At 45.8% G+C, this 121,896-nt stretch overlaps 4 protein-coding genes across 5 annotated transcripts; all 4 read right to left on the reverse strand.

Annotated features, from left to right (window-relative positions):
• Window positions 1–16,659: 16,659 nt before the first annotated feature.
• LOC126548427 (antimicrobial peptide microplusin-like) lies at window positions 16,660–22,512 on the reverse strand. Of its 2 annotated transcripts, none has more exons than XM_055063718.2 (5): window positions 22,440–22,512; window positions 21,156–21,217; window positions 19,648–19,737; window positions 18,536–18,562; window positions 16,660–16,902 (listed from the first exon to the last, which is right to left on the reverse strand). In XM_055063718.2, exons 1-5 carry the CDS (start codon window positions 22,453–22,455, stop codon window positions 16,828–16,830), a joined length of 270 nt encoding a protein of 89 aa, XP_054919693.1. In that variant the 5' UTR covers window positions 22,456–22,512; the 3' UTR covers window positions 16,660–16,827. The 2 variants fall into 2 exon arrangements, with proteins under 2 accessions (XP_054919693.1, XP_050052529.1); XM_050196572.3 differs by lacking the exon at window positions 22,440–22,512 and adding an exon at window positions 22,097–22,235.
• Window positions 22,513–33,563: 11,051 nt separating this feature from the next.
• LOC126548544 (uncharacterized) lies at window positions 33,564–78,974 on the reverse strand. The gene is made up of 37 exons (XM_072284435.1): window positions 78,314–78,974; window positions 77,911–77,964; window positions 76,856–76,909; window positions 76,326–76,370; window positions 73,348–73,401; window positions 72,326–72,424; window positions 70,063–70,116; window positions 69,915–69,968; window positions 69,135–69,188; window positions 65,749–65,802; window positions 64,611–64,700; window positions 63,341–63,394; window positions 62,101–62,154; window positions 58,910–58,963; window positions 58,373–58,426; window positions 57,028–57,081; window positions 56,347–56,400; window positions 54,245–54,298; window positions 53,215–53,322; window positions 52,907–53,014; window positions 51,143–51,250; window positions 49,362–49,469; window positions 48,562–48,615; window positions 48,388–48,441; window positions 47,615–47,668; window positions 47,203–47,310; window positions 47,056–47,109; window positions 46,506–46,559; window positions 45,447–45,500; window positions 43,613–43,720; window positions 42,293–42,346; window positions 41,933–41,968; window positions 41,785–41,820; window positions 41,677–41,694; window positions 39,604–40,079; window positions 36,876–37,167; window positions 33,564–33,715 (listed from the first exon to the last, which is right to left on the reverse strand). The coding sequence occupies exons 2-37, from the start codon at window positions 77,956–77,958 to the stop codon at window positions 33,578–33,580; spliced, it is 3,006 nt and encodes a 1,001-aa protein (XP_072140536.1). The 5' UTR covers window positions 77,959–77,964; window positions 78,314–78,974; the 3' UTR covers window positions 33,564–33,577.
• A 138-nt stretch (window positions 78,975–79,112) lies between these two features.
• LOC140213285 (uncharacterized) lies at window positions 79,113–116,549 on the reverse strand. Its single transcript, XM_072284436.1, has 22 exons — window positions 116,390–116,549; window positions 114,114–114,299; window positions 106,364–106,435; window positions 105,327–105,389; window positions 104,823–104,897; window positions 104,046–104,117; window positions 103,898–103,954; window positions 101,566–101,619; window positions 101,292–101,345; window positions 100,887–100,940; window positions 99,797–99,850; window positions 99,636–99,689; window positions 98,837–98,881; window positions 98,052–98,105; window positions 97,915–97,959; window positions 96,278–96,331; window positions 93,935–93,979; window positions 93,266–93,319; window positions 92,010–92,054; window positions 81,231–81,284; window positions 80,091–80,135; window positions 79,113–79,296 (listed from the first exon to the last, which is right to left on the reverse strand). The coding sequence occupies exons 1-22, from the start codon at window positions 116,543–116,545 to the stop codon at window positions 79,141–79,143; spliced, it is 1,548 nt and encodes a 515-aa protein (XP_072140537.1). The 5' UTR covers window positions 116,546–116,549; the 3' UTR covers window positions 79,113–79,140.
• A 943-nt stretch (window positions 116,550–117,492) lies between these two features.
• On the reverse strand, window positions 117,493–121,649 carry LOC140218747 (collagen alpha-1(XI) chain-like). Its single transcript, XM_072288520.1, has 3 exons — window positions 121,143–121,649; window positions 119,884–120,091; window positions 117,493–117,499 (listed from the first exon to the last, which is right to left on the reverse strand). The coding sequence occupies exons 1-3, from the start codon at window positions 121,219–121,221 to the stop codon at window positions 117,493–117,495; spliced, it is 294 nt and encodes a 97-aa protein (XP_072144621.1). The 5' UTR covers window positions 121,222–121,649.
• Between the last annotated feature and the right edge of the window lie 247 nt (window positions 121,650–121,896).

A 121,896-nucleotide genomic window follows, 5' to 3' on the forward strand; every position in this document is an offset into this window, starting at 1 on the left:
AGGCCACGGAATCTATGGAGTGCATGGATTTCAATTCTGAAACTTTATGGGTATAAAGTTCTCATAAACTGTTGATGCGAAACATGCATTGACATTTCCAAAGTCGTGGTTTAGATTTTCAATTCCGGAACCTTGTGGGTTTAATGTTGTTATAAACATTTCACGCCGAAGGCGCATTAACTTTTCTAAAGCCGTACATCGGACCATACAACGAGACAAGCCATATCAGCACACTATGAGACAAGTCGACAAAGCACGTAGAGAGGTCCATGTATGAGACGAAGTATTGTGGTGATTTATTTGTGCCATCATGTCAGAGAAAACCAACATTTTTTCCACTTGTGCCATACCATCCATGTTAAGACACTAAAGCCAGCAAAGGTAACTGCGTTCTTATTTAATTTTCTACTTTAACTTTCACTCACAAGGACACATTGAGCCACTTCAATGTTCTTGTTCTCGCTACCCACAGGCTGCCAGAGCCAGCCCCGACTGCCCCGACCACCGCGCGGCGCACTTCGGTGCGCGTTCGTTTTTCTCTGGCCGAGTGGATTTTCGCCTGGCAGAGTTTTGGACGCTTTCCTGCTAGCAGACGAGAAAAAGAAACAATAGTCGCTTGCCGCCATCACTGTCGGTACTCGACGGATTGCAACGCGTTCGCTTGAGCGCAACCTCTCCGGAAAGTCTTGTCCCGCCAGTGTAGGAAACCGAGCAGTATGCCTACGGTTCTCTGTGGACCAAGCGTCCCAGGTTTTCTTCGATATTCCTTCGGTAGCCATATTAGGTACCCAAAGTAGGCATTCGTTTGTGCTCAACATGCTTTCCTTTGTGTTTTTTTATTTATTTCGGTGCCCCAGCCTAACAAAAGAAAAAAGAAACATTGTTGTGGCACAGCGAATTGTCGCATGGTGAAAGTTCGATTTTGTTACTTCTATTGCGGAAAGTAATTGGCCACGGGACGCTTCAGTTGCCGGATATTCTAATTATAATATTGCGATAGCAATTATATGGACACTCCAGGCGCATTCCTGCCGTCGCCGTCTCCCTCATGTTCCGTATAAAGTCAAGAGCGATAACATCGTGACTGCGCGCCGCATGCTGTATGTGCGAGTGAAAGCGTAGGGGAGCGGGGGGGGGGGAGGGTGTGCAGACGATGGTGCCTCAGTCTTGTGTGCGCAAGGGCGAAAAGCGAGGAGGAACTACGCCGCCTTCCGTCGCGCGCGCGATACATCGGGGGAAGTGGAGGGAGGGACGGCGCGCCTTAGGATTCTGTGATCTGTGAATCTGTGATCGAGCAACATGTTTATTTGCCTTGTTTGACGCATTATATACAGTAACCTTTTCTTATATATGTGGATTTATTGAAGACTTATACCTATATTTAAATATCTTGTTGTAAGGTTTTCTGTATACGTGCAGTGAACTTTGTTTCCAGTGACACTTTTTTGCCCTTTATCAAGCTGTACCTTCGCATTTCTAATGTACGAGGGCGGGTCAAATGAAAGTGAGCCAACCCACCCCGCGCAATAATGGTTCGTTTCGTTATCTGCGATGCATGTGCGTAGCACACAGTGTTAAGAATGGCGAGCTGCAATGCGGGATTGCCACCCAATTACGACTGGGGAACAAGACGCGCATCCCCCACTTTCCGTCGCTTCAGCTAGGATGCGTTCGATGAAGCGGGCTTTGTGCTGAAAACCGCCGCCTTCCTCTAGCCCCATCGCCGTTGTGACGGAATGAGTTCGTCGGACGAACTATTGTGCCCGAACTCCCCAGCGCGTACCTGATCTGCTACGCGTGCGTGAGCTGCCGCGGGAAAGCCGTTTTTTGTTGCTTCTCACGCGCCGGCCGGCACGCAGGACAACGAGCTACCCAGAATGTCTCCGAGGTAACCGGAACGGCTCCCCTCTGACGTCGGCTCCGGACATCGGAATGTGTGTGCCTTTGTGTGCGTAAACTGTTCTGCGGGGCGGCGGCGAATTTACAATGAGTAAACGAACGTTCGCGTCACCTTGTATCGCCGGCGGACCGAGTGTTTAAAAACGGCTGTTGTGCGGATGCTCGACACTCTTCTCTCGTGCAGTCATGTTGGACTGACACTCTTTTTCTGAAGCAGTCATGTTAGACTGATTTAAATACTGTAAATAAACCCATATTCCTCGTTCTCGATGAGAAGCAGTTCTTCCCTTCATCAACGTCCTCAGCGTGGATAAGTTGAACGACGGCATGGGCCAGCTACCTTCGAATTCATGCCGGACTCCAATCTTGACAACGGACCACGAGCGATGGGATTGAGCCCCCAATCCTGACAACTGGCTGACAGCGGTGAGATGGACTTTGCGACATGGTGCTGTATCTGCGGTGAGTGCTTGATTCTTGCTTTGACTCTCTAGGCTTCATTTTGTGGTTGTTCTGTTTAGAACTGTAAGGAAGCTAGATTGTTGAGTGTTAGCTAGGTTGTGTTTTCTTAGCTAGATTTAAAGAGCAGAATCAAGGCAGTAAAGCAGCAATCATGGAGTTAAGGACACTGCTGAGAGACGAGTTGTTGATTGTTGGTGAGGAACTGGGCCTAGATGTACGCAAGGAAATGCTAAAATCGGAATTATTGCAGCTAATTTCCGAAAAAGTAAGTGAGGAAAAAATCAAAATGGGGTTTGAACTTCTGAAAAGGAGAGAAGAACGAGAGAGAAAAGAACAAGAGAGAGAGGAACGCGAGTTAAGAAAAATGCAACTTGAACTTGAAAGCAAACGTTTGGAGTTGTCTCAAGGGAGTGAAGGCGCTTTGGGACGTTCAAGTGAGGCAGAATCGTACCGCATGGACAGGCTATTAAAGCCATTTGAGGTCGGGACCGACATAGGCTTGTTCCTATGCAATTTTGAAAGGACTTGCGAAAAGATGAACTTCGGCCCGAGTACATGACCACAGCGGTTGCTGTCTATGTTGCCGTATGAGGCGGCGGAGGTAATCGCCAGACTGAGTGCCCAGGATGCATATGATTATGCAAAAGTTAAGGCTAGTCTCCTGAAGAAATACCGCCTTTCAGCCGAAGCTTTTCGGCAAAGGTTTAGGAGCACAGGCAAGAAAGATAGCGAGGGCTATCTGGAGTTTGCATATAGCTTAAAGGCCAACCTAGTCGAGTGGCTTAAAAGCGCGGAAGCGTACGACAGCAGAGACATGATCATTGAATGCATGTGTCTAGAGCAGTTTTACAAAACCATCCCCCAAGCTGTGAAACTGTGGGTGCAAGACAGAAGTAATGTAAACACTGTGGAAAGGGCGGCTGAATTAGCCGAAGAGTACGCAACCCGTAGAAAGTTGAACGCCAAGGAAGGAAACTGGGATGGTCGAAATGGACGGCGGAAACCATTTCCGTTCAAAAGGGGTGCGCAGACTAGACGATCGGAGCCTGTAGACATGGCGGAAAAGCCCGCAGAAAAGAGCGAGGAGAAACTTAACGGAGAAACCGCACAAGAAGAACAGAAAAGAAAATTCGAATCTTTTAGACCAATTCGCTGTTACAAATGCCACAAACTGGGACATATAGCTGTAAACTGCGAGAAGTCTAGCGTAGTTTTCTCCTACGTGGAGGAAAAAGATGAGAATATGGAACTTTTAAGTCCATATCTTCACGACCTGCAAGTTAATGGAAAACCATGCCGAGTGCTAAGAGACAGTGCCGCCACGATGGACATTGTTCATCCGTCTTACGTGACGGTAGATGACTTCACCGGAGAAGTAGCATGGATAAAACAGGTTGTAGAAGAACACAGCGTGTGTCTGCCCATGGCCAAAGTCAAAATCAATGGACCATTCGGGGAGCTGCAGACTGAGGCTGCAGTTTCCAAATTTTTGTCACTGCAGTATCCTTACATCTTTTCGAATCGTTCGAATCAGTTACTGCGTGACAAAGGGCTCAAACTGGGAGAGGGCATAGTACAAGCATTGACCCGAGGCCAAGCTCGTAAGATCGCGGCGCTTTCGGCTGAAAATGCTCAAGCTCCTCCAGCGGAAGCAGAAAAGGGGATAACTTCAATACCCGAATCCGAGCTAGGCCCGAGGGACAAAAGAACAGTTGAGGAGAGCCTGCCAGCTGGCCAGCTCAATGAGAGCGTAGCACTAGAGTGTCAAAGTTCTAGCCTGCAGGAAGAGCAAGCTGGCGCACTCACAAGCGAGACAGGGTCGTTATTATCACCGGCCTCAAAGAACTTTGATCAGCTCTTACGTGTGGATAGAGAGTCACTGGCAGCTGAGCAAAAGAATGATGAGAGCTTAGCTAAATTACATGACACAGCTAAAGAAGGCATTGCTAGGCGCAACGTGACGATACATGAGAGAGGAGGATTGTTGTATCGGTACTACAGAGATCGAAAGGGTAGGATTTTAGATCAGTTAGTCGTACCTACTAAGTATAGGGAGGACCTTTTGAGTCTCTGTCATGGAAATGGGTGGTCCGGCCACCTAGGCATAAACAAATCAAAGGAAAGATTGCTTATGGAATACTACTGGCCTGGCTGTTTCAAAGACGTAGAAAACTTTGTAAGATCATTCGACGCCTGCCAGCGTTCTGGTAAACCAGGAGAGACATGGAAAGCTCCACTGAAGGTAGTGCCCTTAATAACAGAGCCTTTCAGACGACTTGTAATAGACACGGTAGGGCCTCTTCCAAAAACAAGATCGGGCTACAGGTACTTGTTTACCGTGCTGTGTCCGGCTACCAAGTTTCCAGAACCAATCCCTTTGAAAGAGCTCAGTTCCACCGAAGTAGTAGACGCGCTTTTAACAGTGTTTGCACGAGTTGGGTTTCCAGCCGAAATTCAGGCAGATCAAGGGTCAGTATTCACGAGCGCACTGACTTCCACATTCTTGCAAAAGTGCGGGGTAAAGTTAATACACAGTTCTGTCTATCACCCTCAGTCAAACAGTGTAGAGAGGTGGCATTCGGTGCTTAAGCGAGTTTTGCGTGCGCTCTGTTACGAGCATAAGGAGGACTGGGAGAACTGTCTGCCGGCAACTTTGTTTGCTTTGCGAACGGTTCCACATGAAGCGACAGGGTTCTCACCAGCAGAACTAGTGTATGGGAGGACACTCCGTTCTCCACTGAAAATGTTAAGAGAGATGTGGGAGGAAAGAGGGGAGAGTCCAACAGTGGTTGAATACGTGCTAAATTTACTGGAACGGCTAAGCTCAACCCAAGAACTAGTCGGAAAGAACATGGGAGTAGTTCAAAAGAACGCCAAATTCTATTACGACAAGAATGCGAGGCTTCGTACATTTAACGCCGGAGACCAGGTAATGATCCTCAAGCCTTCAAGAAAGAACAAGCTTGAAGTTCACTGGGACGGGCCCGTTAAAGTGTTGCACAAACTTTCAAATACTAACTATGCTCTGAAAATGCCCGGTCGCAGGAAGGAGGTGAGGATATATCACTGCAATTTGATGAAGCCGTATATAGAGCGGAGCGGAGTCGTTAACTATACCATCAAAGAGCAGGATGGCACTAGAACCAAGTTTAAAGAGTATAGGGCGACCTCCAACTCTGAAATCGGCCTAGAAGAAGTAGTAGAACACTCGGTAAGTTCGCACGCTCTAAGACCCGAGCAGCTAGATGAGCTAAAGGAGGTGTTAGGGGAATATCTCGACCGATTCAGCGATCGGCCGGGTAGAACCGAACTAATAACGCATGAAATAGAGCTGACATCAACCGAACCAGTAAGATCAAAGCCTTACAGGGTGTCTCCAAGACAGAGAGAGATTATGGAGGCAGAGATACAGCGCATGCTAGAGTTGGGAGTTATTGAGCCCGCTGAGAGTGACTACACGTCACCGCTAATACTGGTAGAAACCCCTAACAAGGACCCTCGTCCGTGTGTTGACTACAGGAAGTTAAATGCCATCACTAGGGATCAGCTGTACCCGATACCCAACATTGAGGAACGAATTGAAAGAGTTAGCGCTGCTAAATACATTTCAACTATAGATCTCGTGCGGGGGTACTGGCAAGTTCCCCTTTCAGAAAGTGCCAGCCGCTATGCCGCATTCATCTCACCTGAAGGCACATTTCGCCCTCTCGCACTCAGCTTCGGGCTGAAGAACGCGCCGTTTAGCTTCTCTAAATTAATGGATATTGTCCTAAAAGACTTGCAGGAGTTCGCCTTGCCCTATCTTGATGATGTAGCAATTTTTTCGGACAGCTGGGAACAACACGTATCGCACCTCAAACAGGTGTTCTCACGGTTGAGGGAAGCCGGCTTAACGATGAAAGCGGAAAAGTGTAGGTTTGGTTGTTCGCAGGTTACTTATCTGGGCCATGTTGTCGGTCAGGGCATGAGACGGCCGGCTGAGCTGAAAATAGCTACGATTGGAGAATTTTCTCAGCCGCGCACGAAAACGGACCTTCGTTCATTTTCGGGACTTGTGGGGTACTATCAACGGTACATTCCGAATTACTCGCAAATGGCAAGTCCATTAACGGACGCCCTCCGAAAGGGAGCACCGAGTAACGTACACTGGGATAAGGACAAAGAGAACGCTTTCCAAAGTTTGAAAACGCTATTGGTTTCTCTCCCTGTGCTTCGCGCGCCAGACTACACAAAGGAATTCATAGTTCAATGCGACGCAAGCGACAGAGGTATGGGCGTGGTACTTAGTCAGGTCGGCGACGATAACGAGGAGCATCCTATCCTCTATGCCAGCCGTAAACTAAATGTAAGAGAGGAAGCTTACAGCGCTTCAGAGAAGGAATGTGCTTGTTTGGTTTGGGCCGCACAGAAGTTGTGTTACTTGTACGGAGCGAAGTTCATCTTCGAGACCGACCACTGTCCTCTGACGTGGCTCAATAAAATGTCACACAAAAATGGCCGCTTGCTCCGATGGAGCCTCATTCTCCAAGAGTACAACTTCTCCGTTAGATATAAGAAGGGAAAGGTGCATAGCGATGCGGATGGATTAAGCAGGCTAACTTGAATTCTGCGTTTGAGGGTCCCGCCTAAATTTTAGGGTTACTAGTGTTAATTTTTTTTTTAAGCGAAGAAGAACCCCTCTCATTTAGCAGGATTCCCTCCATGATTGCTGAATTTGTCAGCAGGAATTTGCTCCAGAAATTGGTATAGCGAAATGCAGCATTTTTTTCGTTTCTGCACTTGTGTTGTTTTTTTTTTTTTTTTTTGAAGCCTAGCGGGTCTAAAGTGTGAGCCAATGCACGTCATCTCGGCGCAGAGCCGTGTTGTGGTGTTCATTTTGCAGTTGCCTGTCCTTGTTGGATGTTTTGGGGCGGTGACATCAATACACAAGTGGTCGCTGCGAGCCAAGACATCAATCCCCCCCTGACCACCAGCCGTTCTCTTCCTGCCTAGCGGTTGACAGCGCTAGACAGTCGAGATTTTTCGGGCCATGGAGGCGCTGTTAAGAATGGCGAACTGCAATGCGGGATTGCCACCCAATTACGACTGGGGAATAAGACGCTCATCCCCCACTTTCCGTCGCTTCAGCTAGGATGCGTTCGATGAAGCGGGCTTTGTGCTGAAAACCGCCGCCTTCCTCTAGCCCCATCGCCGTTGTGACGGAATGAGTTCGTCGGACGAACTATTGTGCCCGAACTCCCCAGCGCGTACCTGATCTGCTACGGGTGCGTGAGCTGCCGCGGGAAAGCCGTTTTTTGTTGCTTCTCACGCGCCGGCCGGCACGCAGGACAACGAGCTACCCAGAATGTCTCCGAGGTACCCGGAACGGCTCCCCTCTGACGTCGGCTCCGGACATCGGAATGTGTGTGCCTTTGTGTGCGTAAACTGTTCTGCGGGGCGGCGGCGAATTTACAATGAGTAAACGAACGTTCGCGTCACCTTGTATCGCCGGCGGACCGAGTGTTTAAAAACGGCTGTTGTGCGGATGCTCGACACTCTTCTCTCGTGCAGTCATGTTGGACTGACACTCTTTTTCTGAAGCAGTCATGTTAGACTGATTTAAATACTGTAAATAAACCCATATTCCTCGTTCTCGATGAGAAGCAGTTCTTCCCTTCATCAACGTCCTCAGCGTGGATAAGTTGGACGACGGCATGGGCCAGCTACCTTCGTATTCATGCCGGACTCCAATCTTGACAACGGACCACGAGCGATGGGATTGAGCCCCCAATCCTGACAACAGGCATCTCTCATTTGCAAAAGTGGCACGCAGGTGGGAGGATAAATGTTCTTTAATGCTCTCATACACTGGGTTGAACATGGTTGCGTGACATAATTGAGGCTCCAAAAGTTGAATAGCGTGGTGTCCTGAGGTTTTTGGCAGCTGAAGGTGTTTACCAAGAAGAAATTAGTCGCCGTATGGCTGCCGTGTACGTTGAACATTGCATTTCTTTGGCCACTGGGAAGCGTTGGAGCAAACGGTTCAAAGAAGGATGTGAAAGTTACAAAGACGATCCAAGATCGGGCCAAAGCCACCGTGCAATCACCCCCCCCCCCCCCTAAACAAGTGCAAAGGCTTATGAGCTGATTAAACAAGAACGGAGGATAAGCATCGATGAATTGGCAGGGCGTGTGAACAACAGTCAGTGTTCGCGTCACAGCATAATTCATGAACATCTCGGTTATCGGCTCTTGAGGGCGCAATGGATGCCTAACGTTTTTAACTACCGCAAGAAGACGAAGAAGTTCGGCGCTGCCTTGACTCATCTAAGCCGGTATCACAATGAGGGTGACGACTTCTTGTCTGCAATTCTGACCGGGAACGAATCATGGTACCACTACTACGAGCCTGAAACACGAAGGCAAGGCTTATTGTGGAAACTTTCGAGTTCACCACCCCCAAAGAAAGGAAAGGCCGTAATTTCAGCCGGAAAGGTGTTGCTGACATTTTTTCATCATCACTGACCATTACTGATTGAATTTGCTAAACCTGGAGAGACTATCAACCGTTGGTGATATTGTTCAACGCCGGATCGGCTGCGTATCGCAATCAAGAACAAACGACGTGGAAAATTGACATATGAGGTCATCTTGCTCAACGACTATGTCCGTGACCACGTCGCTGATGTGGTTAATACAAAACTGGCAAAGGTCAAGTGGGAAACGCGGCAGCATCCGCCATGCAGCGCATACCTGTCGCCTTGCGACTTCCACATTTTGGGGCAATTCAAAAAACAGCTCAAGGGAACCAGATTCGTGTTGGACGATTACGTGAAAGAGGCAGTTACAGACTTTTTGAAGCAGCAACGCAAGGAGTTTTATGAGGCAGGATTAGCGCAACTCGTTAGTCAGTGGGACAAATATCTAAATGCTCATGGAGACTACTTTTAAATAAGGTATCCCGTTTGTCATATATTCGCATTGGCTCACTTTAATTTGACTCGCCCTCGTTCATTTTCCAGAGCTCCTGCTTTTTACATGTGCTCTCTGTTACGACTATAATTTCGATGCAATTAATCACAATACACGACCACATCTGCTCCTGCGCAATACATTGGAACAAAGGACAGCGTCATTGAGATTTTTCTCTGGCCGTTGCATATATACAAAAATGTAAACAAGATTCTTGAGTGACAAAGTTTCACTAAAATAGTTGTCCTCAACTTGTTCATTTCACGGCCTTTACATTTTCCACATCAGCGGCATATACTGCTTTGCTGGTTTCGAACTGATATAGTTCTAAACTTCGTGTGATATCTTCTCTTATATTCTTTTATGAAGAAATACATATTTTACTTGTCTTGACAGTGCGTAGTGTTCAAGAATTCGTTTGCGGAATCTTTGGCAATGGCAATGCAGTTATTATTCATGTATTTGATCCCTCGACAAATTCTATAAGGAGGAGGCCGAGCTACAACATGAGCCCCTGCCCCCGAACGAAATTTCCTCAACCTCCAATCCCTGGGTCATCACTGGAGATTTCAACGCCCATCATACACTCTGGGGAAGTCCGATGATCAACGCAAGAGGCAGAGCTCTGGTATCTTTCGCCTCCAGTAATGAACTTTGGCTGCTGAATGATGGAAGTCCTACCTTCTTACGTGGCTCCACCTACAGCAGCTGTCTTGACTTGGCTTTCGTCTCACGAAGCCTTGTCAGACGTGCAGGGTGGTTTGCGTACATAGAGACGCACGGAAGCGACCATATCCCCACGTACATCAAGATCAGAGGATTGTCCCCTTCCAAAATACGGGATACGATCCAAATAGTGGACTGGCCTAAATTTCAGTCCATTATGGAAGAACACTGCGACGCCAATCCATCTTTCGACTTGGAAGAGGCAATCAAGAGCGCGGTGCAAGACACTATGCGCACTCTCACATGCTTTTCGAAACTGAACGAATTTGATGTGGAACTAGAACGACATCGAGCTATCCGACGACGTGCTGAACGAAGATACCGACGTACAAAAACAATGGACGATTTACGGACCGCCAGGCGTACGCAAAAGAAGATACAGCGCCGGTTAGACAAGCTCGAATCGCAACGTTGGACTTCCTTCTGTGAGTCGCTAGATCCGCGCAAGCCTTTATCGCAACTATGGAGAACGGTGCGCGGTCTCCGGACACTCCCCGTACAGCGATTCCCATTCAAGGCGCTTGCCCTCTCTCAAAAGAGATCGGAGATTGACGTGGCAGAGGATTTCTGCGCCAGATTATCCGGCCAACTCACAGCTACCAACATTCCATCGCCTTCGAGTAACTGTCCGCCACCACGTGATCACCGGATGGATCTACCATTCTCAATCCACGAACTTAAGGCAGCATTAGCTTTGTGTAGCCGCACATCAGCGCCAGGACCTGACGGAATTTCCTACCGAGCTCTGTGTCACCTGGCTGAGCGAGCGAGAGGAGTTCTCCTTGAGGTGTACAATGAATCTTGGAGAGATGGCACACTACCAACAACCTGGAAGACAAGTCGCCTTGTTCCACTGCTGAAGCCTGGCAAGTCGCCGTTGGAACTCTCATCATATCGCCCGATCGCGTTGGCGAGCTGTGTGGCCAAAGTAATAGAGAGGATGGTCCTAGGACGCCTGGAGTGGTACTTGGAGTACCACAACACCTACCCAGATGCCATGGCGGGCTTCCGACGTGGTCGATCATCGATCGATAACGTCGTCGACCTGGTCACCTACATTCAACATGAGAAATGCCGTAAGCGTCTCTGCGCTTCCTTATTCCTCGACGTTAAAGGGGCGTATGACAACGTTACGCATGAAGCCATCCTCTCTGCTCTCGCAGAGGTAGGAGTGGGTGGTCGGATGTTTAAATGGATACGGAGTTATTTATCCATGCGATCCTTTTTTGTAAGCACCGAAGAAGGCCATACTTGTCTACATTATAGCTACCGCGGCGTCCCCCAGGGCGGTGTACTTAGCCCTGTGTTATTTAATCTAACACTAATTGCTCTCCTTGAGCACGTGCCAACTTAAGTCAGGCTATCGATGTACGCGGATGACATATGCATATGGACGTCTGCAGTAACACGCCTACAGTTGCGAGCGAAAATTAAGAGAGCCGCCACACAAACTGTTCTCTACCTTCGCAATCGAGGCCTGGAAATTTCCTCTGAGAAATGCGCACTAGTGCCATTTACGCGCAAACCCATGGCCAACTACAATGTAATGATAAATGGCCAAATAATACGACGGATCCGATCGTACAAGTTCCTAGGTGTCATAATTGACAGGGACTTGTCATGGAGCCCACACGTATCATACGTGAAAAAACGGTTGACAGGCATCTGTCACCTCTTCAAGTTTTTCGCTGGCAAGACCTGGGGAATGTCGCCAAGTGCGATGTTGCAACTGTACAGGGTGCTTTTCCTAGGATTTCTGCGATACAGCTTGCCAGCAATAAACAACACAGGTAAAACAAATCTACGCACAATACAAAGTCTTCAGGGTCAAGTGCTCCGGATCTGTCTACGCCTGCCTCAGAGTGCTTCAACAGTGGCTACGATAGCAATTGCTGGAGATCACCTTGTCAGGACCCACATTGAAATTGAAGTACTCAGGACCTATATAAGGCATCTGACCAGGACTCCTCGTCACCACTTGGCCTCCATAACAGCGGACAGACCACACACATCTTTCAGCCGGACGATAACCGCACATGATGAATCATTGCCAGCTTGTTTCACCCCGGCTGCGAGACCTTCGATTCCTCCATGGTGCCTCGCTCAGCCAAAAATCAACCTCACAATACCTGGTATCTCGAAAAAAGCTGATCTATCATCGCCAGCCCTTAGACAGCTCACGCTACTACATTTGTACGAGAATTACCGTGATTCTACGCATATTTACACTGATCGATCTGTCCTTCCAAGTAGCTCCGCGGCGGCAATCGTCATACCAGCGAAAGCTACAACAATCAAATTTAAGATGACCCACGCGACAACATCGACGACAGCAGAGCTCGCAGCGCTCTTTACTGCCCTTCATCACATTGGTGATGAACCACCACATAAATGGACAATATTCTGCGATTCGAAGGCGGCACTGCAGTCTCTACTGTCACCTTTACGACGCGGACCACACGAACAACTAATATTCCATATTACAGAGACGTTGCAACATATAAGTGAAGCAGGCCATGAGATAACCTCTTAGTGGCTTCCAAGTCACTGCGGGATTATCGGCAATGAACGGGCGGATCACGCTGCCCGCTCAGCCCATACTGAGGAGCGCCACGTCCCAATTCCTCATTCTAGAACTGACGCAGCACGGAAGCTCCGCCTACTTGCTCGGCAGTGCACCGCGTCGCAATGGAATGAGCCACATTTAAGAAACACGCGACTGTACTCACTTGATCCAACACTAAGTCTTCGAGCGCCATCACAGCTTCGCCGTAGAGACGCCACGCTTTTATATCGACTTTGGTTGGGCGTTGCCTTTACTAAAGCCTATGCATTCCGCATAGGGATGACCGACAGCCCAACCTGTGACCACTGCGGCCATGAAGAATCAATTGGCCATATTTTGTGTGCCTGCCCGCAGTACAGTACACAGAGGGCATGCCTTCGCCACGAACTTGACCAACTGGACGACCAAGCGCTATCCGAAAAAAGAATTCTAGAACATCGAAAGGACCTACCGTCACAGAAGAAGGCCGTGCAAGCGCTATTGCGCTTTTTGCGATCTACCGGCCTGTGTGAACGACTTTAAATGGAACGCCTTTTGTGTGTGTGTGCCTCCATGTGTGCGTGTTTTTTTTTCTTTTTTTTTGCGTTTTCCTCTCTGTCATCTTTCTAACCCCTATCCCCCATCCCCAGTGTAGGGTAGCAGACTCATATCTGGTTAACCTCCCTGCCTTTCCTCTTCATTCTCTCTCTCTGGCTGCGCCACTGACCCCACGGTGCGTATTCACAGAACTCTCATACGCCAAAGTTGTTCGTAAGTACAAATTCTGCCAATCCCGATCATGGTCATATCATTAGCGAAGGCGGTCAGGCAATGGCAAATAGAACTTACGAACGCAATGCTTCGTGAATATGGTCCCAGACTCTTAATCTTAAGGCAGAACGAGTGGTTTCTCTTTTTTTTTTTTACTTTTTCACAGTGGGCAAATGGGGTGTAAAATTGTCGCGAATCGGACATGAGCGATCACTATACTGCAACGCAGAATGAACTCGTTGAAGCGCCGGTGGCGTCCGGCCTCTTTCCGAAGGTTCGTTCGTGCCACAAAAGCAGATACGGACGTTTACGTGCATAAATGATGCACGCTACGTCGTCGCTTCAGCCAAGTCATTCCTGTAAGCGTTGGCTTCAGCCTAGGAAAACACGCGACAAGCGCGAAGGTAAACGCCTGCCCACTGCCCACGGGCCTCAATATAAACATTGACAGCAGTACTGCGCTATGAAAGCTCACTTTCCACCGTCTTGCATTACGTAGTGCAACAACAAGTAGATTCCTATATATGTGTATATAGAAATCCAACCGATCTCGGTGATTGTGTGTTCAAATGGCGCAGCGAATTTGGGAGAACATAGTATGCAGGTGCACTGAAATCCGTAATTTGAAAAGAGAATTCTGGTGTAGTCGGATAAAAATCACAGCTTTTGAGGCAGCACAGGGGCCGCAGGTAACAAAATGCAGCCAATGACTTCATGCCGATTTATTTTCTAATGTCATAAAAAGAGTGGTGTTATCGCGATATCATTATGTCAGCGAGATAAACGCCAAACACTTTGAGGAATGTTGCTCACGTTAAGCAAAGCGAACCGTGAAATAAGTCCTTGTTTATTTGAAGGCCCAAATGCATTTTTCTTCCCTCTTCAACTCCTCGCCCTATCATCAATATAGTTAAATATTGCAAGCAAAAAAAGATGCTAGTACTTGCACACGCACACTCAAGCTTCTCAAGCAGTTGTTACGTACAACAGAGTTGTACATAATAAATTAAATGTAGTTAATCACTTGTAATTAATTAATTTTAATAACTCTGTAATTACCCGATTACCTTTTTATGTGTCAATGCCCATTAAAACTCAGTTACCTTTTTCGGTAATCAATAACATGTAACGAGTTACTTTACTGGTGATACAAGCTGCTACAGGCGACGCAGCTTTGATCACTTGAATTTGGCAGGAACTACAATAGAACGCTCGCAGTCGTGCGACGCTGCTGCATCCTCGCGGATACGCATGTTCAGAAAGGCAAATCCGGCGCTCAGTATTTGTTTCCTTATCTTAAAGGCAAGTCGCGCTGCCTGTATTGTCGGCGTAGGGAGCCTTTATACACTTAAGGGTGGTGTCAGCCTTTGAAATGGTACTTTTACGCCCGCTACATGCTGGGCTTCAATCCCCGCTAAACTCGGCGATTTTCGAGACTCAAAATGTGGGTCCGCCAAGATGCCACCCACATCATGATCTAGATAAGCCACGGTAACTGTGCCCGTTGGTCTCCTACAAGTAATCATATTTCTTTAATAATCCTTGCGCCCAACCATCAAAAAATATAGCGCACGTAGACTATACAACACAAAACACGTACGTTTACTGAGTAGTCAATCAGACCTACATAAAGTTCCTTATTACCGAACATTTCGAAAAGCACATCTTACGTGCAACTGCGAGAGTGAAAACAGGGCTTCGTGCACTTCACACTTCTTCATGTGAGACGATGCCACGAAAGACACGCCACCACACTGAAGACTGTTGCTGTGAGTGTTTCGCGTGACATACTAACGTAGAGAAATAAACTATTCATACACTCGTAAAATAAAAAGGTAACACGCCTTTGCAAAATTGCCAGAGGTGTACCTATCAGGCCGCTATAATATATCTAACTACAATATCTATCGAATATCTACAACCAGAAACGTCACCCGCCCCTTGCCGCCACGAAGTCGCTGGTTTGATTGCCTACAGCCGCAACGGGCGCATTCTGGCGGTGGTGGAACGCAAAATAAAAAAAAAAACGTTCGTTTTGAGTGCCCGTTAAAAAATCCCACGGGGTCAAAATTATTCCGTAACCTCCCATTATGGCGTCCTTTTATAGTCCCTGTGCGGATCTCTAACGACTTTAAACACCACAGTTTATTTTAAAATCAAATAGCTGAAATGTCTCAGTAGACAAATATGTCGGCGAGTGCGAGCATGCGTCAGTCTATGCCTTGCATTTCTATGATGTTGCCATTAAAAAAAAGCTGGCTCACGACCTCTCCCAGCTAAACGCGAATAAATTGGGGGGCTATGGGCGCTAGCAATGTTGTGCAGTAAGTACTTGCTGCAGTGTTTGGTGCGGATGTTTGAAGGTTTGTTTTTATAACAAGCACGGAACTGTCACTTCAGTGATCTTGTCAACCTAAAACAACTAAAATATTCTAAGACGTATACCTTGAATCAGGTCACTTCCCCGGGACACGCGACAATTGCCTTGAGGAAGTTACGCACGCCACTTCGAAGAGGAAATTAGGGGATACAATTCTGCCATGTGTTTGTCAACATAGTGTTGTGTACAGTGTCTCCGGTAATACGCCAAATCCGGTTATCCAGTGTACCAGCAATGTAGATGTACGCTGTTGTCGAACTGCACCAACTCTTACGCAACGTTCGCAAGCATACCCGATTTACGAATTTACTCTCAACAAAAACGCTATTCTTTCTTTCTCTTTTCTGTTTTGCTATACTTCGGAAAGCTTGAAAGTGACTTTGTCTGGCTGCAGCAGTGGGCCATTTCTCTGACGTTCCCCAGTTCATCTATCGTACTCTAAGAAACATAATATATAGACGGCGAATATATTTTTTGTGCTTGCACCTGTTACATGAAAAAAGAAAGAACCAATGAAAGTGTAACAAGAATAAAATACTTGACAGGAACTCTGTATAGGCAACGAAATCTCGCCACGTAGGCGTTTTCGCCCTATCTAGAAGCAACCGCGATTGCCTATATAGCCAACTATGAAATTTCGCGACGTCAAGTGTAACGCCCTAGACGCTGCTTAGCAGTGGTAATTACGTGAATACTTTTTGCTTCTTCGTGTATCAGGAATTTATCGGCTCCGATGCGAAGGCAGTTCTGCTGGATGCCGGCGCCTGCCTTACGACCACCGCCAATGACTAGACTGGCTAGATAATACCGAACGCAACGTTTCGCTTGGCGTGGTTGTCATAGTATGACCATAGCGTGCCGCGCCAAGAATTGCTAGTGCTACTGGAGAGTGCGCTGATACATAGGTTTACGAGATTAAGCCAGGTTTAGGCTAATGAATCAGCAAACAGTTTATTATTCTTTGTGCTTCACAAGCAGAAGAGTGTCATTCCAAGTCGTATTCAAGGAATTTAAAAAAAAAAAAACTTGTTCCAGGCTTTTCAGAATGGGAGGGCAAAGTGCTCAGGTGGGCGCTGTGCCCAGCCGCAGACACTTAATGGCCATGGCCGTGGGGAACCTCAGGGTCGCACGCAGTGGCCGCGTCGTGGATGTCCTGGATCTGCTCCTTCTGCAGAGACCGCGAAGTTGAGAATATTATGGTGATAGCAATCATATGGACACTCCAAGCGAATTTTCGCCGACCTAGTCGCCGTCGCCGTCAGCGTCGCCGTGAGGTTGCGTATACATTTAGGTATAAGTATGCTATATGCCATGCCATGCTGTATGACGTGCGGTGTATGCGGGTTATATCGCCACACCATTCTATCACTAAAGCTGCTCACCCCAGGTCTTACATTCTTCACAAAATTATTCCTCGGAATTTTGGGAATGACAGCCCACAAACGCATGTCATGAATCCAAACACTGACAGCGCATGTCTCTTATTTGAAATGTTCTCAGACTTAACTATTAAAAGTGCGAAACAATAACAGAGCTCAAACCTGAAAATTATGTAATTTCATTGGCGCGGCTGTGCACTACCTCCTTGATCGGCCCAGGAAAGAGGTTTGAAACATACCCGATAGGGAAAGATGGTGGTAAAGTCGCTAAGAAAGACGTTGGCTTTAATTAACAAACATAAATGAAATCGTCCGATGGCAGGTTTCAAACAGAGAACCGCTAGCACAACAACTCGTTTTTACTTAGTCAGTTCACGTTTACTTTAATTCATCCTGCCACTACAGCTACGAGTCTTGCACTTCGTGTAATATTCTAATATGTTGCTACCGCATTCATTGCTTCGCCCTTATGGCGACATTATGATTTTATCCTTTCTAGTAAAAACAAATCAGATCCCGTCGCACACGTTCTGGCATTAACACTGAAATTATTGTGTCACTGTTATTGTCAAGTAGTGCCTATTTAACATATACATGCTATACCCGCCGCAGCGATTCGGTGGCTGTGACGTGTTCAGTACTTGAACACAAGGTCGAAGGTTTGAACCCGCCACCGAGGTTTGAACCCGACCTACTCTAGCTGCAGGGCTTTCTTTTCCTGTTTACTCAAGGAATAATTATCTCATTTGTCGTTAGGATTCAGTAACTAATCGAGTTGTCTCCAAGTGCGTCGCTTGTTTTCGTTTTATACATCCAGTGACGCGGCGAAATGAAATGTACCTTCCTCTCCCATTTCCCTCCCTTTGTGCAGTTTCACCTTTCTTTCTCTCGTTCTCTAATGGGGGCAGTGGGCACCCTTCCCTTGACCCGCCGTGGTCGCTCAGTGGCTATGGTGTTGAGCTGCTGAGCACGAGGTCGCGGGATCGAATCCCGGCCACGACGGCCGCATTTCGATGGGGGCGAAAACACCCAGGTACTTAGATTTAGGTGCACGTTAAAGAAGCCCAGGTGGTCAAAATTTTCCGGAGTCCTCCACTACGGCGTGCCTCATAATCAGAAAGTGGTTTTGGCACGTAAAACCCCATAATTTAATTTTTTTCCCTTCCCTTGACATTGCCCCAAGTCAGGGCTTCGTAATGCCAGCACCCTAAAATCAAAGCCGAAAGATTGAACCTCCAACGCAAACTGACACAAGCATGCGTATATTACTTGCTTGGGATTAATTAGTTATAGTTAACACTGTTGTCACGGAAAAATTAGGGCTCGTCAAGTGTAAAAAGAAAAGAGGAAAATAGGGAAATAAGCAGACGTAAAGTTCGCTCTAGGCGACACACGCACAAAATTGAGAAGACAAGCACTTACGGTGAAGTACTTTGCCATAGCTCCCTCCTGTATTGTAAAAAGAGAAAGAGAGAATATATATATGGGGTAAATTATGGCACTTTTCATTCACGTTTCCTTAAAATTCTGACACATTTAACAAATTTTATTTCATAATTATGCCGTCTGCAAAACATCAGAGCCCGTATTCTCAAAATGCTCTTTCGGTGGAAATATAATCAGTGAAGGCATCCGGCCGGTGGGAAAAATTACTTACGAACGAGAAGCTTTGTGAATGTGACTCCTCGGTGACTATACACGAAAATTCTCGTTCCTAAGTGACTTCTCCAATCGGCCATCACCGCGCTGATGGCGTCTCGTTACGAAGCCGATCGCTACATAGACTGAAGGGTATTCGAAAGACTGCCAACGAGGAAAAATGCCTTGCAAAAGAAGGTTTAGAATGCGGGCATTAATTCAGTGCATGAAAACTCGGTAGCGTGTGAAGTTCTTGAATATCTCATTACATAATACGAACAGATGAGAACGTAAAAGATAATGGAAGACGAAGTCATTTAGTCACGATTCGCTCATTGATATACCACAGCTGGAGAGTGCAGAATAAGAATATGTAACCTTATTCAACTTGTGTGTAAGTGCTTTTTTTTTGCTTTAATCACACTAATCGTAAAAGCTCGCCAAGATGTCAACCTTGCCAAGGTCCAGAATGATGTTAACCTTGCCTGTTTAATGTAGCTCCAGGGCCTTAGTACTACTGTACCATTTGAACGTGATCCACGTTTTGAAACACCCTCTCGGTACATACATTCACGTATCAGTACACTGCGATGCATGTTTTTGTCATATTACAACCGAGTACTTTTCATTCTGATATGTGTATTTCTTGGCAATGGCTCCTGAATTGAGAATGAATTAACTTAATTTTTCATATTTCATCATTAGCGATGCTTCTACGAACTCATCTCTCTCTCTTTAGACTTCTATTTGTGGCACTGTACTCTTTCTTTATCATTAGGATAACTTGGAAAGTCACTGAGCCGTCAGGCGTATGTAGATGCCCTTAGTAAGGATTTGAGGATCCTCACTGAAAGCACCGCTTCACTGAAAGAAGCATCACTGAAAGAAACACGCACCAGGTCGTTTCCTTCGCACATCTTTCGCATGGCACAAGCACGGTCAGCGCAGCCCAGTTGCTGCACCGCATTGTCAAAGACGGCGTTGGTCTGAAAAATAGCACAGGTACAGCTGAACAAACGAAGTCTTGAAGGCCATCTAGCATGACTCTCAAAGTGACCGAGTACCACCAGTACGATGTCAGGCCACGCAATTAGTTATACCGGCCGTCGTAAGTTATTGGACCGCATTCAGCGCCAGTGAAAAATTAATCTTCTGAAACTCCTCGTCAGGCTGAGAGTGCACTGACGTTCTCGTACTGAAGGCACAGGCCTAACATACCACATCTAAATTGTACGCACAGATGCATGCAATTAAATTTTGTTATCTCGCTAGCGCAGCGAAAAACATTTCTCCGCAATTAGCCACCAGTGCCAAGACACTACGCTTTCACGAGGCTTTCGAGGAAATGTTAAACAATTTTGTGAGCACGGCGATCTGCACTTAGATAGAAGCAACGTCAGAAAAGGAGTGCCAGGCACCACTGAAGTCGTGCCGTGGGGTCTATAGATAACCTGCTTCATTCCTGGATGACCCTCACAATGCGAAAGCAGCGCTTCCGAGACATTGTTCGAAATTTTATCAGCAACGTGAGGTTTAGTTTTTCACCGAATTATTAATTAGCAAGGAAACGGGAAAAAAAAACGCGGCATACTGGCGACTCCTTACCCATGCTCGTTGTCGCGCTGCTGACATCTGGTGTCTGCTGCCCGCGCTTTCGCCGGGCCGAATGTACAAAGCGCTGCTTGTATTGGACCACGTCGTGATTACGAAATAACATAGGTGTTTCCATGGGGAGTCACTAATTTTTTCCGTTATTGATGTTGGATTGAAAACCACAGCCATTTGACCTCTTTCTGTCGCTGTCCATTCCTGAATTGTGGTAATTCTCTCATCGCAGCAGGAGCGCAAAACTTCCCGCCCTTGACGGGAAAAGGAGCGTTAACAGCGACAAGTTCTAATGAATTACGCATGTGATGCCAAGTTTCCGATTGACGTACTTGGAACGTAACTGGGAGCCTTCGCTGTATTCCTGTCGAGGCACGCACCTACCAGTGCGTTTTGCTGAACTCCGTCTGTGCTGGTGGTACTGGGAACACGAGGCCGAATGCTACTACTCTCAAATTATTTATGCACTGGCTAAACATGTCACATTGATAGTTACGTGCTGATGTTTATGTATCCACGTAAATTAGTAATACGCATTTGCGTTCTTACAGAACAAAATGTCTGTGGCGCAGTCTAGCTTACTGTATAAGCTGCTGTTTACATCAAACATCTTTATTTTTATGCCGTACAGGGCGCGTTCATCAGTAATTACAGATTGTCACAGATAGTATCGAGACGTTATAAGCTTCGGTAATTTGCACTGGCAGTCATTTATGGTGTCCGTCTTCCCGTATCAGGCTTGGGCCGCCAAACTGTATATCCAAGTCTACAGGAACGAAAACCACTTGAGCAATCTTACCACCGGGAGAATCTTCTGCTTGATGCATTCGAGCTCCGTCACCAACACAGCGTCGCTCTTCTCTGCAACAAGAAGAAAAGAAAAAAAAATATGCAGGTACAACGCACATGTTGGAGTCCATGTGAAGCCAGCTTAGCTGAGCACAAGGATAAGGTCGAAAGATATAAAGCAAAGAGACGTATCATGACAGTGTACACGCTGTGGCTGTGTTTCATTGTATGAGAAGGGCAGCATTAGAGGTAGGGTGAAGGAACAACTCAAGAGAGATAATTGAAGCAGAATCTGCTAGACTGGGTAGCAGAGCACTGTGTCAGCGCCATCTCCATTTCCTTAGTTGGCAAAAAAAAAAACATTGCTTTTCTGCGCAAGCGTTAAGAATGCTGTATTATTTGCTGTTCTCTTTTTTCATCTTGCATGTCATGTGCCTACAGCTGTGTATGTGCTATGCAAATAAATAAGTTGGAAGTTAGCGCCCTTTAGCGCTCATTAGAGTTGAGAGGTGCAATGGTAGGTTGCACTCACAAGTGCTGAACGCACCACAAGGTTGCTGGTTGCGCGATAAGACTGCGCGAACATTGACCGTTTTAACGGGCTTTGTGTTTCATGCGGACACATCTGTTGACAGCTATCCTCAATAAAGAATAAAGTAAGTTCAGAAAGTGCGGTAAGTTGTTAACCGTCGCACTGACGCTTCCGGATGCTCAAACGAAAAAAGCCGGGAGGATTATGAATCAGCCGCTTTATCGTTCGACTGTAGTATGCAAATTTTTACATATTTATATGTGAGCGCATGGGCTATTTACACTTATACTAAGGATAGACGCAAATAAACAAATTTTAGCACTAGTAGGGAGACATTTTGCAGAGTTTAGGAAGAGCACGAGCGAGTCGACCGTCGCCTGTACCGACTCGTAGAAGACGAGAGCCTCTGCCGAACTTACTGCAAAGCTCCAGGTGATGAGCCGAAGTTGAAGCCACGAGGGCGACCACGAGCAGGCAGGATACGAAGACAGCCTTCATGTTGAGTGATCAACTAGGGAGTAGCTTACCGCTCTTTCAAGACAGATAGGAGAGATACTGAGAGCGCATGGCACCGCGAATCTCTTATATACCCACTGGCCGTACGTGTGTCACACATCGACGCAATAGCATAAACACAGCGGAAGAGTAGCGGGTGGGAAGGGGGGGGGGGGGGGGTGAAGAAGGAAAAAGCAGACGAAGATAAGGTCGCAGCAGTGTACTCAAAGACCGGGCCCTGATTGGTCGAACCGTGGCGAGACTCACCGTTCCGACTCTCCATTGGCCCTCCTCGTAACCATCACCTCGACTACCACAACGCGCATGCGATTTCTGCACGCGCTGCTGTCACGAGCCCCGCTTAGTCAGCGTCCGCGCGCGCGCACCCCGCTCGTGGTGGAGTCGAGGGAGGCAAGCCCCCGGTGGGGCGAAATTCAAGGCCGGCTTCGCGCGCTCCCGCTACGCGGTGCGGAAAAGGACACGGAGGAGCCAAAAAGAAAACACGCCGTTGCGCGAGGCGCTGCAACCAAGTGCCGAAGAGACGTGCCCTGTCGCGGGCTTCCATTCTTTCTTTTTTCGGCGTTACTCGTGCGCTTGATGTCAGCTACGCGGTTGCGGAGCTTTATGCATAGCGAACAGAATAGACGCGCTGAACGAGGAAATGCAAGCGATGGAAGACTTGGCCGTCGGGGGTTACAAGACGCGAGAAATTGCATTTTATTGTTCCCTCGACGGGGGGCCGTGAAAAATGCGGCTTTTTCCTAGCTCCCTCTGTGGTCGTTTTGGTTTCGTGGATGCGCGAATGCGTCCGTCTGTGCGTGCGCGCGCAGCGTCTGCCGAGGCAGGTGCTCGTTAAGAGGCGTCGTAAACGGGCCCCGCGTTGACTGCTTAAATAATGAAACGACGCGTCCCGACGAAAGCGGCGATCGATAGACGAATGCCCGGAAATGGTCTCACCAGCGCTCGTGACCTCCGAGCGCCTTGGCTCCACTGCCCACCTTTCGAATGAAATGCGTTCTGACATCGTGCCAAGTGTAAAGTTGGAGTGGGAAAAGGCTCTTGCGTCTAGACGGACGATTTTCGGTCGTTGCGTAGTGGGCGTTGCTGCGATTTTTCTTCCACGAACGTCAACAAGTGCGAGTCTTGGCGTCGCGCGCCTCACTTCGCAAATGGCTATCACCCGAAATTTAATTTGACATCAATTTTGGAATGAGATTCGACCTTTTGCTTGTCAGACGAAGCATTACCGTGGTGGGCGAGGTATATGTTATGTATTTCGGTGGCAAGATTCGTACATCGCCCCAGAGGCAGAATGTAATCCTTTTTTTTCAATAACTTCTGGCTCGTTACAAGGCGCCGAGCTTCATCGAGTCCCGTTGGCAAGCAATGCTAGAGCGCTTCCTGTACACTTGCACACCTTTAGTCGTTCCGACTATAACGTTCGTACTAGTCGTCCTCATGTAGGTATACTATACAAATATCGTTAGTTAGACGGCCAACAAAGAAGCACGTTATCTTGAGGAGCACGACGATCCAACAACAATGTATCTTGCTGGCATTCGGGCCACTAAGAATGTTCCTTATGTTTCCTCGGAAAGACGGCACTGGATCTCGCAGAACGATTGCTTTTGAATCAGCGAGCTTTCGCCACGAATGGACAACTAACACGCCCTGTTTCCGCGCAACTTGTCGCCAATGTATAGCGGATGTGACTGTGCTGCATAAATGAATGTCACAGTCAAACATCCCTACATTGATCTAAAATTGCATATCGACGCAGTACGAAACAGTTCATGCTGACTGAGCACTTGTGCGCAGGGTGTGGCGCAAGTCGAGCTAGTTTTTGTGTTCGCGAACGTATCTCCAGCAGTATCCGCCTCTGTAGGCAATCGTGCGTTGAATAACAATCGTCGCGTAACGTAACCTATTGATTACAAATGAAAAACGTCGAACTGACGCACCCGGACGAATCCATCAATCACGAAAACACAAATCTTGCCTTTCTACGAATGTTACAATAGCTCAAGAGGTAGGTCGTACTCCTCTGTAATGCTGTAATTTATTTCGATGCTGGACTGTAGCGATGTACTGTACCGATCATTTGCTGATTCGGACTCGCTTGCAGGGAGTTGAATTGTGTAACATAAACTCTGCGGAAACCTGCACGTATGTAGGAGGTGGTAGACCTATTACGTGTAGACTTGGCACACACCTGAAAGTAGCACGAGGCTGCTGACGAAAATGTTGATGCAACCATTGCCTCGGAAAGGTGGTTTGCCGCAGTTGGATACCCTATAAGCATGATATATTTTTCTTCAACTGCGCAGCTACGTTTGATTGCATTAGTTTCGCGCTGTTTTCGAATGAATGACACAAGCGATGCTCTAAATGCCTGTTGCCCTGTTAACGACGCTAAGTAATTCAAGGTACTTTAGCTAGTAATTTAAGGGTTGTTTTTGACAAAATATCACTTTCATCTACGCGCTCTCCATAAGGAGGTGCTCGGCCAAAGATGACTTCCCCCTAGAAGCGCTTAAAACTCTCGTCCACAGCATCCATGAATATTCAGTTTTGTTTAGCTTATACTTAGGAGTAATGGTCAGTAATCGTTAAGCGAACCTCTGAGCGAACTTCTTCTACAGATAAAATGCTCTACCCAGGCACGATAGTGCTGACATCATATTTACTGCGTTTGATTAGGGTCGATGTGCGAATATTCAAATCTTTCGAATAACTAATCGTATATTGTTCTATTCGATGCGGTTTTCAATCAAATATGACAATATTTGATTCGGTCCTCGAATCGAATAGTCACTATTCGCAAATGCGAATATGTTGTAAACGATTTCGAATAGTTCACATTCCACCTGTGCACAATAGGACATGAAACTGAAGCAAAAATTAAGCAAGAATCATTCAAATTTCCCCCTGCCACAGTGGGCATGAGGAGCGTGAAGCTACGCAGAGCGTGTTGGCGTTGGCTCAAGGAGCCACACTTCTCCACCTGAACCCCAACCATTCGCACTCAAACGTCGCTCAGTCGTGACATTCAGGAATGCCTATTGTTTGGTAGTTTTATGAATGCTGCAGCCGTGTGTTCTCTTTGGGACTAAATCTCAATAAGCTCGATTGCAGCATTATTTGGGATTACAGTGGCGTCATCTGCAGTGACCATGCCAACTGGAGAGAAAAAAAAATGCTTTCTTCGCTCTGCCATCGTTGCGGTCAACGCGCATTTCGGTTTTATTCTCGAAAGTAAAGACAGATGCTAACGAACTACAAGTCTGCCTTGTAAACCTTCATTCGGCTAATTCGTGATCCCGCATTCTGCGAAGAATCCTGCTTATTCCTTTAAAATGATCCAATTGAGCTTTTGATTAAGCGCACTTTATAATCGGTAGAAACTTGCTAACGTACGGAAGAATGTCAACATTATTTTATAAAGCCGGTGATTATTCGAAAACACTTCGAAGAATATTTGATATGCGATTCAATTCGATTTGCTGTCGGCACTGTTTAAACCGTATTCGATTTGGTCTCAAAAAATTTCTATTCGCACACCCCTACCGTTGATAAAGTCTCGTTGGGCAGTACGTGCTCTGCTCTCAAAATGCATACGCGTAAAAGACGAACGCGGAATTTTCTTTCGCGTCGTCTCTACGTATCTCAATACCATTCCGGCGAGCAAGTTGTATACTTGCAATACTTAATTTGCGTTCCGCTGTATCTTCACTTTTTATGTCATGAAGAGAAGGGGCTTCCGTTCCTCGTGCCAGTCTCTCGTCTTTTTTTTCTTTCCGCTCATGTTTATGAAAAGCAAGGAATATTTTCTTTTGCATACTTGGCTACTGTTTTTCGCAACCTCAACTTTCCTCGGCGTTGTTTTGTTTAAAAGTTTACTAAGAAGGTGATCGATATTCGCTTCTGCTCCCGCCACACTCTCGTATTTCACGTGCGAAGGTAACTCTACGCTTCTCGTCTTACGCGTCGCCGACTGTTTTTGCGTTTCGTGTATTTTTTTTTTCAATTCCACTGCTTCTCGCTGCAAAAAAAAAAAAGAAAGAAAGAAAATTTGTATTTCTCACCAGCAACTAATTATGTTCCTCCTCTGGTGAATATTTGAGGCTCACACAAACATCTCATTTGTCTAACGCCGCTATGCTAAATCTAAACTCTCGGGGTTACAATTCTAGCAGAAACGATGACTTCTAAACATTCATAGCTGATAGCAAACAATCGTTCTAAATTAACGTTCTGCAGGATTACGGCAACACATGCTTTGTTCTCCCATCTTTTTTCTTTTTTTTTTTCCTTGCGTCTGTCGGTCTGTCGGTGGGTCGATCGGTGCAGTGTCAGTTCCTCTCGAGATTTATGTTGTCACACAGTCGGTCGGTCGGTCGCTTGCTCGGCCACAGAAAAAAAATAATAATTGAATCACAGTGACCGTTACCGATTAAACAAAATAATCGCTAAATTATAAAATTACCAAGAATTGATCGCTTACAAGTAATTAATTGCATATAATTCGTTACGTACAATTCTGGTTGTGTCATGCACCCGTAAATACGTTTGCTGTACTTGTTGTGAACTGTACTGGGGAGGCTGTCTGGATATTCGAAAAAAAAAATGTTTTCTCTCTTTGGATTGTCTGAGGAAATGAGTGAATTTGTACGTATGGCAAATTCAGCCACTCCGCGTGTGGTCTGCGTTCTACATGCGCACTATAGTTGCGCTAGTGCCTTGTGTTACCTTGTTTGCGGACAACACTTAGGACTGTGTTGCCCAATAGAAATGGAGTTGCCGGTGTTTACTAGATGATACTTTATTTTTGGGTACGTTTGATAGAAATGATAATGGCAATTCTGCGTTAGCTATGTTTTGTTCTATATTATGCTTCTAACAAAACACAAAACACGTCCCCATTGCGGTAAAACATATTTTTGCGGTCGTAGTGAAGTACAAATGTGGGGCTATGCGGGCTTATCATATATCCGGGGAGGCAATTGTTCTCTGCCTTTCACTGGACAAATGACCCGCCTTACTTAAAGTGCCAAGCGGCGCAGCCCATTGCACCAGTTCCGGCAGTGGTCTGACGACAGCCGCCTGTGTTGCTATCTGATAACGCGAATGCATATCCTGCGGTCCGGATTTTCCCAGCCATACAAAGCGAGCAAATTTCCTTTCTGTTGGCGGGCCCTTTCACGCCGCTAAAGATAAAGGCGCAAGAGACATTCCATATTCAAGCAGTACATCTCCGCTCCAACTAGTGCGTGCGAAAGTGGTTGTACGTAAACAACACAGAAATGCCGGTGATGCTGGTGTGACCGGAACACTGTTTTGTGCATGGCCCCATATAGTGACTCACTGCACAATCACCATCAATGCGTCAAAGCGCTGGTCTTTTTTCCGCCCTGTTAGTGGTGGATGGTGTTGCAGTCTAGTTATAATAAGGCAGCACGGATAAGCTGGCGTCCACAGCACTCAGCCTGTAAAACAAACAAACAAACACAATGCAGTCGGGATTCTTGAAAAAGAAAGCTTTGAAACTAAAAGCCTCTGAATCTCTCTAGCTTGGTGTTGCTTTGAGGTGAAAGCAAAATGAAGGAAAAAGTAGTGATTTTATTCCATTTTCTTTCTCGATGTCGCGCTCCGCCAATGGTTCGAGCAGCGTTGTTACACTACGTTCGGACGGTCGTGCATGAGTGGTAGGTGATAAGAAGTGATAGAATTAAGCGAAAAGAACAGCCAATTTAGACGAGCCCAACTTTTCGTTCCGTGCAAATCTCTCTACTTTTCAAATTTTTGCAGAACTCATACAGTTGCAGAGAATGATATTGTTTATTGCCTACAATGCGACAGAATGCTGTCGGCCGGAAGCACTATACTGCACAGAAACGGGACCAAAATCGCTTAGCAGTTGGTAAGATATATATATATATATATATATATATATATATTATAATAACGTGAGGCTCACGTTCGCTGACATTGAACTATACTACCCATACGCTGAACTAATGTTAGATTTCGCAAATACATTAACTTTTAATATTAAAATCCCCGTTGCATTTATCGAATCAGCGGCAGCCGATATTCAAGAAATTCTTATTTACTAGGAATGGCGCCAATGGCACCCCTTTCGGCATATCCGTCTTTCAAAACGTAGTGGCTAAACACGTCGGTCATAATTATGCCTGTCATTGTTCTTTTCTAAAAGTTATTCTGACGTACTCAGGGTCAAAGCTACGTGGCAAGTGAGTGCACATTACCGCAGCGCATTTTATCAACCTTTCTCTCCGTCCTCCTGTCACGAATAATGCTTTGCGGATGAAACATATTTAACGTGTGCATTCAGCAAGTTCCCAAATCTTTATGACCAGTTGTTTCTTGGGTAGCACATGTTCGCGCGCTCGAGTGACACAAGGGGTTGGTGCTACGAGCGAGGTCAGCAACTTGTCAATTGCCAAATGAGAAACGAAGTAACCCGTTTTTCCGAGGACTTGCGGTGACTCTGAATGGCCATACGAAAGGACTTGAGAGTTTCTTCCCCATTTCTTTTTATTTCTTTATACAAAGATTTCCCTTGAATATTGTGATTTTTTTTCTTCCTAACTTTCGGAGATGCTGCGCTTTTATGAACATCGCGTTTAAGGATGTTCACAAAAAACAAGGTATTGTATTCTTACACCGTGATATTTTTCTGACATGGGACATAGCGACATAAAAAATTGCTATGACGATAAGATCAGAGTGAAGTGATGGCTGTTTTTGTTCCCTGCTTCCTTTCTATTTTTCTTACTTACGCAATTTGTACCTCGAAAGGGTCATATTATTAAACATGAACCTTCACTTCCTGCCACGCGCACTACGCAGTTCTGACATGCGATTCATTCTCCACGCATATAGCGCTGCGGTGTAGACGGGATCTTAATCAATGTTGTCTAATCGTCTCTTCCTGAATGTCCAAATATGTTTTATTGCGGTATCCATCTTCTATGGAGGACAGCCTTCGAGAAATTTATTTTCGGGGTTGCTATATTGACTTGTGCCTGTCATTAAACACCACTGCAGCGTGATTACAGGCCCCGTCATAGAATGGCTACGCTCGCTGCAGGTTGGGTAGTAATCGGCGAAATTCGGCGACGTACTGGCTTCGCGTTATCCTATGCAAGGCAGGCGGCACCGCCGTCGAAGTTTTGCGTCTTTCTTTACGCCTGCGACCGTCATCCTTGGAATGCTGTGTGTAGGAAGAGCACTTCCCCCTCCCTTGCGCGCACGCGCGCTGTGACGAAGTCTGCAGAACTGCTCTTCGAGCAAAACCACTAGCTATTACATTTTTTTTTTTTTTTTGTGCCGCACAAATGCAGCGCAACCGCAACGACATGTGCGCCCGCGAAGCGTGCACATCTGAAAGTGTTTTTCGACGCGCGGACCGGTTCCTTGCCTCCTCCATGTCAGACGTATTTCTCGGCTGCTGTATACTGGGGCTGCTCGTGAGGCTCTTTGCCTTATGTAGGTAACGTAAAGAATGAATTTTTCGCTATGTAGATTATAAAAAGACGCAACATATATTGCAGGCCTGCTACTTCTTACAAGCTCAATGCCGTGCAGTATATGCCAAAACATTTAAGCTATATACCCCAAAATTCCTTGTGCTTTCCAGAAAAGCATGGAGAGGATGTACCTTATACTGTATGAGGCGAGAAATGCAGGTGTCGAGCGCAAATGTAACGAGTGAAGGGGCATGCATGAAAATAAATTCTTGCTCTGTATCGCAGGAAACACGCTACTTCTGCATTCATTGCTTCAAGGGCGAGCTCTGAGACCTTTCTGTCCCTTGACACTGACACCTGACACTGTCACCTCACCTCTGACACCTATCTGGGAGCAATTTCAAGTGAACACGTGAGTTGAAAATCTCTCTTAGGAATGCTGGAACCTGCTTGAGAACACAAAACTATGGCACATTTTTGCCCAGTTCAGCAAGTAAGGCGGTAAGGCTACCACTTGTTATCACAGGGGGTGAATATCGGTTGGCGTCACGAGCATGAGCCTGTGAGCCAGCATCATCGTCCAGAAAACAAAGCTTACCTTACATAAGGGTGTTTTCGTGTTGGCTTGTGTTCGAAGAGCAATTACACGTGATACCAATTGGCGTCCCAATGAAGCATTCGCCGTGCCAATGACCAACTGAGCATGACAGTTACGTACAGGAGCAGTTACGTGAATACTGGTTCTGTTCCGAAGAACGAAATCAAGCAAATCAACTTTCCAAAGAACTGAACCCGACGGCAAACCATTTGTTCGAGAATATGGTGTGTTAACGGGCTCCTCGTGGTATATACCACCCTCCTTGTCTGCAGAGGAACGGGCATAGGAACATGTGATTGCTATGTACTATAGAACGTGGAGGAAGAAAATGAGCATGTACCATCAGCGCTTACTATCTCTCTGTGCCAGAACATACAAGCGCCAACACCTGCGATTGCTACCGCAGCGAATATTCGCACCACGGTCTAAATCTCGCGCACACTGGTCGCGTTTCCAATTGCGCGGAGTAAATGTACACGATTGTGGAAAAGGGGCTAGTACTCATGTCCGGTTTTCGTGGCATTGCTCAAGTCGTAATAGCCGCGAGCTAACTGCATACTCAATTATTTAAATGTAATGTGCGCTCGTTTGCGCGTTACAGGTTTTGTGCACTCAGATATTAACGCACTTTTCATCTTGCAGTTCTTTGTCGTGCGTGACGCACACGCCCTTAGGGCAGCGCCGTTTGATTGCTGAATATAGAGACTACCAATTAGGGGTGCGGAAGCTCAAGTGCAATGCATCTAAGGTTTAGTGGCAGTTGCACTTTTCAAAATTGCTAATTTCCTCGCAAAGTTCTCGAGTACGATTGTACTCGACAAAACACCAATGACTTATTGGACTGCGATGCCGTGAAATATAAATTCGGAAGTAAAGGCTCCTTGACAACACCACTGTGCATCGTTACCACTGAACTGTTTCGTGCTTTTAAGTAAACACTGTCCTCGGTCAAAAATCTATATAAGTAACGTAGCGTAACGTAGCCCTGACGACAATGTTCGCGATGATTAACTACCTTTCAACCCCTCAGAACTGACGACAAAATGCGGTGTGAACATATCCACACTGCTCGGCGTCTCAGCGCAACACAACGAAAGCAGTTTACGCAGGCTCTTTAGGAACCGTCCCCTAATCTCAGCTTCTGCCTTATTACAAGTGCCAAAAGGTCACACTCGATGCGAGTCGCTAGATTTGCCTGCAATTACCAACAGTGAATTTCCAAACTGGAGTGAAATGAGTTAGAAGACTGTCACAAGCGTCATTTACAAAAAAGAAAAAAAAGAAGAAAAAAAGAAGCGTGTACAGCTTCTGACATGAATGTAGACCATTCAGTTACACACACTTCGCAATAGTTGCGAAACGTGATTGAAACCCTTGGGCGTAAGCCACTGAGTATATACTGTTGAGTTCGAGGAGCCCATTCCGCTTCCTCACCCCGGATCTTTTGTGTAGATTTGACACCAAGTGTTAGGAGGAGCGGGGAAGAGGAGCGGAGTCGAAGGTGAGGGGGAGCGAGACCGGCACTGAGCCCGACTGACTGATTGTCCGCCGTGTCAGACATCCCCAAGTCTGAGCCCCCTAACCGTTCTTCCACCCCCACCCCACCCCCCACCCCTACCTCACTGCCCGCCCTTCCGATGCCACTGTCCGCTGGTAAAACTTTCCGCCTCTTCTCTGACGTCAGCGGCTTGCCTCCTCGTGTGTTTCCTCCTATTCTCCCAAACATAGAAAAGGAACGCTAGCCCCCTGCCCGTTTGCGGGCCCCGTCGTGAACGGGCAGCGCGCTGCATGCTGCTGACTTCGGCCCCAATTTGCAGCCCGCCCCTGGTGCGATTGCGCCTGAGGTCGTCACGCACGTGAAAACGACGAAAGGTTCGGTCCTGGAACTGCCGCTGCTGAAGCCGTGCCGTCTTACTGCCCTCGGCGAAATATAAGTGTTCCGTAGAGGCTTTCGTCTCCGAAAAGTCATCGTATTCTATAATAGTGTCTTTTAGCGGTGCTACGGAAAGTACGGTATACGTTACGGTAAGTGCGTAATACCGTACCGGTCGAGGACTGCGCATGCGCGAACTTTACCGTACGGAATTACTTTCCGTACGGCATACTAGACGATAAGGAGTCGCTAAGGCTCGACTGGCACCATGTGTCGCGAGCCGAGCTGCACCCAGCCAAAACGGTTAGAAGCTGATGTCGGCCACAGAGTCCATGCCGTGCATGTTCAAGTCTCGTGTGCGTTTTTCACGATGATATGACCAAGGCGCGAGTTAACATTATTATCTTGACCGCCTGCGCTTGGCAGTAAATAGCAACGGTATCTAGTCGGAAGTCGCAGTCTTGCGCCCACAACAATGCCAACATAAAGAAAGCTTTTAAAATAACAGCGAATTTCTTTCCTGCTCGTGTGTATATAGTATGTTATGTCCGTAACTCACGTTGACTTAATTCTTGCTTATTTTCTGCAATTCCTCGCTGAAATGATTTCATTAAAGAAACGAAATTCTCGATACTCAATAAAATTTAATTGCCGCTAACTCTCCTAATCAATCCATATTATAGCAACGAAGCATCGTACCCTTAGCAGATAGCATCCCAGCACTGCATGTGATACAGCAGTAGCATGGATAGAGTAGTCTTTGACCGCTGTTCCTCGTGTTTGTATTAATTTCGCTTAAGAGCTAAAGTCAATAGCAAAATACGTCCACTGTTCTGTGTTAGGGCTTCAATATCTTTTGTTCGATATTAGCGAAATGAAAAGAAATTGCTTAGGCAGTACAGATGACTGCACGTATTTCTCAGTCCTATGGGATGCGCTGCAGTTGTGTTGTCCTTCATTAGTGTACCGCTCTCTTTCTCCCTCTCTCACTCTTATATGCACATGTCCTACGTGCATAAAGAGAGCCTTTGTAGCATATAGCTGCGCTTAATGGAATCACGCTTACGTCTCAATTCGCGCTTTCTATCCGCATTATACTGTCTTAGTTAGGTGATGGTTTGAGAAGTTGCAACAGATTCAAATTTCTCGAAATATCGTGTTTGTTCCGTCTCTTCAGACTACTTTATTGTGAATACAGGCAACTCGTACAGCACGTGTACCTTTTTTCTTGTTTTCTTGTTGTTTTTTTTTTTTTCAAAATGAGAATTACAGGTTGTCTCCCGATGGACATATTTCACCGCTTCCAATTATCCCAAAGAATAAAACATAACTAAAGAGCCACTATATATTATGGGTGTCGTGGTATTTTTCTCACGGTAATATGTCGCCAACGTCGTTCTGTATGCTATTTCTGGGACACCTAGGCAAAAAAAATTTCACTTTATTGAAAGCAAACTGGCCCGATCTCGAATCCAAAGGACTGGTGTTCGCCGCCGAAGTCGGATGGCTGGAAGTCTACAATGGGCAGTGTGGCTGGCTCCTTGGTCTTGAACACGAACACCGTCTTGCCATCCCGGTACTGAAATTGAGGAGTACAATGCGAAATGGGAAAGCTTAAATTCCAAGCGGCTTAAATTACCGCCGCTGTCTGCAACACAACACCGCGACCCCCCAGTTATAAGTTGCTGCTGTCTAAAAACAGAGGCCTTGGAGCTACGACGTGAGTCTTCCCTTCCGACTGTGTCACCGTCCGCACGGACACTTGCTGCACAAGTGGAGTGGCAGGTGCTTAAACAGCAAACGAATAAGTATTACAAAGAGCAGTGGTGATCATGTTTTTAAGGTATGCACGTTTGCGTGGACGACTGCTGACTGGGAAATCAGCCAGGCTCACGTTTTTTTTTTTTTTTTTCTCAGAAGTAATGATAAATTCATTTTGGCACGAATAAGCTGCCTCTTCTCTCCGCGTAAGCTCTAAACAAACTAAGTGGCTCCATTGGCCTCGCTTTAAACAACTGGCTCTGCCTGTCACGCAAGATGACCCCGTCGACTTCACTGAGAAGTCGACGTAACAATATCGCAAAACTCTACGAAAGAAAATATAACTCTATTCCACCTATTTATTTATTTATTTATTTATTTATTTATTTATTTATTTATTTATTTATTTATTTATTTATGTCCTTTCACAAATTTCAACTCCGTCCTAAAAGACTTTTTACCCGCCGCACTAGCTCAGCGGCTGGTGCGTTACGCTGCTGAGCTCGAGATTGTGGGTTCGACCCAGACATTTTGATGGGGGAGAAATGTGAAAAATGTTCGCGCACCATGCAATTGGGTGTACGTTAACGAAGCCTCGATGATCAGAATTAATCCATAGTCCACCATTACGACGACGTACCTCATAAGATCGTGCTTTTGGCAGGTAAACACCCCCCCCCCCCAAAAAAAAAAAAAATTTGTTTAAAAGCTGGCGTACTGCACGCCGATGGAATGAATTTCTCGACTAGACGTACGCTCGCGTTTACATATCGTGTCTCGCTATGTTTCTAGCCAATGGTCTCACATGCACTAAGCCAGTCGCAGTGATGACGAGAATGGGCGCTGTAGGCGTATAGTGCTATGTGTGATCGCCGCAGGCTCCACACCATCCTCTTGTCTTTTCGGTAGATGCGTGCGGAATAGCAGCCTTGTTCATGGTAGTTCGCGCCTGCGCCGTTCTGACAAATAAAAAAACGCTATCGCGCGAATTCTTCGTCACGATAGTGCACAACCACATATTTTTCTTTTGCGCTCACGGTGTCGAGTGAGCAGCTTTAATATTTGCCAGATGAAGAAAGCAAAACTCGATCTTAGCAATGCAAAAAAAAAAAACTGTGATATTATTTCATGCCAATTCAATGGCGCGCGTCTTGTTTCTCACCAGTTACAGTTCGCGCATTACCGTTTTTCTGGTTTGGTCTCGCTTGGCGAGCGTTCCAGAGCGCGAGGGACTTCGCACAAGCCCTATTTGCATTCACGAAAAAGGTTTATTACAACACACGGGGTAAGTTCCGGTCAAGACAGCTCTGCAGCACGTCCGATGACTATCTCATACATAGCCGCTGAGGAGTGCCGTTCGCGTTTGTCTAAATAAACAACGATTCACTGCCGGAAATGCATCTTGTGTGCAGCCACGCAGCATCACAGCAGCCAAAGGCAAGACCGCTTATAGTATATTTCGTTGATGTCCTTATTATTTTTCTAACGCTTCTTTTTTTGCATGTGTCGTTCAGCCTTTAGAAATGCGCCCCTACACCCTTGTTTCATGTCCAAATAATATATATTCACTAGAGCAGAGGCATTGCGACATTCCACATTCCTGCAGTATAAAAGCTTTATACATATACTTAAGATCCTTCGCTTTCGGGTTTTATTATTTTTTTTTTTCGGGGGAAGGGAGGGGGAAGGGGTAGAACCTGGGTGTTATTTTAAAGAGGGAAGCCACGGAGAAATCGGGGATCTTATTGTCTGGCAGCTCAAATCCGAGATCGTTCTGGTAGCATTCACGAACGATTAACACAGGCAATGGCATTCTTTTGGAAACAGATATTTCAAATATGGACAAGTGAAATCGCCCAAAGGAATACATATTGACAAAGATAAGTCAGTAACATAAGCTGCTCGCAACTTATGTTACAGACTTATTTTTTGCAAATCCTCGTTGGCAGGTATTATTCATACTTTCTAAGGAAACAGCACAGACAAATACAATAAACAGAGGCGGGCTTGGCGATCCCCTATTTCCTTTGCTGTCTGAACTTCTTGTAACAACGGAAAAAACGACATGCCCAAATTGTAGTGCACACGGGCATGCTTCGCAAAATATGCGACGCTTTTCTTTATCTTACAAGGATCTTGTTCATGTACATTATAATTGGCACTTTGAGCATTTCTGCGTTCATCCTAGACATATGTCGCACCTTTGAACGTGCCTTAGTCGAGAAAACTCCCTCACAACGTCCCAGCTACCGCTCGCAAATAGCAACGCAGAGCAATGTCAGTGCTGCGTTCGGTTCTTGGCGCATTACAGCCATCTTGGTGTACGCGACGTGAGGCAAATGCGAGAAGTGTTCATTCGTTTTGTAACACCTACATTGAATCTTACCTTTTACGAAAAAGCGGAACTTCGAGGAGAAATCGAGTTTGGCCTGATTTTCATAAAACTTGTTCGGGGTGCAAAAATCTGCAATTATCGGCTTTTACCCGAAAGCGATAGAAACTACATACATATACAGCTGGGGTTGAAATCTATTCAAGAACGTTTAGGTAAAATAAAACAAGAACGGTTGTGTTTTTAGCGATATTAGTTTCTCCCTTCAGCCTGACTCGGGACCATAGCGTAACCTCATGACCATGACTCATGACCACAAGCGGATTTTGGCTTCTATTTCGTTGCCTTACATTAGTTGTGCTTTATCTTCTCTACTTTATGTACCTTACCGTCTAACTAACTAGCCTGCCGACATGTGTTGAGTTCAGTTTTTTTTTTTTTTTTTTTTTTTTTTTTTTTTTTTTTTTTTTTTTTTTTTATAGAGAACAACATCGCGAAGCGAGAACACAAGTAAACCTTAGGAACTCGCGTGCACCAGTGAGACGTATCGGGTAGCCTCAACTAAAGCACAGCAAATACTTCTTTCAATATGCCGATACCACTAAATTTCAATGTTCGTATTACTAAACTGTACGTTCATACGTACCTGGCAGTCATCTACGGGTACAGTTGGGCTGTTTTTCTCGACACTGATGACAGCAGCGTTGCGGCCCCGGAAGCGCAGCGCGTGAGCGTGGTCCTTGGTCCGTTGGCTGTACCAGGCGTTCACGTTGTTACAAACGAAGGTAAAGTTCTGGTAGGCTCCGGTGCTCAGAAGACCGAGGAAGCGCAGCTGTACGTCGCCAACGGTGCGATAGCCCACCCTGAAGCCACCCTTGAGTTCGCTGAACCATGACGATGAGCCGTTGTCAGCGGCGTAAGATGAAGGCTTCTCCCACCTGCACATCCGAGGTGAAGGAGTGGCCCATAGAAATTGTATCATTTACAATTCGTCACCCGATACAATATCCTGCAAGCAAGCTCTCCTGCACAGTGAAATTGCGCCAATCAAGATGGCAAGCTCGATGCTGAAGGTTGCGCGTTTAAAGCGCTCAACGGACGGCGGCACCAGACAACGCGTTCTCCGCTCAGTTCCACTTAAGTGCGTCGTCCTGTACTTTAGTGACGAAAGTGCGCATGAGGTCTTTCTGCTGCTTTAAGGGACAGTTTGCATGCATTGAGGCTTTAACGAAACAGAAAGTTAGACGTTATCTTGAGAGGTTAGCCTTGCGACGGGCTTTGCATTCTACTGCTGAAGAGGTGGTGAGGGATGAAAGGTAGTAAGAGAAAAAAAGACGCACTTACTAACAGATACATGTGCGCGAAATTCATTAGCACACAAGTTATTTACGAAGTGTCAATCAGGCCTGTATCCCGCAGGAATGCTATAAATAAGCGCAATATTGGAGTGAACTTCAGATTGGTATTATGAAACATCGTTTCAGCGCACAATTCAACACGGAACGATGTTTCATAATGCCAATAACAACCAACTAGCCCAGATGTCCATACTTAGTGAAATTCAGAGCCGGGAGCCTGCTACATTTCAACAACGTCCCGCAGTGGAAGTTACGCGTCGTGTCGTATCTTTAGGGCCTTCTTCAAGACAGCCCTCGAAATTGCAAAGTATCTGCAAATACAATTAATGTGTTCTAAATGCATAATGATTCAAAATGTGAGTCTGGAGCACGTGAAATAAACAAACCTATAGGCCTGTATTCCCAATACTTCTCTTGCGTAAGTGTCATTGGCGATTGGTCATGACTAGCGATTGTCGCGATATCACAGGGATCACTATTATTAGTGTACTCCGTAACGCAAGCCAATGAGGAAAGGCTCTGACGTAAGAAGCCTCGTGAACACAGGTCCTGATGTTTCAAACAGGAACTTAAACAAAAATAATGCTCAGGAAAACTTGGTATACATGTCGTCATAAAGCTTACGTCTCTTGAATTTAAACCGTCACTAATTATAGACGGTACCCAAACTCTACTCGGGTCCACCTTTCTCCTTTTTTTAATGACATTGAGCAACCAGAGAGCCAAGTGGGCTATAATGCTACCGCTTCACGCTAGTATACCGGAGTAGCGCACGCACCCTACGGACCCTGTACGTACAGCTCTCAATGACGGCACGTTGCCTCTACCAGTTTCATTTACTTCCTGTTCATTAAGGTTCTTACTAGAAATTAAATCTTCACGTATAATCATTCGATAGAGTAAACGAAAGAGTTGCTTTCCTTCCCTCTTTTATCAGAAAGTCCTTGCCCCTATTTTTATTAGCCAATATAAGGTAGGTAGAGGTAATTACAAATATACGTACTATTCTAAATACGTTATACTATTTTTCCACATAGTCCCCATAACGGCGCAGGCATTTGCTCCATCGCAGCACGAAACTTGAGATGCCCCTGTGGTAGAATTCGTCCGGCTGACTGTGGAACCACCGTCGGACTTCACGGCCTTTTGCGAACTCACGACACCACCACCTCACACTTCTCAAAGCGAGCCAGCTTTCCCCATACGTGGGCTGCATTTTCCTGTGGACTTCGATGGGCGTTCGTCCCTTGCTCCATAGAAAACAAATCAATCCTCGTTGCTCGTACGCCGGGAACGTCGCCAACTTCAACAAATGACCGCAGCGCCGGACCGGCCTAAGAAAGGTCCACCAATAGGAATGCACATGTTGACTGCGCATTTACAGCCTTGATTTGGTTAAAAAAACAGGGACAAAGACTTTCTCATTCGCCCTTATATAATAGTTGCTTGTCTAAGTGTGGGACCCTCGGTCGGTTCGTGAAGCATGAGTCCGTTGTCTTTATCGGCACCCATAGCGCGTACTTCCTCCCTATGTGCTCAGAGACCATTGCGTTTCCTGCACCATGTTTCATGGCGACGTTAAAGAGGTTTTTCTTAATGAGTGGTCAGTGGCACAGTGCAGACAGCATAGTCTAGTAAAATGATAAGGGATCAGTTCTTGTAATCAGTGGCGACGTCGAAAGAAAGGGGTGTCCTAGATTCTTTTAAGTAGAAACACTAGCTTGCAACTGTTGAAAGACCTCAATGAACGGAGTTGCTGAAATATATAACACTTGACCACTCTACAAAAACGGGGCCACGTCATACCAGAAGTGTCCGTTAATAGAAATACACATTAGCAAAACGTAAATTAAACTGAATGGCCAGATTTCGAAAATGCACTCTCCGCCACAACAGCGGTAATGCTAACTAAATCTCGTAGGAGCATTTATAGCCCTCTGAGGACGTTTCCACCCGTGTGGCATTTTGCATGACCTGCTTGGCTTCAGTCGTGCCTAGTACACGAGTCCTCCGCACCTGGAAATGCGCACCGAGTCCTCGCCTCCGTCGGCGAACACGCAGGTCTCGCCGCCGGCGCGCATGCCGCAGTAGGCGCGCACTGCGTCGTCCGGCACGCCAAGGTTGGGGTCCACCCAGTACCATCCGTCGGGGGTGTCCGGGTGCGCAAGCTTCAGGTCACGGCACGACCGGGACGGGTTGGGCTGCGAGCCCACGGGCCTCCGGATGTGTTCAATCTCCCGCCGCATGATATACACGTTGGCGAAGATGTGCGTCAGCGTCCGGTTGATCCTCTCGAACGATGCTTCACTCAGCGGTTCTGCTGTCATCGTCGAGTTGTGCTCATCGTCGTCGTCACTGTCACCAGAGGGGACAGCGTGATCGTCTTCGACGCTGCTGTTGTCGAGTTTTTCAAGGCTGCGCTTGAACCTGTTGTGGCGGTCCCTCTGGAACAGCATCTCTGGAGGAATCTGGGGTCCCTCGCCCGGCGGGCCCTGTGCAATGGACGGGGAATGGAAATCAGGAGCATGTTTGGCATGTTATGCGGTATGGACACGGAGCTCAAGGCGAAGAGCACGAGAAAATCAACGTGCATTTCTCATGTTCACCGAAGTCATTGGTTGACAGCACCCATCTCTCGTGACGTTTAAGAAGGACGTGAAGGCCGACACCGCCGAAGTGACGGCATCATGACTCTAACAGTCTAAGCAATACGCCGTGTCTAAGCAGTACGAGCGATCTTTCCTACACAAGCACGATTGCTTGTGTTGACACGGTTGCAGTCGTGGCCACTCAGTCATATCAAACTCCATATTTTGTTGCATGTTTATGAAGGCACGTGGACAAGAGTTTCAAAACAATCAGCACTGCATGTTTTTTTTTCTTTAATAACAGCGTGTGTTGGGCAAAGTGACCACAATCTTTGTGATTTGATTTGAGATGCATGCATTAATTCTAAGTTTTTTTTTTAATAGTTAACTTGCTTTTTCTTAATTTAAAACGCAGGCCTGCAATGTGGCAGTGCACCACTTAAACATACGAGAAAAACGATGTTAACTTGAGTAAAATTCACCAAGAGAGATTAGAACACTGCGGCAAAACGTTTCGAGCACTAGGCTATATAAGTGGTGCTTGCACATGACTTGGATGCTTTCGCTAGCAATCTCCTTCGCAGTCTTGCATTTTACTTCGCTAGTCCACTGCATTTGAGAGTCTACAGGGCTCTATAGTTATGACATTCAAGGTAGCCGCTCTGATGAAGTTTGATTACTTGTTCAGTCTACCACTGTGGTTTAGCGCTCGTCCGCATTTATCAGAGCTGATCGAATGTACATTGTTGCAGCTTCAAACACCTACTTGCAACTAGTACCTGCAGTGTTTGCCGTCTGTTGTGATTGGTAGAGAAGTGGATCTCAATCAACAAATGATTTGCTGCTGTTCGGGCAAAGGGCTTCTGATCAAGACTCAACTAGGCTTGAGTGACCCAGAAGAAAGAGTTAAAGACTAACCAGTCGCAAAGACTGAAATGTTAAGCTTTTCATATCACGCCGCTGACGTCGACGAAATATACGAGTCAATTGAGAGGCAGTCCAAATCGCCCAAGATGTCGATCCGCCCCATTGAACGCGTTTTCTGTTTTTATTTCTGAACTGAGCTATCGCAGTAAACATCAGACGTAATTCCGCAAACGCTTTCTGGAACAACACTCTTCAGGCGTGAGTTCACTAAAGGTTGCGACTATACGATTGCGGCTGATATGCCTTATAAAATTTCTGATTGAAGTTCTATATAGCTTTCCTGCACAATGTTTATTGAAAGCTGTAGGAGCTCAACAGGAACGCTTTAGAATGTCAACAGCGATTTTGCAAGGTTAAACTTCAAACTTGGATTACTTATTTCGTCTATAGCATTTATATTTTTGTCATTCAAGAGGTGCAGAAGAGTTATAATTAAGGTCATCAGACATCAATCACCCCAACTATATTAAAAGAAAGCGGAAGAAGTTTAAACACGCTTTCTCATCGCAAGTCAGAACTAATGGCGCATGTTGATAGCATGCGGCTATGTAGATTTCCGCAACATACTACTTACAGGAGGTCCAATAGGTCCCTGAAAGAGAGCAGAAACTCAAATTAGAAACGAACGCTATAGGCTAGTAATACAAGATACGTCTCAAATAAAAATGTGCTCGTTGCGTACTGGTGGTCCTGTTTCACCCTTCATTCCTGCTGGTCCCTGTAAAAACAAAAATAAGTATTATTACGTTGGACTGTAGGGCAAAAGAACAAAAACAACAAAGAAAAAAAAAACACCCATGCACGTATGACCACGTAATTTTCTTATTCACCTGAACACCTTTAGGCCCCGGAATTCCTTCGGGTCCCTGCAAATGGCGTTTCAGAAAATATCAAGAGATTACCCATCCTACCCAATAGGGCCATTACCCAACGGGTCCATATATCGCACAAAATTCAAAGACCCAACATTGCATAAGCTATCCAGTATTTTTTTTTTTTTACTACTTGTTCTGTCACGAAGCACTTACAAGCTTAGGCATATCTAGTAACAAATTTCTGATTCCACAGCCATAGTACTATGAAATTTTCAGTGCATAAGATACTGCGGATTCGTCGTTTATAGGTGACCTTATTTATTCATGTAAGCATTGTCATCGCCACAACAAAAGTGCTTATTTCTCGGCACGTACCGGCTCCCCCTGAGGCCCGTCCGAGCCTTTAGCTCCTTCCATTCCCATGGGTCCCTGAAGAAACAAGAAATGAATAGTGTTAGCCCACATGTCAGTTAAAAAGCCCCGGTAACCATTCGTATATAACGAAAACTACCGCAGCATTTCATGGAGCGCTGATAACCTTCCTTATTTAGCGATTAATGTTTTTTTAAGGAACATCGACAACAGGGAGTTACCAAAACCTATTATTGAGGTTATCGAAGCGACTGCTTATCATCGTAAATCAGACTTGTACGTAACGAATTACGTGCAATGAATTACTCGTAATCCATTACATTTACGGCAGTTGTGTAATTTAACAATTACCTTGTTTACTCGGTAACGCTCATTGTAATTCAGTTAGTTTTTTTTTTTTTTTCAGTAACCAATTACATGTAACCAGTTACTTTTACTGACGAGGCAAGCTCTAACAAGCGGCAAAGCTTTGAGAACCTGAATTCGGCGGGAACTGCAGTAGAGTGGCCGTGATCGTGCCACGTAGCAGCCTCGCGGATCTTCAGGAGCTCAGTATTTATTTTCTCATCTCGGAGCTCCACCAAATGCTGGCCGACGAATTGAACCGGTGCTGGTATGCATCGATTAGCGACGGCCACTCCTACGACGAAAATGCCAGTAAGTAAAATACGGATGGCTTTCTTTTTTTCAATTTTCATTGGCCCAAGCGGGAGCGTCTTCTCCAAGTATCAGCAACCATGAAGCGCTGCGCTTCATATAGAGGACCCAGATGCTAACTGTATACGTTAACAAGGTCCGTATACGTTACAACGCCGCCCTACCCCCCAGCGCACACATCGGGCGAGTTTTCAGTGTCGCTGCTGATGTCTTCACAGCACAAACGAGGGAAGACGACTGGCGATGTTTTTTAAAAGCAATCATTATTGAAGATAAGCAATGTGTGGATGACTGCAAAGGATGCACTGAAAGTGTCAGCCCAGCTGGTTCTGTTTATTGTATCTGTTCAATGTCAATAAAAGCACAAAAGAATGTAACGTAAAAGTAATCGATCACTTTTAGTAATTCCACAGTTACTTTCGTGGGACAGTAATTAATAAATGTTATCAATTACAATTTTGAATGAAGTAACTGTAATTCTAATCGTTCTTTCCTTCTGTAACGTGTGAAAACGTCTCGTAATCCGACCAGTACTCCTTACGATGATAAAGCTCATATACACACTGAAAAAAAAAAAAGAAACGTTGCGTTCACCTGGTATGACAGAAAGAAGACACGAAGTAAAAGTGAATCACGTAACAAAAGTACAGAGTGCTTGGTAATGACCTGGGGTCCTTGAGGTCCTGGAGGTCCGGTGTCACCGCGTTGACCTTTCTCTCCCTTTTCACCAGTGTCGCCCTTGACACCTGTCCTTCCTAGCAGGCCACTGTGACCCTGCATTTTAGCAATATAGATCTCAAGAGTTGGGCCTCAAAGAAACAGCGGGCAGAAATCTGTACAAGTCAGACGCTCCCGACAAATTAGGTCGCTAAATTCTGAGATAGCAGTTATATTGCGCTAGTAGGCAGCATATATCTCAAGACGCACACATTGAATTGACACTAGTTACACATAAGTATCACTGTCCACGTGAAGAACTGGCGGTTACATTTTTTCGAGTTTGCGCACGGCTAATGCCCACCTCTGAAGCTCTCGCGTGGAAGTAGAATATTCATTCGTGTAAAAAGCCCGAATTCTTTTTAAATTTTTTTTACTTGGTGTGGGCTTTACACGAAACAGGCCTATAGCTGTTCACAGAAGCCTCTAACTGCACGCAGACTGTTATGCAAAATAAAACAACGTCTTGACCGGCAATTAACACATTTACAGTCGCCATTCGACTTTTTGAGACACAGACAATGCCGCGAAAATGTCTGCAGAGGCGCTCAGTCTGAAAGAACAAATTGTCGCGGTGTTGTTTTTTGAAGTACCTGCTCGGCGGAATGTTCATACATTCGTAAAATTTGCTCGAATATTGTGACGGTTGAGGGCGCGTTCCGCGCTCACCCATCGCGCAGCCCGACGTGCGTCGCGGGTCATCGTGAACTGCAGATACCGTGCACGCGACCTTGACTCCGCGACACTCTCATTTGAGGCTGTGCTGCGCAAAATTAGTTTGGAACTTTATTGGCTTCATGCATATCCACACGCGAGCTTACGCTCTTACGTCCAATAAACGCCCGCACTAACTTGGCAGGCGTTCACAACAGTTGCCGGCTGATCGCCCCGGGACTCAAACTCCGCTTCAAGCATGTGGCCGTCAGTCTAGCCCGCGCACGTGGTCTAGACACTGGCGATAAACACTGATGCGTAAGTTTTAAGCGCGAACTTCCCGTGACTGCTTGCCACGCGCTGCACATACCGGCTATGCTTAATCAGCGCCGCCACGCCGATTCGTCAAATTCGGTGACCAAAGTTGCGGTGTTGTGGGTTTTTGTAGGTTTAGTGCTCTGGCTGTGCCCCGCCTTAGAGGCCTCTTCACTTCAAACCAAGGACTCCTGGGAATCCGCTCTCAAGTGTTCAGAACATCTACAACTCCAGGCCGTCCAGAAGGCCCATGATATTGCGGTGGGTCTCGACCTGCCCGTCCTGTCATGTGTGAAGTCATTGACACATCCCGGGTCCCCCCGGACGTGAGCTCTTCAGGACCCCAATAAAGTTATTGTCGTGTCATGTCATTTAGCGTTGAGTGCGGGATACGGCGATGGCGATGCCATCGTTGGCAGGACAACTATATATAGGGTCGCCGGGGCTTGCCGAAGTTAACCAGCAAATGCGTGTGGGTGTGATGCCATAGAGGTAACTTTTTTTTTTGGCAAATTTTCCCCCTTTATTGTTGGAGTGCAGGCCTTGCACGAGTAAATACGGTACTTTCTGCTGCCACGCACACTCATCGTCATATATGAATTCGTCACGCTACTAGTTTGCAGTATTTTCGAACGAATGGAGAAAAAATTGTTGGCTGATAAAGCGGGCGCGCGCGCACGTTCCAGACTCGTATACGCCATTCTCCAAAGGGAGTAAAACCAAAAGTGAACGGACCGAGGAAAAAAACAACTAGAAAACAGATATTTTTTCTTGTTCGTCTGACATGGCAGAACTCTGCTCGCGTGAATCATACCTTGAGGCCCCGCTTTCCTCTGTCACCCTTCATGCCCTTGTCGCCCGGTGCGCCCTGAAATAAACATTCCAATCGGACAATTAGAGGTCAGCACAAGTCAATGTGCGTATTGTGCAGAAAATATCTATAAGTGGGTCTGTGTAGCACAAAATTATCTCCCGCGATCATATTACTCAAGGTCCCGGGTTATTTATTTATTTATTTATTTATTTATTTATTTATTTATTTATTTATTTATTTATTTATTTATGCGCTTTTATTTCTGGTGCTCGAATGCTGGTTACGCTGAATGCTGTCGGATTTGCTTGGTACACCTGAGCGCTGGTTATGTAAGACGTTTTCCGTGGGGTATTGCAAAATTGCGCGAAAAAAAACTCTTTCTTTTGTGTGTTTCTTCTTTTGAAGTGACTATCTGTGAAGTGTCTGTATAGGAAGTCTGTGAACAGTCAAAAACATTTTCTACCGTATATACGTCAGAACGTGAGAAATGTGATATAGATTACTTTTTGCCCATCTCCCCCCTTTTTTTTTCGTTTCACTTGCAAGTGCTGGCCTCGCGTTTGACTGTGAACTGCAAAATTATTGAATCATTTCACTTCGCTAATCATCGTCGTCCATTCATTTACCAATTCAGTAGGTATTTTATGTATTTTTATTATTTGTCAATAAAGTTGAATAGAACTTAATGTTGTCGAGAAGCCGGCGACATATTGTCTTGGGTGAATCTTTGCCATGCATAGTAAATAAATAAGTAAACAAACAAATAAATAAATAATACAGAGATTCAAAGGCGCGGAGATTAAACAGCGCTGCGTCCAGCTTCCTACAGATAACTATAGATGATAACGGGGAAATATAGACTGTGGATGGCGCTCTGAAGCGTATAAAAAGGTTCCCCAAAACAGTCAAACGTGGTCGCAGACCCCTGTTGCTTTCAAGAAACACAAGAGGGCGCTAGCACCTTTGTGAACACGATATGTTTTCTTCCGAGAACGGTCTCTTATGTACTCGGTTCAGAATAGCGTGGGGAGACACTAATTGGCTGCTTTTTATACGCACCACACTCCCGGGCTGGCCAGGTGGCCCCACTAAGCCAGGCGCTCCAACGTCACCCTATAAAAGAAAATGCGCGCCCTGTGAGAACACGCAACCACTTGCTCGTTAATTCAAGGGGTACAAATGCACTTATACGTGTCAACAGTCAATGGGGCGATGAGCAAAACGAGAACAAGGTGAAAGCAGGAGCCAGCGTTTCGACAAGTGGACTTGTCTTCCTCAAGGCGACGTATGCTCTTCTCGCCACAGTAGATATATCTCCATCTTTCCATCTCCCGCCTTCCCCTTGTTTTCCCTGAACAGTCAACGGGAGCGACTCATGGCATATATTAAGCTTTCTTGTCATTAGCCCTCGCAATCGCTCAAAAGCCGAAATACCTCTCTCCTGAGCACTAAAGCCCAGCCCACATACTGTTCCACATTACTATGTATAGCAATTCCTTAAGGCTCTCGTGCACACCTGGCAACCCCCAAATCGGCGCATTCGAACCGCGTTCTCTTGGAATCAAAACAGCTTCCACCAAATAATGACGCACAACGTCGGCACACTCACTGCGGGGCCCGGTGACCCTCGCAGGCCGGGTGCTCCCGCTGGTCCGGGTGGACCCTGCGATAAGAACCGGGGAACGTTAATTTTCTCACGTAATAATCGATTCCCAAATAGCACGGCTGGAACAACCAAGAAATGGGAAGCTCTAACCGGTGGTCCCGTCGGGCCCTGGAGTCCCTGTGGCCCCATCTGACCCTTGTCACCTTTGTCTCCCGGAAGACCGACGTCCCCTTGGAGGCCCGCTGGACCCATCGGGCCCTGGGTCGCAGGTGGTAGCGACAGTAAATGTTTAGTGACGCAGCAGATAACACCACATCGTTTGACAGAGGTAGTATACAGTGAGAGGAACCATTTATCTTCCGCCCGAGGAAGAACATATTGCAGCAGCAAAACTAAGTGCAATTCGCTTAGCATACGCGACTCAGATTTTTGCATTAAGAAAGAAGCAGCTAAGGAAAGGCACGTTTACCTAGCGTGCTCGGCAGAACAGAGTGCAAATAAAAGAAATGGGTGCATGGTCACCGGCACAGGAAATATTTCTCTAGAGCAAGTGCAGCCTTACCTGCTTTCCAGGGGCTCCAGGTGTTCCCATCTTGCCCATTTCGCCTTTTGATCCCTGAAAAATGCGAGAAGATTAAGATTATCCATTACTCCCGCGACCATTCGGCAACGCAATAAAATAACTGAACAGCGCAAAAGGCTTGTACGCCCTTCAGTAGATACCAGCGTTATCAAAGAGTTGAGGCGTAACGATGATCTATATTAGGTACGTTAAAGCGCACCGAAGAATACCAAATAGTACCCGTAACGAAGAACCTATTTCGCAACGCTGCCTATATGTAACGTGCACACTGAGATGGACTCTTTCTTGTGCTGAATGGATGTTTTCCTTGTGTCTAAAGCGTTTTACTCACTAGTTGTTTGAAGTCTCATTGTTTTCCGTAATAAAGTAAAGTAACACTGAAAGAACAGTTCTTTCCCTTTTTCCGTAAAGTGCCCCCAAAGTTATTTTTTAAATAGGAAACCGGTGATAAGAGTAGGAAAAGTAACGCTACGGTCCCAGGCGGGCCTAGCTTTGAGAAAAACTATCGATAATTGCACAGTCTGAGGCGTCTCTTTTAGCTGGATCGCCAGCTAAAATGGCATTTCAGTCTAGCTTCTCAAAAGCAAAAAGGAGCTCTGTCAGCCCATAACCACAAGTCCACAATTCCAGAGATATCATGCGGTCAGGAATTGATATTCTCAAAAAAAGTAAAAAAAAAAGATATCGCGGCATAAACCTTTCACGACGTGTTCGCAGGACGCAAAAAAAAAAAAAATGGGTCAGAAAATTACCATTGGGCCAGGCTCGCCTGGCTGGCCGTCGACTCCGTCAATGCCTCTCTCGCCCTTTAAATGATAAGGAAACAAAACGAAATATGAGCAGATATGCACCCTGTTGTAAAAAGAATATCATGATAAAATGAGACAGACTACGACGTGATCAACCAGCGCATTTTGTCGTCTCACCTTTACCCCCGGCAGCCCAGCTTCACCCGGGGGCCCCGGAAAGCCCGGAGGACCCTGCAATGAGTTTCAGACACAAATAAGTGCAAATGACTCTAGGACGGACAATCGCTACAGCGCGGTAGATTGATAAACATACCGAACGTAAATGGGTGTCACCAGTTAAAAAAAAAAAAAGAACATGCCAGCAGGCGTCCTTACCCCTTCGCGATGTTTTCTCTCTCTGTTTGTTTGTCTGTGTGTGTGCACGCGTGCTTAAGATGGCGAGAAAGAGAGAGAGAGTAAACTATTTATCATTGAACAAGAGACGTGTTCTTCGCCTTTGGTGAGCAGAAAGAGAAATAAACATTTGTTATGATTGAAAGGCTGGGATGTCGGCCTTAATCAAAGTTCTGACCTGCTACGCAGAATTGGGGATGGGATATATGAATAAAAAGAGAAATGTAAAACATTGAAGACGAGGATGAGAATGGTCGTAAGTGAACATGATCAGCGAAGACTTTTCAAAATCTCAACTTCTGGCCACTCTCGTGCGAGGATCTGACGATAGACTTTAGTCTATCGCGGCCACAGAGAGGGCCCGGCCCGAAATCCCAAGAGAAGCTTTTCAGACAAAGGTTGACCGATGAACTTCGACAGAAGCTCTGCCAGTGATTGTATTTCCCCAGAATTGCCGCGAAAAGACGCACAAAGTGCGCAACACGCACCGTGCAGTCTGAAATACGCCGCGCTCCTCGCACTCTGGACGAAAATGAAATCGATACACAGACACAGAGTGGTCAAGGAAAACAGCATCGACTCACGGGTGAGCCTTTCGGCCCTTCGAGCCCTGGAGGTCCCTTGACACCAGGCACGCCCTGAAGGCCAGGCTTCCCTTCTTCACCTTTAGGGCCCGGAGGACCTCTTGGTCCCTGAAACGTAAAAATCGCCAGTTACGTGCAGGACAACGCAAATTGTCCGGTATGCAAGATACGCACACTGCGCTGTACGTGTACCCCACAGCATCAGCGTTCATCGTTGACGTAACACTAGACGCCTTTAAGTGAAATGGCAAATTTCAGTTATATTCGATGAGGCTTGTGGCAACATTGTTTTTCACTCGAGATGTATCTCTCACTCGCCTTTGCAAATGCTTTATTTGCGCTCGTTCTTTGCTGTTTCTAAACCGAGTCGAAGCGTTACGCTCTTACAAGGAATTATCGGACACATTGCTTATCTATGCATTAACCAATGTGGCTCTATCTACAATATCAAGCGCGTGGAGAACCACCTTATTAGCATTTGACTATTCTCGCCTTACAACACCCGTGATGCGAAAATTGACGTAGTAGAAGAAATGCAGTCCGTCACGATCTAGGCTGGACTAAAGTAGCCATTCGAGAGTCGTCTCTTACAAGTGGCGCCCCGCCTGCGAAGTCCTAACACCAGCAGGAAGGATTTCAAGCTGAAGTAGTAGTCCTACAGTATACGAGCATTATACTGTCGCTTTGCTTTCGACTGGCGTGATGCTTTCGAAAATAGTTCTGTGCTAAGTGAGTACTGCTAAACAACGAATGATGTAGAATACACCAGTCAGAAGCCAGGGAAGAACAATTTATTCTTTTTCTTTAGCCGAGAAAGGTAAAGTATTCAGCTTACATTTGCGTGTGCACGTCCAAGTAACCCGCATGCCTTCCATTAATCTTGCAATTATATTGATAGGCAGCTTCAGGCTCTTGTGAAACTTTGGCTTTCCGGAAAAGCTTTGTATTTCCAAAGAAGAAAATCGCACATTCGCAATTTCCAGCACGGTATGAGACCGGGCTACTTGGCATTCTATCTGGTTAAACAGTTGCGAAACCAGACAAAGGACGCAAAAAAAGAGGACGTTGACAGCACTTGCCTACGTCCCTTTATTTTTGCGTCCGTTGTCTGGTTTCACATTGTTTAACACAACCCAGTTTCCAGAAAGAAAGTACAACCTGCGAGCTCTTACTGGAACAAGAGCACGTCAGCAACGGGTTACACTGCAGAAGCAAAGAAAATAGTAGTCTTTATGCAAGAGAAAGGGGAATGAAGTAAAACATTTATTACTTTTATGCATTAAGTGTTTCCATGAATCACTACTTTTTTTCTTGTCCACAGGATTTGCTCGAGCAGAGAGTGTAACGCATACTCAAGACCAAGGCGTCATAAGCACGGGTGAATTCCAGAGCGTCCTACTCCAGAAACGGCTGTTTAGCAACCATACGCGATGAACATGATGGAGTTGCACGCAGAGAGACCCTTTTATCAATATATACAAAAAAGTCAGCCGACTTTAGGAAACCGCACTGTTGGAAACAAAAGTCTGGATAGCAAGGTAAACAGGAAGAAACTAAATAATATGTTAATTTGGATTTCTCAGGCGATAAGCCGGAAATGTTAGATGTTCAAGGTATCGGGCGCACGCACAAGTGCAGAACTGCACAATTCTGCTTCTATCTGTCTGCTGAACTCCACGGCACCTTTGTGGCAGTGATTGCATTTGAGAACAGCAGTGCTGAAGAAGCAAGAAACAACAAAATGACAATGGTCGCATTGAGCAGGCACTTCCAATACGCACCGGTTCGCCGTCTTTGCCCGGAGACCCCGGAAGACCGGGCGGTCCGTCGTCACCCTTCTGGCCCTGAGGACCTTCGGGTCCCGGGGAACCAGGGATGCCTTCGCCGCCCTGTTGAATTGGAAATTTGTGTGGTGCCGCGCTTTTACAAAACTGCCCTGTATAAGTAAATCCTGTACCAAGACACATTTTATTGAGCTAGAATATGTGAGTTCATTGTTTGTTGGCGGAAATCCGTTGAACACCGCTACGCGAAACAATTACATATCGGCTTAACACACAAGGCCTCCTAAACATGCACCAGTCTCACCGCAAACAATCACTTTCTGAAGTCAGACAGCGGTGTCTTAAGCTTGCCTTACTGTCTGCGAATGCAAAAGGCCATTCATTGCCATAATAATATTCTTATGCTAGATTTAAGAGACATTTCGACTTATGTGACTTAAGTGTAACCATAAAACAGTAACATCGTTGACAATCTTTCTAAAGCGAGGTTTTCTTTGCCATTTTGCAGCCGTTTGTAAAATAAGGTTCCTTCCCCACTCATTTTCTTCAGAATGCTTTGGTATGTGCCACCTGTAACAGAAACGATATAAAATCATTAAATGTAGCTAGATATATTTTGCACCTCCCGGCGTATACACCTGGCTTCACCACAAGCATCATACATCGTCATAGTAAAATATTTTTGCGCGCACAATTGACAAGGACACAGTGACGGGGGACACACGAGCGCTTACTCACAACTATTTTATTTTCGGAAAGATACAGAGCATACGTACCCCAGCTATCAGCGCTGAGCATGTGCAACAAGAGTGGTCAGTAAAACAGAAACAGATTAAAAACAGATTAAGAAGGTTCAACCAGTATTTAAAAAAGCGAATTCATTTTCAGTGATTACAACCGATGGTTGGCTTATGCATCTTTCAGCGCACTTTTTTATATGAAATGCTTCTGTGATTTCACGTGTTAGTTTATCTTTATCTGAAAACAAAATGTCAGTGTTAAAAAATACCGGATCACAATGACATAGATAGCAGTGGTTCGACAAGTGCGAATGATTTTCTTTACCAAGAGAACGTTCATTTTCTTTTAGACGGGTGTTTATGCACCGACCGGTTTGTCCTGTGTACATGTTGCCACAGGTCAATGGAAGCCGGTACACAACACCTATTCTGCATTTTGTGGATTTTTGATCGTCTTTTAGACGATCAAAAGACGATATTTTACTATGAATTCGTACCAACTCGCCCAACTATCATTTCTACAAAAATATTTTACTATGAATTCGTACCAACTCGCCCAACTATCAGTTCTGCTGCATCATAAATCGTCTTCGGCTTCGTAACATCACTGAGTGAACATTTCACAGTATAGACACTAACTTCATTTAGTGTGGGAATGATGTAACGGATAGACACCAACATTGCATGAGAATAAAGTTGTGATCTGTCCGGTGCATAAACATAAACATTGCATGAGATTACACGTTGCTCGAGATGAAAGTAAACACAAATTTGCAGGCATCGCATTTTGTTGTACAGCATTTAATTAAGCATCTGATTAAAGCTGCGCATCACGTTGATTCCAACATTTTCGCCGGACCTGCATAATACATCGTCGTCGTCGTTGTTGTTGTTGTTTTACTTTGACTTTAGCAACCTAACTTGCCCGTACTCCTGACACACAAACTCTACTACGAAAGCCCAGGTGCCCAACAAGCGAGAATTCAGCAGAAGCTTAGGACAAAGGCTCCGATGTTCTCACCTTGGCTCCTGCAGGGCCTTGCTCGCCCGGCATTCCCGCCAGTCCAGGAGGCCCCTTTTTGCCTACGTCTCCCTTGTCACCTTTCCCACCGCGGGGACCAGGAAGGCCCTGTAGAGCCACGGACACATTCGACACCAGGATTCGACAGAGAAAGCTCCTCCGTTGTTTATGAGCAACTGGCGATTAATAAACGCTGGCACACAATGCTCTCCCTAAAGCTTTACTGACTCAAAGAAAAAGAGCATTAGCCTGGAAGGGAGGCCCATATCACACGCTACTCCTGGAGCATGCAGCACGAAAAGCCTTACCTGTGATCCGGGGGCCCCGGCAGTGCCAATGGCTCCGATGGGACCATCCTCTCCTTTGCTTCCTCGAGGTCCGGCGGGACCCGGAGGACCTGGCTCGCCTTCTGCGCCCTGCAGAGTGATGGTGGGCGAAGGGGAAGGCTCGTTGACAGGCCCAGCTCATGCTGCTCGTTCAAACAACGGATTGTCTTCAAAAAAATAAACATTAATGCGGCCAGTGGTTCTGCAAATATTAAGTCAAGCAAAATAGGTCCCACTTATGAAGCAGCACGTAGCTCACCTTTATCGAAACAAAAACCAAGGGTTTATTCATCCTGGCAATTTTTTTTTTTTTTGTATTCCGCACACGCCCTATTTGTAGTCTCGGTCGTTAACGGCGTGATAAAGGAAATCCACGGCTTGTACGAGTGAATTAAAGGCTAATACCGCCTACCAAAGAGACGGTGGATGTAAGTAGGGAAATTACGTGGATTTCCAGGCTTCTACTTACATCTGAGGAATATGTACATTGTAGCACTGACTCCTAAACAACATACAATACGGCATATCGACGCCTATAGGTGGTATGAATGGTGGCAGCGCAGGTCATTGCATTCTTCAATTTATGACGCTTCAGTATAGCCACTGATTTACTGAATGCGCTCATGCCGCACAATGCATCCACTAGTGATATAAATCATTAGTTAGAAATATCTTGCTCCTGGAAAAAATTAAACTATATACTGTCAAAAAAGTACTACCTGCAGTTGCGGCATTGTTAAATTTAAATTCTGGGGTATTACGTGCCGAAATCACGACCTGATTACGAGGCACGCCGGTCCGGGGCACTCCGCATTGATTTTGAACACCTGGGGTTCTTCGAAGTGCGCCCCCAATGCAGGGTACATGAGCGTTTTTGCATTCCGCTCACAAAAGAATGCGGCCACCGCGGCCGGGAGTCCCTGTTCTCACTAGCAAAAAGCAAAGCTGTTATTTTTTTTTTGGAAGCTCAGCGCACAGATGGAAAAATACTAAGCCGTCGTCGCGAACTTACTGGTACGCCAGGCTCTCCCCTCAATCCTTGAGGCCCAGCCACACCGGGAGGTCCCTGAAAGAATCGGCGAAACATATCGGAGTATGTTATTTACGCCCCACAGCTGGGCTGAGCGAAGATTGTACGCACCCTCCTCGGTCCTTCTTAAAGTACCTCGAGGTGATTCGAATATAAAGGAGAACGATAACCGTGTTTCAAATGTGCCACAGCCGTGTTACGAACAGCCTTTGACAACTGTGGTACGGCGCAAAGCAGTAATTAATAGGCGAGCTAACCAAGTTATAGAAGGCGAAGCGTCAGACTGTATAGTAGCGTTCTAAGGGCACGCTTGAAATTGTTTTTATGGGATACACGGAGCCGAATATATGGAGATGGGATTGGCAGTATTCATGGTTGTGGGAATGAATATAATAGTCACAACTAGTAAAATGCGCTAATTCGAGGCCAAGTGAGGCGCAGTCGTTCACGGCGCGGCTTTCGGTGCGCAGCAGCCAAACTCAGCATTCCTGTCACAAAGATAGCAGCTCTTTGCTGTCTTATGCCAGCCACCAAACTATCGTCATCATGCCGTCGTTGTCACGATTTATTCGTCGTCCTTGCAAACGAGCACCTCACATTTTTTTTTTTTTTTCGGAGGGTGGGGAGGGGGGGGGGGGGTCATACTACGCCGGCTTTCTTTTAGGAAGCAGAAAACAAGGACTACGTGTCCAAGTATGAAGTTTGAACATGCTGAATTAAATATTTGCTAAACAGCTCTACAACTTTGTCATTGCAAGTTCTGCCCTAAAGTTAATACTCGTGAAATTTGTTAATTAATCTTCACTAATAATGCAATTAAGCAGAACACAAGAAACAGTTCGACTTCATACATACGATAGCCACCAACGCGCATTTTTCCGCATCCTCTTAGAGCACCTCGGCATAGTATAAATTTATTTGGGAAACTTGTCAAATATACTACAAGTCAAACGTTAGTGTACGCCGCATAAATATTCATCGCATTTTTACTGTACTCCTATATCGCCCTTATAAAGCTAGACAAGGCCTGTAGTATAAGTAAGTTAAATGATATCTTGCGGAATATCCGTGATAAAGACAACGGTGAATTGCGGTATGCTAAAATTGTTCAATATAGAATTTCGTGGCAAACGTCATCAAAGAGTTTTTCAAGCAAAACATGTCCAACACAGACGCACTCCAAGGAGTAGAAGAGAGCATCATAAAGCCTCCGTTTGAGCATCTTAAACGATACCAGGTTCAAAGCAGTTGGTCGGCGCAAAGTGACACAAACATGCAGTCTAATAGAAACCCTGTCAGTCTGTGCGGTTTCCAAGAGAAAAGGCAAAAGTGCAACGTTTTTCCGCGCCCATAAGTGGTCGCGGAAACGGTAATATGTGTCGCTTACGATGCCATCTGCTGCCTCGGCGGTACACACGAGTAATGTGTCGCCGATTGAGCTATTACATTTAAGATTACTATCACATGTAGTGCACATGTGCGGAACGAATGTGTCGAACAAAAACTCCTAAGTCTTACAAACAGAACTTTCCTAAAAAGAACTCTGAAAATTTACCACGAGGACTGGTTGAGAACGCTAGTTACCTCATTGTACCACCTCAGACTAAATTCTGTTTCCTTATTTCTCGTTTTCTCTCTATCTCTTTCTTTCTATCTCTCCCTTTGTGAAGAAATACCGTGTTTATCGCTTTCCGAGGCCGTTTCATTGCAATTCTTTCTTTTTTTCAAAAAAAATGTAAGTTTATCCAATGATATCGCGAGGAACATCTGTTCCTTTATTGTACTTCCCTAAAGCAAACACAGCTATGATATACGATGGCGATTTTTTTTTTCTTTTACAATTTCAAGCCCGTAACATCAGTTCCTTGACGAGGAAGCTTTTTCTAGATGGTACTGAAATTCGCGCGCTAGCGAACTGCTTGATTAAGTTCAGATCACATATCGAAAATGGCTGGCATTTTCGTCCTCGGATTGAGTTGCACAGTAGTGCGGAGAGAACGCAATCCAAAAGCACTGAAGCTCGGTTACTATCAGCAGTACTCTCGCGAGCAATAAAATGTGGACGTACAGATGAAGCAACTTACCGTATCACCCTTCGCACCTTTCAGCCCCTTCTGACCAGGGAGGCCGGAGTCTCCCTGCATAAGGATGAAAAAAGACAGCAAGTGTTTTAACGGGCGAGCTTCGATTCAACTTTTTGACTCACAAGCATTTCATTGATTTTCATTTATTCATATTTCAAGGGCCCCAGAGAGATATTACGTGAGAGGTGGGCGACAAAAAAAGAAAGGCAGACATTCTCAGTTAACATGTGAAGTAATGACTCTCTACGGCTGTCTTAAAGTAGGTGCCATCTTTTTACACGGCGGTGTGGGTCAGAAAGTTGTTCCAGTCTTGTGCCGTATGCAGAAAAAAAAAACTTCTGGATGGTGTTTGTATGGGTGCGCTCGGGAAATACAGCGCTAGGATAGCAATGGCGAGATGTGAATGGTAATGGCGAGAGATCTGAATTACATGACGATATACATCAAACATGTACATTCGAGGTTTAAGCTTCATGAATCTTTCCGAAAGAAACAGGTTCGTAAAGCTAGAAACAACATTCGTATACAGGAACTTACGTCGAAATGCGCACAGCGGGGAAATACATATTGCCCAGTATAAACACTCCTTGTGTGCGCAACGCCTAAAAGTGCAGGGGGCTAAAGGGGACTCGATGAGCTCGAAGATTTTACGAATAACAAGGCGCTCTCGTTCATACCCACCTTGTCTCCGTCCTCTCCTGGTGGTCCAACGGGTCCTGGCGGTCCTGGGAGTCCCTACCGTCGGCCAAAGAAGTAGCGGCATTAATTAGGAAGGCGGTCAGCGTAAAACAGTGCATCTACGTGCAGGTTCATGAACAATGAACGCCAACTGTATTTCGGGTTGTGAACTTTACTCTGGCCAAAGCGAGTATATTCCTATGTTCATTTTCGTAGCCTACATAATTATTGTTACAAGCGATAATCACATGACTGCCGCGATACTGCATATTGCGACCTTCATCAGTGATAAGCACACCGCGCGTGCAGAGCCGAGTGTCCCAAGAGACTTTAGATGGTCTTAGCGCATACGAATACCCGGTGTCGAGACGGCGCAATCGCTAGCGCGTCGTTAGGTACCTTGGCTGGTGTGATTTTGTTTGTTCGGGTCTTCGTAACGGCCTTCACCACAGCCCTGTTCGCAGCTCTCCCATTCACGTACTACACAGACATATGCTTCAAAAACCCAGGCTGCCAACTGTGAAGTCAAGAGCTCATTGAAGCGCGCTTCTCCCCATAAATATTCTCACTGTGGAGAAGCCAACTTAGAAAAACACTTTTCATGGAGCTACGCACCGATGCACGCACACACGGGGAAGATTTGAGACCAGCATCAAGTATGTCATGGCAGCTGTCACCTGGATAATCACAGAATTAGCGGGCCCAAGATAGAGACTTGGCAGAGTTGGTGTCGACGGCTTGTAGGCGTTCATGCGTATGTATATTATAACCCACCTAAACTAGGATATCAGCTAGCTTGTGACGCCCTTTCAATCGAAAACATTACATTACCGGACCTTATAGACGTGATGCAGCCATACGCTCCATCCTGAAGTGCTCATTATGATGGTATCCCCTTATTTTAAGAGGAAAGTAATGAATTGAAGAACATGAGAAATTATGACTCTATAACGTGTTTTATGTCTTGAATGTGTCGTTTCAGTAAAAGAAAGGCCACATGCAACTTCCAACTTGTTTCACTAAATATTGTTATGAAGGTTTCTTTTACAAAAGTTACAAAAGAGACTCGAAGATGGGCGTAGAACTATAGTTCTTAGAGTTAACTACTTGAGAACAATATTCAATACACCCTGAGCAAGAGCAAATGCATCAAATGTGTGTACTGAACCACACTGACGTTCGCCACTCAGAATAAAATGCGCGGCGCAAGACGTGTACAAATGATCCCACACACAATAGCAAATTTAAATACCTCAATGACGTCGTAACGCAACCAGGAATTAAACGTACGTTATCGGTCATTCCAAAAGTTGCACCAGTTATACAATATAAACTCTTGATATCTCACCCTGGCTCCCGGAAGTCCGTCTCTGCCGAGGGGACCAGGACCTCCCAGGTCACCCTGAAGTAATAAAAATGATGTGAAAAACGTACCAGTGTTCTCACGAGGTGAGCCGTCGCTAGATTCTCGCTGTGCCCTAAATTATAATATTGTCGCATGCGCGTCAAATGCAATAAGTTGCGAAAACACGCTGCTTCATCAATAGCTGCTTTTATCACGCGTAATCTGAACCGTGTCTAAGGACCTCTTAAATACCATTTCGTCCAAGAAAAAAAAGAAAGTCATTGGAGCACACATACTAGCGAACCTGCTGTGCTTTTTCTTATTTTTCTCCAAGAAATGTCTTTCTGTATAACACTTTCTTTTAAGCAAGTCCATGATCCTTCATTTGCAAGATGGCCGCATCCCGTGGAGAAGCATTATGAATTTAAGAAAGAAAGGATACCCTGGGTGTTTGGTGGAATGGCATCACCGCAAGCAGTTGATGAGTAGAAATTGTCTGCACCACGAAACGGGTGAAGTTAGCCGGACACGCCTCCTTACCTTGTCTCCCTTTGGGCCCGCTGGCCCTAGTGGACCGACAGGACCGCTGCGTCCCTGTAGAGGAAACGAAGGCCAGTGCGTGGTTAGATCTTCGACACTTCTGTGGGGGAAGTAAGGTGGACGCCGTAAGAATAATGTATACACGTTGTGTTGCCACATGACCACATGAGACTCTTTAAAGATATTAGCTACCCTGTTTCGCAAAGTATTGCAACTGTCTGCAATACTCTGAATCATGAACAGAAATCCGGCAGTAAACGATGAGAGCCGCATTATATGGCCTCAGCAGCCAATCCACATATAAAAAAAGTAAACAATAAATTTATATATATATATATATATATATATATATATATATATATATATATATATATATATATATATATATATAATACGCACGCGCAGCGCAGGAATACAAAATGGACCGGTGAGCACACGCGTTTTCCCCTTTCCGTCCTGTGTTCCTATACTGTACGTCTTTATTGCTGTTCATAGTCATCATCACTGTATTCGATGTCATATGCCAGACGAGGTCTCTGCAATCTGTCCCCAGTTACGCCTGTCTTAAGTTAGTCGATTTCATCCTATGTCTACAGATTTCCTAAGTCATCCCACTACCTAATCATTTGCCGTGCTCGACTACGTTTGCCTTCCCTTGACGCCCACTCTGTTGTTCTGATAGACCACCAGTTATCAGCTCTACGCATTACACGACCTGTTCAGATTCATTCCTTTATATTAATCTCAATAAGAATATCAGCTACGCCAGCTTGCTCTAAACCATACCGCCGTCTCCTCCTCTCTTATGCCGCGTTCACACAGGGAAATGTCCTATTGACGAAAACATCGGCGACCGGAAAATCTACGTCAAGCGATATCGCGTGACAGAAAAAAACAAACCTCGTCGCGACTATAGATTCGAAACAAATTTTCGTCGCCGGGAAGAAAAAAAGGCGTCGCTTGTCGCAAGTCAATCAGAGCGCCGGATTGCGAGATAATGGAGGCTACAGAGCCGGAGGCTGCTCTCAGTTGTAAACAACCGCTGAGCTATTTCGCCAATAGCGCAGGCGTGACCGGTCACTTGGTTGTTTGCAAGTATATTTGCTGGTGTTTTCTGCATTTGTGCCATGCTTCGTGCGAAGAGAAGTCTTGAGCCCGTGTACCGTGCAGTGCGTGGACGTTATGTGCATTAACATAACTGTGGATTAAGCGTGCGTGTGTGTTTCCCATGTTGGTACGAGCCGAATCGGGCTTTCACCGTGAGTACGTAGCATACTTTTTTCTCTCCGTTCTCTTGCATTGCAGAAAATTAACGTGATCCTTCCAGCCCGTTGCAAGATGCATAGGTCTGCGAAAAAGAACGCGGTTTGTCGCGCGATATGTGTATGTATGTATGGTGCAATGCAACTGGTAAGCACTACGCCGTCTTGCCCTACGTGGAGAATAGTCGAGACCGGCAGTACAGTCATGCACGCGCTGTAGCTGTGAGCGCGATCAACAGGATGTTGTTGGCTAGTGTATACCGTCGTTGTAGCTACAGTGCGAGTGTATGCGATGCTAAAACGGCACGGCGCCCAACGAGACGTGAGTGCGATTCGTAATTTTTTTTAAAGCTGGTTGCTGTATTTTTCCACGTAATATAACGTCTGCGTTTCCTGTGTGTGCAGGGTTGGTTGTGTCTTTATTTTTATTTTTTATATATGCTATAGACGCATACGAAATACTCTTGAACTAAGCATAGATTCTAAACAAACCTACGAGAAGGGACCTCGGGAATTTTAGCGCATCTCGTGGAAGCTGGCCGGCGGCAACGAACATTTCGTCGCACGCGGCCAGAGATCCGGTCTAAAGTGCGCCCGTGTTGTCGCCGATTATCACGCGGCGCCTCGCGCGATACGAAGGTTCTCGATGTGAATGCGCCATTAAAGTTGGGCCTGTGATTTTCTTTTCCGTCGCCCCTTGAGCGGTGCTTAACGGCTTCTCAAGCTTCTAATGATGCCTCATAACAAGCCCAACTTTCTACTCTCTCAACGTGGATGTAAACGTTCAAGCTATTAACAAACAATCAATATTCTAAATAACAAATATGGAAACAAATACGAGTATACGTACCACTCTTAAGTGTACAGAAATGTGAGCTTTTAGCTTAAGAACTTTTAGTATAGAAGTATGGAACCAGCATGATAAGAAACGAAGGGTACGTTCATTAATAAAGAACCTCGGTGACGATCAGAGAGAAAAGCTCTTTAATAAATTGTGGATGGACGAAATCATGCATCTCTGTGTAGTCTCTCATTCCACGTATACCTATGGCCAGCTAATACGCTGGCCGAACTGGAACATGAACATCCCAAGGCCAGATACTCGATACCATGGCCTGTTTACAACAGTCGTATGAGAATATACATACTTCTGTGTTATCAGTGTAAATCAGTGTTAAAAAAAACTACGTTTACGTAAGAGCGTATCCTTATTGGCCGTTATAGCGTTCGGGACTCGCCACCATTGATAGGGATCAGCAAAACAATGCATGGCAACACTAAACAGCTCTTCGCACGAACTATAGCGGTTGGTAACACCAGAGTACTGCGTCTTCTGGCTCTCTTCTCAGCTGAAAAGGTATTTCGGAGAATAGTAATAGATTCGAAAAAAAAATGTAGAAATATTTTTTTTGTTTTTTGCAGCACCTGTAGACGAATAGTTCAGATTTATCTTTTCATTCAAAAGCTCTATCAGTTGGCAAAATGATGCATAATAACCAACTACCCTCTAAAGGGACAGTGCTTTTACCTAAACGGTTAGTTGTTCAGGTAAGATGCCGGCGATGTTACCGAGTACATAGAGGAGGACAAAGGTCGATGCGAAGGCTCGCTCCTTCTTTTAAACATGACAGCTTAAGAAGACCATCCCGTTTGTGCGTAATAGTCAATCTAAAATGGGCCTGACGTTTTATAAGTAACTTGTCTACCTGGCTGCGCGTGCACCGATAAGCTGAATTCAATGAAGCACTTTATTCACATATATATATATATATATATATATATATATATATATATATATATATATATATATATATATATATATATATATATATATATATATATAAGAACTGATATCGTTTCTGCCATATTTTCGTAGCGTTGCAACATTTTTATTATCTGGCTATCGGTGATAGCATTCAAGATACCAACCTTTTCACCTGCAGGTCCGGGGTCACCAGGTAGGCCGATGTCTCCTTTCTCGCCCTGAAAGCAGACAGGCATAAATGTTTATTCGATTTTACCGAATCATCAATGAGGGAAGGCATCATCAGGAACTAGCGTTCTAACAAATCAATGAAACCTTTAGCAGGCATATACCAAAAGACAACGTCCACTGCAATAAGCAAGCTCCATTTTAGAGCTCGCGTGACGTTTCACACCACGCCGCCTAATCCCCACACTCCTTAGGACACTATGAAAGCATATCTGACCGCATCCCCCGGAGCGCCGGCTATGGCTGCAAACAGTTACTCCTCTCCTGCGGTGGGCCACGAGCGCATCAGGTGTGCATCAGGTCTGCATCAGGTATGCGCATCAGGTTGAACTGCGTCAGGTCTCTGCGCACCGTGGAGTTTCATGGAAGCCAGTTGTCCTACATTTAGAGTGCTTCAAGCACGCTCTTCCCGCACAGCCATAGTCGCCCACGGCTCTACATGTTTCACTTGCGATGGCATGCGGTGAACGATTGCACACAGTCAAGGAAACTTTATAGAGGACTATGTCTAGCATGCAACAATTATTCTAAATACTCGCCTTGAAATAATCCGGTATCTACAGTAACGTGTGCCCTCAAGCTGTTGTTTTCTTTCATTCATTTTTAGATACACACAGCGCGGTATATCACGATAAATTCATGCTTTCCCGAACAAATCCGTTCTGGCGAAAGAATCTATACACAACGGGGAGCACCTACACTGTGCATGTGCATTGTAAAATGGGCAACGCACATCATTTGTATGCAAGTCTTGCTCGTAATTCACTGAAGTTACTTTGGACAATGTGTGAATACAACTTACATTCATGAGAAAAGAATTTTTTGAAACACTCGAGTTCTATCACATATTCCACGCAAGGCCGACCATGGATCTAGAACGTGATCTGTCCCAATTCTTCTACGCTTACAAGTTCACTTTCAGATAAATGTTGTTCTTCAAATCCACAATTGCGTTTCAACTCCCTTATCTTACACTCAGGTAAAGTTGGGCCGTTTAGTGGGTACCACGCCCAGTTTTAGGCCATTAGCACGGGGCTTACATGCTTCTGTGATGATTTCTATCTAATTTTCATCAAATAAGTTCTTTTGTTGTGGTATCCTTTAAAATACCGCGCACACTCCCATGCATTATTGATATGACGAGTTATACGATGGCACACATGGATGTATACTCACAGGTGGCCCGAGCCCTCCTGGAAGCCCAATTTCCCCTTTAGGACCAGGGAAACCCTGTGAATAAAGAAGAAAACAATAAGTCAAGAGTGTGGGCCCCTTTTTCGCCGATTCGACCCAATATCGTTGTATCTAATACCACGTGAGCTTATGGGAAGCGGGATAACTGATTACACAAACCCGTACAGAAATAAAAATCACGTTACTATAGCATTATAATTATAGAGGACGAACGTCCGTGGCTTCCTATGACTGATTGCAGACTTAAACGCAGAGGTATCATTTGCCAAGCATAATTCATAAATCGATAAATATGTTTTCGCTTACCGTGAAGAGTTCATTCAACTACTTCAGCTTTTATCACGCCACAGTATAATCCGCAACAAAATTTTGCGCTTTCCCCCATGATATTGTCTACCACAAATTAGGATCTTGCTCTACTGTCTCCACTACTATTCGCGACTTCTCTGCAAAGCCCAAGGTAATGATTTACTTGCGATACGCCGCAGGCTGAACTCACATCTCTTGACACGTACAAAGCGCTGAATGCTTAATAAAATGTATGAACCTTTCAAAGAATTTGTAATATGTACTAAATGTCACCAAGTGTTCGCTTGTTCGTTGCATTTCCTGTGCCCTGTTTCACATATGGAGATAAACGCTTCAGCTGAATCCACAGCGCAATAACCGCCTGCATAAGCGCACGTAATATTGCACGCTCCTTTTTCACAAACTGAACTATACCAGCACGAGTTGATGGGCTAGTTGGTTCGACAGTTGGCCACAGAGCGGGAACGTGAAAGAAAACAAGAAGCGGTACTGCCCACTAGAGACGCTTCGCCCTCCTTCAGAAAATGAGCGTAATAAACTCTAAAGGCTCAATTGTCTCAGGAAGTAATGAAAGTGCGGCAGGTTTGCTTGTGCTTTCGTAACGAGCCGCGATTCGTAGGTCGCATACGGTCCAGACCAGACGTCGGGTTACGTTACGTTACTGGATGCACAAATCAAGACAATCGTCACGTGAATTTAGCTTTACTGAGTATTAGCCGTGTTGTTCGTCCGCAGTGCTGTTCCGGCCGCACGAAAGAAAGTGTTCATTTTTGTCTTCTACACAGCGTCACCGACAGGAATACGCAGAGTGGTGGCTGCGAAGTTACCGAATATTACTGAATTGACTGCTAGTAGGTTTAAAATAGGTTTTATAGGCGGACGAACGAAGAGTTCGCTGCTAAGTCGGGCGCTCGTCGCACTTCCAAGGAGGCGCGGCACTCACCGGTGGGCCCATGTTTCCCCTCTCTCCTGGAAAACCAGGAGGACCTGGAGGCCCAGGGGGGCCTTTGTTTCCCGGAAGGCCAACAGGACCCTGGGAGGAAAGAACAAAAGTAAAAACACACAATGATTATGAAATTATAAATATAGTTCGTCTTGTACAAGAAAATTCAGCAACGTACCGTAACACAAAGCATTAGCTCGACTTAAACCTGTCGCAGCGCAACTTATCGCGATGATGTCGTTCTACATGCCAGTTCTCTTCTTGCAATAGATTTTCTTTTTTTCCAGTGGGACATATGGCATAAGTCAGGGTTTGCAAGATATAGTACTAAGAGGTGCATGCATGGGCGCTATGGCAGAGTCTCTCTCTCTCTCTTTTTTTTTTTTTTCTTGTTTGTCTTTCCCTGGTCAATTAGCTCCATCAGTCAATAGTTCGGCCGGTATCGAAAAAGGAGTAATAACTCCTTTAAAATGTAGCGAGGAGATCCCGTATTAATTTTGCTTGCAGTTTTGTACAGGACGAACCTCCACGTATGAGTAACAAACACATGCAATGCAGACGCTAGATGCAGCAGTTAGAATCCACTTGCAAACCATATTTATACAGTTATGAAAGTGGTTGCTCACATGATCTGGTACGTGAAACTCAGAAATTTCCAAGCAAATAAGTTTAACGTGCACGTCATAAACCGCCCGATATCCCATGACAATGCAACAATTCCTTACAAACATCACTTTGGTTTTACTGACTGAAATGGTGTTCTGACTCTCACGACTTTGTAGTGCATACACTATAGTAGCCTCCTCTCAGTCAACACAGTTTTCCTCATCTCTTTCGAACATCATTGCGCCTATTTCGTGCTGTAAAGCTGCCGCAAATGCAAACTGCAACGCGCGCACGTACAACCCAACTGACAAAGTACTGAGTGCACAGCTATTACAAATGGTCATGAAGCTAGGAGATGTAATGAGCCCTCCTCTCTACAGCGCGCACACAGCACTCCTCTCCACAGCACAACCTATTTCGCCGTATTCAACGTTGAACTCCACAATTTCGGCGAAGGTCAACTTCGAAGATTGCAGGCAGCAATGAATTTGCATTGACAAAAATGCGATTAGCGTAGCTGTGAGCAACGTACCGTTGGACCTTCTTTTCCCGCAGGTCCGGGCAAGCCTGTCTCACCAGGAACGCCCTGGGCAACAGACAGTTCAAGAAAGGGTAGCAATAAAATGACATACATTCCAAAATAAAGTCGCAGGGCCTTATTACTCGACTAAACGGACTCTAGACCCAAGAAAATTGGTTGGCGTCTTTATTGCACACATGGCGCAGTATACACCATCCGCATTTGGGTAAAGTCTTAGCGTAGCGGGGCAGAAAGGGTGATACACGTATTGGGAATCGAATCTGCGACCTCGGGTTTAGCAGCAGAACGCCATAGCCACTGAGGCAAGGATTACCAACTAGCCCGAGCCATTACTCTATTGAGAAATGTTCGCAGTTACGGCTTGAGGAACATTAATATCTGAACGCTAGGGCTTCAATACCCTAAAGAAGCTTTACAAAGTGTCTCGAATTATCTATCTATAACCGCGGTTAACGCATTGCAGTCTAGAAATAATTTCCTCTCAAAAGCTTTCCTGCATTAATTTTTCTTTACGGCACTAACATCGAACGGATTAAAACCGATTGAAATGCACTGTATTGTGCCTGCAACAGTGCTAAGTCAGTCAAGTTGCCTTGACATTATGCGATCTATACACGCCGACTAAAGGGAAACTGATTTTCTGAGCTCGGTACGGTGTATAGAATACGAATATTTGGCGGAGCTCACTAAACATGCACCACTGAAGGGCCCATTCAATGTCTAATGTTTGAAACGAGCTTGAAGGGGATCCCCCCAAAAAGAAATTGACGGGAAACAAAAACAGTCGCAGTTTCGCCTGACAGGCGAAATATTTATTTATTTATTTATTTATTTATTTATTTATTTATTTATTTATTTATTTATTTATTTATTTATTTCACATACTTTCAGGGCCTGAAGGCGCTAAATCCTGTAAAAACACAACCAAAAATATTAACAAACGGCATTCTGAACAGCGGTCTTAAAGCTGGTAAAGTCGGCGATGAATGCGACTGATGCAGAAAGGCGATTCCAATCCGTACTTGTCCTAGGGATGAATCAGTCATTGTAACGGTTTGTGCGGCACAATGGCACCCAACTTTAAGGCTGTGGTCAGTGCGGGACGAAATGTAAGACGGAGGAGCAAAAAGGGGAGTTCAAATGAAGAACTTTGTGAAAAAGGCAGAGACGGGAGCATTTACGGCGTGACGAAAGATCAGGTAAGTTAACAGTTCGTTTCATTGATGAGATGCTTGCATCGCGAGAATAATTAGACAAGATAAAGCGTGCATCTCGGTTGGAATGCTTTCTAGAGTAGAAACTAATGAAGACTGAGTCGGATCCCAAATGACTGAAGCATACTCTAATTTGGAGCAAACTAAAGGTTTTTAAAGAGTCAACTTCAGGGAGGAAGAGGCCAAGCAAAAATTACGGCGTAAGTACACAAGGATGCAGTTAGCGTTATTAGTAACATAGGTAACATTGAAATTCCAAGAAAGGTTATCTGATATGTGAAGGCCGAGATACCTTTAAGAGGTAACTGACGTCACAGGAGCACCAAAGTACGTGTGTATGGCAGCGTTACGAGATATTTGCGTGGCCTTACATTTATTTGAATTAAGTTGCATGTACTAATTAGTAAACCATTCAGTTACGCAGTTAAGTTCGTCCTGCAGTTCTTAAGAATCAGATGGATTAGTAATTTTACGGTAGAGGACACAGTCATCCGCGAATAGCTTTAGGAAAGAAGAAAGAACGCAGTTCGGAAGATCGTTATTGTAGATTAAAAAGAGAAGTGGACCCAGGACTGAGCCTTGAGGAGCACCTGCTGGTACATTAGAAAATTGAGAATTACAGTTATTGGTGTTTACCAAGTGCGTCCTGTTAGAAAGAAAAGTTGTTTATCCACTCGAGCACCTCTGCACACAGGTTAAGTTCAGCCAACTTAAGAAGTAAATCATGGGTCACAGAGTCGAAGGCTTTGGCAAAATCAAGAAATACGCAGTCTATGTCGGTACCTAGATTATAAATTGCAAAAAGATCGTTAGTAAATGATAAGAGCCATGTTTAACACGAAAAGAACTTAGGGAAACCATGTTGGCAGGGGTCAAGAAAGGAGTTGGATTCTAAGAACTGAGCCAAACGCGAATATTTTCTATGCTCAAGAACTTTACATGAAGTGCTTGTTAGTGAGATAGGCCTGTAGTTGCTGCGTAAGTGTGTCACCGGATTTGCGAACTGCAATCACCTTTCCCACGCACCAGTCATATGGAAGAACAGTTAGCAAATTAGTAGACAGATCTACGAAGTAAAAACAGCACCTTGATAGGCCGTATAAACTCATAAACATTCACCTACTAACTAAGTAACAAGCATGGTGTCACGCGCGCAGGCAAATATATATACATCTCAATAAATGAGCGCGGACACTCGCTGTCAAAATGCTGGCGTGAGGAAGAGCGGCAGCAGCGGCGAGTGAATTGACCTTCATGCTGCCATTCGCATCAACGCAAACTAAGCGGCGAGAACACAGCACACACGAAGCTATGAGCACGCGGCGCACTCTGTCCGCATTGCAGCTCGCCTTCAAGATAGGGACCGCGCGGCCATGCGCGTCCGCGCCATACGCGGCAGCCGCCGGAGTAGAACGTCCCACCTCCCTCCCCCGATGCCTTGCGCGCGACGGAAGACGGCGCGCTTCCTCCCCGCTTTCCTCCCTTGTGCGCACGTGATTGAGCCGCCATCGTCGGCTCACCCTGGCCGGCTTTCACTCGCACATGCAGCATATGGCGCGCAGTGAGGATGTTATCGCCCTTGGACTTTATACAGAATATCACGGCGACGGCAGAAACGCGCCTGGAGTGTCCATGTAGTTGCTATTGCGACAAAAAGAGTCTAGGTATGTCAGTTATACACCTGACACACGGCCAAACCTAAGTCCTTTAACGTAAACGTCTTTCTTTTATGCTAGAGGGCCCCTTATCAAAAGGATTGCACTTTCATAGCCGCCCTTCGCCCTGGCACCCGCAGTTCAAGTGACCTCCAAACACGGTGCACGTTAATTGTGTGCGTGAGAACGCGCGGGCAGAGTGGACACGATCACGTGACCTCTATCACTGGGTGCGTGGGAAGACGGCGCGCATCAAACCACCAGGCTTCTCGTCACACCCTCGCATACTCTCCCTCGCAACCGCTACCATCGCGTGGGCACCAACACGAGGTGCGCGAGCCAAGGGGACTCGGTGGGCTAGGCCGCAACTGCTGTGCATGCGCCGCGCACTCGGAACCACACGGCAGTGGTGCCGGCGGCGCCAGCGACGACGACGAAAACGCGTCACGAGGCTCTGCGTGATTGCTATCGCAATACAAGACAGCATTACATCCCAGCATATTCTCACCGGACGACCAGGAGGTCCGATGTCGCCGGATGCTCCGGTTTCACCAGGAGGGCCCTAGAAAAAGTAAGAAAAGCTATTCTATTACAAATAAAATAGCGCGCACAATTGCGCCGGTCATGTGCCCACAAAGTATAGGTATCTAAACTGAATAAACGGGATTATTTGTCATGCCTGTATTGCCTGCGAAGACTTACAACGCTGAGAGAAATCCTGAACCATTTCATGTTTATCACCGCGACTACAATGCCTTGTGTCAGCCAACTTGTACTCACTGTCTGGAATCACTTTCAAAATACGCGTATATAAAGTGAGAAAGAAATTCTAAAGGAAGCGTTAGTGAATAAATAATGATGAAGGTATGCTTTGCTTCTTCTGCATAGGAAAAGGAAGAATATCTCCTAATAGCCTAAGTTTTTAGTATACATGCTTCAGTTAATATATCTACTGTCAAAATTTTAAAAAAGTTTGTAGTTGGGACATGGACACTACGAAGCCGACTACAGGCTAAGAGCTATACCTATATATCTACCATCCTACCTCTCCTATCTACCTACCTATATACCTATATATCAGAAGTTTGGAGCGTGTGCCCCTGCCGGAAATTGTGTTATCAAATGTCAATAGTATCGACGCCATTTACAAGTATGCTCCTCTCTGTAGATGGCCTATGTTATAGATGTTACAGAGGTAGAAAAACGACTGCCTTTTTAAGGTACGGTGGCAAGTTTATCGAGAAAATTACTAATGGCGGACGCGGGAACGCAATGGCACTGGGCGTACCGCCGGTCCGATGACGCCAGGTGGCCCTGGAGGTCCCGCGGTGCCGGTTTCACCCTGAAAACGGTACAAGGAATGTTATTGGTGCCTGCCAAAATTGAGTAACTCACAAAAGTAAATTTGCAGCGCGACTGCGACACCGGAAACTTACGGGTGGCCCTCGCTCCCCTGGAGGTCCCGGAGGCCCATCCTTTCCTGACGCACCCTGCGTCGTTGTTGCGAGAAAGAGAAGAGCTGCGTGCAGGCATCGCCCGAGTCTGTCGATTCTGCCTTCTTAAGAAGACTACAGAGAGCCGCAAACACCTCTCAAATCGTTAGGAACTAGCGCTTCTAGGGATGGCATTATAATGTCCTCAACAAATAAAATCAATGCAGGATTTTGAGATCAAAGCCAATGGACGCAGGTAGAAAGGAGACTGACAAACACCGGCGTTACTCCCAACTAACGAGTATTTGATGAAGAAAGCGTACATACATATCACACAAAAAAACGCGATTCCCAAAGATTATTCATCTTTGAATTCCTAAGACGAATGACCTGTCCGGATGTCAGTTTATGTTACAATACAAGCTGTCTGAAGCAAAGAAAAAAATGCACACAGGTCGCGTTGAGGGTATTTAATTCTGAATGTTTCAACTTCTAACGTCAGACTTACGGTGACGCCACATGATGGTCCGTGGTTTTTCTTGTGGAATGAGGCAGACCTGCCTCTTATATACCTATGATACGAGCAAGAAGTTGTGACCACCAAGCGGTATGTTGGCAGGGTTTCACGTCATCCACGCGAGCCTTTTCCCTTGTACTTACCGAAGGACAACTGAACTCTTTGCATCTGAATCTCGCGAGATGTGCTGGACGTTACCTGAAGCTTATCCATTGCCTAAACTTATCCCATTGCACTCAAGGATAGCTGCACCATACAGGATGCTTTTTGTAGCTGCAGCAATTTTTCAAAATTTGCCTGTGGCAGATAGCTCAATTCTAACCCTTGATCTAAATTACTCGATGAGGCGGTCATTACCTCTACGAGAAATCAAACTGCTTAATTTCATAATTAACATAATTATGCAAATTAACGTTTTGGTTTATTATTATTTTACGGCACATATTTTAAGCTGTGAATTGTAGCTAGTGAGTTCGCAAGGTGTATTCATTCAGAACGAATTCTGTGGACTGCACCAGCTTTGAGATATTAATGTTCAATGTGTCCGACGAAATTCAGCGGTGTTCGGGTTACTTTTGTGCTTCAGTGCGTGAAACAGCGTTTTCTTCAAAAAAGGTAACTGGAACGCGAATGCATTTCGTTGGACACTTTGGAAATTAATACCTCGAAACTGCTACAGAACTGAGAATCAGTTCCAAGTGGATACGCCTTGCGAAGTCACCGGCTATAATTCGTAGACTGAAACAGGCGCCACAAAATAATTACTTAAAAAGGTAATTAGCGTAATTATGTTAATTATTCAGTTGAATATTTTGATTTCTCCTAGAAGTAATGGCCGCCTCATTGAGTAACTAAGATCAAGAGTTAAAATAGTGAGATCTGCCACAGACATTTTTTTTTTATTTGGCGCAGCTAAAAAAAAAAACACCCTATATGATGAGAAACGAGGGAAATCACTTGATATAAAATCGGCTTGCAAAATAACAGATCATAAAATCGACGTACGTAACCACAACAGTACATTAGAGTAGTTACGGTTGTGGCTGCAGAATATATTCTTTTAATGCCTTGCGGGTTCTGTCCTCTTGTTCTTTTCACATTACGTCACTTTTTATATCCGTGTATTTTTTAAGCGGAACACCGGTTCCGGAAAAGGCAGGCTTTGGGAGGTGGTACTTCGATGCAGGCTATAAGCCTACTAAAGTTATAGACCTGTAAACATCGGCGTCCTTCCGCGTATGTCTTTCTCAGTTATTCGAGTCATTACAGGACAGACATAAGGCGGCAACTGACTACGATAGGAGGAGAGCCGCCTGCTCTCTAAACAAAAAGACTCTGGAATTCTGGAACAAAAAGATTCCAGCGCGAGAACGACCGAGCCAAGTGCGAAACAGGTACACCCCAGCCTGCTCTCTGGGACAATGGTCTCGACTCTAGGTCCTGGCTACATTTCCTAGACCCTGAAACTGTCAGTGACAAGCTAAAGTGCATAGATGGCACAAGCAGAAGCATGGTGAGCATGTGTACGCAGCCGGTCATCATGTGTATATGTAGCTACTTGGCATCTCTACCACCACACTTTCATATTTTCTCTCCGTCCACCTTCTCTTTATGGGGCATAGCAGCATAGAGACTTAGCATCTCTGAACAACCTCTCTACCTTTCTTTTATTTATTTTTGACCAAATATTTTTTATTTTCATCTCCTCTCCCCCACGCGATGGAACGAGGACGCGTTGGTGTAACTCACGGGCGATCCTGGCACTCCCACGAATCCTCTGGCGCCTTCAGGGCCCTGGGGCCCTCTCTCGCCGGGAATGCCGGGAGGTCCCGGCTCTCCGGTGCTGCCCTGAAATGGCATAGAGCATATCAGGTCGGCCTGGAGAAGCATATAGCACCAAACCATCGAACCATACGTAAATGTTGCGATGGGCAGCAGCTAGTCGTGTGACAGAATCAGTAAGCAAGCAAGACGGCGAAACACGGCAATAATGTTCAGCAATGCAGCGCGGAAAAATGAAAAAAAAATAAACTTAACTAGAACCAGTGCCAGCTTGTCTTGCCGTGGGACGAAAGTCCGGGTTCACTATGTATGAAGTTGTGGTAATGAGAATTTAATGAAGGGGAAGTTTTGCTGTAGGTACGCCCAAGGCCGGCTTCTTACGTTCCTATATCTGTAAACGCCACTTTAACATTTACCGCATGTGGGCTTGCGCATGATGCTTTTAAAACGTTTCCAACATTCACTAAAAGCGAAAACAGGATAACCTCCTTGATCACCGTAGATATTTTTCCTTCGATAGTGACACCGCGGCGCTGCACGCAGTTTTTCTGTTATTTTTTTTTTTTTTTACCTACGCGCACGTCAGATGCACACATGACTGTTCACCCTAAGTTTATGGCATCACTAGGTAGTAGACACTAAGAAACTTTTCAAATCTTTTTTTTTTTTTCATGTATATTTTCAGCAGTAAATGCTGAACTGACTAGGTATCATGCTTCCTAGAGTGCTACGCCAACTTGCCGCGCATATTGCACTTCAACACACCGCACAGTAACAATTTTTTTCATTCAGCATTTAACTCGTAATTCCTGTGTATTACCTACGGCGTTACATAATGCATCATCGGTAATTACCGTCGATTGAACAGAAAACGTAAGAGCTTGTTCTTTACGTTTTTCGGTAGAAACAAAAACTACAGAAGTTGCTGACGTAACATTTTCTTTAAATAAAGCGTTCGACTTGAAATATATAAGATCTGCGGTGGTCACCTTTTCTCCGGGCGCCCCTCTTTTTCCGACTCTTCCTCTCTGGCCCCTGTTCCCCTTGAGGGAGTAAAGAGACAGCACGTTTAGTAAAGAGCAAGTATTCGCCACAATTTATTGAATCGTGACTTGAATCATGACTGGAATAACGTTGTGCAAGTGGTTACCCCAAAGTCATAATTTTTAACAAGGTTACATGAACTCCGGAACACTCTCAAAAGCGGTAGGTTTACAAAAACAGTGCTAAATACCACCGAAAGTCACGTCCTATGTGATTACACATGAAGAATGATGGCCTTCACGCACGCATTCTTTTTTTTTCGGCAAAATATAACCAATAACAATCAGCCGACGATAAAGCAGGTACTACATAGAGAGAGAAGATAAATAAGAAAGACAAGGAGGGTAAACCAGACACGCATCCACTACCCTACACAAGGAGGAGGAGCATGGACATGGAACATGGACACCACAGTTGCTCACTTAGGTCTGTAGACGTCGGTTTCTGATCTTGAGAGTTTGTTTCTCGTCATGGAGCTGGAACTGCATGCAGAACATACGTGAGCTCCTTGCAGATATACGGGAACACACTCCTGCGGTCGCGGCACGTGGAAGAGCTGATGAATGGCGGTGGTGATGACGTTACAGCTGGTTTTAGCCTGGCAGACGAGGCCCGCGATTGCTCCGCCTGTAACACCCATTTCTGGGTGAACATTTCGTCACCACACGCCTGAAAGTCCACTGTCTCGAAGAAAGGTCAGAAGGCGCCGTACTTCTCTTCAGATGGTCTGGTGACCTTCTGGAAACACGAAGCGTTCTGCGCAATCGTGCGAAATCCTCTCCTTTTTCATGGTGTCAAGTAGAAAGTTTCGTTGCTCATTGTACCGCCGGCAGGACGATATATAAAGATGCTCCGCATCGCCGATCTCGCCGCAGGCTGCGCGTAATGGGGCATCCGTGTTCCCAGTCTCAAATTACCAAGCTGACGTGTACGCCGAACCCGTTCTGATTCGTAAAAGTAGTGTGGCCTCCGAGCGCTTTAGCTTCTTGATCATGCAGGGCTCATTGGGCGGCCTACAAAGTTATTTAATATTCAGCGAATGGCCTCCTTTGTTAGTTGAACAATTTTTTAGGTCCTTTCAATTTTTTTAGGACTTGAGAGAGCTCCACGTGCGATAGAATGAGCTACGTAGTCAGGTAGTGTAATGGAACGATATAGATCATGTTGGAAGGCGATTTCTAAGATTGCACCGGCGTAAGGATCAAATACGGAACATGGTGTCTCTAGTTTTCCACTAGCATATCGATAAACTTTTGACTCCGAGCTGACGGTGGGCTGGCTGGTGCAGCTTAGTAACAAGCATAGGAAGATCATCAACCAATGACTGCAGTATGACGAGAACCTGCCGGTCTTGCTCTGGCAATATCACTAGAACAAACAGGGCATTCTACGCGTTCGTCGTGCCCAGGAATTTCCATGCTATCGTTGTGCCTTGCAAGTCGGAGATTGGAATATATACCATGGATCAGGCAATCATGCTCTCCGCAGCTCCCTTCTCCTTGGCTTCCTTGTCCATGGCGCCAGGTCTGCTTGGCCTAGGAGACACTGGGGCAGCGACGACGGATGTCGCTTACGCATCTTATAAGTTGTGGTAGACCTTGATGAACGTCTGTGACAGGAGCGCCGTCGGCGTCATTTTCGAAATACGTCGGCAGCTTCTCCGTGAGACGAGTGGTCCTTCACCCTATGTTTTAAAATGTCCATTTCTTTTTGAAAAATAGCTAGGGCACTTCCAAGCGGTGACATTGCAGCTGTTAGTGCTGCGAAGCTCGGAGCATTGGGAGCATGCTGTCGCGTTTGTAGAGACACTGCTCACGTGTTCAAGTTTCGTGTATTTCTTGCATTGGAATGGTCACCGTGTAAAAGGACGGGCTAGATGCCGGAAATGGTCTACCTCGACGTGTACCGGCAGGGATTAACCGTTGAATATAACTTTCACAAAACGTGATCTGCCGATGCGAGAAAAAGTGTGATAACAGGTTCATCTGTAGCTGGCCTTATGAGTTTCGTCAAATCGGCACTTGAAAAGGTCTCGTCGATGTCGTAGATAACACCAGTGGTGACCTCCTTGCAGGGCTGAATAGGTGAGTGGCAGTGGTGTAGCCAGGAAGTGACACACCGGATATGTACCTCCCCACCCCCATTGCCCCCAACTTGAAATTTGTATGTTAGTGTGACGCCAGCCAAGCCCCCCTCTCACCCTCCCCGCCCCCTGTCAAGTGCCTGCTTCCCTCCCGAAAAACATTACTGGCTACACCACTGGTAAGCAGATTTGCATACCGTCGAGGCTGGTGACCTGCTGCAAGGTCTCTAACGCGACCACATGTTCAACATTTATTGCCAGTATGTTCCAGGGTATGTTGATTCTGACGTCATTTACATCGTTTAGCACCAGTGCATCGATTCATGGATGATACGGAAGTGGAATAACGGCGAAAGCAGCGTTAACACCGACGACACCATGACCTGCTCCATTGACAATGACGAAGCTTCTGCCAACAGTTGCTGAACATTAGGGCGAAGAGAAAAATGACCAGCACACCATCCCGTTCGAGGATGTCCACTGTAAGGCCGAAGGGATCCCCTGAGGCATTCACCACCCTTTTCGTGGCTGCACTCGCCACAGGCTACACCGAACACCTCAGCGAATACGTACTACAGGTCCGCTAAAAGTTATAAGCTGACTAGCATCATACGATACATACACATGGTTATTTTAATCCACCTAAATAGAACCTTTCCCCCTGCCCCGCCCCCTATTCTACAGATGCATCACCCCGCTACAAAGCAGGTCATGATTCCCTGGTCACTCTATATATCTAATTTCTTTTTCGTGGTTCACCGCCTGTAAAGTGAATTCAAGAGCTAGTGCTAGCACACGACAGAAATTTCGCTAGTAACGTTATTGTTTTTTTTTTTTTACCCGCGGTCCAATTTGGCCTCGCTCTCCGTGTGGGCCGGTTGGTCCCTAGAAAAGAGAAGAAAGACGACACATTTATTCCCCTATTTTGCCACCACTTTTCAAATTTCTTGCACAACAAAGGAAAAAAAATGAATTACAGTGTCAAGTCTTTGGCTCTTAACAATTTCTGCTCTGAAGATTTCCTCAAAGCACCTGATTTAATGTTTTTGTGTTCGAGCTGTGGTGCTTCTACTGTCATTTACGCGCCTACTGGGAGAGTTTCTTCGAGATTCATAAGAACAAGTATGAAGCTAAACAGTGCTGTCCTTTATGCGCATTACGTGCTCTTTAGATTACCGCTTATTCATTTGGTAACCGATTTGTTCGCTAGAAGTGGAAGATGGTATAAAGAAATTATCTTTTTTGTGACACTGATGTAGAAATTAAGTCGGATGACTAGGCGTAATGAGTTTACGTAAGTACGAAAGTTCCGTAATTTGCGTATAGTGTAATATAAGCCTCAAGAACGTGAGTTTTAGGCACACACGTACCCGGTCGCCTTTGTCACCTTTCTCTCCGGTCTTTCCATGAAATCCCTTTTCGCCCTGCAATGGAACATTCTCAAGTTCACGTAGGGCTCTAACAGCCTTAGCACACTGATAGTATCACTGACATTCCTTTGAGGGAAACCGTTGAAGAGAGTTTCGAACTTCAAGAGGCGAGAATAACAACAACAAAAATCATGGATAGACACAGAAGACACGTCGAGCGCTTACGGACACGTATTTAGCTAACGAAGCAAACGCCGCTCTATAAAGCGCATAGTCCTGCCTTTTTTTTTTTTCTTTGAAATTCTAAACATGTGCTAACAAAGATCAATTTCAATCCTCATTGCTCAATGGTCAAGGGCACGTATTGTACCTGAACTTTGCTCACAAAGTAAGTGGCTTCTTCCAACAAAAATTACCTTATTGAATTTCTAGGACAACAGATTTAATCCTAAGGGGAGACAGGAGCCTATAGGTATGCGCGGTACATGATGAACACTTCCTTTGCGTGGATTACGAAAAAAAAGTTGACACACTAGACAGATATATGAGGACACGTATAGAGTTTGACAATATCTCCTAGAATAAGATAGGGCTGTGTACAATATTGACGTTTATTTGCGAGACCTATGCAACGGGACTACAATATGAGTGGTCATAAAAGCTCTTAACAAGCTCAATCAGCAAGTAGGTATACATAAGCTTGGTCTTCTCCTCAAGGCCAAACTTAAATACAAACCAATTAACAATCATTTGACGGTCACTCTAACGCTAACGTTTCCGATAAGCTAAGCTAGTGACGCAAGTAATGTGCAACCACCTGGTACACTAAAATGCACTTGAAATGAAGTCAGTGCAGTGTATTATGGTATCAATCACACGTGTTTTTTTTTGTTTTTCGTTTCTTCAGAGATAATAGTCTAGCGGGAAGTCCTGCATTTCTCTATCTCAGCACGCCGTTTCTCAAGAAACATTGCACACGTTCAGAATATTACTGTGGTTAAAAACAGCTAATGTGATCTTATTAGTAAAGACCCTGCTATATGTAGCTACTTCACCTTCGGTCCTGTCGTTCCCGGATATCCGGGGAATCCTGGAATGCCCATTTTACCCTGGATGGAGAAACGAGGATATATTAATCCACAGTAAGCGCCAAAATGACAGAAAGATTTAGGCATTTTACTTAACGATCATGCTCATGCCGAACGATATCCTACGAGCGAATGTCGTAATCGAAGCGGTCTTTAACAGGCACTGAACATTAAAACAGCAGCTTAGGCATATCTGGTGTAAAAACACAGGCTGCAGTAGTCGCCGATTTTCCTTTAAAAACCAATGGACCTTCAGTAGCTCGCTTCAGAAATGTTATAACACTCTCCTTCATCTTATCAGAACATTAGTCGCACTGTGTATAGATATTACTGCGCGGCCGGATCGTTACATCATAAGTACACAACAAACCTTTTCACCTGGTGCTCCTGGCGGTCCTTTCTCTCCTCGAGGTCCTTCAAATCCCTGTGCGAGTTTTCAAGGAGTCAAAGAGCGCACAGCTTTTAGACACGCATGTGAGAAGAAAACAACGCAAACATACACTACTATTAGAGCTTCAGCAAGCTTCACTTCCATGCCTTTTCCTTCGTACTTTTTTTTTCTTTTTTTTTAAGCAAGGCTTGCTTTTTCAACCCTCAGCTTATTTTGCTGACCATGGGCTGCTGCTTATGAGTGCTGCTGCTGCCTTTCCGACTTTTTCACACGAAGAACAGCACTCATATAGCGAATCCGCCTTATGTGCAGCCCGATATGTACTAGCCCTAGAGATGCGCCAGTAGCCGACTCCGTTTTTTATGGAATTACGCAGTTAAAAAAAAAACTAACGGTACCTAAATATTCTCGGTGCAACAGATATACGTCTTCACGTGTGTAGTTCCTTAATTGAATCGAAACTGTTCTACGCCTTCTTTCCAGGTGATTTAGCGCGTCTGCTCGGTAGGGTTTCTTTTGCCCAGTAAGGTGGGTCCGTCTTTGAGATAGTGCGATAGTAAACTGGGCTGATCCCAGAGATTGCATGATGAAAAGTGGGCCGATCCCGGAGGCAATTTAATCTGCACTCGCGAGGATCACGTGCGTCGCGTAGCCGAGATTTCCCCGTCTGGCTGATTTGCCGGGAAGGCACGCAATCTCTATGCTGCAAAACGCGTTGCTGAGGATGAGTAGTTTTATATCACTCAGTTAATCGCTTCACATATATTACAAAATGTGCGTTCAATGTGTGTATTCTTTTTCTTATTTTACCTATACGCGTGGGTGCATATACCGTAGGTGCGACGCATACTTGCCTTGGGGCCTTCCGGACCTTCTATTCCTTGGACGCCTTCGGTACCCGGAGGACCCCCGTCACCAGGAAGTCCGTGGTCACCTTTTTGACCGTCCACACCCGGTGCGCCCTGCGATTACAACTGTCACGCGCACTTGCACACAGCGCGCGCTCACTCCTCGAAGACGCGCCTCCCTAGTCAGAACCAAGAAATTATTGCTCAGAAACAAAAAAAAAAGATGGGCAGGCCATGTAATGCGTAGGGCAGATAAGTGGTGGACCATTGGAGTTATGAATGGGTGCCGAGGGAAGGCCAGCGCAGTCCAGGACGATAGAAAGCTAGATGGAGTGAGGAAATTAGGAAATTTTCAGGCGCAAGTTAAAATCAGCTATATAGCGCAAGACATGGGTAGTTGGAGATCGTTGGCAGTGGCCTTCGTTCTGGGCAGTGGACATAAAAATAGACTGATGACGATGATAAATTATTGCGCGTCTGCAAGCTGTCAGCGGGAAATTCGTCGCGGTTTCTTTACACCAACCTACAACGTCACGTTGGTCTTTTTTTGTTGTTGTTGTTGTTTATGTACTCTTCCTTTTCTACTGTTTGTGTGATTTGGCGAAAACATGCTCAGCTACAACAACCGTCGCAGTGACAGCGACATGGCCTCCGCGTCATCTGGTCTACAGCACGGTCACTGTGTTGACCGCGCAGTAGCTTTGCATGGAGTCCAGTTGCCGGTCTTCTTGAGAGCCTTGTATAGTGTGGGCGCCCAGTTGTATGATCGAGTTAGGTCTGGCAAATCGACTGTTTCTGCTAAAGCCCAAATAGTAATATTTGGCACTTCCTTGGTACCACAGTGATGGAAAGACAGAAACTGTGCACGAACAAGCGTACTCGTCGTGACAGTGTGATGAAACACGAACCTTATCGCCTTTGTCACCTAGCGGCCCTCGTGGACCATCGTCACCCTGCATTTCACAAAAGAAAGAAAAGAATACAAGAATATAGGAGGCGTAAACATACAATACAAGGGCCATATTTAGTAAGTATTTGTTAGATTCTTTTTTTTTTTTCAACCTGTGTCATTGGCTCGCATCTCTCCACTATTGATAATATCTGGGTCGGCCGCAAGGAAAAGGATCAATGCAAAACACGCTATCATATATTTTTTTCCTCGTGCGAAACGTTTAAAGCAATGGGCAATAGGTTTCTTGCTTTAGGAAAATATAATCGGATCTTCATTCTATCGTTTAATACGTAAAATATATAGTTAAAGAATGGGAGTATTGCGGAATGATATTATTAAGACTGCGAATATTCGAGAATGTTGAGTGCAAAGCGTACAGCTTACATTTGGTTCAAAGTTTTCGATTTCAGTATTTGATATTGTTTGCTTCGAATATTCGATTCTCGCCAAAGATACGGTGTTCTTATGAATACTGTAGCGTGCCTACCTGGTAAAGGGGCTGTGCATGTAGAAGCTGCCTATCGGGACGATGCGTGTCCGTCATTAACCACACTTCACTGTTGTAGAAAATCTACTTTGTGTAAAAGATTATTACCTACTGCACAAATAAAGTGGTCACTGAGCAATGGCATGGAGCAACTAATTCTTTTCGTGATAACTAGATTTCTTTTCGGGCGCTCTACGGATTTAATGCACTGATTTGTACAACGTTCTCGCTTCTTGGTGTAGCTCAACATGTGAGGGCTAATATAACGTGATATATAATGCTTATAGTTAAAAGTATATTTACAGTGTATTTCATTTTTTCAACGCTTCAAGCCGTCACTTAATATTAAATTACTGCACAATCTACGTCCCACATGAATGTACTCATGTTTCTCTTTTTCTTTTTAATTATTGCGTTTGTCAAGATCCCACTAAACAAGCTACCCTCTCGGTCGGCCTTGAATTGCAAAACAGCACTGCATTTACGTGACATAAGCGACGAACCTTTTGCTTCTTTCGCACATTTTCTTTTTATAAGTAACCAAGGCATTCGGCGCTGGAATCAAAACGAGCGTGCTCACCAGTGACGTCAGAATGCTCATGCTCATACCTTGACGCCCCGAGGACCTGGGAATCCCGTGGGCCCCTGCTGTCCAGCATGCCCCTGCGCAGAGATTTGGAGATGTTATCAGACGTGTAACGGCAAGCACAATATTACCGCCTCTATTGAATGGGTGGAAGAAGTGACAAGGGAAACATGTCGGAATGTTAACAAGGCTAAACCCTGTTGGCTACGCTACAGAGCGAAATGGGAACAAAAAATGAGGTAAGTACTTATAGTGGTAGTAAATAGAGCTAATGCACGCGCTGGCCACGCTTGAAAGGCCCCTAAACCATTTCTGACATTTTGAACATATTTTAAATAAACACGCGCAAGTTGTACAAAATACCGCAACGGTCATCTTTGGGCGAACGAGGCAGCGCCATACACGCGCTGCATGAAAGCTGCAAATTCGAGAAAGCGATCACGGGCTCCTCCCCAACATTGTCCGGTCCCTTCGTTGCACATCGTGACGCGAGCAGGACCTTGCGCGCGACGTCACCACGGTAAAACCTGTCGATCGGTCGGTCGACGAGGCACGATACCGCCAACGTGACGATAGCCGGCTGTGTGTTCCGAAATAGAAGGCGGCCTTGCCCCAATGAGGTTTTAAAAACAATTCTGGAGTGGCAGCTCTTGCAACTTCTTACCAGCATAGGTGAAGCCAGCTCTTGCCTTGACTCAACCTCTGAAAGAGTGCCATGCCAGCTGGAGTCCTTTAGTGCTTTTGTTTTGATAATGTACAGGCTAGGGTAATTGGAAAATAAAATCTCTTTGCTTCTAGCTAAAATGTTGCATTTGGCTGAGTACAGTGGTGTCATAATCTCCCACAACATGTACCACGTCGTTCAGACTTCCTCCTAAAACCAGTGACATGAAGCTGACGAGCGAAACGTGAACACGGTATAAGCGGGAGCCAACGTTTCGACAAGTGGACTTGTCTTCTTCAAGGTCAAGGACAAATCTACTTGTCGAAACGTTGGCTTCCGCTTTTACCTTGTTCTCGTTCTGCTGATCGTCTTAAATTGCCATCTTCCGCCTTCCCCGTGTTTTCCCTGACATGAAGACAGCAATTCAGTGGGATCTGTACGGCGAAATTAGCCGTCTAAAACACAAGAAAGTCGGAAAATGCGCTTCCTAGTTTGCACTATTTCCTTATGTATATTCGTGCCTTGAGTACGATGGCGGCGACCTGACTTGATTTTCAAGATGTGATCTCCACTCCAGAGCCATTTTCTTTTTTTACCTGCTTGGCTTGCGCATTGTTCATCACTTGTCCTTCCGTGAAGCTTCGATTTAGTCAGCGTCGTGTGGAGGACGACTAGGGGCAGGCAATGGAAGAGCATTTTTGCTATCAGAGAATAAAGTTGGGCTAGTTGGTGTGTATTCTAGAATTGAGATATACAGGTATGTAACAAAAGAGCGCTAAAAAAAAAAAAAGCCACACACCTGCGCGGCACACGCAGCGCAGTCACAGCGTAAGCTGGAGGAGCGGCTTCATAGGAGCTCCATTTTCGACACCACGCACTGCAGGATCTTCGCGGCGAAGTCTCTTCGCGTCATTTTCACGAGAACGATCTCAACTGTCCGCCCGGCGTCGACGGCGAGCTGCGGCTTGTGCTGCTCTCTGCACAGCGGTCTATCGAGCCCGATGTTGCTTGGTTGCAGCGGCGCGCGTAGCTCTGCGATTCGCTTCTTCAGCAGCGGTTCGTACCTTGCGAGGAGGCGCCATAACGCGTACCAAACAGGCATCCAGACTACGTAGCGCAGATGTCACATTCCTCGACCCGTGGCACTGTATGTTGCTGTTGATGATGATGATGGCGGTGGTTTATTGGCATTCCCTTCGAAACAGGGTGGTAACAAACAGTCTCCTAGCCTGCTGGAGTTAACCAGGTCCATTTGCATGCAGCATACAACTGCTATATGCAACAGCTACATTCAGGCACACTTGGTGAAATATAAGGTAAATGCAACGCAAAGTTTGTACGTATTGACGCTACGCGGCCCGCATGTCACATCGCGTGTCAAATGGCACGATACGATGCTAATGATGATGATGATGATTTAATGGCATTCCCTTTGAAACGGGACGGTGACAAACAGTAACCTAGCCTGCTTGAATTATTAAGGTAAGTTCACACATGTTTTTCAGTACATGAATATTTATACATCTCCATAATCTTTGTTTTTCCTCAAGATTTCTCTATCTACCTTTTACCGCTACCCCCGCGAGGTGGGGAGGGCTACGTTCGTCCCCGGCATCAGCGCCTGATGTGGAGTGTACTAGAACGAGGTCGAGTACACGCGCGGTCAAGGCGGTCGAGGCGCTGCCCCATTTTTCCACACGCGGTCGAGGCGCCGCGTGTGGAAATATTGCGCGAGGGTGCTGCGAGCGTCTCATTCCAAAGGGGACGCTCGTAGCATCTATCCATCCATTGAGGTGGAGAAGCGCTCTGCGGCATATTCAACGTACTTTCGCTAGGGCGCCGAGGCCGATCGCGCGCTGTATGCTCTTAAAATAGGGCTTTGTTTAAACTGCAAATTTATGTTTAGAACATTTTGCCATATATATATATATATATATATATATATATATATATATATATATATATATATATGAGGCATGGATTATTTTGCTGTCATTATGAAGTGCGTCGTCTGCTAGCGACAGCGCGTTCGTTGCGTAGACGCCCTGTTTTCGTTGTAGAGAGCGTGTAAAATACATTTTATTTATTTATTTATTTGCTTGATTAGATGCGCCCATGGCCCTTGTCGGCTGTTACGAATTGCAATTTCAGCCCGGTGAACTGCTGCCTCCAACACAGATTTCTAAAAGTAACGGGTAATTTTGTCATAGCAGCCACCGATCTGCAACATGAGATTACGTAAGAAAATTTCATCGTGCTCTTTCACGACTGCTTCTTGTAAGTGGAATATTAAACAGCACGGACAATAATCGAGGAACGCAATATTATAGCGAGGTCGGCCTGAGGTATATTCCTCTAGCCTAACTACTCGGCGTTGGGGGAAGGGGAAGCGGGAAGGAAAGAAGGAGATTAGATTAACTGGTGAGGCTTATTCAGTACTAACGGCCATGTCCTCTCCGATAGAGGTATCCCAGATAAGAAGCAATAAGGAGTAGGCTTCCCAATCCACAAGCACATAGCGGGCAACATTGACGAATTCTACAGCATTAATGAGAGAGTAGCAGTAGTCGTAAACAAAATAAAAGGTATAGATTAAAGGTAGTACAAGCCTACGCTCCAAGATCTAGTCATGATGATGATGAAGAAGATCAGTTTTATGAAGATGTTGAATTAGCGGTGAGAGGAGGAGAAGGAAATAAAGAGAGAAAAGACAGGGATGTTAACCAGAAATGCGTCTGGTTGGCTACCCTACTCTGGGGGACGGGAATGAGAAAAGTTCAAACTCAGTATATTGTAGTAATGGGCGGCTTCAAGGCAAAGGGGGGGGGGGGGGGGGAAGCAGGGCGGTGAACAAGCACTTGGCAACCACGGCGTCGATTCTAGAAACGCTAGAGGAGAGATGCTGGTAGAATTCGCAGAAAAAAAATTAAGCTACGAATAACGAACAACTTCTTCAGGAAGCGTAGCAACAGAAAGTGTACCTAGAAAAGCCCTAATGGTGAAACAAAAAAATGAAATTGATTTTATACTTTCTGCCGATCCCAGCATAGTGCAGGATGTAGAAGCGATAGGGTAAAGTGCAGTGATCATAGGTTAGTGAGGACTAGGATTCACCTCAATCTGAAAATATAAAGAGTAAGATTGGTCAAGAAGAAACAGGTCAGCCTAGAGGCAGTAAAGGTAAAAGCAGACAAATTCAGGCTGGTGCTTGCAAACAAATATGCAGCCTTAGAACAGAGAGATGAAGATTACATACAGGCAATAAATGAAACCGTAACTAGGCTGGCTTTAGAGGCAGCACTTGAAGTGGGCGGCAAGTCACCAAGGCAACCAGTAGGCAAGCTCTCCCAATTAGCAAAGGACCTAATAAAGAAACGACAAAGAATGAAAGTGTCCAACTGAGAGATAACATAGAATTCGCCGAACTGTCAAAACTGATAAACAAGGAGAAAATAAGGGATATTCAAAATTATAACGTGAGAAAGACTGAGGAAACCGTAAAAAAGGGACGCAGCATGAAACCAGTGAGAAGAAATCTTGGCATACGACAAAACAAGATGTATGCACTTAAAGATAAGCAGGGTAATATCATTAGGAATCTCGAAGATATAGTAAAATCAGCGGAAGAATTCTATACTGACCTGTACAGTACCCGTATGAGTCAGGATAGCTGAATTAGAAACAGTAATAAACAGGATACAGAAACTTCTATAACTAGCGATGAGGTCAGAAGGGCCTTGCAAGACATGAAACGGGAAAAAGTGGCAGGAGAAGATGGAATAACAGTCGATTTAATCAAAGATGGAGGATACATAATGCTTGAAAAACAGGTGGCTTTCTATACGAAGTGTCTGTCGACTTCAAGGGTCTCAGAGAACTAGAAGAATGCAAACATTATACTAATCCACAAAAAGGGAGACGTTAAAGAATTGAAAAATTGTAGGCCCATTAGCTTACTCCCAGTATTATATAAAATATTCACAAAGATAATATCCAATAGAATAAGGGCAACAATGGACCAAGGGAACAGTCTGGCTTCAGGAAGGGATACTCTACAATGGATCAGATCCATGTCACTAATCAGGTAATCGAGAAATCCGCAGAGTACAATCAGCCTATCTATATAGCTTTCATAGATTAAGAAAATACATTTGATTCAGTGGAGATACCAGCAGTCATAGAGGTATAACGTAATCAAGGAGTACAGGCCGCTTATGTAAATATTTTGGAAAATATCTACAGAATCCACAGCTACCTTAATCCGACACAAAAAAAGTAGGAAGATACCTGTAAAGAAAGGGGTCAGTCAAGGAGACACAATCTCTCCAATGCTATTCACAACGTGCTTGGAAGAAGTATTCAAGCTATTAAACTGTCAAGGCTTAGGAGTAAGGATCGACGGCGAATATATCAGCAACCTTCGGTTTGCCGATGACATAGTCCTGTTCAGCAACACCGGATACGAGTTACAACAAATGATTGAGGACCTTAACAGAGAGAGTGTGAGAGCGGGGTTGCAGAAGACAAAGACAATGATGAATAACCGTGCAAGGGAACAAGAGTTAGGATCGCCAGTCAGCCTCTATAGAGTCTGTGAAGGAGTACGTTTACCTAGGTCAAATAATCCAGGGAACTCTGTTCATGTGAAGGAAATTCATAGAAGAATAAAAATGGGTTGGATCACATACGGCAGACATTGTCAGCTCCTGACTGGAAGCTTACCATTATCATTGAAAAGAAAGGTGTAAAATCAGTGCATTTTACAGATGCTTACATATGGGGCAGAAGCTTGGAGAGTGACAAAGAAGCTTAAGAACAAGTTAAGGACCGTGCAAAGAGCGATGGCACGAAGAATGCTAGGCATCGCGTTAAGAGACAGAAAGAGCGGTTTGGGATCAGAGAGCAGACGGGTATAGCAAATCTTCTAACTGACATTAAGAGAAAAAAAGTGGAGTGGGGCAGGTCATGTAATGCGTAGGTTAGATAACCGGCGGGCCATGGGGGTTACAGAATGGGTGCCAAGAGAAAGGAAGCGCAGTCGAGGACGGCAGAAAACTAGGTGGGGCGATGAAATTAGAAAATTTGCGGGCGCTAATTGGAATCAGTTGGCTCAGGACAGGGGTAATTGTAGATCGCAGAGAGAGGCCTTCGTCCTGCAGTGGGCATAATATCGGCTGATGATGGTGATCATCATCATCATCATATAATAGAAAAATTATCAGATACTTTAAATGCACTCCTTGAAAAGGTGATAACTCTCGACCGGAATAAGCCTGTTTGCAGTGACAAACGCGGCACCACCATAGCTTTCTTCATGGTGGTGCCGTTGGAGCGCGCACGGTAGCTTTGACCGACGGCCTGTGGCTGGATCCTTATGACGGATGGAACTAGAGTGTGCAATTCTAGTGCACTCTAGATGGAACTGACCCCAAATGCGCAAACGGGCTTTTTGACAGAAGGAATCATGGCAATGATTGGGCGCTAATATGAACAGCCGTGTTAGAGAAAGGATATTACATATGTATACTCAGACTGAATCGGGGCCGCTGGGACGTAAAGAGCAATTTAATATCCATGGTTGGGGCTGGCAATCTTCTTCAATGTGCCAGCAAGTGAAATGAAGTAGAAACATAAAAGTCTCGTCGAATGCTATTTGCTATTGAGATCGTATGCGATTCCTTAATTCATTGTATTGCAGAATGGCTTGGGTTTGACGGGGACGTCTGTTACATGAACGCAGAAGCACCTCCTCCAAATATCATGTTGTAGTGACACTCAATAAGACCGTAGCAAAACTGTGAGTGATGGAACTAACTCATTATTGGGTCAAGCGGGTCAGCTTTAGCTTCAGGTTATAGCGGGTCAAGCGCGTCGGCTTTAATGCATCACTCGGCGAAGGTTCTAGTGTAATCGCTGGTGCCTGCGTGGTTTACATATAGTACTGTACAATTCGTGTCGTGCATGCAATGTGATAATACAAGGTTCGGCGAAGACATTCGCAACGGGCAGAATGAACGATAACATTCGCGTAAGTTCCAAATCATGCAGACGCGTCTTGCGCTGAGCGATAATGTTTAACATTTGTTAGCCGATCAGCAGCGGTCACCAGGGAAAGATAAACAAGCACACGTGTCAACATGATCGAATAGCCGTTTGCTTTCGAATGTAATGCATAACAGTACTTTCAATTCTCGAGGGTGCGTCCGATGCAAGTGAGGACTGTTCCGAATGATTCTGTTGCTGGCGAGTCCCGACTGCTGCGCAGAGGTCCACCAGTTCGTGAGTGAATTAATGCACAGCGTTTGATGACTTCTGCTTAACACGTCCCTAGCTGCCAAACAATATAAGCACCCCGTTTCGGGGCAGCCTGTAAATCTGCTAATTCGATTCAGGCAAGGATTCTTTCTTCTTTTTCTTTGACATTTACATCATGTTTTCATATCCCACTAAAACTAAGTGGCGCATGTTATAGCCCACTTATCTCCTTCATTAAACAAAACAAATCTACATGCATCTCGACGTGTATCCGAGGCATGTCATTCCTTTAACTGCGTCATTATTGTCGTTATGCTAGTGCACAGAATACCTGAAAGTAGCCGTTTTTAGGTACAAGCTGCTAAGTTGAGCTGACGCGTACAGTTCGGAACAGCATTACATGTAGGTTTGAAATATAAGCACAACCTGTTTCTTATTTTTTTTTTTCCCCTGGGAAATTCGACTCGAAAATATTTCAACCCGCCGTGGTTGCTCAGCAGTGGCGATGGTGTTAGGCTGCTGAGCACGAGGTCGTGGGATCGAATCCCGGCCACGGCGGCCGCATTCTGATGGGGGCGGAATGCGAAAACACCCGTGTGTGATTTAGGTGCACGTTAAAGAACCCCAGGCGGTCGAAATTTTCGGAGTCCTCCACTACGGCGTGCCTCATAATCAGGAAGTGGTTTTGGCATGTAAAACCCCATAATTTAATTTCTTTAATATTTCATTTTGTTTAAACCCCTAGAAAGGAGCCTAAGGACACAGATACCGTCTTCTTTTTTTAATAAACGAATTCTGGGGTTTCACGTGGAAAAATAACTATATGTGATTATGAGACACACACGGTGTTTGAGTTTTCACCACCTAGGGCTCTTTAACATGCACATTAATGTACATGAGTGCTTTTACATTTCGTCCCCATCGAATTCAGCGGCCTCGATTGAACCCGTGAGCTGCAATTTAAAAGTTCAGTGCTGTAGCCACTATTGCCGCTAATTAAACTACTGCGCCAGCTTTTCTTTTTCTTTTTTTACTCTTCTTTTAAGGCATGGACAGGCAAGAAAATTGAACGCGGATTACGGGGTAAAGATTAGAATATATAATAGTTAAATAAAGCCGTTTTTGGCGCCCGAGGTCCGACCCAATAAGAGACCCTGTACCAATCACTCCGCATTCGGTTACGCGAGCAAGACGCAAACATTAACGGAATGTTGCGCTGCATTTAATTTTCTCTCAGTATACTTAACGTAAATCTAAGAACAGCGCAACAGGGCGCTGGATGAGGCAGATATGTTTCATTTGTTAAAGCGGCAAGCAGCAAGCGTAGTGTTCTTTTTCGACTGCATTTCACAAAAACCCTATGCGCAGGAATACACACAAGAGACCTGCTGCTTGAACTACATGCGAAATAACTGTTCTCCAAGGCAACTACAATAACACAGCAGACTGAAATACAACGCTGCGGCCGCAATGCACGCGCAATCACCACGCGGCAATCACCAAATACACGTTTTATGTAATTAGGAACACAATTTGAGCGGTCTGATCGCAAACAGCAGCGTGCGAAGCAGTACGAACGACCCCACGGAGCACAATCGCCAGCGATTTCTAACGGCACGACCTTGATGCGGCCCAATACACTTTGATCGCAGCGCCGCCACAGTATTTCTCGTCGTCGGGCGCCTCGACTCGATATATACGAAGCATGCGCTGCTCCGGCCGCTCATCCGACTCAACCGTACTCCAATACACTCTATGCTGTGATCAGTCCGCGTGACGTTGAGCCGTTCTTCCTCAAGGGCTGCAGCAGAAAATAGCGCCAACCTTTCTCACAACGTACCACTTCTCTCAGTCCGCGGTACCAGCGTGTGTGACGGGGATCACTGCTCCTGCAAGGGGCGATGGCGAGCGGCTACGAGTAAGGCTCGATGTGACGACACCTTGGGTGTCGTCGCCGCTGACACTGGTGGCACGATTTAGCCGCGACAAAGGGCCGCTCTCGTCGTTTGTGGAACGAAAGCGTGAGAAGAAAAGCGTAGTGCCGCGCAAGACGGGCTGTGCGGCGACGATGGTTACGATGTGGCGCCAGAGTAGCGCGCGTCGTCTGTATGGAAACAAAGCGCGCTACTCACAGCGTTCTCTTCCTAACATAAACCGTGTACCTATATAATCATAGTACAAAATAGTGACACGCGAAATGAAAGCATGTATAAAGCTGCGCTCAAATTTCGCATTAGGGAGTATCGTAATCGTCGGCGAATTTTTCTCCGCTGCATGCTAGCAAGCGCTGGCGTGACTCAGCGGTAGAGTAGCTTACTCATGCGCCGCGGGCCCGGGTTCGATCCCGGCCGGTTCTTGTTATTGTCGTTTTTTTTTTTTTTTTTCATTACCAGCGATAGCTGCTACGGACGCCGGCGGTGGAGGCGGTGGACACTATCGCCAACCGAAACGGCTAGAGCCCATATAACAGCTTACACTGTAAAAGATGTGGGCCGAGGAACGCAGGACACGACGCTAGCGTCCTGCGTACGTCTCGTTGTCGTCCCACGTCTTTTTAGCGCTAGTTAAGTATGTCTCAATTCGGAAATAGACACCTACTACAGCCCAACTTTCTTCTGTAACAGTGCTACTTTTTAGCACATTGGGCCCTGTTCGTCCACCTTTTCGGCTCGTTCATTCCAGCGTCGTGTTCTCTGTGTTTCTCGTCCTTGTCTCACGTCTCTTTAGCGCCAAGTTAAAGGCTGTCTTTTTTTTTCTTTTTTCTAAAGCGTTGGTGCGATCTGTAGCTTTCGCTGCACTGCGTGGAGTTGGTGACAGTGAGTGAGAGTACGCGGTGAGGAAAGGGAGCCCGAGGGAAGGGTAACGATGGCGAGAGAGAAACTGCAGAGGCCGCGTAGTCGTTAAGCAAACGCCTGCAACTTTGCTATTGCCGCATTTCAAAAAAAAAAAAAAAAAAAAAGGTATTGCGGCTATACGTTCGTCATAAAAAGCTCCTATTATACATAAAAAAAAATGTTCGAGCTCGGTGTGGCTTAAGGTTCCTTTATGAGTTCGTCGTCATTCAGTCAGAAGCGGTCGTCCGCATACTGGTAATTTAAAATATATGTAATATATATTTCAGTGAAGACGTAGAACACCTGTGCAGAGGCAGCAATATTGAAAAGGCATTGCATGCAGCATACGCTCGAGCTTAGAGGCGGTGCTTGGTGAATCGCTGTACCCGTCATCGGCTCTTCGTTAATACACCTCCTTTATATTTTCCAGATGACGGGCAGTGTGCGAATCAATGTTATACGAGACATTTTGCGGGTAGCTGGCTATGGCAGCCTCGTTTGAGGCTGCGCAAAGCGTTACCAGATCATCATGTTTGCGCAAGGCGAGGTATTGTGTGTGACGCTCGCGCGTGTGCTATGCATGGGTTAGCCTCTCAGACTTTACGGGCGATTTCGCTACTTGAGCGTCTTTTTTCATGAAATGAATATATGCGAACTTGAGTCGATCGATTCAGTCGCTCGCAGAAATGCGAGTAGAATGCACAACACTTCCCCTTGCACTATCAGCGGTGCTGCATTATCTGCCACGCAAGTGTTCTGCGGGCATTTTAGAGCCCTTCTTGGCGGCGATAGTGTAGCGATGCCTTTTCCGATGCTATTCCTTCGTCGGTGGTCAGAGAGACGCTTCACCCGCGTCATCAATACGATCAACTGGCCGAGAACGGTGGATGATAAGAGTGGCCTAGAATCGAGCTGAAAGCATCGTTACAAAACAGCGGTCCTGTTCCTGCAAGCGCTTCTGTCCTGAAATAACGAGGCTTCTGTGCAGCATGAAAAATACGACTGTTTCCTCACGCGCGTGCAGGTTGTAACTACATTCCACTCCTCACCATGTCTCCTTTTCCGCCGTGCGAACCAGCATTTCCTGGTGGTCCCTGCAACATTTCAAAAAGACATAATCAGCATTATTCAGGCAAAGTAGCATGCTACATTGGCGCTTTCGACTGTGCCCAAATTCATTTTCTTTCATGCGCCTTTCCCTTTTTGTCTTTCAAGTTACAGACTCATTTTTGGTAGTAGGGTTCAGAGCATCCTAGAAATTCAAACTTGTGAGAAGCCAATCAGCATGAACACTTACTCATTTGAAAGCTGTGGAGCTGGTTTTTCTGCTTTCAGTTTACGTGTAACCACGGCAACCACGAGAAGTCTCAAAACTTGGCTTGCGGTCGTTGTTAGCGTGAACTTGATTCTTCTGGTAAACACTGTCTTTGGATACTGTCAGAAGTCGTATTGTTCATAATAGGCGCGAATCACGGTCGACACCATGTCGGTATTCTTCCTTGTGTTCTTTCAAATAAAAACTCGTCTTGTGACTAGCCTCAGCGTTACACAGCATGTGCCTGAGCTTTCCAAGAACAAATATTAAATAAACAGTGCGCGAAGACGAAGGACCTCTACTTCAAGCCTTTGAACAGTAGGCTGAGGCAGTGGGGCTCGATATCAAATGTAGTGGTTAAACCTATTCACCATGTCTCACGACAGAGTCTAACTGCCTTCCACATAGCACTCCAGTACAAGAGTTGTCAGCATGATAGCAACTTCGGCGTAGCATTTAAGCGTTGTGTTTAGTTTTGCGAAGATTCACGTTGCTGCTCTATACGTAGGTTCGAGTGGTTATGTGCCAAAGCTGACGTATATGTGGCCCGCCGTCAAGCAAAGACAATTTGTACATCAGTGTTGCTACTTCTTCGGGAAAAGACCACATTCGTGCCCTCGTCAGCTATCGGTGGATTCACATTTCGAAATACAATTCAGCAGTCAGCGTCCTTTACTTGACTTCTAGAAGCCATAGATTTTGAGGTGACAGCACGGCGACTCGAAGCGGGCAGGGTGAGACACTATTCGAATATAATAGTGGCCACCTATTACTACGGTCGTTTACTAAAGATTGTGTCATACCCCAAAAAATATTACCAATGAGAGGCGGCAAATAATATTAAACCTCAGCCTAAAAGCTAAACCTGTATTTTTTATTTTATTTTTGTCTTTGCTTACAAGCGGAGTAACATATCCGGCAACATGCTAACGCTCAATTAAGAAACAAATTTGCATGCTGTTCACCGGGCTTCTCCCTTCAACTACTCACGGGCATTCCATCCGCTCCTGGGAGACCTGGAAGGCCTGGCTTTCCTCTAGGCCCCTGAAAAGCAATAGTAAGTTAAAATTTCGATTAAACCCAAGTATCCCTCTTTTACCTGACTTATGCTCCCCAAAAAGATTGTCGCGATTCGACTCTATGAGAGTTCTCCCTATGCCAACACAATTGTCAGATTATCAAGGAATACAAACGCAACATTTTTTTTTCCGTTATGATGTTATAATTCCGATACCTGCCATGGTCACGTCCTAAACTTTCACTTCCTGCTCCACATGAGCACTGCATGCTTCATTATCACCTACCTACCACTGAGATTAGCCAGCGATTTAAACGTTCGAGAGCTATTTCCACACCGCCGAATCACAAAATAATACGTGCTCTTCTGGCTCCTAAAGGGCGCAGAGACAGTGATTTTGTGGTCGTCTGCATCCATAAGCCGATATAATTAACTCTCGTTCGGTTATCTGGCAGTCGTGTATAATAGCGCTTAACCACGAACGTTCTTTTATCAATGGTTGCCTGCCTGCTTGATAAAAACGCACCTTCTTCATGCCGTACGTCGTTAACCCACAGTATCGGGATAAGGTAATATAACCAACAAATATCAAGTTCTCACATCTTTCCACTGTTTATTTCGTTTTGAACCAATCCACATACCGGTGGTCCCAGTGGTCCTGGAGATCCCTGAGGGCCTGGCGATCCCTGCAATAGAACATTGGAAGCTTTCGGAATCCAGCATAGAACTTTATAGCAGGAATTCCCCGATCATCAACAGTGCAGATGAGTAGAGTAGACAATTATGTGGCAGTGCAACAGACCCAGTCTGGAGGACTGACCAAAAATCAGGAATCACGAATGCGAGCTGTCAGAGTATATCGAAAGGAAAAATAAATTCAAACAGAAGTTGGGCAGTCGCAGGCCAATATGAAAAGAAGAAAAAATCGGAGCATATAAGTGACTGAAGCTACTGAAATATATTAAAATAAAAATTCTGCTTTCCGTAGCCAAGGGGAAAGGCGAAGTTGTGCAAAACACAATCTTGACTTCGTCATTTTCATTCGCACTGGAGTACAGCTTTGAACAAGCGAGAGAGAGAAGCTCTTTATGAGAAACGAGATTTTTGCCGGCGTGTATATAACAACTGGCATGCTACTCTGCATGGGAGGGGGAAGTGGATTAAAAGATTCTACAGGAGAGTAGGGGAAAAAAAGAGAATAAAAATAACTATGTAATCTGCGAGTGAACATGATAATTATATCTACAGTTAAGGCAATTGGTGAATTCCGGATTTTCTGTGTCAAAAAGTGAATCTTTAAAGCTTTCCGAGAAGATGAATTTCTTATAGGTATTGGATCAATATATAAAAGAAATGTGCATACACAGTGACATATTGTAGCAAGCATAGTGCATACTACTGTAATTGTATTGTACTAAAATTGGGCACAAACTGTGGCCCCCTTTCCTCAGGTCTGTACTGATTAAATACTGTGAACTTGGGTCAAGTAAACTTTTCTTACGACTAAACATTCAGCTTGTATTGTACTTCGCTATTATTTTGACGAAACCGTACCTATTGTAAGCCTCTAAGCTCTGTGCTCCCTAGAGAAACATGTCACGTGCAGTGAAGTACCTTCATATGTATAACGCAAAACTATTTCAATATGATTTTATTCCAATCTCCTGACGTCAAATTTGCGTAACCGCCGACGCAACCATCGGGCGGTCACCCGCAGGGTTGTCAACAAACCAATCAAATGCTCCCCTCGTTCATCGGAGCTAGGTCACTTTCGTTTGCTTGAAAAACGCATAACATTACCGGCACTGAGCAGCTTGTCTTATCTAATTGGCTCACAAGAGGCGAGGAGTATGTTCAAGTAGAGAGGGATTCGCTGGGGCCGAGCCACTGCACTGAATATCGATAACCGGATGAATAGGGTGGTGCCGGCGTCTGCGATTGGTCCGCTTTCTCTTAGCTTGCGGTGGCTCGTCGACAATTGCGGCGGCATGCAACGGAAGCTTAAGAATGACGCTAAAACGGATCCTCAGCATAGAAGAGTTGGCAGAACGAGGTCGTAAACGTGCCGAAAGTGCTCGAAAACGTTACACGGCCATGCAAAGGTATTGTTATACGCAAATAAACCCATGCTCGCCGGCAGGTGCGAGTAGCCAGTGCCTGAGCGATCGGCGGCAGCCATATTTTATTCCTTTTGGAACGGGGCAGCCTGCGGCTATTCAGAAGAAAGTTCAGTTTTGTTCGGCATATTAATGCATCTTTAACGCGTACACGTCACTTTGATGCGGTGAGTTTTTGCGGTTTTGTGACCTCGAGTGACAGACCGATGAAGTGGGTGCAGCCCGAGAACTTTTGAGCAATAGCTGGGGGCTAATAGCGAAAAGGCGTCGAATCACAAATAACTATTTTTCTTTCGGTCGGTCAAATCATGCATAATCAGTGTGTGCAAGTGATATCAGATGGGGAGCTACCGGGATTTTCGTGACGTCACCTGACAGATAGGTGAAGTGGGAGTGGTCCAAAAAGTTTTTGGCCAATCGCGGAGGGCTGATTGCAGAATTGGAATAGAAAAGTTTGGAATAGTTTTACGTTATAGCACCCCTGTGTTATGGTTACGAAAATTCATGTCGGATTCACATGGAACAGTTAGCCATTCCATAAACATGATGGCACATAAAGTTTACAATGCAGTTTCTGCATGGCTTTCTGCATCGGCATGAAAGGCTAAATCGTGAATTTCAAGCACAGAAAATTGCAAATAACGTGTCGCATTCAGCCAAAAGGAGGCTTAAAACTTCCACCGACACGTTACACTGCAAAATAGGTCAAAGAAGGGGACCGGCATAGGCTGCGCAATAACAGCAGCTGCGCCTCCAGTTCACCACAACTTCGAAGGCTACAGCAGATGCCTGGAACATTTGCGCATATGCCAAAGCCACTGCCGAACGAGCAGGCAAGACCGACGGCGCGAGATGCCGAATGCTTACCACAGCGCCCTGCATTCCTTGCTGGCCTGGCTGGCCAGGTCCACCCGGAGGACCCTGAAATTGGAGTATCTTTGGTTAGCCAATGCTTATTTACTCACCAGAGTTATTGCGGTCGTAAATAACATCATTAAAGTCAGTATTTCGTATACAAGGCACCGTTTGTTCATGTTGCATCGCCAAATGTTGGTACTGGAGACACAAGCCGTGTAAGTGCAGTAGACTCCGGTTAAAAAGAACTTTTATCCGAAGTTTCACTTAAGCGACAGACACAAAAATCATAAAGAATCGATTTCGAACAGCATTTGAGTGTCTTGATATTACTGTGGGGAAAAAGAAAGATACTTTACATGCGTTCGGCTTCTAATAGTGTAGCTTCTTTTACGCAAAGTTAATTGTGTTTATGGGCAAACGTATCCCCAATATTTCAACGCAGTCCCCGCGTTCAAAATAAGAATGCAGACTTTCAACTGCACCCCTTGTCGTCTGATTCGAAACAATAACGCACACTGGAACAGGAACATCTATGCCTTCGCCACGAATGTCACCGACTGTATTTTCAACTGTCTCCTCAGAGCGGGTAACAAAGGCATCATTTGAGGTCTCTTATTCCTGGCGGTGTGAACGAAGCAGTAGTGGCAGCCTGACTGCAAGATACTACCTACTCCGTATAGTGCTCCCTTACTCATCAAGAATAATTAGTGAAGTCTTCAAGATGGAGACGCCACTGAATCTTCAACATCTTCAATTCGCGTTAACGTTATCGCAGCTGCTTGATGGATTGGATTTTCTTCATTATATATATAGCATCACCGTTTCACATGTTTGACTGACTTTTCCTGTTCCATACGCCGATGGGGTGGGCGGTAGTTTCGGTTGAAATTGTGTTTAACCGACATTCACAAAAAAGATGGGTTTCGCTCAACCCAAGTTTTCTAACATTGTGCCTGCGGGCGGCCAACCAAAGTTGATACCATTGTTCCGTTTTTCCGGCGATATCGTTTAAGCCAGTTTCCTAACTCAGGCTACATTGACGCATTCATCGTTCTAAATTCTCCCACTGCTTTTTCTGCGTAGAAAAGAAAGCCTGTCAATGGAGCTAACACTAACTGAAGGCACAACTTCCTTTTCCCATTTTCTGTCGTGTCAACTTCGCGGCGTCGATAATATCATCGTGTTACTACTCAGATTTCGCGACCTTTCTAGATATGCCTTTAATCAGCGAGAAAACATCAAAGAAATTGTGAGTTTGAAGTTCATTACATTTTAAAGCCGAAAGTTATTTAATTTATAAGTCGTCGCCGCAATCATTTACGTCATGAGAAAATACTTCGGTGATCAAAAGATAACGCCGTACCCGCCTGCAACATTTTTTTTTTTTTTGGGGGGGGGGGTATACACCAAACATATTCTCTCGGTAAGTAATATATTTGTGATTTCAGAAATGTGTTCTAAAAATCAAACTTGACGTAGTAATTTTTATTAATAGCACCCGTTCAAGCCTCAGGTTATGTCCTCTTACTTCAGCTGGCATCTTTGTAAAAGCACCAACTTTCTTTTTCATTCCTTCACGTGAAATTCAAGCAAGCGCTAGAGTAGAATTGAAAAAAAAAACTAAATCAAATTGTCATTCATCGTACCGTGCTACCCTTCGGTCCGACAGGCCCTTCGGATCCCGGTATGCCCTGTAACATAAAAAAGATTTAACTTTCAGCTTTGACATTTTGTTTGTTATTCGATACCGCTAAGATAATAACAAAGGTGTGTCAGTAATCACAGGTGGTCCTTGAAGCCCTACGAATCCCCGGGGGCCTGGAAATCCTCGTGGACCCTGTAAGCAAGACATAAGCAATTGATATGAACACGCGATGTTTCACAAATACATAGCAACAACCAGGATGTGGCGGTCGCACAGTCGCAGTGTGGCAGGCAATATCTTTTTTTATAGACGTGCTGCCAGGAACTGCAACATGCCAGAATTGCTAGTACGTGAAGGCAGTATTCAACCCATGCATTCACTACAAACGGTAAAACACGGTGAAAGCTACGAAAACTCTGCACCATAAGAGCCTTCAGTTACGCGGCAAGGCATTCAATAGACTGAACAAGCGGGCAGGGACGAGAGAAAGTGGAGATGTGGGAGGGAGGGAGTTAAGTTCCTTCAGAGCCTTCTTCTCTCTTTCTTTTTTTTAGCAGCTCAAATTCGAAAAACAGACCCTCGCACGTTGAGAAAAAATGTGAAGGAGATGCTCAATGACTGCTGCCACGATTCTTGCTGATGCAAACTGTCGTAATTATGACTAACTCGTGAAGATGCTGCTCTTGCTTCCTGCTTTTCGGTTTGAATCTTCACTTTCCGCTTTTTTTTCTTCTTCTTTTATTTTTTTGCTTAGAAGCGTACGTGCACGAAATCCATATGTTGACTATTTGAGTAATGGGTCCTTTGCGCCCAAGTTTTTGACATAACAAAGAACAACAAGCACTGGTCGTAAATTATTGAAATTTCACGCGCTCCGTGAAAGCAGACAGCTTAAATAAAATGAATAAAATCTGAATTTTTACCATCTCTCCTGGAAGTCCGGGTAGCCCTGTAGCTCCATCGTCACCCTGTGTTTTGTAGCCAATGAGAAAGGCAAGTGTTAACCACTGTTTCAAACATATACATATATGGCGTTCCTTCATCGGTAATGGGCGCGTTATACCCTCATAGTTAGCGAAGCAGATTGCTATTTCGTTGCCAGGGGATAGAGAAGTAAAACAGTTAATTGCTTTCCTGTGGAGTCATGCCACGTCATCATTTTGAACAAACGATAATTAAGTGGTATGGCTAATACAAAGTATCTCGTGCAAAAATCCTATTGCGGGGTCCATTATGAACATAGCCGTGCAACCTGTATCTTAAGGCACTTACGTCCGTCGTAAGGAACACATCTTCTTGAGGCGCGAATCCTGGAGATGTTGAAAAAGTCAGTGGAGTGACGTACTCCGCAACAAACCACTAGTAACGATTAGTATTCCTAATCTTCTTGCTGATTCCACCCGGTGTTCGACACAATATTGCAGTGTTAGAAAAACTGTGCCTAAATTCACAAAGCTCTTCCTTCGTAACAACGCCTTGGTATTGGCCTGTCATAATATTTAAGTTGACATGGTTAGGTGGGCGCCTGTTCTTACAACTGCTTTAGGGTATCAACAGCTTTGTGAATATGGACCCCGCTTCCCTCAAATACGTAGAGTATGCGTAGAACAGTGTTCAACGTTCTTCAATCGATTCCATCTTTCGAGCAAAGAATTAATGGGCTGCTTCAATAGACTAGTCTGCCTTGAACGAGTACTACTCAATAAATCGAAGACTACGCACCGGAGGCCCTTCGTGTCCGACCAGCCCCTGGTCACCTGGAGCTCCGACGTAACCCTGCAAGGTAGGCGTAGTTTGGTCAGGAACCGTGCACATTTCGTCATCTCAAGACGCCCTATAAGAACGCTAAACATCTCGTCGAATAGATCTGATGCAATGCTGACCCTTTCACCTTTCTCTCCCGGCAGGCCTGGAAGACCCGGCAGGCCGATATCGCCCTGTGCAACAAAATAAAAAAGAAGCAAAAAATTAAACTTCAGGACACCTACGTCGGGCTCCGAAATATGTTATCTATAGCTTAGTTGCAAAGTTCCACGCAGAGCCAACATTTTGCCCCAAGTTAGAGCTTGCGCGAAGCAATATTTTTTTTTTCGTCCTTGCTTTTGTGTACGCTTTCCTTTCCCGCGGTTCTTCATAATTTCCATTCACTCTCCACAGAAAGATGTATCGCCGATGTGAAGCGGCTGAGCCTTTCACACCTTTATGCCCAGTTTCTTAACATTCAGCCACATTCGTTGGCCCTTCATCACTAAACGGAATGTTGAGTCGGCTCACAGTCACATGACCGTTGACACACGACAACGACTAAGCCAATAGAAACTGGTGCACGCTCAACTATAGGGCAGCGTTACGGTAGGCTTATTAAGACATAACGTTTCTTAAAAGATGCAGTGGGGAACTCTCCCCTTGGAAACACAATGCTACAAAGTGGACATCCCTAAGGGACGTACCGAAGAAGTCGCAAAAAAGCGAACAAAACAAATTCGCATCACCCAACAATGACATGAACAAAACAGAAGTGATTTTTGTGCATCACGTATCCCATTCGTTGTTTTTTTTTTTATCCTTTCCTCTTGAAAACGCAATAACAAAGGCTTCTTTGAAGGCACAAGGCAGGAAAATGCAGGCGTGGCATTTCAAACGCCTAGGCTATTAGGCAGTCAGGTAACAGCACTCAATAGCCCTGGTTATATTACGATGGTTAATCACCTGTTCTACCTGCTCTATAGTTTTAGCTGTTCACGTAGATTACATTATTTGTTCACTCTTTCGTTCTGATATATTCACTGCTCACATAGTAAGCTATTGCTGTTCACACTGGATCTTACTTTTCGAATAAAATTAGGCGTATTATTTCAATCCAACTCGCCTTAATGTACATGAGGGAAAGCTGAATAACAATCGTATTCTACATGTCTGTTGTTTTGCAAATTCCCTACATGGCAGAATGGAATGCTTCTTTTGGGCACTGACCTTTGACCCTGGAGGCCCTGGCTTGCCACGTTCCCCGTCCTTGCCGCTTCGTCCCTGCGGCCGAATAACAGTCACAAATCAGGCCGCCAAGGAGAGTGATCACTCGAAAGTTGACAAGTTCTCATTAGCGCATTTAGAAAGGCGCGACTTTTTCATTGTTATTTTACATACGCATAGCGCCTTTATTTATTTACTGCGGAAAAGATCAGTCAATACTCACTGTTAAATTATCATCAGCCTCGCAGCCAATTTTCCATCTATTGTTAGGCTATTCGTCGTTGGCTAAATCTTACGCTCAGCTGTGAGCGCGAAGTTCCACTTTTATAATGGTGCATTTGAAGAAACGCAGTAGGAAAGTCGCGTCAAGTGCTACAGAACGCAGGACTTCCCTGCAAAAGCGCTTACCCGTCTTCCCGGCTTCCCAGATGTTCCTTGCTGGCCCCGCATTCCTCGTGGTCCCTGCGAGCGGCCGCACCAAGTGTGCGACGCACACTGCATTAAAACATCTCAGAGAGTATTAAAACATACTCTCGAAAAGCCCCAATCGATATGTAGCACTACGTGCAACAAGAGGGCCGGATGCGACATGATTCAGAGAATTACTTGCGATATTATAGTAGCATGCACTGTGTTTAAGGCGTAAGCATTAAATATTCACATCGCGTAATTAATTACTCACCACAGCCCCTTGCTCCCCACGCTCTCCTTTCTCGCCCTGTGGTCCCATGGGACCCTGAAACAAGCGAACACATGCTACTGGCACACATCATGGCATGATTACCATCATAGAATTTGGCGGAAAGCAGGCCCTGAGGCAACCTCTTTAGTGACTACATTTATACCACCACAATCTACACTGGCATTCGTATGCCAGCGCCAACTCTTCGCCAACCTCAACATTTGTTCTTACGATTGTACGTCGTACAGTCTGAATCAACTAACTTCATTGGGCAGCACTTACCATCCTAAATGATGCTAGAAATTGACGTTTTCATTGTTTGCGTGCATGCTTCGGCGTTGGCCTGCGTCTGTGGCACAGTGCACACAAGTGCGTGCATCGCTGGGATGCTGTAGCAACGACGCAGGGATGTTGGAATGCGAGTTCATTGTTTAGCGCACGTTCTACTTGTCCACTATGTTTCTCTCGCTTTTCATTTTATGGCTTAGTTATTTCTCAGTTCAGCATCACCGCATGTCGCTTCAGTTATGAGAGCTGTTACGGTTCACTGTGTGCGGCGATTAATGGAACGAATGCGAGCGCCTGAGACACGACGTACTTAATCGCCAAGTTCGTCAACATGAAAATACTTGTCCGTCGGGTGTGTGCGACAGGATTATGCACCAGTGCAAATACTACTCTCCTCTGTCCTCCGTTCAACCACTCTACGCCAGGTAGTGGTTGCTCTCCGTATTTCTCTGTGTGCTCTGACCAGGATGCTGACAAGGCCCTCTACCAAGGAGCAAGAGAGAGTGGGGTTGCCCGGATGGCGTAGGGTATAAGAAGGCCAGCGAGACGCCACGAACAGAGATCTTCTCTGGCCTTGCGTGCAGAAGCACGCACGCCCAACGTTTCTGTACTTTTTGTCTTGTAGCACACCGCTCACCCGTAACGATGTATTAAACTTCTGTTATTTGTTTTTACATCATCTCGTCTTCCCTGCCGGACCCTTTCCAATGGCCAATCTGGTTCGAGCTCCAAGCAGACGCTGTTGATGGTAGCTGAAGACCCCGTCCCAGTAACAACAGGTGGCAGCCATAACAGTGCTAATATAATGTGCATGTCCCCACTAAACAGAACGGAAAGGACCGCGTGACGCAATCCAAAGTACGAGTGCACGTGGTGACGGCGTTCTTAGGCAATAAATAAAGACGTATAAATAAATGCGCGGCTTCAAACACGTGCAACTTGTGACTTTCTTTTATGCAAGACAACCTAAATTAAATAGTGAGAAAGGCTCACATTGAGTAGAAATGCGCGCAATATAAGGTACCTTAGGCAATTTCGTATAGGCTGCTCGCATCATCCAGCACCCCAAGATCTATCCGCGACGACTACATCAAACGTACAGTGCGTATGAGGAGGTAGGAGAGGCATGGGAAAGTCCAGCAAAAGCTAACTATGTGCCCTAGTTTCCGTTCTTTGGTACGACTGAAAGCTGAGCAAGTATGTATAGGGGGGTTCGTGTTACTGAAAGACAGGCGCGCAAACACGAGTAGAACGAAGCTTTGCTGTCCTTTTCGTTCTATTTGTGTTCGTACTTGCACTTGCGTCTTTCCGTATTCAGAAGTAGGTGCAACTTGCCTACACGCTATTAAAAGTACCAAAGAAGAGACGGAATAAAGACACGAGCAGAGCCAGCACTCGCGTTCATTCTTTGAGGAGTCACGAATCGCGAAGACGCGCCATTGAGCGCTCGTAAACGGGCCGCACGTTGGAAACTGACTAAACAGCCTCCCATTCCGCCCTTAGGCTTGATTGCTCCGTGCGATTGATGTCCGCAAGATTATGTCATTTAGGTCGAAAAGTTGTTCACCTGGCACATTTTCGTTTTTTTTTTTTTACTTTTCACAAGTACATAGCAAGCTATTTGGGTGTTCAGCACCTCGGTAATGGACTATATATGTGTGAACGAGAACAAGGGAAACATAGGGGCTCGTTCTTTGTTAATCGCGGCCCTATAAAGCCAGCAGGCGATGAAGGCAAGGAAAGCATCGGGGTTTAATTAGCCGCGGTTGAAATTGAAATGTATAAAATAATGAATAAAAGGGTAAATGAATGTGGACGAAAAGGTAACTTATCGCCGGTGGGGACCAAACCCACAACCTTCGCATTAATCGTGCGATGCACTGCCAATTGTGCTACAGCGACGGCCATTAATCCATCCACTAAACTGGGTATTTATGTATACCAGATGTATACATAAATAAGTATATATATATATATATATATATAAGAAGAGAGAATGGGGAAAGGCAAGAAGCAAGAAGTGCTGTCACTGAGGTATACGCACCACTGGCCCATGCAGACCAGTCAAGCCCATTGGTCCAGGGGCGCCCCGCATCGCGAGCTGAAAAGAATGAGCAATACATTGGCAATGGGAATCGTGCAGGAAGCAGCAGCAAAACACCGATTCAATCATACGAAGCCACCGAACTGACCATGTGCTGGCTGAGCATCTGTCGCAGCGATTCCGTGTTGTCGGGACCTTTGGTGTCTCCCGCTGTTTGGTACTGAAAAGAGACGCAGATGAGAACTCATAGCGGCTCCAACTAGTTTCTTTTTTTTCTCATCACTTTGTATTTTTTTACTACCAAATGGCATACGAATACAGTGTGAACTCCGCATCGTATTCAATTACCATGGTCGAAGATACCATATCGATAGATATGCTCGGAAGGACAATATAAGAGCAAAATTGGATCACTTCATACTTTCAGCACGTTTCTTTTTTTTTTTTCAGAAGTACATTTACATTCATTCGGCGAGAAATTTTGGTTAATTACTACAGGAAAACAGTGAGGTCCTAACTTCCATTTGGCGAATTTCGCGCAGGAACATCAGCGACAGCTTCCCCCCCCCTCCCCGCCGTAAGTCTGATGTCGCGCACTTCAAGGCATATTCTCGTATTTATCTTATTTTGGGGAAGCGAAAGTTCTCGAAACTTGGAAGTTTGAGTGATTGGTTCCTTTAAATTCCAATGCAGCTTTTGCTTACCCGTTAACAATTCAGTAGAGCCAACTGGGCTCTGTCAATGTCCATTGCGCCACAGCAAGATTCACCTGTGGCTTTCAGATTACAGACCACAGATTAAACCTGTGGCTCTTGGGCAATTTAGCCATCCTTGGTGGCGTGACTTTTTTTCGGTAATAATGGCAAAACCAGCGACATTAACGGTCGAATCGCAACTTTGTCGGCATGCGCTCTCATCTACGTACGGGTATCATGAAGATGTGTCCAGGGGCTCCAGGCTGCCCAGCCGTGCCGGCAAGTCCGTCCCTTCCCGGGTCTCCCTGAAAAATCGCGTAAAATGCGGCAAACACACACAGACTTGGGTATCGATGCCATGTTGGCATGCATAATTCCCAACTCTCGCAAAGCAGGAGCATCGTTCAACAAGCAAGCATGCAGTTAGTGTGAACGCGCACTCTTTATAACGGTGATAGGGTGAACAGTACTAGTAATCTAAATTGTGCTCACCCAGTAGTTGTTTCGGGCTCGCCGTCTAGTAAAATAAACTCGGTGTTTTGCGTCACATAGCGTAAGACATCATTCTGCAACGAAGCTCTACAAAAAAAATTGCTCAGCATTGATAGCCCTTTCCCCCTCCTCTACAGAAATGAAGTTTAAAAAAAAAAACTTTTTCCCATTGACAGTTAACGAAGACGACCATTATTGGCGCGGGGGGCCACAGACCAGGCACTTGCCTACGCTTCCCTTACCTTGTCGCCTTTAAGTCCAGGAAATCCAGCAGGACCAGGAAAACCCTGAGGGCCCGGTGGTCCCTGAGTATGGTGGCGTAAAGGGATGGGTATTTCAAGACACACACAATTAATACCGTCAATTCTTTCAGCATGATCACTCTGCCGAAGTCATGACGATAAAGACAAGATATGTGGTATTGCAGACTACTCAAGTGTTGTTTTGTTCAAGTGTTGGTTCAAGTGTTGGTTTATTCAGGATGCCAGAGCCAGTTAGCTGCTCCTTTGCGGCCTGTAGGCGCTGTTTTTATTATTATTTCCTTTTCTTTTGGAAAAAAATTGTGAGAACGCGACATTCCAGGTCCACAAACGAGTGTCGACGTCCCTTTCTCATACTTCTCGGACTTTCTTCAAGCCCAGGAAAAGGAAGTGCGTAAAAAGTGACGTCACGAAGCAACCCCATCGGTCGTTTCCGAACACGTTCTACATATTCAAATATATTCAAATTATATCCGAAGATTATTAGTCAGTATTTTATAATTAAGATTCGAACTAATTGAACTGATCTAATTAGTTGTAATCTAAGGGCACCAGAAAAGAACATTCCTAGTAGCCACATTATGACGGCGAACAACTTGCCGGTGGTCGCATACTCCTATACGATGTGCCATTTCTTTCTTAGACTCGGTTCTAGCTGAGCGAAATGCCATACATCGTATGGCGAATTCTTTAAAATGTGCATTGTCGTTGGTTCCTTTTGCGTTGGCCTGTGCAAGCTTTCTTCCAATCTTGCGCTGTATGTGTTGATAATGCAAATAACTCAAAGGTTTCCCTGTTGTTTGTAATTGATGTTTCGCGAAGTAACTTGAGCTCCACCACTACTGTCTTACCAAAGAAATTTGGCCGTATGAGCCGTACGTTTTGTGTATTGTACGACATGCATTCTGGAGGATCATCGTTCTGGATATTTCGTATATCGACCAAAAGAGCAATGATGAGTGTTTAAATTGTCCAGGAGAAATACACGTACGTTGACAGAAGTTAAAAGCGCAACGTACCTCAATGGGATAGCTGATCGTTGGGTAGTAGGGTGGGATCGGTGTTACCCCTCCCTCCGGATAATACGGAGTCTGCAAAGTGGTTCAATCACAAAAAAACATACCTCTACAAACCAAACCAGTCAGATAAAATAAGTATCAAGCAAGTCCTTAAATGAAGTTTTATCCTGTGTTTCAGTCTTGTCTATTGTTGCAGGTTAAACAATCGGTCTTTAAAATTCATCACAGATCGTGCAAATTTGGCTAAAACACACGCCGGAGTGGGATTTTTCACGGCATGATTTGTTTCTTTTTCCTGCTAAGGCTTTGTTCTTGTTGCTCAGGAATCTGAACGTTTGAGATATCGGCGAATAGGAGCAATGAACTGCGGCGACGAGTATCAGCATTATGTTCAGTGTCAAAATCCTGGCACTCGGCTGAAGAACGCTCAGCTGATCGTTTCAAGCAAGTCGCAAGCGCTAACTGACGTTCGACGCTATAAACGGGAATCGAAGATGGCGACGCAAGGAGGAGAAAATTGCTCCCCGCCAACGCACGATTAATAGCTGTAGACCAATATCACCGGCCCTCACGCGCATGCGCGAACGTTTGAACGAATTACGTGTGGCCATCTTGCTAGCAGGCTTCTGATCGCATCGGCGCCGACTTGCACGCTTTCGTTAGCCACGGTCGTCGTTAGATTCTCTTATCAAAATCTCCTGAAACGTGGCAGTGGGCTGTCAGATAACAAAGTGTTGTAGTATGAACATCTACGTGCCAATACAACAACAACAACATCATCATCGCCATCATCAGCCTGGCCACGCCCACTGCAGGGCAAAGGCCTCTCCCATACTTTTCCAACTAACACGGCCATCTTATTATGAAATCTGTATCGTTCGTAAGAAGTCGTGATAAGATACACTGTGACACACGTTTCCATTCTGACAAATTTAAAAGCAATACTTAGCGCGGACCACCTGCCCTGTTCTTACTCAAACTTCGCAGCAAGATTGCTTTTTTTTTTTATGTAGATCGTTCAGTGAAACAGCCAACATTTTTTGTCACTCCCGCACGCACAGAAAAGAAATATTAGGAAATTGTTGTAAGCGCACCTCTCGATCGCAAAAGTGAGCTTCTGCGGAGACGTGGAGTTTCGCTGCCTGTGAAGCGCGAACCAGGCAAACAACGGCTCCAATTGTTTTTCGACGTTTTGTCAAATAGATTTGTCGAAGACGTCGGACGACTCGCCAAGGTACCTTCCTTACCGGAGGCTGGGGGGGGGGGGGGGGGGGGGGCTTCGCCTCTCGTCGCTTCGATAGGAGCCTGCAGAAGAGCCCGATCTGGTAGCGGCGAGAGCTCCGTCATGACTACGCCTGACCTGACACCGGGCCAGAGGCCACCGACTGACCCTTAGAGCAACCGTGACTGTAAGCGATACAAGGCTACAGAAACAGACGACGAGTCTACGCTTATTGACGATTGTGACATAGCTGACATCACAGATCTGGACGATGAAGGCTTCAGGCTTGTGCGTCACCGCAAGAAGAGGACCGTCGGAATGCCAGTGATTGTTACGCCTGCCACAGAAGGAGCCGACCTGAAAAAAGTAAATCCCATTGTTTTGTCTACGGAAATTGAAAAAATGCTTGGCGCATCGCCAGTTAGGAGCCGATTTACTGCTCAAGGAGCCCTGCTTCTAGATGTACAGACAGAAGAGCATGTGAATTCCCTTCTCAGCTGCAAGTCAATCTCAGGGACTGCAATCTCAGCACGAGTGCCCAATTCGTAACTGCAAAATACGTGCATTATTAGAGGAGTACCGAAGTGGTACACTGACGAGGAACTGTTGCTATACCTAAAACCACAAGGAGTTTACCATGCAAGGAGAGTCACGCGACGCGTCCAAATTTCCGAAACCGATTGGGAGTCCAGGCGAACCAGCTCCGTGGTTCTTACGTTCGCTCCAAATACAGACCGTCCAGAGAAGATCAACTTGGGCTTCACAAGACACGACACCATTGACTACGTTGAGACACCACCTCGGTGCTTCAAGTGTTAGCGCTATAGACATGTGGTCAAGTACTGCCGTGGTGAGCAGCGGTGTAAGAGATGTGGAGGACTGCACGATTTCAAGACATGCGCGTGCAGAGAGAACTTTCTATGTGCAAACTGTAGTGGTGGTCATCCAGCTAGTTATAGCAAGTGTCCTACGCGAGCAGCGGCAATAGAGCGTAAGAAAACGTTTATCTTGGGGCCAACAGGAAACGATGAAAAATATACGACGAAGAAAAAGACAGAAAGTCACAGAGAGTCAGACGAAATCAAATGGAGCTCAAAGAGTGAAACTGATTTTCCAAGCCTGAAGCCTTCTCCAGGAATCCAGGACACATTGGTGCCATCGCGCAGCGGACCGGCTAAAGCAGTCAAATCAATGAACAGAGGCCCCGTAGACGAGAAGACTGCTGAACAACCGGAACAGCGAAGTTATGTGTCTGTACTGGAGCGACCCCAATTGCGTTGCGATGAAAACACACCACAGGAGGACTGTCAGCAGGTGCTACGTGCTCTCTTCAAGGCCTTGTGATCACACATAGAGAAGATGCCGGCGAGCTCGATGAAGGAAATGCTCGAAGTAGTCCTGGCTCTCGAGTCAGTGATTCTAAGCTCTGCCTCTTTTTAATGCACCTAGCAATATGGATGCGGTCAGGACAAAATGTTCACCATCTCGTCCACAGGTGCCACTTATTATGCAATGGAACTGTGCGGGTCTTGCGTGCCATTTACCTGAACTCTCACTTTTCTTACCCAACATGCCTGTGCCAATATTGGCCCTGTCCGAGGCTGGTCTTCCAAGTTCCAGATCAATTGCTGGTTATGTCGCACATGGAAATCAAAGTATTCCGACATTTCCGAACGGAAGCGCCATGCTATTTGTGAGACGTGAAATACCACATTACGTTCTACCAGTTCAAGACCTTTGCAGCAGTGCTTTGGAAGTCACTGCTGTACAAGTGCGGCTGGGAAACAGAAGCCTCAGCGTGGCCTCCGTGTATGTGAGCTCTCGCCTGAAGGTCTCGATGGGAAAAATTATAAGAGACCTCTGCAGCCGCTGCCCAGCTCCTAGGATTATATGTGGGGACTTCAACGCGCACCATACTCTCTGGAGCGACAAGGCGACTGATGCACTTGGAAAGCAAATTGTTAGTGCTTTAAACACCGAGGGACTCTGCGTGGCAAATTACAAACAGCCAACGTTTTTTCGACCACCGGCCTCTTACAGTGTCATTGACTTGACGTTACACTCAACGGACATCCTCGCATCGTCAACGACTAGTAAATATAGAATGGGCAGTGATCATTTTCCTGTCTTCGTTAACATTGCTGGATATAGAACCAACGGCCGAAGATCCTGTCCTGTGACGCATTGGGATACGTACAGGGACGGCCTAAGCGAATCATCTGGAGACCTGTTCGCGGACATGCTACGTAGCAAGAGATTGGCTACCGCTGAGCTGAAGATATCCGACCACTTCCCCGCTCCAGATCTAAACTCAAAAATCTATGCGCTGCCCGTAGAAGAGCGGAACGGAGGCTGATGAGGACGAAGGGCGACCCACCACTGAAGACTATATATAACAGGATAAACGCAGTAATTCGACGTTATACAAGGAAACTAAGAAGAGATCAATGGGAATCATTTTGTGCAAGCCTATCGGTCTTCACGCCAGTTCCACGGATATGGTGGGTCGTTAATAACCTTGCTGGAAACTTTCGACCAAACAAGCCATTTGAAGCCCTAGCATTGAAGTTAGGCAAGACACTCGCTTGTCTTGCGAATGCCTTCGCTGAAATATACTCTTCCGGCAGGTCAGCCGGCACAACCAACCCGCCCCCGCCGCTATCGTCGTCTCTAATGGATGCTCCTTTCACACTCAGAGAGCTGGAACTAGCTATGAGCAGCCTCCGACGTCGCTGTGCGGTGGGACCTGACCTTATCAGTAATCAGATGCTGACTAACCTACCGGTTGAGAGACGGCGTGATTTGCTGGCATTTTTTAACCAAGTCTGGGCCAGTGGGGCTATCCCACATTTATGGAAGGTAGCATGGGTGGTACCGGTTCTGAAGCCTGGAAAGAATCCTGCAGCTCTGGACTCATACAGACCGGTATCACTGACCTCGCGTGCAGCGAAGCTAATGGAGAAGATGGCGTGCACAAGACTCATTTGGTATGTCGAGCAGGGTCGAAAACTACCATCGTGCATGACTGGGTTTCGGCAGCGTCTAAGCGCTCAAGACAATGTGCTGGACCTGCTAAGCCACATAGAACATTACAGTGCGGATGGCCTGTCGACACTTGCTGTTTTCATGGATGTTTCTAAGGCTTACGACTACGTGTCTCAAAGAGCGATCATCAGCCAGTTACAAGTTATAGGCGTCACGGGTCATCTCTTGCACTTCATACATGCGTTCCTCAATGATCGTCGCATCAGAGTTCGTGTTGGCGACACTTTGAGCGATTAAATACGTATATCTCGCGGTGTGCCACAGGGGAGTGTTTTATCTCCCTTATTATTTAACATTGCCATGAGTAGCCTCCCAAGTGTACTAAACCATCGAACACCAGTGAAGATATCTATATATGCCGATGATATCTGCATATGGGTCTCCGGCTACCAGCATCGCCGCCTCGCACGAATAGCCCAAGGAGCAGTAAAAGCCATTCAGGGCCACTTGGCAACGATTGGATTATCACTGTCAGCAGAGAAATCATCATTCGTACTACTTCCTGGAGTGAAAAGAAACTATACACGCTTGACGCTGAATTTGGACGGATACCAGATTCGACAAGTCACCAACGTCCGATTTCTGGGCGTTACTTTAGACCACAGGCTACTCTGGCGCCGCGGTGTTGACCACGTTGTGGCGTCATCGTCACCCAGGCTGTAGCCTGGTTGACGATGACGCCACAACATGTGCTCAAGCGAGTCGCTAGCATACGCTGGGGCAACCACCCGACGTCGATGCTACGGCTACATACAGCGTTGGTTACCAGTCGAATCCTGTATCAGCTACCTCTGATGTCACCCTCAGACAGCCAATACGAGCGCTTAGAAGCCATCCACAGAAAAGGTATCCGACTTTGCCTTGGAGTCTCTCAGCCAGCGTCAAACAAGAAAGTGCTCTACGAAGCTGAGTCACGCCCTCTACGACTTCAGGCTTCCCAGGCTCTGATGATCCAGCTCCTACGATTGAGTGAGTCTACGCCCGGTAGAGCCCTCTTACGACGTATAGGTAACAGGCCGCGCTCACATTTTTATGCAGCATTGATCACGCTTCGCGCATTAGGATTGCGCTGCTCGAGACAGAGGGAAAGGATAGAACCACCCTGGACATTCGAGGACATCACATGCAACTTAAGTGTACCACGATTGCAATCAAAGAGCTGCATTCCATCTGCAGAAGCCAAGTCATTAGTCCTGCAACACCTGAACACGATTTACCCGAATCACCTACAAGTATACACAGATGGCTCTGTCAAGGCAGACGAAGACCGCAGTGCAGCTGCATTCTATATTCCCTCTCTAAGATATCCGTGGTCTGGCCGTCTGGACTGTATAGCCTCGTCGACAGTTGTGGAAGGCGTAGCAATAGCTTCTGCTCTGCGCAAATTAAAGACTTTGCCTCCGCAGAATGTGGTTGTCCTTACGGACTCAAAGGTCGCATTACAACAAGTATACCGTGGTTTGCCATCCCTCAAGTTCGCACGCAAATCACTAGCCATCGTGAACGAACTCAACAACAAAGGCTTCACAGTAAAGTTTCAGTGGATTCCCTCCCACATTGGTATCTCAGGAAACGAAAAAGCTGATGCGCTTGCATACGCAGCGCTCTATCAGCCTCCAAAAATCAAGGCTCCAAAGAGTAATCAAGTGCAAAAATCTGACATTCGAAATCACTTTGCGTCGCTTTGGGTTCCACCGCATATGCCCTGCGTAACCAAGAGATTGCACCGAGAGGAAGCCTCACTTCTATATCGAATAAGGACAGGATCTGCTAATACACCGGCCTGGTTATTTAAAACGGGGCGAATCAATTCTCCGAACTGTACGGCATGCAACGAGACAGAAGACATTGAGCAGTTTTTGTGGTCCTGCCAGCAATTCCAAGATGAAAGAGACACTCTCGTGAAGAATCTGCAAAACAAGGACATTCCGCATGCGCGCCTGCAACACCTTATATTTCCTGAGGGATCAGTTATAGCCCGCAAAGAAACTTCACGTCTCCTCATCGAATTCTTAAGAGCGACTGGTTTGATGGACATATGTTGAAACCCTTCAGCGGTATTGTGCGAGACGCTCGGGCGGAGCAATTGCCGGCCTTGTTCGCCAGGGTAAACCCGCCTGTTGCTACAATTCACCACCACCACCACCACCATGTTTTATTGAACGATGCGGACCAAAAAATGCAGCCTTGATGCAAACTTTTAGCGAAGACAAAGCAGCGGTAAGCACTAAATTTCTTTAAATTGTTAGACCAGTAAACGCAGGTCATTGCATGGTCTGCATACGTGCACCGCACGCAACACGCGAACAGGCATCAGGTGCTCGCGCGCTTTCTGTACACGATGTTAACAAGCTATTTCACCTTTCACTCGCTTTCTCTAAACTGACAACCGCTCTATACAGTTTGCACTAAATGATAAGTTCGTTTTTGTGCACTTAGAATCACTGAGCAAGAAAAAACGCAAAACGAAGCACCTCATTTTCTTGCCGGCCCTGCTGGTATTCCGGATCTATATTCTTCCTGCGGTTCTTTTCCGGTTGGAGAGTTGTAAAATCCGATGCCTTTACGCCGTTTGCTATTGTTTAATCATGCTAGCACGCAGCACGTAAGCCTAACCGTCGTAGGTCATAATGGAGGTCGATGCACTATATAAAAAAAAAACGCCCGATGTTCAGCTGAAACGCCTATATGAAGACTGCCAAAGCAGAGACCAGCGGCGACAAGGACTACTGGGGCCACAAGGCACTGCAAGAGGCTGCCTTGCCGCAGCCGTGGCGTTGTAAGACTGCTCGGGATATATCTAAGCATGAAGGCAGGAAAAAGTCAATGCCAATCGAACGTTGGAAGTTGTTACGCTATAGATAACTCTCCTACTCTTCTTGGTCAGCCTTCAGGTGGACAAAGTGTCTGCGATGTACAACACTGTTATTCATCCGCAAAGCCTTGCCTGCTTACTGCGGGATAAAACTAAGTGAAACGCCAATCCACTTCCCAGCACATTTAGGGCACAGATGTCTCTAAGCTGGCGCAAGTCTCAGAAATCCTTCAAAATGAGCACAATTGCATAACTACCTGGCTTCACTGCCGCTGTTGCAACACGTGTCCGAAAATAATTACAAAACAATTCGTGGTGCCTTACTAACAAACTAATTACAGATTGTGGTTTGTCGTACAGGCAAAGTGTGTCGCTACTTCCAGTTATTCGCCAGAAGTGGCGGAATCGCTCTATCTGCCACTAGTGCTTTTTTTTTATCTGTTCTGTGTAAAGATACAGACGATAAGAGCTCAAAACTTATCAGGCAAGTCCTCGTAGCGCCTTTCACAAATTAGGAACTTTACAAATTGAAACTGAAAGTTAGCTTATGATGATGACGGTGTCGTTTTAGACTTGAAAACCAAAATTAGGCTACAGGGCTACATAGTGAGATTAAGTGAGTGGGTGAGATAAGTGAGTAGGTTAGTGAGCAAGATAAAGCAGCTGACTGTTTCGTTGTAGTAGGCTCGACCCGGCTGCGGCTCCTTCTCAGCAGGATCGGTCCTGTTGTAAAGCGGGTCTCCGTAGTCGGCGTCTAGCGGCGGCAGCGGGATGGCGCATCCTGGAACGTAGCTACTGCACAACTCGTAGGCCGAGTCCGGCGCAGGCACCACCAGCAGTTGTTGCAGGTCTCCCTGGAGGCACGCGCGAGCGCCACACGCCGCGATCACGCTCCGATCGATGCAAAAGTGTTTTTTTTTTTTTTTATGTCGTATGTTAAAGGTACCTCCCAGCGTGAGTCCCTGTTTCAATGCAATAGAGCGCCATATAAGTGTTTATTGTTGGGCTAGTGTATAGTACACAGAAGGACAAACAAAATGAGCGGTCGTCTTGTCTGTCCGTCTCTCTCTGTGTGTGTCAATTTTCGTCCGCATACACAGCATCACGACATCCACCCAGCCTGGCTCAGAGGCACGTCTTTCCTCTGAATACAAGGTGACTGGTTGGATACGGCGGTCGCGTCGGCTGTATTTTGATGAAAGCGTGAAATAGAGGAATTCCCGGAGTGTGCTGAAACGTCTGCGCATATTACGAGCCGCAGGTAAGGTAATCCGTTCCCTTCACTGCCGCACCTCATAATTCAGATTCGCTTTAGGACGCGGAACTCCATTAATCAGCAACCGCTCCCACTGCGACCAGCTTTAGTTTCTTTTATTGTGTGTGTGGATCTGTATTCTTTACTTCCTGAAGGAAAAGGGGGAAGAGGGAGGGTTGTATGTCTCTTTGGTCTGTTCTCAAAATAGGGTAAAATCTGATGTGGCTTCTTCTTTTTTTCGGATCAGATGGCGAAACTGCGCACGTCTGGATAGCGCTGTTACCGGCTCCCCTCAGCACATTCACTTTCACAAAAAATCAAGCCATCACTGTTCCTTAGCAAATGACTGATCTGCCTGGGAACTGTATGTCGCGTCAGTCTGTACAGCCCTGTCAGTCTTGTCTTAGTAGTGCACAGTATGTGTTCATCCGGCATTGTGTGGCAAGATCTGCCGGTGTCTCATCGACTCTAGACAACCTTTTAAACCGGGGAAGTGAAACACTGTTGATGCACGCATTTCTCGCACGGTAGCCTGTCGAAGACCAGAGCAACCCATCATTTCGGCGCCTAGGGGGTATTGCTCACACTATGCGCTCTGAGTGCTGTATAAGGAGGCTCACTTTTCGCAACCAGTCATATATCTGCATATATTATCTGTAGCTCTCATAGAAGTTTATGCAGTAATGGTGTCGAGTTGCAAAGATAAACGTGACCTGGCGTTTCTCGCGTGCACATGTCTATGACCGCACTCATTTTACTTTTATTCGCCATGCAAACGCAAGCAAAAGCCATTTTGTGATCGCCGTAAATTCATTCCCGCAACGCAGATTACGGTTAAGTACTTGACGAGCGTGGACTACTGCGTAACGTCCAACGAGCCATAACATGCCATAATCTGGAAAATGTCTGCGATGTGGATGAATAAAACCAGGAGAACGGTAACATGTCTACAATATAGAGAAATGAGGTTACGAGGCTTTGCCTCACCACTTCCACAACCCCCACTTTTCACTTCATTCACCCCCTCCAGATCCACAGCAGAGGGCCTTACTCAGGCCATCACCTGTCTGGACCAAAATTACATGACCGAATTTATCAAGGCGGCACTAAGGAACAGAGCCATCGAGGTCCTTTACTGAGGGATTTTACTTTATTTTCTATTTGATAAATGAAGTGTTTTCACTCGCGCTCGCACATATTTGGCAGCCACCTTCCACTCGCGCCCAACTGCAGTAGCATTCGTGCATAGATAACATGTTGCACGCTGAGAAACGCCTATCGCAGTCTCTGTGGAAGAACATGTGCCCCATTCGACATGTGACCAGGGCGGACACCAAACCGTCCGTTGGGCCTCCTATTCCATTTCTAGAGCCCAGAATAACTGATAGCTAATTAAGACTCTCGTTCTCTCTCCGGTGCTTTCAATGCTGTATTGACGGAGGTAAGGGGTATGCGAAGCCAGACGGCGCGAATCAGCCCTCCATGGTTACACGTCGAGTGGAGCATATGTTCCCGACGACGGCTGCACTTGACCCCTGAAGGCCCCCGACGACGTGGCAGACGTTCATTGAATCGCTAACCGTTGAATGTTTGTGTCACTAATACTATGTGTGCTATCGAGATAGCTGCAGCGTCCAAAAAAAAAAAAGGCGTCGGTACACCCATCCGGTGACAAGAACATGACCGCACCTGGAAGGGGTCGATATTGATGTCCAACGCCTGTCCGACCAGAGTGACACCAGAGGTGTCGACGAGCACGTCGTCGGAGCGGGCCATCTCCTCAGTCTCGCGCACCACGCAGTCTTTGACCAGCGTGACCGCATCCCCTTTCACGCTCAGCGCCATACGGTGCCACCTGCACTTCGGATCACAGGAGGGCGTCACTCTTTGTGAGCTGGCCCCATACTAAAGTTCATTGCACGCGAGCTCGAAATTCTGGTGCACATGAGCTAATTCTTTTGCGTCAGCTTTTACAAAACAGGAGCGACCACCTGTGCCACCTTTATCGCTAAACACGACAGAGAATTAAGTGCCAGTACGCAGACATAGACTTAAGAAATTGAATCGGTAGCTCACAATTCTGCTTAGCTCACAATTCTGCTTCAAGTATTCGCGCTCTATGAAAACAATAGCCTCAGCGTTAGTCCCCTGTGCTTTTAAACACCAAGCTTCAGTTTAGAAGAAGCACAGTTGAGGATTAATAATAGCATTCAAGCGCGAAGCTCCGCTAGCTCGATAGCTGGGTCAAGCCGCTTCGTTCTAGTTCTACTCAATTCTGGGCGCTCTGCAAGGGAGGTTAACTATAATGAAGAGAATGTCGTGGTGAACCGAAATTTTCGGGATTAATAGCTGTACTCTATCAGATAAGTGTCGCGGGCGATAGCCGTCCGTGTTTTCGCGCCTGTCCTGTCTTCTGTCAACACGTCCCATTCGTCAAGTGACTCTGCCATGTTGAAGGCCATCGACCTTCAGTGCACGGGGCGCGTACCGCTAGCCGAGCCGTGCGGCTTCAGATGCGTGTGAAAGTCCCTCGCGTCCTGGTGCAGTCGGCGTGAGCGCCGATCTCAGAATAAAGATTACCGTACTTCAATATCGGCAGACGTACATTTATCTGATTTATGTTACCTCACTTTACCTCATATTAGCTTCATTTATGTTGTTTTACTTTGCTTTGTAATATGTTACTTTACCTACACTTTCTCTGTCTCATTTAACTTACAATGACGCTTATACCGTCGCGACGGCAACGCTCTCGGTTACGCATATCTACATACTTACGGGTAATATGTAAGCTACCACCTGCAAAATGAAAAGAATCGCAAAGAAGGGCTTCTCCCCACAATCCCTCTAAATGTGGAGAAGCCACCACAAACGAAAGTCTTCAAGATAGTCGCCCATCGACGGAAAACCTATATTTTGAGCAGAGGATGCCGCGAACCGTGAGATTCTTTTCTTTCCAAGCATAGAGTTTCTCACTACAACGCCTAGAGGGAAGTCTGACGCCACTGTCTATGGAAATTTCCTAAGAGGCGTTGTGTCGTCATGGGAATGACGGTATATGGGTCTGCGAGGCTTGTGTTGGCTGGTGTTGTAAGAGGCTTCGTCTAAAACGTGGACATGGCTACACAAATAACGCGTTCTTAAAGTAAAATCTTCATAAAAGGTTTTCATTCAACCATACTGCATATTTCGATGAAGTTTATTCACCTACAATGCATAACCAAGCGAAGAAAAGCAAGAACAAGGAACAAATTGTTCCAAAGTGAGAGCGAATTTCGTCGTCTGTCCTCCACCTTTAGCGGCTTGCTGATACTTTATACGTTTCATATAATTGTACATGTATTAACAAGTTTTCATAATTAAATAAAACATGTTTTTCTGTAATAATAAAGCTAAAACAGCTTTTTACGTGCTGTTTTAGTAAAGCATGAGTCATTATGACAGACTGAACGGTGCCTACCAAGCAGGTGTCCTGGCCCTCGAAGAACGATGCCAATCCGAAGTCACAATATACCAGCAATCCCACGCATACCACAGCGCAGCAGCGCCAGATTTCCCTCTAGGTAATATAGTGAGAAACTCTATGGTTCCAAGGATAGCGTTTCACATTCAAGCACGGCACTATAATGCGAGGGCGTTCAGTTTAGTAGCACCTGAGCAAAAGAAGAGCACGACACTCACACAGAGTTATATATATATATATATATATATATATATATATATATATATATATATATATATATATATATATATATATATATATATATATATATATAGGTTTAAAAATAGGCCACTGCCACGTAGCTGGGCAGAACCAAGGTAATGTTGTTTGCCGTCGCTTGGAGATACTCAATTCAGTTTTTCATTGCGCCTAACTAGATAATTAGTCTTAATTAATTAATCAACTTTTCAAATATCACAAGTAAATGAACAGTGTCAATGAGAAGATTGTAGAGCGACATTAAAAACTCCCGATACAGCTTTTTGTTGCTCAATACACGCCCCATAAGAGTGTTTCTCAGAGCGTGAAAGAAGTCCGCAAATGCACGCAAAATTACCGCGGGACTTGCCACTCGAAGCACTTTGCGTGTATTTGCGGGCTTCTTTGGGGGCGAAGTGCCGTGTACTTAGATTTAGGTGCACGTTAAAGAACCCAGGTGGTCCAAATTTCCGAAGTCCTCCCCTACGGCGTGCCTCATAATTAAATCGTGGTTTTGGTACGTAAAACCCCAAAATTCATTGATTCATTCACACGCGTAATGCGAAGACGGGGGTTCGTATCCCACCTGCGGCCAGTTTTAGCGCGCAGGTCTTAGGTACCCGTTCCTGCGTTGAACGTTGGCGTGCCTAGGCGTCCCTCGTGACCGAGCACAGTGAAAGATGAAGAGTGAACGCGGAGTGCAGCAGGCGAAGAAAGACGGTGATAGCGAAGAGAAGCGAGGAGGAGGAAAGCGCGGGAGAAGGGTGCAGCGTAACCATAAGGCAGAAACCGGAGGAGGAGGGTATGGCAAAAGCGTGAGGAGAAAAGCGTAGTGCAACGCAAGGCGGGTTCTGCGGCGACGATGATTGCGAAATAGCGCCAGAGTAGCGCGTGTCTGACATATGGAAACAAAGTGCTGCATGAGCGGAGGTCTGTCTGCGGTGGCTTGTGAATCGCGCCCACGCGTCACCCACACGCAGCCTCTAGCGATCTGCCGATTAGCGAGGCAGTCGATCACGCCACACTTCACTCCGTTTGCAAAGTGCCGCACAAGACAGAGTGTTCGCGCCAGCCAATATATCTCAAAATGAAAACACGTATAGAGCTGCGCTCAAATTTCGCATTACAGTATCGTAATCGTAAGGGTGAATTTTTTTCATCCACCTTCATTTCTATTTATTTATCATCTGTTTAGTTCAACTAAAAATTACAAGTAATTTCCCCTGTGCTGTCCTTGGTGCCATTATTTGTCGGCTTCTTATGACTAATAAAAATCGGGCCCCTCGATTACCTTTCTTCTCGTTCATATATATATATATATGCGTGTGTGTCCATTTACGCACTAGTTGTGCTGCATTAAACGCCTTCGCGATTACATACCAACAAGCCTAAATCGCAACCCTCATCTCTGCAGGGGATAAACTCGCAAGAAAAAAGAACGATGAAATTCCCTCCGCGAACTACATTACAAAGAGGTACTCGCTTTCCGTCGTTGAAAAGCTCGGTGAAGTCCGCCGCGTAGATGGTGCTGCCGTTGCCGTTGGCGGAACGCAGCGCGAACGTCAGGTTCTCGCCCACGTGCAGCGACAGCTGCTCCTCGTCATTCCAGTCGTACACGGAGAGCAGGTAGCCTCGCGTGTTCTGTTCCATGCGGAACGTGGCCAGCACCGAGAAGTCTCGCGGAAAGCCGACTGCAGGATGCACAGAAAGAACATTCATATCAAGCAGTCCCTTCCTGGCACAAGGACACGCGTTGGTTGACTTTCGTTTTGATTGCATCGCAAAAGTTACGTGGTCACGCGAGAAAGAGATGAGAGAAATTTATTTGCTGAAAGGCAGAGATGTCGGCCTACAACAATTATCCCATTCAAAATAATTTAGCAAAATTAAATGACCAATAATTTCGCACTTCCTCCACTAAGCCTGCTCAACATTTCATGATAAAGGTGTAAACAGTGACGTCAACAGACGATGGCGCATGCGTAATGACTCAGCGCCAAATTAAGAAGCCCGCATTATAGTTGCATTGAACTAAACATGCATTACCTTTTTCGCACGTTTTCATAGTGCAATAGAGTGTGCTACTGCTGGTGACGCTCTTCGTCAGAGCGTCTTGCTATCGCGCCACGAGCTTTCGCGCCATCTTTATGCCTAGCGCCTTCTGAATGCTTGCGATCAAGCAACTCACCTAGGCTTGATTTAGCACATGAGTAAGCCCACGTTTAGCTCTTCTTAAGGAGGAATCGCTGGTCGCCCGTGCCTTTCTGTAGAAAAGTCGAAATTCAATTTTTCTCATCACTAGTGTCTGTGTAGTATGCTCAACGAATGAAACGCAGTGAATGCCGAAACATTTCTGCATTTTACGTGTAGTACGTGTACTAGGGAAATCAGAGCTGGCCCCGAGCTAGAGCTTCTGTCCTCCTAAGTATGTTGGTAGTTCCACCTGTTCGAACAGGAGAACAAGTCATCTTTGCCAAGGACTAAAGCCATGTCCACCTATCAAATGATAGGCCTTGACAAAGATATAACTACATATAGAAACAGTATCCCGACTTTCCTAAACCTGTTTGGTTCTATTCGACTTCCGTGACCGAAGTAGGGAGCATAGAGCTGTTTTTTTTTTTCCGAATTCTCTTTTTCTCGTTCTCTCTTTTTCTTTTTTTCAGGTCATGCGTCTTCAGCGCACTGCCTAGCCTGAAATAAAAATAAGGAGCGAAATCCTTGCCAGCCAGCGGCACGCACATGGAAATGCTTCGAGCGTGGACACCGAGAGGTTGGCGCCGCGCGAGATGCCGTAAGCGGTGTCCGGCCCGAGGAACATGGGTGTGCCGTCCGCGTCCAGCCAAGCCGGCCGCTGCTCGCAAATGCCCGGCCGCACCTCGACACCGGGAGGGAGCAGACCCAGGTCAACGCGGCCAACCAGGTCGACAGTATCTGGGCACACAATTCCAACCACCACACTCTGCTGATGACCGGTTAAGATTTTTTTTTTTACTTGCACGAAGAATGTCTTAAAGATAGTAAGGCACAACTAACGTTATACGTGTAAACAGGCGCGTATACGCATACTGTAACAACTTCAATTGGGTTCTGTAATGACAGTTCACTTGAACCCGCATGCTTCACACGTGCGCACGTCTATACTGATTATAGTGCAATTAAATATTTGAAGCGAGTCAGTAAATGTTCATCGCATTTCCGTAAATACGTAAGCTTCATAATGATTTACCTGCACCGAGTACATGAATGCCGCTCTGACCCGTTCAATGTCGTAGCTGCCATGACAAAAATGTCATAGCCTGCTGGCTGAGAAGGCGCGTTGTAGATTCTTGGATAATTTTCAGTTCTATTGAGCCCCTGGTTAGAGCCCACCGCGAGCACTGAAACAACAATACACATGCCGCGCCGCTGTTCGATGGTAAACTGGACGGAATTCCTCCCATCCAATTTTGCAAAGCACAGTCGAGGCATTTGCAGGCTTCGCTAAGAGTATATG

This window comes from Dermacentor andersoni, chromosome 1 (genome assembly GCF_023375885.2).
Source record: "Dermacentor andersoni chromosome 1, qqDerAnde1_hic_scaffold, whole genome shotgun sequence".
Classification (NCBI taxonomy): Eukaryota; Metazoa; Arthropoda; class Arachnida; order Ixodida; family Ixodidae; genus Dermacentor; species Dermacentor andersoni.

Excerpts from the sequence above, each read along its gene's own strand:
- LOC126548427 (XM_050196572.3), bottom strand. The coding sequence starts at position 22,175 with ATGAAGGCTGTCTTCGTATCCTGCCTGCTCGTGGTCGCCCTCGTGGCT. Across the intron at positions 19,738-21,155 it reads AGCAGAAGATTCTCCCGGTG|ACCAACGCCGTCTTTGACAA; the intron begins GTAAGATTGCTC and ends GCTATTTTTCAG. Across the intron at positions 18,563-19,647 it reads TGTGCGAAGGAAACGACCTG|GAGGGAGCTATGGCAAAGTA; the intron begins GTGCGTGTTTCT and ends TTTACAATACAG.
- LOC126548544 (XM_072284435.1), bottom strand. The coding sequence starts at position 77,958 with ATGGGCATTCCAGGATTCCCCGGATATCCGGGAACGACAGGACCGAAG. Across the intron at positions 64,701-65,748 it reads CGGGAAAAGAAGGTCCAACG|GGTCCTGTTGGCCTTCCGGG; the intron begins GTACGTTGCTCA and ends CTTTCCTCCCAG. Across the intron at positions 63,395-64,610 it reads GGGGAAACATGGGCCCACCG|GGTTTCCCTGGTCCTAAAGG; the intron begins GTGAGTGCCGCG and ends CTTTATTCACAG.
- LOC140213285 (XM_072284436.1), bottom strand. The coding sequence starts at position 116,545 with ATGGCGCTGAGCGTGAAAGGGGATGCGGTCACGCTGGTCAAAGACTGC. Across the intron at positions 104,898-105,326 it reads CTGGACTTAAAGGCGACAAG|GGAGACCCGGGAAGGGACGG; the intron begins GTAAGGGAAGCG and ends GCGATTTTTCAG. Across the intron at positions 99,851-100,886 it reads CAGGGCCTCCAGGGTCAAAG|GGCGATATCGGCCTGCCGGG; the intron begins GTCAGTGCCCAA and ends TTTGTTGCACAG.
- LOC140218747 (XM_072288520.1), bottom strand. The coding sequence starts at position 121,221 with ATGTTCCTCGGGCCGGACACCGCTTACGGCATCTCGCGCGGCGCCAAC. Across the intron at positions 120,092-121,142 it reads CACGCTCGAAGCATTTCCAT|TCGGCTTTCCGCGAGACTTC; the intron begins GTGCGTGCCGCT and ends TGCATCCTGCAG.